At 40.7% G+C, this 144,179-nt stretch overlaps 7 protein-coding genes and 1 long non-coding RNA gene across 12 annotated transcripts; 3 read left to right on the forward strand and 5 right to left on the reverse strand.

Moving 5' to 3' along the window:
- Positions 1 to 2,251: 2,251 nt before the first annotated feature.
- On the reverse strand, positions 2,252 to 67,111 carry numbl (NUMB like endocytic adaptor protein). Of its 2 annotated transcripts, none has more exons than XM_058080817.2 (9): positions 66,737 to 67,111; positions 16,320 to 16,470; positions 14,359 to 14,433; positions 13,398 to 13,472; positions 8,507 to 8,647; positions 7,476 to 7,686; positions 5,250 to 5,525; positions 4,099 to 4,278; positions 2,252 to 4,031 (listed from the first exon to the last, which is right to left on the reverse strand). In XM_058080817.2, the coding sequence occupies exons 2-9, from the start codon at positions 16,443 to 16,445 to the stop codon at positions 2,944 to 2,946; spliced, it is 2,172 nt and encodes a 723-aa protein (XP_057936800.2). In that variant the 5' UTR covers positions 16,446 to 16,470; positions 66,737 to 67,111; the 3' UTR covers positions 2,252 to 2,943. The 2 variants fall into 2 exon arrangements, with proteins under 2 accessions (XP_057936800.2, XP_057936799.2); XM_058080816.2 differs by lacking the exon at positions 66,737 to 67,111 and adding an exon at positions 30,961 to 32,075.
- Positions 67,112 to 68,985: 1,874 nt separating this feature from the next.
- On the reverse strand, positions 68,986 to 77,957 carry coq8b (coenzyme Q8B). The gene is made up of 16 exons (XM_078793052.1): positions 77,845 to 77,957; positions 77,201 to 77,393; positions 76,868 to 77,000; positions 75,369 to 75,574; positions 75,053 to 75,119; positions 74,896 to 74,970; positions 73,383 to 73,502; positions 73,173 to 73,258; positions 72,920 to 73,060; positions 72,765 to 72,846; positions 71,780 to 71,873; positions 71,424 to 71,565; positions 71,210 to 71,317; positions 70,396 to 70,461; positions 70,233 to 70,319; positions 68,986 to 69,936 (listed from the first exon to the last, which is right to left on the reverse strand). The coding sequence occupies exons 2-16, from the start codon at positions 77,378 to 77,380 to the stop codon at positions 69,631 to 69,633; spliced, it is 1,893 nt and encodes a 630-aa protein (XP_078649178.1). The 5' UTR covers positions 77,381 to 77,393; positions 77,845 to 77,957; the 3' UTR covers positions 68,986 to 69,630.
- Positions 77,958 to 78,672: 715 nt separating this feature from the next.
- On the forward strand, positions 78,673 to 88,871 carry fbxo46 (F-box protein 46). Of its 2 annotated transcripts, none has more exons than XM_058079219.2 (3): positions 78,673 to 79,085; positions 84,448 to 85,075; positions 85,167 to 88,871. In XM_058079219.2, the coding sequence occupies exons 2-3, from the start codon at positions 84,596 to 84,598 to the stop codon at positions 87,006 to 87,008; spliced, it is 2,322 nt and encodes a 773-aa protein (XP_057935202.2). In that variant the 5' UTR covers positions 78,673 to 79,085; positions 84,448 to 84,595; the 3' UTR covers positions 87,009 to 88,871. The 2 variants fall into 2 exon arrangements, with proteins under 2 accessions (XP_057935202.2, XP_057935203.2); XM_058079220.2 differs by having other exon boundaries at positions 78,679 to 78,825.
- A 1,358-nt stretch (positions 88,872 to 90,229) lies between these two features.
- On the reverse strand, positions 90,230 to 96,680 carry LOC131134208 (kelch repeat and BTB domain-containing protein 8). Of its 3 annotated transcripts, XM_058079222.2 has the most exons (6): positions 96,341 to 96,680; positions 96,173 to 96,218; positions 95,816 to 95,969; positions 95,621 to 95,699; positions 94,326 to 94,553; positions 90,230 to 94,249 (listed from the first exon to the last, which is right to left on the reverse strand). In XM_058079222.2, the coding sequence occupies exons 3-6, from the start codon at positions 95,967 to 95,969 to the stop codon at positions 92,755 to 92,757; spliced, it is 1,956 nt and encodes a 651-aa protein (XP_057935205.1). In that variant the 5' UTR covers positions 96,173 to 96,218; positions 96,341 to 96,680; the 3' UTR covers positions 90,230 to 92,754. The 3 variants fall into 3 exon arrangements, with proteins under 3 accessions (XP_057935205.1, XP_057935206.1, XP_057935204.1); XM_058079223.2 differs by lacking the exon at positions 96,173 to 96,218; XM_058079221.2 differs by having other exon boundaries at positions 96,173 to 96,680.
- A 432-nt stretch (positions 96,681 to 97,112) lies between these two features.
- sars2 (seryl-tRNA synthetase 2, mitochondrial) lies at positions 97,113 to 105,319 on the forward strand. Its single transcript, XM_058079226.2, has 16 exons — positions 97,113 to 97,410; positions 97,485 to 97,580; positions 97,729 to 97,758; positions 97,829 to 97,969; positions 98,077 to 98,131; positions 98,229 to 98,292; positions 100,029 to 100,134; positions 100,346 to 100,393; positions 100,892 to 101,000; positions 101,078 to 101,123; positions 101,187 to 101,274; positions 101,369 to 101,481; positions 101,547 to 101,640; positions 101,724 to 101,816; positions 101,913 to 101,978; positions 104,352 to 105,319. The coding sequence occupies exons 1-16, from the start codon at positions 97,132 to 97,134 to the stop codon at positions 104,490 to 104,492; spliced, it is 1,569 nt and encodes a 522-aa protein (XP_057935209.2). The 5' UTR covers positions 97,113 to 97,131; the 3' UTR covers positions 104,493 to 105,319.
- Positions 105,320 to 106,855: 1,536 nt separating this feature from the next.
- On the forward strand, positions 106,856 to 113,820 carry LOC131134211 (uncharacterized). The gene is made up of 6 exons (XM_058079227.2): positions 106,856 to 107,002; positions 109,320 to 109,360; positions 109,463 to 109,532; positions 110,474 to 110,539; positions 110,626 to 111,497; positions 113,694 to 113,820. Exons 1-6 carry the CDS (start codon positions 106,948 to 106,950, stop codon positions 113,760 to 113,762), a joined length of 1,173 nt encoding a protein of 390 aa, XP_057935210.2. The 5' UTR covers positions 106,856 to 106,947; the 3' UTR covers positions 113,763 to 113,820.
- A 519-nt stretch (positions 113,821 to 114,339) lies between these two features.
- Positions 114,340 to 121,218, reverse strand: LOC131134212 (inositol-tetrakisphosphate 1-kinase-like). The gene is made up of 10 exons (XM_078793054.1): positions 121,017 to 121,218; positions 120,878 to 120,902; positions 120,364 to 120,486; positions 119,119 to 119,236; positions 118,922 to 119,023; positions 116,780 to 116,820; positions 116,519 to 116,684; positions 116,353 to 116,420; positions 115,103 to 115,265; positions 114,340 to 115,014 (listed from the first exon to the last, which is right to left on the reverse strand). The coding sequence occupies exons 1-10, from the start codon at positions 121,097 to 121,099 to the stop codon at positions 114,914 to 114,916; spliced, it is 990 nt and encodes a 329-aa protein (XP_078649180.1). The 5' UTR covers positions 121,100 to 121,218; the 3' UTR covers positions 114,340 to 114,913.
- Positions 121,219 to 132,161: 10,943 nt separating this feature from the next.
- Positions 132,162 to 143,250, reverse strand: LOC144899689 (uncharacterized). The gene is made up of 2 exons (XR_013628028.1): positions 142,739 to 143,250; positions 132,162 to 132,516 (listed from the first exon to the last, which is right to left on the reverse strand). It is a non-coding gene; the product is annotated as an uncharacterized LOC144899689 (long non-coding RNA).
- Positions 143,251 to 144,179: the final 929 nt, after the last annotated feature.

The following is a 144,179-nucleotide window of genomic DNA, read 5'->3' on the forward strand; positions in this document are numbered from 1 at the left end:
CAAAACAACCAAGCAAAAACGTTATTTTAATTAGTAAATCACATAATCTATGCCAAAAAAATACATTTAAAAGGCTGAAATCAGAAAAATTTTAATTTACATGTTAAAAACAATCAAATGGTTGCGGATAATCAATTAATCATCAATTGCTGTTAAGGGATATAAAAAGACAAGACCTGCGCAGTCGTATTATATTACTTTATTTATCTTTTGTACAATGTAATTACAAAACAAATATGTAGGTTTAAATACAAAAATTCTGTAAATAAAGATTAAAAATAAACTTCCACCGGTTTGCTTTGTTACTTTCACTAAACTAAGTTTTACAATCAAGTTCATGAGGTCATTTAGTTTGCTTCGAATTCGCAATTCATCGAAATATCATTGAGACAAAGAGTCCAGGGAAAGAACCTATTATCCGTGAATATCAAATCTCATCCTGTTTGGAGGGTTTTTTGGAACAAACATGATTTGTCAAGAAAGAAACAGATATTTGGGGAGTTCTAGGCATGGAGTTTTTTTTTTTTTTTTTGAGAAGGCAGCCTATCAGATAGGACCTCTGCCACATTTATTAGCGTAAGCAGTAAACAAGTAGCAAACACTGTCAGTGACTTTTCATACTTTTGACCACCCAGGGACTTAAAATCATACGTAGCACCTAGAAACATTTTCCTAGCATACCGCGGTTCCAGGTACGACGGTGGAGCCCGTTTAAGTCCACATCCTTGACTCAAGTTGACATAAGCGGCTGTCAACCTAACTTGGTGTGACATTTTTGACCTGGTTTTCCTCCCTTTGTGCAAAATTTAAATTCATTTTGTGAGCAGAAAGGAAGATGGACGCCTTTGGTCCTATACCATAACCGTAAATCTGCTTTGGCAAAAACATTTAGTAATACTACAACAAACGTCGACATAAACTGACCAATTTTGCACAGAATTGACTCCTTTAGGCCATAAAGGGGACCTATTAAGCTAATCTTCAGCACTTTGTATTGATTTGTGGACTCCTATAGAGCAAGCTACACACAGTTACATAACCATCACAGAAAGCTTTATAGTGCTTCCAGAATCTGCACCTATTCAGCTGTATTTCTTTGGATTTTGTGGTTCCTGCAATAATGGTCTGTTTTAACGTATTCCACCCACGGTCCGCCTACAGACACGCCTACTCCGCTGTGGTTGGTCATACTCACCAGTGCTTAAAAGGACTTCCGGTTTGTGTCGCAAGCTGTGAACGATATAGGAGTTGATAACAAACGGCGATGTATCTTTTTAAAATGGGATTTTATCTGACTTACAGCCATGCCCATATAAGGAAGTCCGCCCCTCTGTGACATCACATAGGGGCAGCTTCACCACGCCTTCTGAAACAGAGCATTTTCAGCCATCCCAAACTTCTTTTAGGGCTCACTTCAAATTGCGCAAACTTAATTATCTGAAACTTTAGCATCGAGAATAGAACATGCTAACGACATTAATGGGTCAGAAAAGTGGAAAAAGCATAATAGGTCCCCTTTGGGTTTAGCGGGCGCTTTTTTCGTAGTAATGAGAATACAGTGGACCGGACTTAAGTTGGTCAACGATGCGGTTAGTTGACATAAACGGGCTCCACTGTTGATTATCAGAATGTAAATGTCGAACAATAAGATGAAGTTATAAATAAGTTTTAAGAGCGGACTAACACGATTTCGTCGTTCACATTTTCACTCTTTTCTCCTCTCATCGCTCGGCTGTTATTCTTTCTAACGACGTACTTGTTCTCCTTCAACTCGTTCACATACACGATGCTTTTTGTCGCTCGTTCCCGTGTAGAACCGCTGCAACTCGACTCTTGATTAGCCTGGATACCCTGTTTTTGGAAGGTAGTGCGTCATATTTGTAGTCCTTGTGTTGGATACTCTGACAGAAATGGCCGCCGGAGCTAAAGCTAACTTGTACTGGTTTGTGCGGAGGAGCAAAAGTGGACGCTGTACATGTGAAAGCTGACAGTGGAAGCAGTACGCCGCTATGTACACAAAATACGTTGCAGCCCTGGGGATTCGGTCCATGACTCCACACCCACAAATCCTAGACTTTCTTATTTAAACCGGATCAACTACAGTGGAACCCGTCTAAGTCTTGACATAAGCGGTTGTTGACATAACCATCTGCTTACCAAAGACGAGGACTGAACGGCAGTTTTTGAAATGTTAGTTTCCACCCACATTTTCCATTTTGAGTTAACAATACTACACCATGTCGACACCTCATTGAGTACTTTATAGTAAGAATAATGACACGTTGGACCAGGACCCGATGGTCAACTAAGACGGGCGGTCAACATAAACAGGTTCCGCTGTATTTGATGTCTGCGGTACTGTTTGTTTTCCTGGTCTTTTTATCAAGAGTTCAACTTAAATAAATATATAGGATAAAAATATCTTGGATTTGAAGTAAATATAACTTGTCAACATGAAAATAAAGTACAATAAATAAAATACTTTTGGCAATAAGTCAGCGAGTCCTCGAGGGAACATATAATTAGGTGTTTCCGAGACGAGCAACAATCTGGAATCCGGTCAGTCCAAGAACGCTTCGGTTTCTTCACGTCATTCCTGAAGAAATCGGAATCGTGAGATCGGAATGCGTCCGAGTGGAACACTTTTCAAACGTGGAGGGACTTGCAGCTGCTGAAGCAAAGCCGGAGTGCAGATATGAATGCAAGAAAGAAGGTGAGGGGGCGGGGTTTCGATCATCACATGATCACTTAGAGATGCCCTCCAAAAGTCAGCCCAGCAGTCTGTAAAGCTCTTGGTGAAGTCTGAAGAAAGCAAGACCATTATGGTTGAGATGCTCCACCAAGAGGCTGCTGGGCGTCGCCGCTCCGACACGAGACCACATTCGAGAGCTAAAGGAGAGAAGCTGGAGCAAGTTCTCCTTTTGTGACTGCGGGGCCCTCATCTTAGAGCTCGATCTCAAACGTCTTTTGCAGGTTGTTGGAAAAAGGGTTGGGCGCCGCCGCTGGTGCTGTTGCAGAAGTCTTGCTTCCGGGCGCCTGGGCCGCTGGTTTGGTCTCAAGCGCGGCCCACTTGGCCTCGAAACGGTCGTCGTCTTTGGAAGTACCGGCCACGGGGGCGGTCAACTGGCTTCCCTCTGGCGGCCAGCTACCGACGCTGCCGCTTCTGCCGCTGTTGGAGGTCCCGTTGGGAAGGGCGGCCGGGGTGCCGCTGTGTGGTGGGAGGCCGTTGATGGCTGTTGAAAGCGGAGGAGTGGAGGAGAACGGCGTGCAAAAACCACCCGTGGGTCCAACCGCACCGGGTGCTCCTGAGTAAGAATGATGGGTTCCCACTTTAGGGCCCCCAACTCCGCAGCCAATGGCACCTCCAGCGCCGGATGAGCCTGTGGCCGTGCAGAAGACGTTGGCCACCATTTGAGATGGAGTGATGCCCACCACGGGTACGCTGACGGTCGGGTAGGTCATGCTGCTAGCCAAACCCGGCATGTATGTTTGCATGGGAACGAAAGCCGGTTGGACGGGCTGACTGGCGTACATCCCGACAGGAGCCGGGGTTGCATCGAAGGCCAAAGGAAAGGCCTGCATGGCGCTTGGGAGGGAGCCCCGGGGCCCAGGGAGAGAGGGCTGCATCATGGGGGCTCCGGACATACTTGGACCAGACATTGTGGGGATGGACATGGAAGGCAGGGACATCGGTGGGCTGGAAATGGGAGGGCCCGGTATCAGGGGGACAGATGATATGGAGATAGGTGGAAGCGGCATTGGAGAGGGGCCTGCGACGAGGGGTTTGGACACGGACATACTGGACGCCGGGGCCTGACTGGACATCTGCTGACTTGATACAGACGGCGGCCCCGGAATGGTGGGGATGGCAGGGCCCGGCGGGGGCGTCTGCTGAGCCTTGACCGCCTTGGAGACCTCTTCCAGCCATCTTTCTGCCTCGGATGGAGTACGTTTGTGCCCACTCTGCATCGCCACGGCGACGGGAGGAGGAGAATGAAGAGGAGCGTCTGGCTGAACCCAGGATGATGCAGCTGAAGAAACAAAGTGAGGCATTCAGAGCAGAAGTCTACTAAGCGGGATGTGATGATTCCTCGTTACCCTGCATCGATGCTGGCGGCGGGGGCAAGGCTGCGGGCGCAACGCAGGTCGGCAGGCCACCCGCAGAGGAACAGGGATTGGAGAATGGATCGTCGGAAGGCTTCGTGAAGGAGGTGTTGATCTGACAACACAGGGCATTGATGTCCCCCTCGCCTGCCAAAGCCATGTCCATCTCTAGCACTGGCAAGAAAGGGACACAAAAAGGGGGGCGGAGAGCAGAGATTGAATTCACGGAAGAGTGTTGGGTGAGGTTCGGTGTGAAATAGGGAGGGTTGGACACACGGAAGAATCATTTAATCATTCATTTTCTACCGCTTTTTCCTCACGAGGGTCGCGGGGTCCCAGCGGTTTTTTGGGTGAGAGGCGGGGTCCACCCTGGACTGGTGGCCAGCCAATCCCAGGGCACATTTAGACAAACAACCATTCACACTCACATTCATACCTATGGACAATTTGGAGTGGCCAATTAACCTAGCGTGGGAGGAAACCGGAGTACCCGGAGAAAGGGTGGAATTGAACCCTGGTCTCCTAGCTGTGAGGTCTGCATGCTAACCACTCGACCACCGTGCCGCCTAAGAATCATTTATTCATTCATTAATTTTCTGCCGCTCCAGCGGGGGTGCTGGAGCCTATCCCAGCTGTCTTCGGCCGAGAGGCGGGGTACACCCTGGACTGGTGGCCAGCCAATCACAGGGCACATATAGACAAACAACCATTCACACTCACAGTCATACCTATGGAAACTTCAAGTTGCCAAGTGACAGCCTCAAACCATCAATCATTCATTCATTTTCTAACGCTAATCTTCACAACGGTCGCGTGGGTGCTGGAGCCTATCCCAGCTGTCTTTGGCCGAGAGGCGGGGTACACCCTGGACTGGTTGTCAGCCAATCACAGGGCACATATAGACAAACAACCATTCACACTCACATTCATACCTATGGACAACAACCGGAGTATCCTAACCCTAACCCTAACCCTAACCCTAACCCTAACCCTAACCCTAACCCTAACCCTAACCCTAACCCTAACCCTAACCCTAACCCTTAAACCCAAGATTCCTAACCCTAAGCACATTTCTACTATGGCTGATATTAAAAACGGGAATTTAATGGCAAAAAAAAGAAGACAAACCAAACTTTCCAACTGACCAGAGTTCTTGGCCTCAAAGTCAAAGTCGGTCTTGCGTTGCAGGGTGGACGGCAGGTCATTGAGACGGAGTGACAGCTGCCTCTTGAAGGGGGAGTTTTTCTGACTGAGAGCTGGGAATCCCCGGAATGAGCCTTGACGCACAAGTTGTTCGATGGGCGCGTGGCGGCGAGGGATGGCGTGAGGCCCGCCAGGTTCTGGTCGTTCCATGGGTGACGCCGCACCCTCGGGCGGAGAAGCGGTACCGGGCGGCAGGGCGGCATGAACGGAAGACTGGTCTGGAGGAAGGAGGGCGGAGATTTAGCTTTAACAAAATATGGAGGGTGTAAATATGAGAAATTCCGAACGTGAGAGATCTGCATCCCGACAAACTACAACCACAACATTAGCCACGTTTACATGGACCCAAATATTCCAATTCCATTCGGGTTATTTGCTCAAACGGAAAGAATGTAACCTCATTCCGAAAGAAAAGTACCAATCCGAATGAATATATAATCGGATTCCCAGGGGTGGAATATTCCTTTCCCCAATCCGATTGAGATATCTTGGATCCGCTCAATCGGAAAGTTGTCAGACTTTTGTTGTTTTTCTTCTTCTGTTGTTTATTAGCGGTTGGCAAGCAGCTTTGGTGTGCATTAGCGCCATCTGTGGAACAGAATCTAAACCCTTCTATACGCCATTCACAAGTCAAGTTTTATTCAAAAAGAAAATATATATCTATATAAAAAATTATAAAATATTAGCAAGATTGAACTTTTCCTGTTCCCGGGTGCGTTCTTTCAGCGAATGCTGAGATATGACGTAACACGCAGCTCCGGATGTTCTTCCATTTAAAAAAATGGAGGCCGGCAATCGGCACTGGACTGCTAAGGAAAGTTTGTTTTTGATTCTGGACGAAGGAAAAACTGGCAATATGGAGTTATTCCAACAAGTGGAAGAAAAACTGGAGGAAGTCGTTATCACGTAATGTTGGTGTTTACGTTTTACTGGGCATGCCCCATTGACTATTCTGGTTGATTATAGCGCCACATGTAGACACGCCATTGGAATATTCCTTTCCATGGATACCATTGCTTTCGGAAAGGTCATTCGGACAGAGAAAAACTCGTAAAAACTTGTAAACGTGGCTAGTGACATGCGGTCAGCTGATGCAGAGCCGTGATGAATTTGCCCAATTCCTGATCAAATCGAGCAGAAAACTAAGATTTCACTAAGATTTGTTTTTCCCCTCCCGATTAAAAGTACAAGTTGGACCTACTTTCTGTGGTGAATGCCGCATGTCACCAGTATGATATTTGCAGAAACATTTATTCAATAACCATAACTTTATATATTCTCTTACATTATAAGAGTCTTGATTGAACCAGTCATGATGTGCTATATATATCACTATATTGACACTTACTATGGTACCCATTATGGCATTGGATGCTCATATCACCCAGTACTTTGGTACATTATTTAAAAAAACAAAAAAAACAAAAAAAAACCTTAAACTGTATTATGGAAAGCAGGAAGTGAACAAATGTAACAGTTACTGATTGTGAAAGTACCAGATGGAGGGGTAGGATTTAATAAGCTTTGCTTCTTCCTACTCCTTTTGGACATGTGGAACTGTGAAAATAAAAATAAAAATAAAAATAAAAATAAAAATAAAAATAAAAATGAAAATGAAAATGAAAATGAAAATGAAAATGAAAATGAAAATGAAAATAAAAATAAAAACTATATTAGGAAAGCAGGAAGTGAACAAATGTAACAGTTACTGATTGTAAAAGTACCAGATGGAGGAGGGGTAGGATTTAATAAGCTTTGCTTCTTCCTACTCCTTTTGGACATGTGGAACTGGGAACTGATTATGGGATGCACTCAATTGGAATCTGATGCATGTTCAAATGAAATAAAACCATTACCATTACCATTACCATTACCATTACCATTACCATTACCATTACCATTACCATTACCATTACCATTATACAGCCTGTGTAACATCTTTAATGTAAGCTGGACATCATTATCAGTGCTGGTTGGCCAATAAAATGCAGCGAAATGTCACATGGTGCTGCAGTCCGCACCGTAACCCTGAAGAAACAATGACGTGTTTGAGTTCTCTGTGCTTGTCTCTGCCATCCTTCCATAAAGTCTAATGAGTGTTTTTAAAAGTACATTATTTATACATTTCTATATATACATTTATACATACAATGGTTTATGAGTCTCACCTTTATTCTTATCCTGCAGTTTGTCGTCGCGTTCACCGGCGGTGCTACCCTGTTGGCTGCAGGAAGAGTTCGTACGGAAGGAACCCTCGCGTACAAAAGATGTCCGAGTGGCGTCGAAAGACGCCGTCACGCCGCACTCCTTCTCCCGACGCTGTTTCCTCTCCAAACAGGCGGCAAAGGCACAGCCGACCGCGTGGCTCAGTCGCTCTCCCTGGTAGGAAAGAAATACAAAGCAAAAAGGATTTAAACAATCCACGATGTGGCGACTGTGTCTTCAACTGGTCATCAGATTGATTGATTGATTGATTGATACTTCTACTTACAATACAACACAACAGGGATCCTATCCCAGTTGTCTTCAGGCGAGAGGCGGGGGTCCACCCTGGACTGGTGGCCAGCCAATCACAGGGCACATATAGACAAACAACCATTCACACTCACATTCATACCTATGGACAATTTGGAGTGGCCAATGAAGCTAACATGTTTTTGGAATGGGGGGGGGGGGAGCCACCCATATACGGGGAGAACATCCAAACTCCACACAGAGATGGCCGAGAGTGGAATTGAACTCTGGTCTCCTAGCTGTGAGGCCTGCGAGTTAACCACTTGCACGCCGTGCAGCCCTAACGCTGTTTTAGGCCAATCCAATTGTTTACATTAGCTATGTTAATAGTTAGCATAGTTAACAATATTAACAAAGACAAATTAGATCAAATCAGTATTGTTTTTCCTACTGATAATGATATCGGTGATATCGGTGATATCGGTGATATCGGTGATATCGGTGATATCGGTGATATCGGTGATATCGGTGATATCGGTGATATCGGTGATATCGGTGATATCGGTGATATCAGTGTACCGTCCTGTCCTTTCATGCTGCTTAACAATACTACCAATGTCGACATAAACAGACCCATATTTTATGTCGACGTTAGCCGCCAACCATGTATGTCGACAACGACAGGGCCCATACAATACGACAGAAGAGTGTAGAATATTGTAGTGTACATATCAGGTCCCCTCACCGAGTCTTTGAGAGCCATGAAGCAGTGGCACATCCATCGTCTGGTGGTCCCGTCTCGGCAGATGTAGGAGAAAGCCTTGTCGTAGTTTCGATCAGGAGCACAAAAGGACACCTTCTCTATGGTCTGGTCCACTATGAGGTCCTGGATGGAATAAATAAGACAGATTTCACACATAGTAAAGTAGAACCTATATGTTATCTGTTATCCTATTAGTGTAGGGCAGGGGTCTCAAACTCAATTTACTTGGGGGCCACTAGAGCTAGGGTCTGGGTGAAACTGGTTTTCCCAAAAAAAACAACAAAAATGTAAAAAACTTCACTTTGGTTCCAAGAAAAGCTCTGATAAAACATCATTACAAATATCTTACTTTTTTTCTACACAAAATAAGATGAAAAATAAACAAATCAAGAATAAAGAAAATCAATCAATCAGTAATAAATAAATATAATAATAATAATAAAAACTTAAGAAAGCACATATAGTTGGTGGGTAGACAAATGATTTTTTTCAGATTAAAATGAACAAAGCATTATTAGAGCCCTGTAGACATGACAAAACACGACTATAGTCACATTTATACTCTTTTTATTTACAACATATTGCGCAACTGCAGGGTCTTGAGACACATGCTAACTCGCAAACTAGAGAGCTAGCGACCTAAACGGTAGCCTTCAAGTTATTTCCTTTCAACTTAAATAGCCAAAAACTTACCACTTCCACACGGATAGGGAGGATAACTATTAACAGTTATTTAACCTTTAACATGAACATGAATCAAACGTAATAATTTTTTCTGGGTACATGATACCATACAGCATCCATATCAAACTTGCGTGGGCCGCACTAACATTAAACTTTCATATCAAGGCGGGAGCCTGAAACTAGTGTCCTGCGGGCCGCGTGTTTGAGACCCCTGGTGTAGATGAATTGAAACAAATATAGAAACAAATATAGACATGATTAGAGTCAAAGTTTATAGTATAGGACATTTCCACTATGTGACTTTTTTTTTTCAAGCAAATATATGAAACATTACAGTGCATTTCTTACATCAATCAAAATATAACTTTCCATTATTTACATTTGTATTCAAGTATCTGATGACAAGCCCAAAAGGAGTAGGCTGAAGCAAAAGCTTATAAATGCCGACCCCTTTTTGCAAGATATAATCATGTTCATGACACTGTCTTGTTTTCCCCTGTTATTATTGTCATTGTAATATTGTTATTGTTATTCTCATTATCATTATTGTTATAATCTTTAGCATTATTTTTTTATTTTTTAATATTATTATCACCATTATTATAATCATCATTAATATTAGCATTTTCATCATTATAGTTGTAACAATTTTGACATTTTTATTATTATTTAATTTTACAGACATCATTGCTTCTTGTAGAGTGCTGTGTCATTCTGCAGTATTTGTGCTTTTATTGTCAATTTATTAGCCCACTTTCCCCCCTTAAGTGTAACATTTACATATCATTTTATGGATTGCATGTGTCTAATCTTGTGCATTAAAAAAAACAATAACTTGAGACTGTCTGAACACGTGACCAACCCAAACATCAGTTTCTTCTTGTTAAGCCCTACCTTGAAGTTTTTAGACGTGTTTTTTTTGTTTGTGTTTGTTGACTTACATTGGTATCGGAACCCGATACTGATAAGGGATTTAAACGAACCCATCCCTAATTTCCACGCCACGAAACACTTTTCGGCGCATCCAACAGAAGAGAATGCTACCAAAAGTATCGACACGAGACCCTCTTAGATCTCTCGGGTGTTTGCACTACTTGCCTTGCCTTCTATGAAAGCTTCATTCAGCCCGTCTTAGCGTCTATAAAGGCAAATTGGAGGGGGGGCATCACCTCTTTCACTCTTCAAAAACTAAATGAGAAGCAAACCCGAGAGCTGAGAGGCATATAAAGACACAAAAGAACACACACACTCACACACACACAGACACACACACATCCTTTCTCTCTTGTGAAAACAAAGAGAGGGGTGGACGAGGACAGGAGAGACAAGAGGAGGCCATTCATTGCAGCAAATTGGTGAATGGAGGGAAGCGCTGGTACCAAGGTGAAAGGCAGAGCGGAGTGTCGTCCTTTCAGAGAGACCACTGGTCATGTGATCTTTGCTTGATTCAGCGTGTCACCTCGTATTATCAGGACACACCTCCCCATATTGTCATGATGAATGGTTACGATTTAAGAGGGGCCGATGAGGGCTGGGTCAAATGCAGGAAAAATGGATTCTTCTGTGTGTGTGTGTGTGTGTGTGCGTACATGTGTGTGTGTGTGTGTGTATAAAAATGAGCCATCAGAAAAAGAAGACTGATGTGACTCTTGGCATGTCATCTATGCACAGAAAAGGATTTGAACTTTCTTTTCCGAGCGTGCATCATGAAGGTCACGTCCGGCACAGATGCGCCGTGCCGTCCATTCAGAGTCGAGCGTGTCACCGCTTCGTCATTGGTGGAGACCAACAAAAGGAAAGGTCATGAAGACACTGCCATTTTTCATATAAAACCACTGCTGTTGAGGTTTTTTTTTAGATGAATTGCTTCGGGTGAAATGAGTACACTTGAGTACACATGAGTGTCACACTAGAATATCTTCTTCTTTCTTAATTTATTTCAGAAATGCATACTATGTTACATTAGTATTAATAAAAATAAAAATAAAAATAAAAATAAAAATAAAAATAAAAATAAAAATAAAAATAAAAATAAAAATAAAAATAAAAATAAAAATAAAAATAAAAATAAAAATTTTATTTTTTTTTATTTTAAAATAAAAATTTATTTTAAAAATAAAAATAAAAATAAAAATAAAAATAAAAATAAAAATAAAAATAAAAATAAAAATAAAAATAAAAATAAAAATAAAAATTTTTTGACCTTGACCTTCATGATGCACGCTCGGAAAAGAAAGTTCAAATCCTTTTCTGTGCATAGATGACATGCCAAGAGTCACATCAGTCTTCTTTTTCTGATGGCTCATTTTTAAAAATTTTTATTTTTATTTTTATTTTTATTTTTATTTTTATTTTTATTTTTATTTTTATTTTTATTTTTATTTTTATTTTTATTTTTATTTTTATTTTGTTATTTTATTTTTATTTTTATTTTTATTTATTAAAATTAAAATTAAAATTAAAATTAAAATTAAAATTAAAATTAAAATTAAAATTACAAAATAATATTAATATTATTTTTTATATTAATATTTTATTTATTTATTATTATTATTATTATGTTTCTCACATATACACTTACAAAACAATACACTTACAATATATAAAAATATATATATACACACACACATATATATACACACACACACACATATATATATACATACATACATATACACACACAACACCTCATTACTACACATGTCTGAAAAGGAGCAGGAAGAAGCAAAGCCTATTAAATCCTACCCCTTCTCAACGCCAGAGCAGTTACCAATTCAATAAGTCATTTTTTCCACCCATATAATCACAGAATCTTACATAAGACAAAACAATATCACCAACACAAACAAAGGTAGTATTGTGTACAGTGTATTTGTGTTTTGCTGGTTCATCAAGGAACTCTGTCAAGGTATAGAAATGAAATATTGGTTCATATCAGTGTCTTTTTTTTTTTTTTTTACAGTGCATAGGGAGGTCAAACCGTGGTGTGGATATTTTAAAGTGGTGCTGGGGGGGGGGGGGTGAGCTTGAGCTTGTGTGTGTGTGTGTGGCCTTCCGACAATATAAAAAGAATGAAGTTCTCCATTGAACCCAGCGGCTCCTTTATTCCCTGCTGCTCTTTAGTCTGATCCGCTTTCAAAAGAGCCCCCAGTGAGCCGCACTCACCCTGGGAGGGCCTCTTAGTCGCCAGACATTCCTCAAGTGCAAGTTTGTCTGTGCTCCTTTGCCTCGTCACGTGACTAAGACTTAGGGATACGGGCACGGAATGACAGGAAATGTCTCCGTTGAATTAATTACGCTCTACTTGCACTTCATTAGGTACACCTGCACAGCCTAATCATAGCAATAATATTTGTAGACACTTCCTGTATGGGTCATGGCTAGTTCAAAGAGAGAAAACAATATAAATAATATATAATAATATGTAATGGCAACCAGAACAGGAAGTTATGTCAAAGGGGGCAAAGGGCAAAGTAACAAGGGCCTGCCAATATACCCCCCCCTCCCCCATGGGCCACTCCATCAACAACACAGGTCCTAAGTTTTTGTGTAAGTGTTCTTACAAAGAACACTAAACTCATCACACACCAACTTAACACTCAAAAGGTATAATTATGAAACCAGCTCAACCGAATCATTCATTTTCTACCGCTTATCCTCACAAGGGTCGCGGTTGTGCTGGAGCCTATCCCAGATGTCTTCGGGCAAGAGGCGGGGTACACCCTGGACTGGTGGCCAGCAAATCACAGGGCACACATAGACAAACAACCATTCACACTCACATTCATACCTATGGACAATTTGGAGTCGCTAATTAACCTAGCATGTTTTTGGAATGTGTTAGTGTTCTTACAAAGAACACTAAACTCATCACACACCAACTTAACACTCAAAAGGTGTATTATGAATTATGAAACCAGCTCAACTGAATCATTCGTGGCTAATTAACCTAGCATGCAAGCCCACGCATGACAAGGGAGAACATGCAAACTCCACACAGAGGAATTGAACTCAAGTCTCCTAGCTGTGAGGCCTGCACGCTAACCACTTGAGCGCCGTGCAGCCCAGGTCGTAAGTTCTCCGTCATAAATAAATCATCATTTTCAGACCATTGAAGTGCATTTGGACCATTCCCCATGGCACACTGGTCGGGAAATAGCCATCTAAGCGTGGCAACGTGTTTTCTTACCTTGGTTTTATCATCAACCACTCTGAGTCCATCCGCTGAAACCCACAATACCGCCTTTACTGTCTTTTTCCCGCTCTGTGGGGACAAAAGAACATGGGGGGGGAATGAATCATCCGCAGCATCGCAGCATCGCAGCATCACAGTTACATGTCTCACTTCTCTTGACTAGTGAGCTCATCGTCATGGTGATGTAACCAACAAGCTATTATTAGAATATAAAGTCACCTGTCTCAAAGGGAACGTACCAAATAGAACTTTTAACACACGTGACCCGACTCAACCTGCTTGGACCGTAAAATACACCCCATAAAAATGAGTCATGGAAAAGAAAAATACAGCCTTTGTACCAGTATGCACCAGTACAGAGACCCAGTTATTGCATAATCCCATTGAGAGGAGCTAAATGAGGAGGTGGAACGGGGATTTAATGAGAGGACAGCTGGTTTTTTTTTTTGGAGTCAACTACTTCAAATGGTTGACGGAGATGTAGCGAATGTAGCGATTTGATATGATTATGTATCCTGGTTGCTTGTCAGCAGAAACATATATCATCATATCATATCTGTTGTTTTTGAACATCATCTGAATCTGATGTTGACTACACAACGTTCACCCATCTCATTTTGTGCTCTGTTGGAAGTTGCACTGTAAAAGTGTCAGAAAAAGGACAGGAAGCAAAGGTAATTCCAGAGTATTGAATGTCTGAGTGTGAGTTGATAAGGTGCAGTAGAGTACAGACTGGAGTACAACACTGCACTGCAGCAGAGAAGCTGTGTGTGCCACAACATTAGGTACCCCTGCAGATCTAACACAAAACCAGAAACAAAAACAAATTCCAGCCTGAGATTAAACATACAATATCAGAAAAATATGAAGTCAGCATCATCTTTGTCAAGTATTAGGTCCCTTTGTGCAGTACGAGTAAATACTGTGGCATGTACAGTATGTCTCAGATACTCACAACTTTAAGCTTCTTCACTGCCTCCTCACACACGTGCATCCCTCTGGACTCCTCCACCTCCACCAAGCCCAGGTACTGCGGAGATAAGGGATGTGTTTATTTAAAGACATGCAGTACATTTGACAGGCATCACTTCCTGTTTCAGATATGCTTGACATACGATCCCCAGAAATGTAAAAAAAATAACATTAAAGACATACAATACATTTGACTGACATCACTTCCTGTTTCAGATACGACCCCCAGAAATGTGAAAAATAACATTAAAGACATACAATACATTTGACTGACATCACTTCCTGTTTGAGATATGCTTGACATACGATCCCCAGAAATGTAAAAAAAACTGTAGATAGTGGGTATATACTGTAGATAGACTCCAGGGTATATACTGTAGATAGTGGGTATATACTGTAGATAGACTCCAGGGTATATACTGTACATAGTGGGTATATACTGTAGATAGACTCCAGGGTATATACTGTAGATAGTGGGTATATACTGTAGATAGACTCCAGGGTATATACTGTAGATAGTGGGTATATACTGTAGATAGACTCCAGGGTATATACTGTAGATAGTGGGTATATACTGTAGATAGACTCCAGGGTATATACTGTAGATAGTGGGTATATACTGTAGATAGGCTCCAGGGTATATACTGTAGATAGTGGGTATATACTGTAGATAGACTCCAGGGTATATACTGTACATAGTGGGTATATACTGTAGATAGACTCCAGGGTATATACTGTAGATAGACTCCAGGGTATATACTGTAGATAGTGGGTATATACTGTAGATAGACTCCAAACTGTACCAATTTAAGGCACTAAGTCTGATTGCAGTGTCAATGAAGCCAAGTCTTCCTTTTTGTTCCCATGGTATCATTCTATCTCATCTTCTTTCTCCTAGAGCCCTCCCATCCCATCCCTCCCATCCCATTTCCATGTTCCCACACAATCATTTCCATAACTTAATAATGTCATCATCTCGGCTCATTTTGGATCTCCGTGATAATATTTGCTATGGGAGGTAATGACAGGCCTGTTTCTCATTAGAAAAATATTTTTGGGTGTGTTTCTACTGGTCAGCTCTGCAATTAGAAATCATCAGAAGCTGGTGTGAGCACTTGATTTAAACGTATAATGTTCTTATATAATCACTACACCAATGGATGTTAGCCTTTTTTTGTACACCAATCTGGTAATGGTAATGGTAATGGTAATGGTAATGGTAATGGTAATGGTTTTATTTCATTTGAACATGCATCAGATTCCAATTGAGTGCATCCCATAATCAGTTCCTAGTTCCACATGTCCAAAAGGAGTAGGAAGAAGCAAAGCTGTTACATTTGTTCACTTCCTGCATTTTATTTTTGTTATTTTTTTTTATTTAAAAATTTTTATTTTATTTTATTTATTTATTTATTTATTTATTTATTTATTTATTTATAATTTTTATTTTTTAATTATTTTTTTTAAATTTTATTTTATTTTTGTTTGTTCACTTCCTGCTTTCCATAATACAGTTTTAAGTTTTTTTATTGTTTTTTTTTAATAATGTACCTCATACCGAAGTATGAGGTGATATGACCATACAATGGGTACCATAGTAACTGTCAAGAAAGTGATTGACAATCTGATTATGAAGGTAACGTTCCTGTGTGGATAGGACCTTAACTTAGCCATTCCTTGTTTCAGTGATGATACTTGGTTTTATTTGCCCCCCAGGAGAAAGCTTCATAAAAAATAAACAAACAATCTTGCGGGCGAGAGGTCCAAAGCTAAGAAAAATAAACAAAGAATCCAACCCCCCTGAGTGGTCTTGATTTGACAGAATAATACCAACTAATGGCATAATTATCTGCGATAATGTCACTGATTTGTGACGCTAGCTTTAATAAATGACTGCTAAATAAAATAATAAAAGTATGAAGCGATCTGAAAACGGAGGCTTACCCGTACAGAGAAGTTACATTTGCCTTTGCGTACAGCCTCCTCGTCCGCCTGCCACTGATGTGGTCTGCTGGCCTCCGGCACGTAGGTGGGCTTCTTCCTCCTCAGGCTCTGGCGAAGCTTGTTCATCTCCGGGGTCACGTGCTCCCTGGTACTGTGGGCATCCGTATGGAACACAGGGAGACATACTTTATTGACGGCTTATCGGTTTATGTCATATGTTGCCAAAAACTCCTGTTTTGTCAGGAGTTATTGCTTCAATTTAATCGTGTTGCTCGTCGTTTTTAGCAAAATGCCAGCAATTGCAACTTTGTTTGGCAACATTTGGGGTTACAATGTTGAGGAGGAACATGATTGACCCAACAAACAATTAATGTTAGACGAGGAAGGTGGTGTCCGTGTGGTGTCTCGCTGCCACATCGTGTCTTTGGGGACGGTCATGTCAACAATCGTGTCTTCAAAGAAGGTTAAAGTCATATTAAATATTCATTATCACTTTCATTCCTTATTTATGAGCATTGATATGCATTTTAAATTGTTTTATATCATGTAAAAAATGTAAAACTATAATTATAAAAAATATAAAAACCTAATTTTGAACATTCATTCATTAATTTTCGCCAGCCAATCCCAGGGCACATATAGACAAACAACCATTCACACTCACATTCATACCTATGGATAATTTGTAGTCGCTAATTAACATAGCATGTTTTTGGAATGTGGGAGGAAACCGGAGTACCCGGAAAAAACCCACACATGCACGGGAAGAACATGCAAACTCCACACAGAGATGCCTGAGGGTGGAATCGAACTGAGGTCTCCTAGCTGTGTGGCCTCGGCCCTGACCAGTCTCCAACGTGCAGCCCCTTTTGAACATGTCTAATGGAATTCCATTTACATTATTCCTTATGGGGGGGGGCTGCACGGTGAATGAGTGGTTAGCTCGCAGGCCACACACGTAAAATAGCTCCATTTAAGAGTCTTAGGGAACCTGAGGTCCACGAAAATAAACGGTTTTGAGTACTTGGTCCTGTTAGTTCACGACTAAGCTATTTGACCCTTTTGGGCTAATACTTCTTGATAGTAAGATAACCACCATGACGGGACATGGGCCTTAGAATTGATTAATTATGGCTTGAATAGGATTGGTTGTTAGAATTTGAACGACTCCACTTCCGACTCCTTGTTTTGATTCACATTTTTGATTCTGATACTTTTATAAGGCAGGGCACTAAATTAGGACACTAATTATAGAGATGAAATGTCTGATTTTCCCCATGATTTTTGAAAATAATATCAACATTATCAACGGCTGCAGGCCACACAGCTAGGAGACCCTAGTTCGATTCCCCGCTCAGGCCATTTCTGTGTGGGGTTTGCATGTTCTGTGGCTTTTCTCCGGGTACTCTGGTTTCCTCCCAAACATGCTAGGTTAATGGACTCCAAATTGTCCATCGGCATGAATGTGAGTGTGCCTGAAGACAGCTGGGGTAGGCTCCAGCACCGCCACGACACCTCGTGAGGATAAACGGTAGAAAATGAATGAATATTCCTTATGGGAAAATGGTTAAGTCGGACCTTCTGGAACAAATAAATAATGCTAACCCAGGGTACACACACACACACACACACACACACACACACACACACCTTGCTACATCATACCCAACACATAAAAAGCAACTGGTGTGTGTACCCGTACTTGGTCAATATTATCTGTGTAGCAGAAATTGATGTGTGTATTTTGCAAACAGCACATCAATAATGACTTCCAGTGTAAATATCAAAGTCACACAAAAAAAACACAATATTCCCGATAGGAGTTTGTGTCCTTTTTTCATTCCAATAGCCAGGATTAAATCACTATGCCTCAATAACGTAACAATTACATCCATTTACATTTCACATACAAGTAACAATTAAAATAAAATAAAATAAAATAAAATAAAATAAAATAAAATAAAATAAAATAAAATAAAATAAAATAAAATAAAATAAAATAAAATAAAATAAAATAAAATAAAATAAAATAAAATAAAATACACAGAATATAAGATCCTTATAAAGGATCCAGGAGAAGGTGTCATACATACCATATGGAAACACAAACACAAAAACATAACATCCTCCCCAAGTAGTATAAGAAATGAATAATAAGCAAAGAAGCACTTAAGTCGAGTTTATCTCCATTCATTCCGTTTTGATCTCTTCATATCCTGAGTTGATGAGAGTAAAGATTGTTTTCTTACCCTCTTCGTACCCCAGAAACCGGCATGCTGGCTACAACAGGGTGTGAAATTACACAACCCCTCCACTGCAGGCATGTAGTATCCATATGCAAAGCGTGAATCTGCACACTGGAGAGGAGAGGAACCTTGCTCTGCTTCACACATGGAGCATGGTGTGTATTCAAATACAGTATATATATATATATTTATACACACACACATACCCAGACACATCACTTCTGGTCATCAACACTGCTTAGCGGTAACGAGCGGCGTGCCGGAAGCATACGCGCATTTCCTGTCTCTCATGCCTGACAGACGTGTGTGTAACGTGGAGTACGGACATGCCAACGCAACACAAAACGGCTCGAGTGGCATTACTCATTCCCGGCATGTGGGACACGCTCAATGCCAACAACGGACACACACACACACATCCTCAATGTGCACACACGCCGCAGCTTGTGCCACTCATTTCTGGGAATCGGGCCAAGCACCCAAGTGTATTAGAACAGGGAGAAGCAAAAAGTAAGTGGTAGCTGGGAAATACACAATCCCCGTAGGACTGTCACCATATTGGGAAGATGGGGGTGGGGTGGACTGGACAACTGAGACTTTTTCACTGACATGAAAAAGATGCAAATATGTTAGTATTGATTTAATACCAAGTACATACAGGGTTGGTATTGCCAAAAAACAATACTGATACATATATTTGACAATACTTGGTTTTTCATGGTTCATAATTAGAATCACAATTCTTTATACAGGACTTTATGCCCCTGTACTGTATCGTTCCATGAAATTGAGAGCCAAAACAAAGCACTCTAAGTAAATGTGACTGCTAATAACACACCATGGGGCCAAAGGGAGTTGCAAGTGCCAGCAATTTGAATATTTGCATCATTTTCAACATACTTCAGTAAGAACGCTTTGCACCGCATCCTGTTCACTGCGATAACAAAATAAGGGTGTTGACCGAGGGTGGAATTGAACTTGGGTCTCCTAGCTGTGTGGCCTGCAGCCGTTGATAATGTTGATATTCATTCATTCATTTTCTACCGCTTATCCTCACGAGGGTCGCGGGGATGCTGGAGCCTATCCCAGCTGTCTTCGGGCGAGAGAGAGGCGGGGTACACCCTGGACTGGTGGCCAGCCAATCCCAGGGCACATATAGACAAACAACCATTCACACTCACATTCATACCTATGGACAATTTGGAGTGGCTAATTAACCTAGCATGTTTTTGGAATGTGGGAGGAAACCGGAGTACCCGGAGAAAACCCACGCATGCACGGGGAGAACATGCAAACTCCACACAGAAATGGCCACTTTAAAAGTGGAATTGAACCCTGTTCTCCTAGCTGTGAGGTCTGCACACTAACCACTTGACCACTGTGCAGCCCCTATGGACAATTTGGAGTGGCTAATTAACCTAGCATGTTTTTGGAATGTGGGAGGAAACCGGAGTATCCGGAGAAAACCCACGCTTGCACGGGGAGAACATTCAAACTCCACACAGAAATGGCCGAGGGTGGAATTGAACTCGGGTCTCCGAGCTGTGTGGCCTGCAGCTGTTGATAATGTTGATATTATTTTCAAAAATCATGAGGAAAATCAGACATTTCATCTCTATAATTAGTGTCCTAATTTAGTGCCCTGCCTTATAAAAGTATCAGAATCAAAAATGTGAATCAAAACAAGGAGTCGGAAGTGGAGTCGTTCAAATTCTAACAACAGCCAATCCTATTCAAGCCATAATTAATCAATTCTAAGGCCCATGTCCCGTCATGGTGGTTATCTTACTATCAAGAAGTAGTAGCCCAAAAGGGTCAAATAGACTAGTCGTGAACTAACAGGACCAAGTACTCAAAACTGTTTATTTTCGTGGACCTCAGGTTCCCTAAGACTCTTAAATGGAGCTATTTTCGGTGTAAAAATGCCAAATGAGACTAATAACACCAAGTTTGCATTCCTCTTTCTGAGCCTCAAGTTGCGAAACAAGGAGCAGCGGTGTAGTAAACAGCCTTTAACCGAGTCACTGGAGACCCATCAGGGCGGGGACATTAGCGAGCGACTTGTAAACGCCTTCCATCGCCGTGACCTCACCCTGTCAACAAGAACCATATGCACGGCTCACTTGAAGCTCAGTGAAAAGACGTGGGCTGCCAGCGAAGGATGGGAAGCATAAATAAATGAAAGGTCCAAACGAAGACCATCATCTCTGGCACTTTAGAGTAGACTACACATTCAGGTGGACTGGAGCCAGAAGAACAAAATGAGCCTTTTCCTTTCCAAACATCTGCAATACATTCCCTCACTAGACTCCCATCCTTACATATTTTGTAGTATTTGAAGTCTCTTCATCCTGGCTAAGCACTTGTCATCACTGGTTGCGTTTTCTTTGGTGGAATATGAGTGGAATATATGTAGGACGCAGAAGATGACAGCTCTGATGACATTAATGGAGACATGCTACCTGACAAACATCTGTAGACTGAGATCCCAGGTGAAGCTGAAGAACGGGACTGTAATGGTAATGGTAATGGTAATGGTAATGGTAATGGTTTTATTTCATTTGAACATGCATCAGATTCCAATTGAGTGCATCCCATAATCAGTTCCCAGTTCCACATGTCCAAAAGGAGTAGGAAGAAGCAAAACTTATTAAATCCTACCCCTCCATCTAGTACTTTTACATTTGTTCACTTCCTGCTTTCCTAATATAGTTAATTTTGTATAATTTTAAATCTTTTAAATTTTTTTAAATATTTTGTATTTTTAAAACAATATATATATTTTTTATATTTTTGAATTAATTAATTTTTTATTTTATTTTTGTCACATACCGAGTACGAGGTGATATTTTTTTAAACCTTCAATGTGGAATTCCAAAACATTCCAACATTCCAAAACAACAGCCACATAGTCCTGCCACAATGCATGCAGTCAGTAACTGTTACATTTGTTCACTTCCTGCTTTCTAAATTAAATTAAATTAAATTAAATTAAATTAAATTAAATTAAATTAAATTAAATTAAATTAAATTAAATTTTTGTCCTGTACCAAGTAGCCATAATGGGTACCATAGTAAGTGTCAATATAGTGATATATATAGCACATCATGACTGGTTCAAGACTCTTCATCCTTGTATTTAGCAAATTTATTTTATTTATTAATTTATTTTATTAATTTTTATTAATTTTTTGGGTGTTTTTAAACATTTTTTAAAAAATTTTTTTGTCCCGTACCAAAGTACTCGGTGATATGAGCATCCAATGCCATAATGGGTACCATAGTAAGTGTCAATATAGTGATATATATAGCACATCATGACTGGTTCAAGACTCTTCATTCTTGTATTTAGCAAATTTATTTTATTTATTAATTTATTTTATTAATTTTTAATAATTTTTTGGGTGTTTTTAAACATTTTTTAAATTTTTTTTATTTTTTGTCCCGTACCAAAGTACTCGGTGATATGAGCATCCAATGCCATAATGGGTACCATAGTAAGTGTCAATATAGTGATATATATAGCACATCATGACTGGTTCAAGACTCTTCATCCTTGTATTTAGCAAACATCAACTGCTTGTATTGTTTCTTGAATTGGCTCATCGTTGTGCATTGTTTGATTTCCTTACTCAATCCATTCCATAGTTTGATTCCACATACTGAAATGCTATGGCTAGCATAACGTAGTCCTAGCATAGAAGTGTTTCAAATGTACTTCTTCCCTGAGATCATATTTCTCCTCTCTTGTAGAGAAGTATTGGATGACATTTTTAGCTAATTGGTTGTTTTTAGCCTTATGCATTATTTTAGCTGTTTGAAGATGAACTATTTGACTGTGAAAACCAGTAAGCTACCAATGGTACAAGTACTTGTACCCGGGTATGTGTACAATATGTGTGCTTTTCTTCTGTCTAAAGACGGCATGACCTCATCAGTTCCCAGCTGTGTTTGGTGGTCGCCAGATGTGGTTCCAGAATTTTTGCCTGGAACTCTGTCTCACACACGCAGCATTTGTCCATCCCTCATCCAGATGTTTTCTGTTCAACAGCGGCTCCAAGCTTTTGGCTACATGGCACACACTCCTCCCACCAGCTTCTTGGAAACCAGATGGTGGTGAAACACGCCTCATGTGAGAATTGAGGAGGAGACAACGTTTGTATGTGCACGAGTGCACTAACTCCAAAGAACTTTTAGGATATCGGGATGCTCTCATATAATTTATGACACCTATATTCTCTACACGTAACATAAGTACCGTATTTTCCGGACTTTAAGTCACATTTTTTTCACGGTTTGGTTGTTCCTGCCAATTATACTCCAAATTGGTTTGCAAAAAATTACAATGTAAACAACTTCATCAACTTATAAAGAATGGAACATAAATATCCCCAAACAGACAATCACTGCATATTCTGTAGATTACAAACTGCAAGTAAACTAGCTATACTTAATCACTGCAACAACAGACTTTTATTGCAGGTTAGGATTATCTCACAACAGGCACAATAATCCCAATAAATAAATAAATCACAAAATAAAACACATGCTACTGTTGCCACAGTAATGCATACCAAGCTAAAACTCAACTCTGAACCCCCAACATCACTTCCTGTTTGCCTGCCACTCAGCTCCCCTAGGGAACACATTTATGGTAACACACGAGGACTCAGCAAGTCTTATTTATGTCTTAGGGAAGTCTTATTTATGTCTTAAATGGCTTATTATGTCTACTGTATGGAGTAATATGAGTGTAATGGTGACTGTAGTAGTGTACTTCATGTCTAGAGGACTCTAATAATGTTAAAAAAACATATTTAGATGGTTGAAATCAGTTTTTCTATGCTATGGCAGTCGGGACAGGAACACATTAACCATGATGAACTCGGGATTACTGCATGCTAGCTAATTTCACCGATTGGATTAGTGCATTTGTTGTAGTTATTATTTATTTAGGTTTTATTTGACTGTACTTAATGCTTATATGGATGTTTGTGCTACATACAAATGTGCAGCTTTCCAAATGGTTGATAGTATAAGCATAATGTGTTCATTCATCGAATGAGATGTGATCTGGCATCGGCGTGAGGGAAGGGGTGCTGCAATAATATCTGTATATTGGATATCAGAAAGAATTCCAATATCCAACATAAAAATTCTGATGGGAATCCCCGTTGGTGAAATGGTACATGCCTTTCTGGTTAGAGCGCATGGATTCATCCCTGGCCGGAATTGCATCAGGATGTAAGGATGCTATTGAGTTGCTTGTGGTAAAATCAATGGATAAATAAATATGATGATAAATATGATGACAATAATGCAACTAAATTCTGCAAGCATCACAATATTTGTAGTTCCACCAGAAGGCCTTTGTGTACGTTTTAGCCACGGGAAGCGTTCCGCTATGAATAACGATTATAAAGGGCTTAAACGATGGTATGAAGTGATTTAGAAGCTGACAACAGACTTAAAGCAAAGACATCATGCACTCATTCGCTGACGCAGACGCACACACAGAAACCTGACCCACTTTCTGAGGCCTGCAGACTTGAACTGACACCGAGTAACCCGGATAAGAATGCACTTCTTTCATGCAAAGTCCCTCTCATCCTCCCACGCTCTCGTACAGTCAAAGTGGACGTCCACTCGTCACGGGAATTAATGTCATATCAATTGTGCTCGTTAATGATTTATTCAAACTGAAAGACACTGAAGCCCATAATGATGAGTGTATGAGATCTGTATACACACACACACACACACACACACACACACATAAACAATCTCACTTTCAGACAGGGCAACAGATGGTGTGTGTACGTGTGCACTAGCGTGGCTCCAAAATAACGAAGTATGATGAAGTAGAGATAAACGAGGTCACTTGTGTTTAGGCTGAAGTCTGAAACAGGACGGGGCGGCCTTATTTATTGTACTGTTTGGAATGGCTTGGTGTGTGTGTGTGTGTGTGTGTATATATATATATATATATATATATATGTATATATATATATATATATATATATATATATATATATATATATATGGTATATGTGTGTTCAGGCTACATGCTGTTTAGAATCTGATCAACCTACTATGTAGTGGGGGGACATATTGGCTCACCTGCTGATTGTATATACCGTATCTTTTGGACTATAAGTTGCTCCGGAGTCGCACAAGGCCAAAAATGCATACTTTGGTAGAAAAAAACATACATAAGTCACATTGGAGTATAAGTCGCACAAAGCCTAAAATGCATAATTAGGTAGAAAAAAACATACATAAGTCGCACTGGAGTATAAGTCACACAAGGCCAAAAAATGCATACCTAGGTAGAAAAAAACATACATAAGTCGCACTGAAGTATAAGTCGCACAAGTCCAAAAATGCATAATTAGGTAGAAAAAAAAACATACATAAGTCACTGGAGTATAAGTCGCACAAGGCCAAAAAATGCATAATTAGGTAGAAAAAAACATACATAAGTCGCACTGGAGTATAAGTCGCACAAGTCCAAACATGCATACTTAGGTAGAAAAAAACATACATAAGTCACTGGAGTATAAGTCGACAAGGCCAAAAAAATGCATACTTAGGTAGAAAAAAAAAACATACATAAGTCACACTGAAGTATAAGTCGCACAAGGCCAAAAATGTATAATTAGGTAGAAAAAAACATACATAGGTCGCACTGGAGTATAAGTCGCACAAGGCCAAAAATGCATACTTAGGTAGAAAAAAAACATACATAAGTTGCACAAGGCCAAAAATGCATACTTAGGTAGAAAAAAAAACATACATAAGTCGCACGAGGCCAAAAATGCATACTTAGGTAGAAAAAAACATACATAAGTCGCACTGGAGTATAAGTCGCACAAGGCCAAAAATGCATACTTAGGTAGAAAAAAAAACATACATAAGTCACACTGGAGTATAAGTCGCACAAGGCCAAAAATGCACACTTAGGTAGAAAAAAAACATACATAAGTTGCACAAGGCCAAAAATGCATACTTAGGTAGAAAAAAAAACATACATAAGTCGCACGAGGCCAAAAATGCATACTTAGGTAGAAAAAAAACATACATAAGTCGCACTGGAGTATAAGTCGCACAAGGCCAAAAATGCATACTTAGGTAGAAAAAAAACATACATAAGTCGCACAAGGCCAAAAATGCATACTTAGGTAGAAAAAAAACATACATAAGGCCAAAAATGCATACTTAGCTTATGCTGAAAATCAAATAACATCTTATCATATCATTCACTTTTTTTTTTTTACTTTTTTTTCAGTTGTTTTTTAAACAAAACGTCCTCAGTCTATGTGTTAATAGTTCCATATCATGCATTACACAAAGCCAGTCCTCCTGTACCGGGGGTCTTGGATTAAGCCATTTTTTGGTCATATCATTCACTTTTAAGCGGGGCAGCGTCCCCAAAACAAAACCATAAAACAAAAAGTACTCTGTAATGGTCGGCCTCTCTGAGCGAAGCAGACGGCTGTGTCACACTAGACATTTCCAGGTCAATATTATTGCCGCCCAATCCCACAAATCACTCGCTCACAATCCCCAATTGGACTCTAGCGGCCACACAAAGGGATGAGGGGGAGTGGCGTACAGTAAAAATGTGCCTGCGTGTGGGCGGGGCCTGCTGATTGATGTCAATTGACAGCTGAAGCGGCGCCATGTGCCTCGCCATCAGCCTGGCACCCGGCGTGACCGTCGTCTCTGTCGTTCTCCTCCCCTAACTCGCCCCGACTCACTTCACACACACATAACCACAAACGCACACCAAACACACACACACACACGGACACACAAAGTCCGTGTCCTTCTCCAGTGACTCCACTCTAATGTTTCAGAGGAGTTGCTGGGTGCGGTGAAGCATTACAGAAAGCTCCTTTAATTCCATTAGGAAGTGGTCATCTTACATAATAAGCTTTACACCTCCTTCATATGCCTAAAGCTGCGATGCATTGAAGGAGTGTGGCAAAATATCGCTATGGAACGAGTGGGGATAATCTGGTTGCCATGACAACGATAACACCGATATAACACATCAGCCGAGTACGGTCAATGCACAACACAGATATGAGAGTAAGTCAGAGGTAACACACAAGAGCTTTTAACATGGAATTATGAAATATGTGATTATGGTTCAGCAAATGCTGTATTTCTTATCCAAATAATATTGCAGTATTCATTTGATTACTGCTAGGAAACATCAAAAATGTGTTTTGTTTTTGCTTGCGTGTGTTATAATACGTACGCAACTACCACTTCATGAAATGAAATCGACACCCTAAGTCCATAACTTCATGTTCTGTTAAAATTAAATAAAATTAATTAAATTAAAACCATGAGATAATGTTGAATATTTGATATGATATATAATTTGATATTATGATAAAAACACACAATCTCAAATCTGGATGGAGGTTTGCATCGTGGCCAATAATGCAGATTTTATGTCATCATCATCATCGTCATCATCATCATCATCATGCTCACCTGAACTTTCTATGTGGGAATCATATTTTCAGTATTTTAGTTTTATTTTATTATTTTCAGTATTTTAGTTTTATTTTATTATTTTGCCTATTTTTCTGATTAGTTGCCAAAACTCACACACTACTACTAATACTACTATATAGTGACTACAGGTTGAAATGCAACCAAACGGAGAGCAAATACTAAGTATACATATAGTTAGTATATGTACTTAGTATACTAAGTATATACTGAGTATACTGAGTAAATACTTTCACACATGAACGTTCCTTCTCCTCACGATGACGGCATTTCATTCATCTTATCTATCATCAACTCCGCTTGCTTACATATATCTTATTATCTTATCATCTTATATCTCGTCAAAGAGAACCACATACTTTTTCACGGTGCAACAAAACGAAAACAACACATCCACAGCATGTTCACGCATTAACTACTACTAACATTAACTACGTGGGTGATTAACAACAGGTAAGCGGTAAACATAACATTATTCATGAGTGCCCACAAGGCATGCTGGGTAGTCAACAACATGAGCTGTGAACAATAAAACATTACATATTAACTCCCCTGACGAACTCCTCAACTTATTTTGCAATCAAGCAAAACAACAACAAAATGCTACCCAGCATGTATTGTGGCTGGACTATGTGGCTGTCCTTTTGGAATGTTGGAATGTTTTGGAATTCCACGTTAAAGGTTTAAAAAATATCACCTCGTACTTCGGTACGTGACAAAAATAAAATAAAAAACAATTAATTAATTAATTTAAAAATATAAAAAATAACAAATATAAAAATAAAATGTAAAAATATTTTTAAAAAAATTAAAATAATTTTTTTTTTAAAAATAACTGTAATTTTTGTATTAATTATTTAATAAAAAAATATGAAAAAATTAAAATATAAAAATTTAAATTAAAGATATTAAAAAATATATAAAACATAAAAGAAAAAAAATTAACTATATTAGGAAAGCAGGAAGTGAACAAATACAAAGGTTTGCTTCTTCCTACTCCTTTTGGACATGTGGAACTGGGAACTGATTATGGGATGCACTCAATTGGAATCTGATGCATGTTCAAATGAAATAAAACCATTACCAAAAAAGCAATTTGGGAACATGCGGTGGCCAGATAGACAAGAGAGACAAGCCGCAGTTTGCGCACCTCTGACATAGTGAATGTTATGTCTCCTCTACACTATATGCACTGTGCCATTATTAACTTGTCACCAGGAATGACCCACACAGGCACACCCATGATTAAATATTATTATACATAATATTCTTCCTCTACTCCAGGCTTAATGCTGAATGTCACACCTTCTGCCACACTTTCATTTCCTACCAACCTGAGTTAAGCCTAGAGAGATTGTGTTTCTGCTGATGAATAACCACATTCTGGTCTATCATATAGAGTTAGAATTCGTATTGCTCAGCTCCAATGCATGTGTTCAAACTGTAAAAGCGTTACAGTACATGCTTGCATCCTGGGTAATGTCCGCCTGCTTGTCTGCATGCATCTGCTATAACAGTACTAGGAAGTAGGTCTGCCCGGGAAGTTAATCCAAACACATTGTTCAGCCAGGCATAAAGGGGGGCAGTGGGGTCGATACGCTCCACTATCATAATGTCGTGCTGTGCTCCCACTTTGTATGTCCTCTCCTATCAGGGCACGGCTGGTGCGAAAGACCGGCCTTTCGTCTCTACCTTGTCTGTGATACTGTAAATGACATGGTACACGGTACATGGTTCACCTTCACTTGCCCACGCCGGGAGGAAAGGCTCCAACATGATCCCACGCAAAACTATACAACTACACGGGGCATATGGTAATGGTAATGGTAATGGTTTTATTTCATTTGAACATGCATCAGATTCCAATTGAGTGCATCCCATAATCAGTTCCCAGTTCCACATGTCCAAAAGGAGTACGAAGAAGCAAAGCTTATTAAATCATACCCCTCCATCTGGTACTTTTACAATCACTAACTGTTACATTTGTTCACTTCCTGCTTTCTTAATATAGTTAATTTTTTACTTTTTTTATTTTTTTTATTTTTTGAAGTTAAAAAAGTTATGTTTTTTTTAGTTTTTTGTTTACTTATTTATGTATTTATTTATTTATTTTTTTCATTTTTTAAATATTTTTTAAAATAATATTTTTTATTTTATTTTAAAATATATATATATATATATATAACTTACGTTAAAAGTCAATTTGTGAACTGACACAAATAAACTCAACAGAAATATCTGCAGTCAACCTTTCATGAACTTAACTCAAAGACTGAAAATTGAAACGACTATTTCTCTCAATTGTTCAACAAATCTGTCCAAACGTGTGTTAGTCATCACTTTGCAGAAGTAATTCATCCGCCTCACCGGTGTGTCTTGGGCTGGCTACAATAAAAGGCCACTGCAAACCCTGGTTTATGTACTGTAAATGATCAGTCTGCAGACCCTCGTGAGGATAAGCGGCATAGAAGATGTCTGCAGACGGACTTGGTGGTGATATCATTTACCCCCCAACAGACGCCAGTTGTTACCTCGTGCTGTAGGGTCGCACGTTTTTTGGGTAAGGCTGAGGCAAGGCTCGCGATAATTTGATTATTAGAGCCCACAAGACATAAAACAACACCCCTATAGTCACCTTTGCTCTCGTATTACCCGATATAGTCGACATAATAAGAGTAAGTAAGGCATTTAAGACATAAATAAGACTTGTGTGTGTTGCTACAAATGTGCTCCCCAAGAGGAGCAGAGTGAGTGGTGGACAGGAAGTTGACAGTTTGAGTTCCAGCTTGCCACGGTTTACGGCCACAACAGTAGCTCATGTTTTTATTTTGGATTATTATTATTTATTTTTATTTTTATTATATGAATTATTGTTATTATTATAATTTGTATTATATGAATTATTATTATTATTATTATTATTATTATTATTATTATTATTATTATTATTATTATTATTATTATTATTATTATTATTATTATTATTATTGTGCCTGTTGTTTCGACCCTGCAATAAAAGCCTGTTGTTTTGGTGATCAAGTCTGGTGATTGTGTATTTGTTTCTATTTGTATTCAAGAAGAAAGACAACTTTGGAAAGTCTCAATATACCTTATTACTCTATTAGTGTCTGCCTCCAATGTCAAGCGAAGTTATCAAATTATTATTATAAGCTCATTTTCTGCCTCTTCTTCGCTTGCAGTCTCCTCTCTGCAATTTCACTTTCTTTTTCAAAGTCAACTTTCACACCCCTCCTCTCATCATCTCTACACCTCACATTGCTTCATTTGTCCTCATTTCATCTCCAGCATTCTCACTCTCCGCCTTGTTCCTTCTGTCCTTCACAAAACACATTTGAGTTGTCCCTTTGGTCGTGAGGACGGAGGAGTACATACGTGACCATAGCAAATACTACATACTCTGTACTGGAAAAGGTATCTACGCTCAACTCCAGAATTCCACATCTTTTCATGTGCTCCTGCAGATAAAAAAAAGCACGCAAGGAAAAATACATTGGGTGTTTGTATAAATCCACTATGTTTAATCTCTTCCATATGGGCTTGTGGTTTATGCATCTGCTAAGGCTATTACCCTCCATGAGCCTCGTGGACACAGGCGACACCAGACCTATTATCAGTTTGGCAGGGACTGAAAATAACACAGTAGCCAATAACACAACATCAGGAACAATATACCATCTGGTCTTGACCTCCAAGGGAAATAGACTGGAGTGATGATTGCTAGTGACAAAGATTAGACTACAATTTTAAATCAAATCAGTAGAAAAACATCTAAATAGAAAAAGAGTTGGACGTCACCTTCCGGTTCCTGCACAAACACAGTAACACACACCCTCTCCCGGACTCACCTGGGCTCGATGGCGTCCCCCATCTCACCGCAAGAAGCCATCGCGGACAGAGAAAGATCGAGACGTGACAAGCCGAGGCTTTGAGACTTTGGCGGCGGCGGCAGCAACAGCAGCGCAAGAAAAAGATGCGAGGAGGACAGAGCTTGTGATGATATCGCCACTCGGGCTGAGGGGCAGGGAGAGAGGGAGCGCCGAGCCACGGAGAACCACACCTCTTCCGAAGAGATTAACTTGGAAAAAGAATCCTTGGCACACCAGCCCGCGGATGCGAAGAGACACACAAACACAAACGGGATGACCGCATGAGCGCCCGGCGGACAGATGCACGGATGCTAATGCCGCACGCTCACAGCTGCGCTATGAATAAACGACAATCAATGTCTGCCCCAAATCCTGGGACCGGGGAAGGACTACAGAGACTGGATGAGAAAACAGAGTAAAAGGAGGAATAGGAAGGGTGGGGGGGGGGGGGTGATGGTTAAGTGAGTCATGGCGGGTCCTGACACACTTTTCTTTGCTCTCCATCTGCTCTTGGCGCACTGGTCAAGAGTGCACTGGGGGAAAGGGTGAAATGTAGGGCCGGGGCTCGGGGATAAGCGCTGGAGGTGGAGCTGCTCCGGGTCAAGAAGAAGAAGAAGAAGAGGAGGGGCTGAAGGGCGCCACACAATAATATTTAAAATCTGAACTTAGCAGCAACTACAACAGGGGTGGCAAAACGGTTTCTACAAATTGAAATACGAGTCAATGACAACACAACTGAACTAAGTGGTTGGGCCACCCTTAGCAGCAACAACTGCAATCAAGCATTTGCGATAACTTGCAATGAGTCTCTTACAGAAATATTGGGATTCATCCACATTGGAGAGTTTTCCAGCATCTCAATAGGATTCAGGTGAGGATTTTGACCAGGCCAATCCAAAGGTCCCCCGGACCATCACACTACCACCACCATATTTTACTGTTAGTATGATGTTTTTTTCTGAAATGTTACGTGTTAGGGTTAGTTACGTTTATCCAAAATGTATTTTCCCAAATTTATTGGGGATCATCAAAATGTTTTCGGGTCAAGAAGAAGAGGAGGGGCTGAAGGGCGCCACACAATAATATAATTCTTCTACGAACTTCTAGTTTTTAAAACTGAACTTGGCACCAACTACAACAGGGGTGTCAAAACGTTTTGTTTCTACAAATTGAAATATGAGTCAATGACAACACAACTGAACACAAATTTCAGTTTTTAAATAAAACTTTTCATTATTATGGAAGAAGAAAAATCCAAACCTGTTTGAAAAAGTCATTGCCCCCGAAATAAAGTGGTCGGACCACCCTTAGCAGCAACAACTGCAATCAAGCATTTGCGATAACTTGCAATGAGTCTCTTACAGAAATATTGGGATTCATCCACATTGGAGAGTTTTCCAGCATCTCAATAGGATTCAGGTGAGGATTTTGACCAGGCCAATCCAAAGTTCCCCCGGACCATCACGCTACCACCACCATATTTTACTGTTAGTATGATGTCTTTTTCTGAAATGTTACGTGTTAGGGTTAGTTACGTTTATCCAAAATGTATTTTCCCAAATTTATTGGGGATCATCAAAATGTTTTCGGGTCAAGAAGAAGAGGAGGGGCTGAAGGGCGCCACACAATAATATAATTCTTCTATGAACTTCTAGTTTTTAAAACTGAACTTGGCACCAACTACAACAGGGGTGTCAAAACGTTTTGTTTCTACAAATTGAAATACGAGTCAATGACAACACAACTGAACACAAATTTCAGTTTTTAAATAAAATTTTTCATTATTATGGATGAAAAAAATCCAAACCTGTGTGAAAAAGTCATTGCCCCCGAAATAAAGTGGTTGGACCACCCTTAGCAGCAACAACTGCAATCAAGCATTTGCGATAACTTGCAATGAGTATCTTAGAGCGCTGTACAGAAATATTGTGATTCAGCCACATTGGAGAGTTTTCCAGCCTTTTTAAGGTCGGACACAGCATCCCAATAGGATTCAGGTGAGGATTTTGACCAGGTGCCCCGGACCATCACACTACCACCACCATATTTTACTGTTAGTATGATGTTTATTCTAAAATATTACATGTTACGTTTATGTCAGCTGTAATGGGACACACACCTTCCAAAATGTATTTTCCCAAATTTATTGGGGATCATCAAAATGTTTTCTGGCAAAATTGAGACAAGCCTGATCGGCTGTTTGGAGAATCCCAAGTTACATATTTTACCACTTCCTCAATAGCAATGAGGAACCGGGATGTACAGTCAGGACCAATTCTATTCAACTCCCTGTTGTTCCGGATCGGCTGTTTGGAGAATTTATTTCATTTTTATGCCAATAACGGCCATCCCAAGTTACATATTTTACCACTTCCTCAATAGCAATGAGGAACCGGGATGTACAGTCAGGACCAATTCTATTCAACTCCCTGTTGTTCCGGATCGGCTGTTTGGAGAATTTATCTCATTTTTATGCCAATAACGGCCATCCCTAGTTATATATTTTACCACTTCCTCAATAGCAACGAGGAACCGGGATGTACAGTCAGGACCAATTCTATTCAACTCCCTGTTGTTCCGGATCGGCTGTTTGGAGAATTTATCTCATTTTTATGCCAATAACGGCCATCCCTAGTTATATATTTTACCACTTCCTCAATAGCAATGAGGAACCGGGATGTACAGTCAGGACCAATTCTATTCAACTCCCTGTTGTTCCGGATCGGCTGTTTGGAGAATTTATCTCATTTTTATGCCAATAACGGCCATCCCAAGTTACATATTTTACCACTTCCTCAATAGCAATGAGGAACCGGGATGTACAGTCAGGACCAATTTTATTCAACTCTCTGTTGTTCCGGATCGGCTGTTTGGAGAATTTATCTCATTTTTATGCCAATAACGGCCATCCCTAGTTATATATTTTACCACTTCCTCAATAGCAACGAGGAACCGGGATGTACAGTCAGGACCAATTCTATTCAACTCCCTGTTGTTCCGGATCGGCTGTTTGGAGAATTTATCTCATTTTTATGCCAATAACGGCCATCCCAAGTTATATATTTTACCACTTCCTCAATAGCAATGAGGAACCGGGATGTACAGTCAGGACCAATTCTATTCAACTCCCTGTTGTTCCGGATCGGCTGTTTGGAGAATTTATCTCATTTTTTATGCCAATAACGGCCATCCCAAGTTACATATTTTACCACTTCCTCAATAGCAATGAGGAACCGGGATGTAAAGTCAGGACCAATTCTATTCAACTCCCTGTTGTTCCGGATCGGCTGTTTGGAGAATTTATCTCATTTTTTATGCCAATAACGGTCATCCCAAGTTACATATTTTACCACTTCCTCAATAGCAATGAGGAACCGGGATGTACAGTCAGGACCAATTCTATTCAACTCCCTGTTGTTCCGGATCGGCTGTTTGGAGAATTTATCTCATTTTTATGCCAATAACGGCCATCCCAAGTTACATATTTTACCATTTCCTCAATAGCAATGAGGAACCGGGATGTACAGTCAGGACCAATTCTATTCAACTCCCTGTTGTTCCGGATCGGCTGTTTGGAGAATTTATCTCATTTTTTATGCCAATAACGGCCATCCCAAGTTACATATTTTACCACTTTCTCAATAGCAATGAGGAACCGGGATGTACAGTCAGGACCAATTCTATTCAACTCCCTGTTGTTCCGGATCGGCTGTTTGGAGAATTTCTCTCATTTTTTATGCCAATAACGGCCATCCCAAGTTACATATTTTACCACTTCCTCAATAGCAATGAGGAACCGGGATGTACAGGACCAGGACCAATCCTATTCAACTCCCTGTTGTTCTGGACCACACACATTCATTCATTCATTCATTCATTTTCTACCGCTTTTTCCTCATGAGGGTCGCGGGGGTGCTGGAGCCTATCCCAGCTGTCTTCAGGCGAGAGGCGGGGTACACCCTGGACTGGTCGCCGGATCACACACACACACACAAAATATATATCCCCCAAAATGTCAGCATTTTTACATCAATGCTTAAGTCAGCAGGAAAAAACAATGCGCTTGTTAAATTAGCATATTTGACTTCGGCCTTGTACCGGAGCAGAGCTCTTCTGTTCAATAGACAATCTATGTTAGTGGGAAGGACATTCGCATCTCCGCCTGCATTTTTAATGACAAAAATGTGTCTTTGTGCATTCCTGCTGGTGTACTGTTGGAACGACTCACCACTGAAATGTTGTGTTCATAACAAAATACATATTTACTCTGCACGACACACAACATATTTGATAAAACGTATCTAAAGAGGAAATGTATGAATGTATATGAATGTATCCTCTGATAAATAAAATGTTTGTGGTGTTTGTGTATTGTCCTCACATCAAACAATTGCCAATCACTAGGTCGCATTTAATAATTCAAATTCCCCCTTTGTATAATATACTACTTAATTACTACTACCTTTTGCATTGTATTTCTAACCATAATTACCTGCTCCTATTCCTTTCTTCTGCAGGCCTCCAGGAATGAGCGGTACAGACACCAGGGACAGGAAGGTGATAAATAGTCAGGTCTAAAAATAAGCTAAGTAGTGAAGACAAAGCTGCAGCAAACCCAGCTTTACAAAGTTTTAGACAAATTAGTGGATACTTTAAATCTATTTTTTATTGTACTGTAACCTGGACAAATACTGCGCCACATATACTTCCCAATCCCAGTGTATGTGTGTGCCGTAATTAATGACTCGGAATGTTCAATACTTGACTTGACTTGAGTAAATGAGCTGCAGGCCACTGAGCGCAAACTGGCGTACAATAATCAGCTCCAACCTTTGATAACCTATTGATTACAGATTGCACTAACTTTTTCCAATGTAGCAATTTAAAAAAACAACAACAATATTTTGCATTTTCAAATCATCAAATTGAAATATGAGTCAATGACAACACAACTGAACACAAATTTCACTTTTTAAATAAAACTTTTCATTATTAAGGGAGAAGACAAATCCAAGCCTACATGGCCCTGTGTGGAAGAAGTCATTGCCCCTGAAACCTAATAAGTGGTTGGGCCACCCTTAGCAGCAACAACCGCAATCAAGCATTTGCGATAACTTGCAATGAGTCTCTTCAGCCATATTGGAGAGTTTTCCAGATGTTTTAAGGTCATGACACAGCATCTCAATAGGATTCAGGTCAGGACTTTGACCAGGCCAATCCAAAGTGCCCCGGACCATGACACTACCACCACCATATTTTACTGTTGGTATGTTTTTTTCTGAAATGCGGTGTTGTTTATGCCAGATGTAATGGGACACACTCCTTCCAAAATGTATTTTCCCAAATTTTTCAAATGTTTTCTGGCAAAATTGAGACAAGCCTGAATGTTTTTTTTTTGTTCAGCAGTGGTTTTGGTCTTGGAACTCTGCCATGCGGGCCGTTTTGACCAGTGTCGTTCTTTTCGTGGAGTCATGAACACAGACCTTAACCTGGGAAATGGAGGCCTGCATTTCAACATGTTGTTGTGGGGTCTTTTGTGACCTCTTTGATGGGGTCATTTGTGGATAAAATGGTTTTATAACAGACGAGTGGTTTGCCTCACAGCTAAGAGACCCGAGTTCAATTCCACCCTCGGCCATCTCTGTGTGGAGTTTGCATGTTCTCCCCGTGCATGCGTGGGTTTTCTCCGGGTACTCCGGTTTCCTCCCACATTCCAAAAACATGCTAGGTTAATTAGCCACTCCAAATTGTCCATAGGTATGAATGTGAGTGTGAATGGTTGTTTGTCTATATGTGCCCTGTGATTGGCTGGCCACCAGTCCAGAGTGTACCACGCCTCTCACCCAAAAACAGCTGGGATAGGCTCCAGCAATTTCAGTTAGGTTTTTTTTTTGTTCATAAAATCTGAACTATGCCTTTAATTGCAACCGTCCACGCCAATGGGAAGTGACTCGAGTGCCTCAATAGTTGGAGCCCCAAAATATTTCAGTCTCCATTTTCCACTCCTACCTGCAATGACCCAGTTTACAGGTAAGCCTAATTCCATTGTTGTTGTCTCCAAAATACTAGGAGGCAATGTTGGTCATTTTACTGCAAATATTGTTTGTCATCTGAATGCACTAATTGTCTAATTTTTATATCCCCTTTCTATTTGACATAAACAAGATGAGTCATATTGGAAAAATTATGATCACAAACCCTAAGTGAAGCATAGTTTAGTTAATGTAAGGACTAAGCCAAAACTATTTTCATGTCAAAACGGAATGGTGTCTTGGTGTCATGATTGTGCTTCAAAGACAGAAATGAACATGAAGACATTATTATTATTATTATGTTTGAAAATATGACTAGACTTTACCATTACCAACTTCCAGTACACATGTCGTCGTATTAAACTGTCAATCTCATACCGACAAAGAGTTAGCAGGAACTTTACTCGGGATGGGGATTAGATTCAGTATCATATTCAGTAATGGTAATGGTAATGGTAATGGTAATGGTTTTATTTCATTTGAACATGCATCAGATTCCAATTGAGTGCATCCCATAATCAGTTCCCAGTTCCACATGTCCAAAAGGAGTAGGAAGAAGCAAAGCTTATTAAATCCTACCCCTCCATCTGGTACTTTTACAATCACTAACTGTTACATTTGTTCACTTCCTGCTTTCCATAATACAGTTTAAGTTGTTTTTTGTTTTTTTTTTAATAATGTACCTCGTATCGAAGTACAAGGTGATATGAGCATCCAATGCCATAATGGGTACCATAGTAAGTGTCAATATAGTGATATACAGTGAAGAAAATAAGTATTTGAACACCCTGCTATTTTGCTATTTCTCCCACTTAGAAATCATGGAGGGGTCTGAAATTTTCATCGTAGGTGCATGTCCACTGTGAGAGAGATAAACTAAAAAGAAAAATCCAGAAATCACAATGCATGATTTTTTAACAATTTATTTGTGTGATACAGCTGCAAATAAGTATTTGAACACCTGAGAAAATGAATGTTAATATTTGGTACAGTAGCCTTTGTTTGCTATTACAGAGGTCAAACGTTTCCTGTAGTTTTTCACCAGGTTTGCACACACTGCAGGAGGGATCTTGGCCCACTCCTCCACACAGATCTTCTCTAGATCAGTCAGGTTTCTGGGCTGTCGCTGAGAAACACGGAGTTTGAGCTCCCTCCAAAGATTTTCGATTGGGTTCAGGTCTGGAGACTGGCTGGGCCATGCTAGAACCTTGATATGCTTCTTACGGAGCCACTCCTTGGTTTTCCTGGCTGTGTGCTTCGGGTCGTTGTCGTGTTGGAAGACCCAGCCACGACCCATCTTCAATGCTCTGACAGAGGGAAGGAGGTTGTTCCCCAAAATCTCACAATACACGGCCCCAGTCATCCTCTCTTTAATGCAGTGCACTCGTCCTGTCCCATGTGCAGAAAAACACCCCCAAAGCATGATGCTACCACCCCCATGCTTCACAGTAGGGATGGTGTTCTTCGGATTGTACTCTTCATTCTTCTTCCTCCAAACACGCTTATTGGAATTATGACCAAAAAGTTCTATTTTGGTCTCATCTGACCATAAAACTTTCTCCCATGACTCCTCTGTATCATCCAAATGGTCATATGCAAACTTAAGACGGGCCTTGACATGTGCTGGTTTAAGCAGGGGAACCTTTCGTGCCATGCATGATTTCACATCATGACGTCTTAGTGTATTACCTACAGTAACCTTGGAAACGGTGGTCCCAGCTCTTTTCAGGTCATTGACCAAGTCCTGTCGTGTAGTTCTGGGCTGATTCCTCACCTTTCTTAGAATCATTGAGACCCCACGAGGTGATATCTTGCATGGGGCTCCACTCCGATTGAGATTGACCGTCATGTTTAGCTTCTTCCATTTTCTAATGATAGCTCCAACAGTGGACCTTTTTTCACCAAGCTGCTTGGTAATTGCTCCGTAGCCCTTTCCAGCCTTGTGGAGGTGTACAATTTTGTCTCTGGTGTCTTTGGACAGCTCTTTGGTCTTCGCCATGTTACAAGTTAAAGTCTTACTGATTGTATGGGGTGGACAGGTGTCTTTATGCAGCTAACGACCTCAAACAGGTGCATCTGATTCAGGATGATACATGGAGTGCAGGTGGACTTCTAATGGGCAGACTAACAGGTCTTTCAGGGTCAGAATTCTAGATGATACACAGGTGTTCAAATACTTATTTGCAGCTGTATCACACAAATAAATTGTTAAAAAATCATGCATTGTGATTTCTGGATTTTTCTTTTTAGTTTATCTCTCTCACAGTGGACATGCACCTACGATGAAAATTTCAGACCCCTCCATGATTTCTAAGTGGGAGAAATAGCAAAATAGCAGGGTGTTCAAATACTTATTTTCTTCACTGTATATAGCACATCATGACTGGTTCAAGACTCTTCATCCTTGTCAATGTCGGGTTAAATATCGGGTAAAAGTGTAATTCACGATGCGTTCATTATAGAGAAAGACGGGAAAGAAAGTTTTAAAAATAACAAATGTGACATCCTTCCTCAGTGTTTTTTTTTTTGGTCCAGTATAAATAATTTATGGGCGTGTTTTGCAACCATGTAACGTTGTAACATGAGGAGCGCCTGTCTGTGGGGCTTTAGTGCAAAGGCATCGTTTGCAGGTGAAAAGTGCAAATAGGTAAGAGCTCATTTCAAATATTGGCAAAGAACATTTTTTATTTAGCTGTACAACCGAATCCAAACAGATGCAAACACCGCATCCCGTGCTTGAACCTGACTGGCCGTTTCATTCTTTTCAATCTGTGTTCGATATCACCGCCTTATTTTGTTCAGCTTTTGCTCTTGATGTCTCTTCATACTCCTGAAGAACTCTCTGTCAGACGGTCTCTGGTGTTCTGTGAGTAGGTTCTTGTAAGAGTATTTACAAAAGAGAGTTCTACCGGGCCGACCAGGCTGCCGGATGATGGAGGAGTGTGTGAGTGTGCCCTCAAGTGGCTTCTGGACACAAGCGCACACAAATGTGTTTGTCAACCCGGATTAGATGGTCGATAGCTCTCCAGTCACATGACTGTGTTGTGTTGTGTTGTGTTGTGTTGTGTTGTGTTGTGTGAGGTATAAAGGCCTAAAAATCCCAAACTTAACTTCTTTAGAAGATAACTGACATGACATCCTCGCTACGTGACGTCACATGACACATGAGAAGCCAGACCCGGGACAAAAAAAGCTGACGGCCGCATCACAACCGCACGGGCCTCCTCTTCTCCTCAAAGTAGGGAGATGATGGGAGTAAGGAGGTGGATGATAATACTGTAGTACTGCTGCTGATGGAGGAGGAGGGTCTTATTTCTGTTGCCTGTTCAAGAGCACCCCTAGTGGAGGGAAGGAAAACAGCAGACTGCCATAGTAACAGGATCAGTCTTTCTTTATGGGAGTGAGGATGCATGCAAATTCAACTAATATCTTTTTTCATTAATGCAAATTAGTTGCTAGTTTGACCTCCGTTAAAGAAAAATTATTCTGAAATATTTACCATTAAGAGAAAAATGACAAGATCTGTATAGTGTATTACAGTAACAGTATATTCAATCCAATAAGAAACTTTGAAAAAAAATTGTATATTTAAAAGAAATAGAATATATTAAATAATTATTTAAATTAAATTAATTACTAAATAATTTTTAAAATTAAATAATTGTTTATTTAATTATTTAAATAATTAAATAATTTTTTAACTATTTATTTACTATTAACTATAGTTATTATTATTAACTAACTATTTAATAGAATTAAATAGTTAAATTAATTATTAATAATAAATAAATAATTACTAATATTAAAATAAAATATTAAAAATAGTATAAAATAGTATAATATAAAATAGTATATATAAAATGGTATATATAATAGTGTAAAATATCATAAAAAAGAGCCTTCTCTTGTGGTCGTGTTATTTTGACCCAACTGATCACTTTTTGCCGTCGACATTTTGAGAGAGCATCTCTCCACTGTCAGCAACACATTCATGAATTATGTACATTTATCCATGTAAAGCAAGTATATAGCAGGCAATAAGACAAAAAAAATCAATATGCTTTTAGAGCTTTTAACATCGGCCTCATCACTCTGTCTGCAATCCTCTCTCTGTCCTTGGCTTGGAAGTGCCTTTCTACAGAAAAAGTACCTGGACACAAATTGGGTGGATACTTTTTTCTGCATTATTATAAGAAACGCTGGGTGAAGAGTATATGGATATTAGGGTTTTGTTTCTGTATACAGGGATTTGTGTAACACGGCCACCCCTACAGATTGCAGATGGTGAAACGGTGACGATGCATATGCATCTGCTAACGAGATATCTCCATACCCATCTGTCTGTCAGTCTATCTGTTTGTTTCAATGACAGCTACCATCTGCCTGCTGGCCCCCAAATCTGTTCAGCCCACGGGGAAGCCATCTTGGCCTTTTCTATTTGCAGACACTAAAAATCCAAAGCAACATGTGGTTGAAAGCAACTTGTGAGAACATAAACTGGATCTGGATTGGGGGGCTGGGGGTTACATTATGACACAGATTTATCTTTTACTGTTTTTGATGATGCAGGGGGTTAGAATTTTGGGTTGTTGTGCACGGACAGACTGAATGACCTTCACAGGAAGAAGGAAGTGGAATTCTGAAGACTAACATGTGACCATACATGTCATTATATGACATAATCTTCATCTTAAATAGTCACTGATACATGTATCATGTAATATTTCATACTTTTGGATTGACTCCTGATTTCCATTTCCTACCCGAGAGCCAATACTAGTAATTATAATGAACATGAATTATAATGAAACTCCCCTTGTGTGCTATTTTCTGACGGGAGTCGGGGTTACATTGGTTGCATTAATATGTAAAAGATGTGTTGTACAGGATGACATTACAATGTTGAAGGTGATGCTGTGCAGCTAATGTGTATGGAAAAAAATAATGGGGCATGGTAGTTAGAATGCTAAACGGGAAAAACCGAAGACATTAGTAGCAGAAGAACAAAAACGGAAACAAAGAAGATGATACTGAAGCTGAAGAACTTAAAAATATCAGTATTTCATTTTAGTATTGTGCAAAGACGAGAGTAAAACCCGCTTAGAATAAGCCATCCATGTCAAGATTTACACGTGTCCGAGAGCTTTTATCGTCATTGTAGTCAAGACATCCAACAAACTCATCACTTTTTAATGTAGAGCCCCGATCACAGCAGCTCAGTTTTTGTACTAAATAATTGTAAAAAGTGAAAGAATCTAAATAAACAATATGCACTAACGAAGGCTGGCTTCATCTTAAATTCGACGACCGCTTGTATGGACGTTTGTCAGCCAGTCCGTGGGATATTGAAGTAAACATATTCTACTCTTATCTTGAATGAAAACAAGCCGTACTACTAATTCATGTTGGGAGCGTCCCGTTCCGAGAACTGAATGGGAAATTGGTGATTTACTGAGAAGTAGCGGGTCTGTGGAGATGGAAGGCCAAGGAGGAAAACAGAGGAGAGACAAGGGGATCAGATCAGTGTATTGGCCCGTCGTTAGAAAGTACTGACGCATAACTCGGGCATAGTAACTTATCACAAACACCAACGGGGGAATGAACAGCTTGGCTTCAGGTCACTTTCTCTAACGGAATACGTCGAGACTTATTTCAGGGCTCTAACCTGCGCCGAGCAACCAGAAACCAAACCCCTTATTGATATTGTTTCCTTGGAAAAGTGTGGCGAGACACACACACAAAATGAGTGTGTGTGTGCATGTGTGTGCGTGTGTGTACGTGTGTGCAGTCACTCGAGATTACAGACACGCACCACAGATGGCCAGCGCGTCTCGTCTTTTCACCGCCACCACCGACGAGAAGAATGGCGAGCGGAGGCCCCGCCTCCTCCTCCTGCGCCGCGCCACCCCCTTTCTCTTTTATCAGCACGTGTGTCCGTCAAACGGGAGCGTGTGTCTGGGACAATGGCTGCCAGACAAAGAGCCCGCCTACCCCCCACCAGGAAGCTGAATAGGGGGGCACGTGGGCCTTGTCATGGATGGGACAATGGCACTGGGGGGGTTGGGGGGGGGGGGGGGCAGCATCCACTTCAGCTATGCGTGATGATGTGAGGCGTGGTTGGTCGCCCCATGCTCGGGGTTTATCTTTACAAACGGACATCTCCACGGTGCTATTATATAAATATAAGTATTAGTAATCGTAGTAACAGTGACTTTATATTTACTGCAGACCAAACAAAACAAATATGGCACCACAGAGCAACATTTCAGCTTTTATATCCTGTGCCTGAATGCACCACACAGGTAGCTTTCAGGTATCAAGGATAAATGACGGAGCTCAGCTCAACCAACTCAATGCAAAAGCTTGTAGACCTAATTGGCTGAACAAAGCCCGACCCGAGATGAGTAGACGTAGATTCATGGAGACAGGTGAAACCAGATCATTGCGCGTACGCGGCTTCCTTAAATAGACCCGTGGAAATGAGAAGGGCGGAATTGTGTAACTATAACACCAGACTATATAACAATATATATCGACTCATTCATTCATTTTCTACCGCTTTTTCCTCACGAGGGTTGCGGGGGGTGCTGGAGCCTATCCCAGCTGACTTCAGGTGAGAGGCGGGGTACACCCTGGACTGGTCGCCAGCCGATCCCAGGGCACATATAGACAAACAACCATTCACACTCACATTCATACCTATGGACAATTTGGAGTCGCTAATCTAGCATGGGTTTTTTTTGGAATGTGGGAGGAAACCGGAGTACCCGGAGAACATGCAAACTCCACACAGAGATGGCCGCGGGTGGAATTGAACCCTGGTCTCCTAGCTGTGAGGTCTGCGCGCTAACCACTTGTCCGCCGTGCTGCCCTCATCTTGTACATGTGTATTTGTATTTATATGGGATGTGTATTTTATATATAATATGTGGGAGGCTGGAAATTACATTAGACTACGAGCTTCCGAAATAAAGAAAAAGTAAGCCAGAAGTGCAGATTGGTTAGATTGGTCCAAGATACAGTAGAATCAAAATAGTAAATGTATGCAATAAATGGTTTATCAGAAGGTACATTGTATATATATATATATAAGAGTTGCATCAGAGTTTTGTGGAAGCTACAAAGCAGATAATTATAAGCAGCTGGTTGCAACGCATCACTGAAGATACACTTTTTGCATCTAGATTTCTTTCCCTTGAACTGTGGAATAGTAAGTGATTAGCACAGGGAAGGATTCCGCCAGGAGGAGGAAAGATATCCGGGAAAGTGGAATCCATCTACGCTTGCTAACTACGTACTTTTAGCATGTCATCAGGGACGACCTTGACAAGCCAAAAAGTGTAATTCAGGTACTGAATAAAGGGAACTAAGTTGTTTTAAGTGATACTTTAGCTTGATATTCAATCACCTGATGTATTAATATTTAAGAAGTCTGCAAAACCTCATAAGTTGCCTGTAAGTCCTAGAATTTATAAACAAAAAAATCTCCTTTCTTGTAGATGTCAAGGTGAAAAGTGTCAGAGATCTTGCAACAGCTGGGCTGAGTCTGCAGGGGGACGTAACGGGGGTGGGGGGGGGGACGCAGCATAGAAGGCATGTAAAGCTAAGGCGGGCTGCTGACGGGCTCTTTTGAGGCAGCAGCTGGTTAGAGAGGGGATCTCACCAGCTGTGCCTCCGCTGACCTCTACCAAAACCTCTCCACCCCCCCCTAAACTACCATCCCCCGATTATCTATTGCCAAATGTAGGCAAACACGCTCCACGCTCAACCATCTGTCCGTCGGGAGAGAGTTGCGGCTCGTGATTGGGCCATAAAGTGTCAAAAACATCTAATGGTAATGGTTTTATTTCATTTGAACATGCATCAGATTCCAATTGAGTGCATCCCATAATCAGTTCCCAGTTCCACATGTCCAAAAGGAGTAGGAAGAAGCAAAGCTTATTCTAATTCTAATCCTACCCCTCCATCTGGTACTTTTACAATCAGTAACATTTACATTACATTTGTTACATTTGGTCACTTCCTGCTTTCCATAATACAGTTTTTTTTAATTTTTAAATTTTAAATTTTTAAAATGTTTAAAATTTTTAAAATTTTTACAATTTTTACAATTTGTAAAATTTTAAATCTTTAAATCTTTAAATTTTTACTACTATTTTTATTTTTCTTTGTACTCTGGTTTCATCCCACATTCAAAAAACATGCTATGTTAATTGGTAATGATAATGGTAATGGTTTTATTTCATTTGAACATGCATCAGATTCCAATTGAGTGCATCCCATAATCAGTTCCCAGTTCCACATGTCCAAAAGGAGTAGGAAGAAGCAAAGCTTATTAAATCCTACTCCTCCATCTGGTACTTTTACAATCAGTAACATTTACATTACATTTGTTACATTTGGTCACTTCCTGCTTTCCATAATACAGTTTTTTTTAATTTTTAAATTTTTAAATTTTTACATTTTTAAAATTTTTTAAATTTTTAAAATTTTTAAAAATTTTAAATTTTTAAATTTTAAATTTTTAAATTTTTAAATTTTTAAATTTTTAAATTTTTAAATTTTTAAATTTTTAAATTTTTACATTTTTAAATTTTTAAATTTTTAAATTTTTAAATTTTTACATTTTTAAATTTTTAAATTTTTAAATTTTTAAATTTTTACTAGTATTTTTATTTTTCTTTGTACTCTGGTTTCATCCCACATTCTAAAAACATGCTATGTTAATTGGTAATGATAATGGTAATGGTTTTATTTCATTTGAACATGCATCAGATTCCAATTGAGTGCATCCCATAATCAGTTCCCAGTTCCACATGTCCAAAAGGAGTAGGAAGAAGCAAAGCTTATTAAATCCTACCCCTCCGTCTGATACTTTTACAATCAGTAACTGTTACATTTGTTCACTTCCTGCTTTCCATAATACAGTTTAAGTTTTTTTTTGGTTTGTTTTTGTTTTTTTCTTTTTAATAATGTACCTCGTACTGAAGAAATTGTACCTAAATTATAGGTAGATTAACACCTAAACACCGTACAGTCAGTATCTATGATATCAAATACCGTACACGGCGATCCAAAGCAGCCCAAACGTGCTCAATGGATGACATTTCCGGTGCGTATGCTGGCCATTCAAGAACTGGGATGTTTCCAGGTATTGGGTAAAGAGCCATTATCATTCTGCGACATGAGGTGATTCTCACGGATGAATGGCATAACGGTGGGTCTCGGGATCTGGCATTCAAAATGCCATTCATAAAATGCACCTGTGATGCGGCTCGAGTGTCAAATAAAATGTATTATTATTTTATTACTATACGCAGTAAAGGCACGTTTCTCAAGTACATCTTTTAATGATTCCCTTTTAAAAGAGGTAAACTTGATAACAAATATGCTCCTCTGCCCTCTTTTCAATCCTAAAACTAGTTTACTCTAAAGCCTCCTCTCCTCCCCGTCTTCCCCCTTAAGGGTTAGCAGCGTGAATATTAGATAGGGACAGATTGGATGATGCAACACAGACCTATATACACCAACATGCATTCACACAAGAAGATGAATAAGGGCTGGAAGCAGAATATCATCTTATTTGGCACAAATCAAATATGACATTTATTTAAATAGTTGTTTTAAGTCTCATTAGGTGTGCAGGTTAGTGTAATGGTGTGAAGTCACTACCATTTTTGGGAACGTACTGCAACAGTACAAACCCACACAGATCAGCGTATGTGGGATGGCGCAGCCCACACCGAGTGCCAAATCTAATTTCTCTACCTTGAAATTCCCCACATATGCACTGGAAGATTATGACTCATTTACTATTTTGTGCGGAATGCTGACAACTGTCCATAGAATGCCATTTTTCCTTGGCATGCTCCGATGTGTAACAATCCAAAGTCTAATACGCGGAGCACAGTATTGGTGTCATACAACATCATGGGTGACCACCTTTAGCGTCTAATTGGGTGTCATGCATAACCAGTTTCAACTACACTGATAGTCCTCATTACAGTCCAGGGTAGGCAGACTTTGGGGTGGGAGGCAAGGTATACCCTGGACTGGTCCCAAGCCACTCACAAGTTTCACCATTACCCCGGCTCAGGAAATGGAGCAGGTCATCCAGAAACTGGAAGATTGGCGGTTTAATCCTCGCTCCCTCCACCCAGTCGATATCGTTGTGTCCCTGGGAAAGACTACCTCGCCTCCAGTGCTGCCCACAGTAATGAACGAATGCCTAGTGGTCGTGGTCGAAAGAAAAATGGCTTCACCGTAGTACCTTGAAAAGCGCTTTTTAAAATCAAATCCATAATTATTATTTCCCTTTTTCTCATTTAAAACAAAACAGCTGAGCAAAGCCTTTCCGTAAAGGAGTGTACAGTCAGTGTGTATCCTCGAGAGCAGGGGTCTCAAACACGCGGCCCGCGGGCCAGATGTGGCCCGCAGGACACTAGTTTGAGGCCCCCGCCTTGATATGAATATTTAATGTTAGTTTGATATGGATGCTGTATGGTATCATGTACCCAGAAAAAATTATTACGTTTGATTAATGTTCATGTTAAAGGTTAAATAACTGTTAATAGTTATCCTCCCTATCCGTGTGGAAGTGGTAAGTTTTTGGCTATTTAAGTTGAAAGGAAATAACTTGAAGGTTACCGTTTAGGTCGCTAGCTCTCTAGTTTGCGAGTTAGCATGTGTCTCAAGACCCTGCAGTTGCGCAATATGTTGTAAATAAAAAGAGTATAAATGTGACTATAGTCGTGTTTTGTCATGTCTACAGGGCTCTAATAATGTTTTGTTCATTTTAATCTGAAAAAAATCATTTGTCTACCCACCAACTATATGTGCTTTCTTAAGTTTTTATCATTATTATTATATTTATTTATTACTGATTGATTGATTTTCTTTATTCTTGATTTGTTTATTTATTTTATTTCTTATTTTGTGTAGAAAAATAAAAAGTAAGATATTTGAGAACAGTGGAATGTTTTATCAGAGCTTTTCTTGTAGAAAATTGGAACCAAAGCGACGTTTTTACAATTTTTTTGTTTTTAATAAATGTGTTTTTTTTTGTAAAACCTGATGCAGCCCAGTCTCACCCAGACCCGAGCTCCAGTGGCCCCCAAGTAAATTGAGTTTGAGACCCCTGCTCTCGAGGCATCATAAGCCTGTGTCGGGATTCTGTATTATGGGAGTTGGCTTCCAGGATGTAGACATGGAAATGTATGTGAAAGGGAAACAATCTTCAAAGTGTGCAGCTGAAAAAGGCGGTCAAAGAGGTTGAGATTTTCCTTTGGTTCTTAGGAATGAAAAGCAATAACGTTTTTCCCTATGACACGCCTCGGAGGTAAAGCATGTACTGTACCCACTACACACATCCAAGCACGGAGAGACTTGACCGTGGTCCTCTGTGCCCCACATGCACCTCAGACCAGAGGCCATCTGGTCATCACAGCATCAACCATCACGTCTCTCGGGCCTCCTCCGCTCCTTGAAGTCCAACACCCCCACTCGACCTCCCGCTGAACGGGGGAGATAGGGGGCTGACAAGTGACAAGGAGGAGCATGCGATCCTTTCCCTCCAAGAATGGTACAGGCTGCACTAATCACACCTTGGTGTTCTAATTACATCACATCACCGCCTTGCTGTGTCACACCGTATATTGCTGTTTGATTCCAGACATGAGCACATAGCCTGGGGACGTCACATATACTTTGTATTGATCTCCCTGTTATGGTTTACTAGAACACACAACCATTGATGTCTATGATCATCTGTGTGTGTTCACTGATGAGTTTTAAGAAGGTTTCCTGTACTTTTTTTTAACACCAAACTTCCACATCTGCCAACTTTCTGAAACCCTCGGTTACACCGGCATGAGGCAGATGTCAAAATAAAAATATTTCAACCATCCTAAGAGAATCAGAGTCACAGTCAGTTCCCATCAATGTTCGCCACTCGAGGTCCAACCTTATAAATCATAATGATGCAAAGTTGTCCAGAGTTGGGGGACGCCCACCACCTCAAGTTGGCTTTATTTATTTTTGGCACCCTGTGCGATTGAGATTAAGTTTGACACCCCTGCCCGAGACCGAACTACTCAACATGAACTAAACACAAAGTTAGTGGTTTGTTCCGCAACATATCAGAAAAGAGCAAAAATGTTGATCACTGTTCTCCAAAATCAAAACAGATGTGTGTCAATATATTGTTTTGCCTAAAACACAAGGATAATAGCTCTATTTTCATTAGGGACTAAAAAAATATAAAAATATTCTCATTGGAGAGACGGAAATCAGAGAATATTTACATTTTTAAATAAAAAAAAATATACCAAAATAGTTGTCACTTATGAATTGTTGCAGCTCTACTGTACAACAATCCTTCTGGCCTCTAGATCCACCATGCTAACTAATTCAGGTCATTTCAGTACAGTCAAAGCACGGAAAATGATATAATGTATCATAATAATAATAATAATGTAAAGTACTTTCAGCCAGGAAACATTATAGGAAAATCAATGTTATCTGAGGTTCTAATCCAGAAATTGTCCGGCTGTGAGAAGTGAGTGTAAATAAAGTATTACATAATTCCAGTGATGGGATTGACAAGAAGCTAATAATTAGTCTTTTATAAATCACCACTAGAGGAATTTAGTCACCTAATGTATGTTACATTACATCTCAGTCTGTACGGTCATGATGATGCATATTTCTGTGGTTGCTAAGAGATACCAGCTTGTTTCCTGAACATTGCCAAGGTGCCCTTGAGCAAAACAAATAGTGTTTTGGGCGCTGATATATGACCATAGGTTGTGATTGTCATGCATAAGTCGTTCTTTCAGTGAGCCAACCTTCTAATATATTGGGTATACAGTATAAATCAACACATGCACAAGAACTTATTTTCTGGCTGAATGAACAACGCACACCTATTCTTGGTTAATATGAGTCCGCCTTATCTTATCAAAATGATTCTGGTCGTTTTTAATTGATTTTGTTCATAGATTGACAGCGCACATCAAAACAATGCAGTATTTTGTATGTACCAAAGTATTCATTCATTCATTTTCTACCACTTATCCTCACAAATGCCGTCAGGGTGCTGGAGCCTATCCCAGCCGTCTTCCCAGTCCGGTACACCCTGGACTGCCAGCCAATCACAAAGCACATATAGACAAACAACCATTCACACTCACATTCATACCTATGGACAACCTTATTAACCTAGCATGTTTTATATATGACCATAAGTCCATGGAAGGAAATCAGAGTCTCCGGGAAAAACCCACGCATGCACAAGGATTCCACTGTTCTCAAATATCTTAATTTTTATTTTTCTGAACAAAATAAGATGAAAAATAAATAAACAAATCAAGAATAAAGAAAATCAACCAATCAGTAATAAATAAATATAATAATAATAATAAAAACTTAAGAAACCACATATAGGTGGTGGGTAGACAAATGATTTTTTTCAGATTAAAATGAACAAAGCATTATTAGAGCCCTGTAGACATGACAAAACACGACTATAGTCACATTTATACTTTTTATTTACAACATATTGCGCAACTGCAGGGTCTTGAGACACATGCTAACTCGCAAACTAGAGAGCTAGCGACCTAAACGGTAGCCTTCAAGTCATTTCCTTTCAACTTAAATAGCCAAAAACTTACCACTTCCACACGGATAGGGAGGATAACTATTAACAGTTATTTAACCTTTAACATGAACATGAATCAAACGTAATCATTTTTTCTGGGTACATGATACCATACAGCATCCATATCAAACTTGCGCGGGCCGCGCTAACATTAAACTTTCATATCAAGGCGGGGGCCTCAAACTAGTGTCCTGCGGGCCACATTTGGCCCGCAGGCCGCGTGTTTGAGACCCCTGTTTTAGAATGTTTGTTAATTTTTTTGCACATCATCGAAACCCCAACAGCTCCTGGGATAAGTGCCAAAGAGTCGGAACATTATGAATGGGCCATCCAACAGGAAGGAAACAACAGCACGTGTCAGCATCCTTGACGGACCACATTTGGCCCGCGGGACACGTTTTTGAGACCCCTGCTTTAGTACTACAGAGTATTCATTTCAATTCCCAATTCCGATCCGTCTCCGCCTATGGACCAGATGGCTAATTTCCAACTTTGTGAGTGTCTCAGCACTGACTTCTGAATCCCTTTCTGGACAGACAACTCATCTTCCAGTGGAGACAAACAAAGAGAGGTTTGTTCCACTGGGAGCCTGAAGGCAGTAAATGCTACTTCCCTTTGCTGAGAAAAAAAAAAAAAGAACACGAGGAAAAAAAAAAGCGAGCTCTCGGGGCTAAAAGACAGAGAGCTGAAGAAAGGATTTGAGGCAACAAAAAGTGACAGATGAGTCAAGAGTCGTACGTAGAAACATGAATTATCATGATTTGCTGTATGCAACAGAAGGGATGGTGTAGTGGTGCATTCAGCTGACTCCCATGACGCCGACATGGGCTCAATTCACACTTTGGGACGGTGTGAATTAGTGTGAATGCTTTGTCTGGATTTGTTGCTTGTGTTTGACTGATGACCAGTCCAGGGTTTGCCTTGCCTGTCGCCTAAAGTTATAAAGTATAGGCTCCATTTAACTCATAAGCCTGTAGAACAGGGGTCTTAAACATGCGGCCCGCGGGCCAAATGTGGCCCGCAGGACACTAGTTTGAGGCCCCCGCCTTGATATGAAAGTTTCATGTTAGTGCGGCCCGCGCAAGTTTGATATGGATGCTGTATGGTATCATGTACCCAGAAAAAATTATTACGTTTGATTCATGTTCATGTTAAAGGTTAAATAACTGTTAATAGTTATCCTCCCTATCTGTGTGGAAGTGGTAAGTTTTTGGCTATTTAAGTTTAAAGGAAATAACTTGAAGGCTACCGTTTAGGTCGCTAGCTCTCTAGTTTGCGAGTTAGCATGTGTCTCAAGACCCTGCAGTTGCGCAATATGTTGTAAATAAAAAGAGTATAAATGTGACTATAGTCGTGTTTTGTCATGTCTACAGGGCTCTAATAATGCTTTGTTCATTTTAATCTGAAAAAAATCATTTGTCTACCCACCAACTATATGTGCTTTCTTAAGTTTTTATTATTATTATTATATTTATTTATTACTGATTGATTGATTTTCTTTATTCTTGATTTGTTTATTTATTTTTACTCTGTCCCATTCGATGAGGCATCACTTGGAACTCAGGATTAAATGTCATTAGCATTTATGAGTATTAAAGGTCAGTAAGTGCTGCAACAAAAAAAGATGGCTACAGAGACAGGAAGCAGTCAGAAAGAAACGCAAGAACAGCAGCACAGAGAGAATAAAAGGAAGAGGATCACGAAAAAGATGCCGATCGACTGATGGAGAGAGAGAGAGAGCGAGAGAAAGAAAGAGAGAGGGAGGAGGGAGAACAGTCACGGAGAGTCAAATGCTCCTCATCAGCAGCCTTGCTGTCAGCGCTCCTCACCATAGCAACCATGAGTCATCGCACCGGTAAACACAGGCAATGTTTTCTAAGCCAAACTGGATGGACGGAAGATTAGCTGTGACATCACTTGACGTGTTCAGAAGCTCGGCACGCCGCAATCTGGTCGTCAAGGATGCTGACACGTGCTGTTGTTTCCTTCCTGTTGGATGGCCCATTCATAACGTTCCGACTCTTTGGCACTTATCCCAGGAGCTGTTGGGGTTTCGGTGACGTGCAAAAACATTAACAAACATTCTAAAACAGGGGTCTCAAACACGCGGCCCGTGGGCCAAATGTGGCCCACAGGACACTAGTTTGAGGCCCCCGCCTTGATATGAAAGTTTCATGTTAGTGCGGCCCGCGCAAGTTTGATATGGATGCTGTATGGTATCATGTACCCAGAAAAAATTATTACGTTTGATTCATGTTCATGTTAAAGGTTAAATAACTGTTAATAGTTATCCTCCCTATCCGTGTGGAAGTGGTAAGTTTTTGGCTATTTAAGTTGAAAGGAAATAACTTGAAGGCTACCGTTTAGGTCGCTAGCTCTCTAGTTTGCGAGTTAGCATGTGTCTCAAGACCCTGCAGTTGCGCAATATGTTGTAAATAAAAAGAGTATAAATGTGACTATAGTCGTGTTTTGTCATGTCTACAGGGCTCTAATAATGCTTTGTTCATTTTAATCTGAAAGTCGCCCCCAAGTAAATTGATTTTGAGACCTCAGTGTCAGCGTCTCAGTATAATGCAGTGCAGACATATACAGGTATACTACAAATATATAAAGTGATAAATGTATCTGTAAATGCAGACATTCTTCACTGAATTGCGTTGGTGTACCTAATGTTGTGGCTGCTGGTTGTACCGTTTTAACATCTTCTAAAAAAAAGCGGCATTGCCTCTAATTGATCCTTTTATGACGCCATTATGTTTTCCAGAAATGTCAATTAAATAAGAGCGAAAACGAGCCATTAAGCTGCCAAAAACCAATATTGAGCAAAAGTCCCCTAATGTGCTGGTCTGCGTTCCGCTCCTCAATCACATGTAGCACGTCAGCACAAATATTGCCCTTCTATTTGCTAGACGCTGCAATACTACAGTATATGTACTCCAGTATATGTACTCCACAGAGCTGTGGGTTTCCCGGTTCTCCGCAGTACTATTTTGAAGTAGAAAAACAAACCACCCAGACCTAGGCAGATAGGGGGACGGTTCCTAGCAGACTGCATATTGGCTGACATAAACCACGGCTGGTCACTCCTTAGTTTAGCTAAATCATCATCACCGCGTGACATGTGAAAATATATGGCAACACAATTATACAGAATGGAATTGGCAAAAATAAACACACGCTACTGTTGCTACTGTTGGTCCATCCTGTCATGCCAATGGCATCAGAGCAGTTTCCACATCATTTATTGCGTGGTGGAAAACCTAGGTGAGATTTGCAGTGCAGTGGAAAAAGGAGCACTATATATATATATATATATATAATCTATATGAGTGGACCACAGCAGACATGTTTTCTGCAGTGACTCATTCTTTCTTTAGCCGGATGTAAAGATCTGCCACAACTTAAGCTGCCGTCCCTTCCTTCAGCGTGGAGCGAGAGACCGAGGGTTCTTCAACTTTATGATGTTACTCAATCGATCAAATATGTGCATTGGTGATAAATAATAATTGTATTCAATAATACAACAGAGACAGATGACAGCAGGGAAGCAAAGCAACCACTCCGTTCATTTTCCTGAAGCTGCTGTCTGTGGTTCCACCGATTACCGCAATTACCCACTTATCTGTGGAAAGAATAGTCCCTAGTTTTAGAAACCGTTTTCAACTATGGTAGATTAAAAACAACATTGAAAACTCTGTCGCAGGACCTTCAACCTGGGTTCTGTCTGTTAACAATGGTAGCATCAACCTGGGTTCTTTCTGTTAACAATGGTAGCATCAACCTGGGTTCTTTCTGTTAACAATGGTAGCATCAACCTGGGTTCTTTCTGTTAACAATGGTAGCATCAACCTGGGTTCTTTCTGTTAACAATGGTAGCTTCAACCTGGGTTCTGAAGGTAAACAATCGTAGCTTCAACCTGGGTTCTGTCTGTTAACAATGGTAGCTTCAACCTGGTTTCTAACTGTTAACAATCGTAGCTTCAACCTGGGTTCTGTAGGTTAACAATCGTAGCTTCAACCTAGTTTCTAACTGTTAACAATCGTAGCTTCAACCTGGGTTCTGAAGGTAAACAATCGTAGTTTCAACCTGGGTTCTGTAGGTTATCAATCATAGCTTCAACCTGGGTTCTGTAGGTTAACAATCGTAGTTTCAACCTGGGTTCTGTAGGTTAACAATCGTAGCTTCAACCTGGTTTCTAACTGTTAACAATCGTAGCTTCAACCTGGGTTCTGAAGGTAAACAATCGTAACTTCAACCTGGGTTCTGTAGGTTAACAATCGTAGCTTCAACCTGGGTTCTGTCTGTTAACAATGGTAGCTTCAACCTGGGTTCTGTCTGTTAACAATGGTAGCTTCAACCTGGGTTCTGTCTGTTAACAATGGTAGCTTCAACCTGGGTTCTGAAAGTAAACAATCGTAATTTCAACCTGGGTTCTGTAGGTTAACAATGGTAGCTTCAACCTGGGTTCTGTAGGTTAACAATGGTAGCTTCAACCTGGGTTCTGTCTGTTAACAATCGTAGCTTCAACCTGGGTTCTGTAGGTTAACAATGGTAGCTTCAACCTGGGTTCTGTAGGTTAACAATGGTAGCTTCAACCTGGGTTCTGTCTGTTAACAATGGTAGCTTCAACCTGGGTTCTGTAGGTTAACAATGGTAGCTTCAACCTGGGTTCTGTCTGTTAACAATGGTAGCTTCAACCTGGGTTCTGTCTGTTAACAATGGTAGCTTCAACCTGGGTTCTGTCTGTTAACAATGGTAGCTTCAACCTGGGTTCTGTCTGTTAACAATGGTAGCTTCAACCTGGGTTCTGTAGGTTAACAATGGTAGCTTCAACCTGGGTTCTGTCTGTTAACAATGGTAGCTTCAACCTGGGTTCTGTCTGTTAACAATGGTAGCTTCAACCTGGGTTCTGTCTGTTAACAATGGTAGCTTCAACCTGGGTTCTGTCTGTTAACAATGGTAGCTTCAACCTGGGTTCTGTCTGTTAACAATGGTAGCTTCAACCTGGGTTCTGTAGGTTAACAATGGTAGCTTCAACCTGGGTTCTGTAGGTTAACAATGGTAGCTTCAACCTGGGTTCTGTCTGTTAACAATGGTAGCTTCAACCTGGGTTCTGTAGGTTAACAATGGTAGCTTCAACCTGGGTTCTGTAGGTAAACAATCGTAGCTTCAACCTGGGTTCTGTCTGTTAACAATGGTAGCTTCAACCTGGGTTCTGTCTGTTAACAATGGTAGCTTCAACCTGGGTTCTGTAGGTTAACAATGGTAGCTTCAACCTGGGTTCTGTAGGTTAACAATGGTAGCTTCAACCTGGGTTCTGTAGGTTAACAATGGTAGCTTCAACCTGGGTTCTGTCTGTTAACAATGGTAGCTTCAACCTGGGTTCTGTCTGTTAACAATGGTAGCTTCAACCTGGGTTCTGTAGGTTAACAATGGTAGCTTCAACCTGGGTTCTGTCTGTTAACAATGGTAGCTTCAACCTGGGTTCTGTCTGTTAACAATGGTAGCTTCAACCTGGGTTCTGTCTGTTAACAATGGTAGCTTCAACCTGGGTTCTGTCTGTTAACAATGGTAGCTTCAACCTGGGTTCTGTCTGTTAACAATGGTAGCTTCAACCTGGGTTCTGTAGGTTAACAATGGTAGCTTCAACCTGGGTTCTGTCTGTTAACAATGGTAGCTTCAACCTGGGTTCTGTCTGTTAACAATGGTAGCTTCAACCTGGGTTCTGTCTGTTAACAATGGTAGCTTCAACCTGGGTTCTGTAGGTTAACAATGGTAGCTTCAACCTGGGTTCTGTCTGTTAACAATGGTAGCTTCAACCTGGGTTCTGTCTGTTAACAATGGTAGCTTCAACCTGGGTTCTGTCTGTTAACAATGGTAGCTTCAACCTGGGTTCTGTCTGTTAACAATGGTAGCTTCAACCTGGGTTCTGTCTGTTAACAATGGTAGCTTCAACCTGGGTTCTGTCTGTTAACAATGGTAGCTTCAACCTGGGTTCTGTCTGTTAACAATGGTAGCTTCAACCTGGGTTCTGTAGGTTAACAATGGTAGCTTCAACCTGGGTTCTGTAGGTTAACAATGGTAGCTTCAACCTGGGTTCTGTCTGTTAACAATGGTAGCTTCAGCCGGGGTTCTGTCTGTTAACAATGGTAGCTTCAACCTGGGTTCTGTCTGTTAACAATGGTAGCTTCAACCTGGGTTCTGTCTGTTAACAATCGTAGCTTCAACCTGGGTTCTGTCTGTTAACAATGGTAGCTTCAACCTGGGTTCTGTAGGTTAACAATGGTAGCTTCAACCTGGGTTCTGTAGGTTAACAATCGTAGCTTCAACCTGGGTTCTGTAGGTTAACAATCGTAGCTTCAACCTGGGTTCTGTCTGTTAACAATGGTAGCTTCAACCTGGGTTCTGTCTGTTAACAATGGTAGCTTCAACCTGGGTTCTGTAGGTTAACAATGGTAGCTTCAACCTGGGTTCTGTCTGTTAACAATGGTAGCTTCAACCTGGGTTCTGTCTGTTAACAATGGTAGCTTCAACCTGGGTTCTGTAGGTTAACAATGGTAGCTTCAACCTGGGTTCTGTAGGTTAACAATGGTAGCTTCAACCTGGGTTCTGTAGGTTAACAATGGTAGCTTCAACCTGGGTTCTGTAGGTTAACAATGGTAGCTTCAACCTGGGTTCTGTCTGTTAACAATGGTAGCTTCAACCTGGGTTCTGTCTGTTAACAATGGTAGCTTCAACCTGGGTTCTGTAGGTTAACAATGGTAGCTTCAACCTGGGTTCTGTCTGTTAACAATGGTAGCTTCAACCTGGGTTCTGTAGGTTAACAATGGTAGCTTCAACCTGGGTTCTGTCTGTTAACAATGGTAGCTTCAACCTGGGTTCTGTCTGTTAACAATGGTAGCTTCAACCTGGGTTCTGTAGGTTAACAATCGTAGCTTCAACCTGGGTTCTGTCTGTTAACAATGGTAGCTTCAACCTGGGTTCTGTCTGTTAACAATGGTAGCTTCAACCTGGGTTCTGTAGGTTAACAATGGTAGCTTCAACCTGGGTTCTGTCTGTTAACAATGGTAGCTTCAACCTGGGTTCTGTCTGTTAACAATGGTAGCTTCAACCTGGGTTCTGTCTGTTAACAATGGTAGCTTCAACCTGGGTTCTGTCTGTTAACAATGGTAGCTTCAACCTGGGTTCTGTCTGTTAACAATGGTAGCTTCAACCTGGGTTCTGTAGGTTAACAATGGTAGCTTCAACCTGGGTTCTGTCTGTTAACAATGGTAGCTTCAACCTGGGTTCTGTCTGTTAACAATGGTAGCTTCAACCTGGGTTCTGTCTGTTAACAATGGTAGCTTCAACCTGGGTTCTGTCTGTTAACAATGGTAGCTTCAACCTGGGTTCTGTCTGTTAACAATGGTAGCTTCAACCTGGGTTCTGTCTGTTAACAATGGTAGCTTCAACCTGGGTTCTGTCTGTTAACAATGGTAGCTTCAACCTGGGTTCTGTAGGTTAACAATGGTAGCTTCAACCTGGGTTCTGTAGGTTAACAATGGTAGCTTCAACCTGGGTTCTGTCTGTTAACAATGGTAGCTTCAGCCGGGGTTCTGTCTGTTAACAATGGTAGCTTCAACCTGGGTTCTGTCTGTTAACAATGGTAGCTTCAACCTGGGTTCTGTCTGTTAACAATGGTAGCTTCAACCTGGGTTCTGTCTGTTAACAATGGTAGCTTCAACCTGGGTTCTGTAGGTTAACAATGGTAGCTTCAACCTGGGTTCTGTAGGTTAACAATCGTAGCTTCAACCTGGGTTCTGTAGGTTAACAATCGTAGCTTCAACCTGGGTTCTGTCTGTTAACAATGGTAGCTTCAACCTGGGTTCTGTCTGTTAACAATGGTAGCTTCAACCTGGGTTCTGTAGGTTAACAATGGTAGCTTCAACCTGGGTTCTGTCTGTTAACAATGGTAGCTTCAACCTGGGTTCTGTCTGTTAACAATGGTAGCTTCAACCTGGGTTCTGTAGGTTAACAATGGTAGCTTCAACCTGGGTTCTGTAGGTTAACAATGGTAGCTTCAACCTGGGTTCTGTAGGTTAACAATGGTAGCTTCAACCTGGGTTCTGTAGGTTAACAATGGTAGCTTCAACCTGGGTTCTGTCTGTTAACAATGGTAGCTTCAACCTGGGTTCTGTCTGTTAACAATGGTAGCTTCAACCTGGGTTCTGTAGGTTAACAATGGTAGCTTCAACCTGGGTTCTGTCTGTTAACAATGGTAGCTTCAACCTGGGTTCTGTAGGTTAACAATGGTAGCTTCAACCTGGGTTCTGTCTGTTAACAATGGTAGCTTCAACCTGGGTTCTGTCTGTTAACAATGGTAGCTTCAACCTGGGTTCTGTAGGTTAACAATCGTAGCTTCAACCTGGGTTCTGTCTGTTAACAATGGTAGCTTCAACCTGGGTTCTGTCTGTTAACAATGGTAGCTTCAACCTGGGTTCTGTAGGTTAACAATGGTAGCTTCAACCTGGGTTCTGTCTGTTAACAATGGTAGCTTCAACCTGGGTTCTGTCTGTTAACAATGGTAGCTTCAACCTGGGTTCTGTCTGTTAACAATGGTAGCTTCAACCTGGGTTCTGTTAACAATCTGAAATAGTGCAGCCGACATGTCAGTGTCATATCCTGTGGTGTGTTTTTTTTCCCCCACTCTTGGAAAGCTCAGCTCCACTCTACAGACAAGAGTGGGAGAAAGCCTTTAGTATTTTAAATAACAAAAGATTATAAAACACCATTACCACAGCTATCATGCATTAAAGCCGATCCCGGCTAATTGACCTCCCACTATACAGTAGCTTAAGAGGAGAATCCTCATTATGTAATGTTTATTTTTATCTGGAGAAATTATCCTTCATGGGTGCAATTCTGTTCTATGTTTCCATGTGTTTTCTTTCCCTATAAAATAATACAGAGGTCTGACAAAAATATACATACAACAACCAAATAAGGAGGAAGAAGGAGAGGGAATGGAAGAGCCAGGCAGACGCTGTTTCATTAAAGAGTGGCCGGATAGAGCTGGATACTCGCTCACTTCAATTTTATTGTAATCTTCAGCCGCAGGTACAATCTAATGCAGGGGTCTCAAACTCAATTTACCTGGGGGCCACTGGAGCTCGGGTATGGGCGAGGCTGGGCCGCATCAGGTTTTCCAAAAAAAAAAAAAACGCATTTATTAAAAACAGAAAAATTAATAAACTTTGCTTTGGTTCCGATTTTCTACAAGAAAAGCTCTGATAAAACATTCCACTGTTCTCAAATATCTTAATTTTTATTTTTCTACACAAAATAAGAAATAAGAAATAAAATAAATAAACAAATCAAGAATAAAGAAAATCAATCAATCAATCAGTAATAAATAAATATAATAAAAACTTAAGAAAGCACATATAGTTGGTGGGTAGACAAATTATTTTTTTCAGATTAAAATAAACAAAGCATTATTAGAGCCCTGTAGACATGACAAAACACGACTATAGTCACATTTATACTCTTTTTATTTACAACATATTGCGCAACTGCAGGGTCTTGAGACACATGCTAACTCGCAAACTAGAGAGCTAGCGACCTAAACGGTAGCCTTCAAGTTATTTCCTTTCAACTTAAATAGCCAAAAACTTACCACTTCCACACGGATAGGGAGGATAACTATTAACAGTTATTTAACCTTTAACATGAACATTAATCAAACGTAATAATTTTTTCTGGGTACATGATACCATACAGCATCCATATCAAACTTGCGCGGGCCGCACTAACATTAAACTTTCATATCAAGGCGGGGGCCTCAAACTAGTGTCCTGCGGGCCACATTTGGCCCGCGGGCCGCATGTTTGAGACCCCTGATCTAATGGGTCTCCCTTAAGCCGTTCCCTGTGTTAACTCGGAACCCTTACATTACAATCCTATTCTAACCTTCCGGCTTTGCCACAAGTTCTTTCTTGAATGTCTTGAATTTCTCATCCTTTTATCAATGTTCTGCCCCCTTTTGTGCAGCCTTTCGAAATGAAACAGATTCCTCACACGCTCAGGAATACAGCACGTTTGAGCGCCACTTCAGCGGAGACCACTTGAAAGGAGGAAGGAAGGAGACGGATATACGGTTGTTCATCATTCTGTGTGCGTTCTGAACAAATAAAGCACACACAAGCTAAATATGATTAAAGTACACCGTGGCCCGGAATCTGTCCATAGTGTCTCAACTCAAAGAACCACAATCAGAGACTGAGTCAACAATATGTGGGTGCTTTGTTTGGGCACTCAAGTAGTTTGGTTGGCTGTACGCTAACTCAGACAATGTACAAAAGCAGACAATCATTTTGGTAGAAAATTGAATCCGAAGAAAAGTGGGGCCAACATTCGCCTGAAACTGCATTTTTAGTTCATATGGTATTTTGACTATCTCACAAGAAACGTATTGAAAATATGACTGGACCAATCTTCACTGTGAGTCTTATTTCAGTGTTCAAGTATGTTAAAAGCTAAGTTTTTTAATCAGTTGTGAAGATTCATTTCGGAACAAAGAGCATCAACAGTAGACCTGCAGCGAGCACAGCATCAGCTAAAATTGTTTCAGATGCTTGTTGAACTGTTGGAACTATTATACGGGGAAAAGTGGGTCACGACAAAAATACATAAATCACAGAGCAGTAAAAGTAAGTAAGTATCGTAAAGTGATGGTTATTAGTTGCAATGAGTTCTGTTCTGTTTGTGGTATGGAGAGAAAGACCTATTTCCACTTTCCTTTTATCTTCTGAGAAAAAAATGGCCGCAGACGCTCGTGAAGTGCGATACTTAAATATTGATACTTCCGATACCGGTTCTCAAATCAAAATATTCACACTTTTGATGCCGTAGTCATTTGAGGTAATGTTTGTCTGAAACATTTTTGTGAAGTTTTCATTCTTATAGTAGTTTTCCGTGCTTGCCCTGACCTTCCCAGTTTCAAAAAACAACTAAAAACACACCTTTTTAAATCGGTTTTTAATATCTAACTTTTTATACCTGACTGCTGTGCCCCGCCCCGCTTATAGTCATGTTTTAACTGTGTATAAACGAATGAATGCTGTATTTTAACGTATATTTTACTCTGTTTACTTGATTTTATTCAACTCCACTTTTCTGTAAAGTGTCTTTGAGTATTTTGAAAAGTGCTATACAAATAAAATGTATTATTATTATTAAGAATTAATTAAATTATTAATTTAATTAAGAATTAAATCATTAATATATTACATTCATTCATTTTCTACCGCTTTTCCTCACAAGGGTCGCGGGGGTGCTGGAGCCTATACCAGCAGTCTACACCCTGGACTGGTGGCCAGCCAATCACAGGGCACATATAGACAAACAACCATTCACACTCACATTCATACCTATGGACAATTTGGAGTGGCTAATTAACCTAGCATGTTTTTGGAATGTGGGAGGAAACCGGAGTACCCGGAGAAAACCCACGCATGCACGGGGAGAACATGCAAACTCCACACAGAGATGGCTGAGGGTGGAATTGAACCCTGGTCTCCTAGCTGTGAGGTGTGTGCGCTAACCACTCGACCGCCGTGCCGCCATATTAATATATTACATTTGCTAATTTATTTAATGAATAAAATAAATAAATAAAAATAAAATAATTTATATGGTATGAAATTATTATTATTATTATTTATAATAAATAATAATACATTTATTATAAATAAATTTATTATTATGAAATACAGTACTTTTTAACATTTACCAGACACAGGTGACTTTGCACAAAGTATCAGCATCAGATCAGTATTGCCAATATTGGATTTCCTCCAGATGGGATTTAAATCAATGGTATCGCACATCACAAGCAAGGCAATGAACCGGAAAACAGGCAACATGCAAGTCACGACACATGCACATATGAATGTTCCGAGACATGAATTCATATTTGTTGATCCAATCATTTGGGAATACAAAGCATGAGTCCATTAGTACCATTAGTGTGTGTCGGAATTACACTATGAGGGAAGTCAATCCACAGCATCGGACACTGCAGAACAAAGACACTGGACACCAGAGGTGGAAGCATGTCTGTGTGAGAAGGTTGGATGATTCAAATGAAGAGACCAGATGATGATGTATGCATCGCTGTTGTTGATATCATCTATTCTGCCACAAAATGATATACACGGTTCCTAAAATATATTTTTACTCTTTCATTTAAACAAAATGTGACTGTTCTTATATCTCGTTGGTGCCTGAACGTGTCATAAAACAACCTCCTCCCACCGCCTCTTCAACATACTTGAAGTACCTCTCATCCCATTATCTCATTGTGTTGCTTTAATTCAACCACCCACCAGAAAATCCGAGCAGGTGTTAATTGTGCGTTTCATTCATCAAATCACATTACAGATGCAGGCAATGCAGCCGCAAGCACATTTAAGATGAACTTCCATGTTGGTTTACTTTACACTAAACGTTGAACAATTCAAATCAGCTGCTCATTGTCAAGACGACTAAAGCATCCGGAGGTTCGTGTGACCGCCGGTAGTCGCAGGACCGGGGCTGGAAGTGGAGCTGCTTGTTTAGCGGACCCACCCTAGCCAGCACAAAGGGGGGGAGGCACACCCTCTTCCACGTCCAGCCAAGACAGATGGAGCTCCGATTGGCCAGCAGGATGACCTTTGATCCCAGATGTATTGTGGTCTCAGCTGGGCTAGCGCCTGCCCCCTTATGTGCGGGTGCAAGTGGTTGAATAACAAGACAGCCAAGACCGAGAAGTCGCAATCTGATCTGCACGAGGGGAAATGGTCTGAGAGGATGTGGAAAAGTGCGTGTGCAGAGAATAGTGCGGTGGATTGGGGGGGTTGAAATTGAGGCGTGTATTCATGACTGTTCATAACTGGTCTCGCAGTGATGCGTTGGTACTAAACTTGTCAAACCAAGCTTTAATGTTTTCAAAGGTTCACATCTAAACCTATGTGCTATTCCAGACTAAACCTTGTCTTATGGAATCTCACCTCAAGTCCGGACTAAGCTTTAATGAAGTCCACAAATGGTGCGAATTTGGCCCTATTTCTGGACTAAACCTACATTGAAAAAAAATATGACCCAATTCCAGACCAAACACTTTCTAGGTTTAGTTCGGTAAAAACCTTCATCCAGACTCTGATGGATTGAAGCGGTCTTGGTGCAAAAATACAAAAACATTCTATTGTAGTTCGATGTTTGAGACGTGGAGTAAAAGTATCCAAATACTCAAAAGAAGTATGGAAACAAAGCCGGGGACTAACATGGAGCCTTGTCACGCCTAGTTAAACCAGCACAAAACCAATGATAGTTCTAAAATTTGGACACTTACTATGGTACCCATTATGTCATTGTATGGTTATATCACTTCCTACTTTGGTACGGGACAAAAAATTAAAAAAAATTAAAAATTCAAAACTTAAACTATATTAGGAAAGCAGGAAGTGAACAAATGTAAGAGTTACTGATTGTAAAAGTACCAGATGGAGGGGTAGGATTTAATAAGCTTTGCTTCTTCCTACTCCTTTTGGACATGTGGAACTGGGAACTGATTATGGGATGCATTCAATTGGAATCTGATGCATGTTCAAATGAAATAAAACCATTACCATTACCATTACCATTACCATTACCAAAATCAGCAGGCAGCATTATTGCTTGGGAAGGTGGTACATTGTATCTACACACAGTTTGGTACAATGTAAAACAGATGCCAGTGTGACTTCAAAGCAAACCAGAATGCACCTACGTATGTACCATTTTCATCTTGCTGAAATCCCTGACTCAGTAAATCTAGCCCCACTTTGAGACAAAACCTCCCCAATCGCAGATTTCCACTGCAATGTATAAAGAAATCCATGCATGAGCCACAGCATCTGGCACATTGTTGCGCCAAACAGCGACCCAACCTTTCCACCAAATCTCTGTAACGTGTCACACACCCGGTAAGGTCCAGAAGCTGCCTACACAGGTGGTCTACGGCTTGTTGGCTCAGGCGCCCTGATTCCTGCACCCACTCTCTTAATGCACAACATGTGATTCTTCCTCTCTCACTCGCTCGCTCTCTCTGAGGCAATGGGTCAGGTTGGACCACCCCCCCCCCCTTACAGCAATACTCTCTGCGGAATGCCATGTCACGCAACAGATGGAGCTTCACGCACAATAGAACTCCAAGAGTTCCTTGGCCCCTTTACAAAGGCATGCGTCTTAAGTGTGAAGGCGACCAAACACTTATCTCAATACCGTGTTTGCCTCGTTCCTTAACTCCTGTTAGACATCACCATAAAATGCAGCAAAGCAGACTCAATGAGATGATAGTATCAGTGTCAGGAACACTCCTACCCCTCACCTGTTCTTCATTCACTTATTACGTATTCCTAAAGGATCCGCCCTGATGGGGCATCATAAATGATCTGCTGTGATGCGAAAACATAAACAGCCTCCTCAGATGTGGAACTCATCACCTAATTGTTGCCAACTCACTCGTGGTAACACCAGCTCTGCTCCAAGCTGTCAAAATTCAAGTAAGGTTATTTCATCATTTCTTATGTCACTCTTTTTCCGGCTTTTTCTGCACTTTTCAAAGAGATTCACCTGTTTTCCTCGCTTTCATTTTGCCAAAGACAACTATTCAAAAACTAAGTCAATTCTGAAAGAGGACCTATTATGCTCATTTTTGGCCCCTTTGTGTTGAGTTGTGAACTCCAACAGAGCAGCTACACACAATAACCAGCACACTAAGTTTTATAGTTCTTCCAGTATCTGCACCTATTCAGTTGTATTTCTTTTGATTTCGTGGTTCCCGCAAAAAACGTCTGTTTTAATTTATTCCATCCACACCCCGCCTGTAGGCACGCCCCTCCTGCTGTGGTTGGTCAACTAGCCACTAGCTGCGAACAGTATATGAGTTGATAATAAACGGCAATGTATCTTTTTAAAATGGATGTGTTGGATTCCGAATCCGATCCGGAATTAGAGACTGGACAGTCTGACGTTTCTCAAGGAAAGAGGTTACTCAAGACATCGCTCAATGGTAAGTAGCTTTAGCATTTTAGTGTTTTTCGCTGGCTTACAGACACGCCCATATAAGGAAATCCGCCCCTCTGTGACATCACAAAGGGCAGTTTTACCACGCCTTTTGAAAAACTGAGCGTTTTGAGCCATACCGAACTTCTTTCAGGGCTCACTTCCAAATACTCAAACCTCATTATCTGAAACTTTGGTATCGTTTAACACAAGAATACAACATTATAACTTCAATTGTATGTCAGAAAAGTGGAAAAAGCAATATATCATCCCGGCACCAACCCCTTGACAAGTAAGATTAAAACATATTGCAAGACATTAAGACATATTGCAGTCCTTCATATTAAGCGTGGTGCGGTTACCCTAGTGGTCCGGTACTACCAAACAATTTCTGTGCGGTTCAGTTTGTGTTCACACATCTGTCAGCGGACCAAAATTATGATTACAGTGATTTGGTCCGAAACCCGTCACTCCTGTTTATCCCTGGACTGCATACATGTTTGACCAAACGGGACCAAACATAACAAAAGTGTGAACGCACCATCGGGAAAACAGATGTCGGAACTTATTCTGATAATAACTGTTTCCAGAAATGTTTTTATTATTTGTGAGAAATGTTCCAACACAAACTGTACAATGTGTACAGTACAAAGTACACAAACAAAGCAACCACATTAAAATGATCATAGTGAAGTTTTCAACTTTACTTAGTGACCCCACATCATTGTTTTACTTCAAACACCAAAGTTCCACTATGACATACTGTACTGTCTTTAAAGATATATTATGGGGAATGAGCAGTTACTAAAGACAGGGCTACTTCTGAATCACACACTTAATGGGCACATTTGGATGGATGCTAATGATTTCATAATAATTACTGCTTGTCCCTACTTGTGTATTGTGCTAGCCTTACCTGTAATATACATCTATTTCCATTCATTAGTAGGCATTACGGTAAAAGAAAGTAAAGGCAGATAGGAATGTATTCACTCAACTCACCCACAAGAATGACGGATGCTCGCCTCCTCTCTGTAAATCCAGCGCGATAATGTTTCTTTAAAATGTAGATTTATTTGTATTTTCTCCACAGAGCTTCTTCAAGCGCTATATGACGGCGATGCATGGAGTCGAGGCGTTACTCAGGCAGGTTGGCGTTCATACACACACACACACATGCACGCACGGCGTTACAGTAACGACACCAGCTCACGCATGCATTGAAGGGGGAAAAAAAACAAAGAAGACATGAATTAAGCTTTCAAGTTGGTGTAAAAATGCTTGCTCGGCTGCTTTGCTTGCTCACTGTGCACTGGCCGGGCTGCTCCACCCCAAAGACAGCAGCCCTCGCACTCATTGGCACACACACTCCGACATGCAAATACACACTTCCCATTGATGTTTTCCACAAAGAAGAGCAAAGAGGAGGGGAGGAGCGTTTCCATCGCTCCACTGCGACACCGTGTGGCAAGCGGTCGTATTGACGTCACTTCGTGGCCTGTGTATTAAAGAGACTATGCAACTCGCGCCAAAATACTTTTCTTTCAGCCACCGCCACGGCAAGCATAGTTAACAACAATGGCGTAAAAAAACACATTGTATACAAAAAGAGCGATGGTACACACTGAAAAGCAATCTTAAAGTAAAAATTCATGTTTTTTTAATTTTTCCCACCATCTAAATTTCTTTCTCTTTTCTCTTAGAAGTGTGTGGTGAAGCTAGTTGCTAGCCGGCGAATAGCTAGCTGGCAAGTAGCTACCCGGCGAATAGCTAGTCGGCTAGTAGCTAGCTGGCGAAAAGCTAGCTGGCTAGTAGTTAGCTGGCTAATAGTTAGCTGACTAGTAACTAGCCGGCTAATAGCATATGTTACATACAATTATTTGAGCAAAATTAAAGTCAATGTTTTTGGAATTTTTTCCACCATCCACATTTCTTTCTCTTTTCTCTTAGATATGAATGTGTGGTGAAGCTAGTCGCTAGCCGGCGAATAGCTAGCTGGCTAGTAGCTAGCCGGCCAATAGCTAGCTGGCTAATAGCTAGCCGGCTAGTAGCTAGTCGGCAAATAGCATATGTTACATACAATTATTTGAGCAAAATTAAAGTAAATGTTTTTGGAATTTTTTCCACCATCCACATTTCTTTCTCTTTTCTCTTAGATATAAATGTGTGGTGAAGCTAGTCGCTAGCCGGCGAATAGCTAGCTGGCTAGTAGCTAGTAGCTAGCCGGCCAGTAGCTAGCCGGCGAATAGCATATGTTACATACAAGTATTTGAGCAAAATTAAAGTCAACGGTCAAAAATAAGTACAAAATAATAATAATACAGTTGACTTGTCCAGGCAGGTGAGCAACACTCCAACTTTCCAATGAATGTAACAAGAAAGAACCTTTTCTTCTCCACCATGTGCTGCAGTCATTAAGTGCTCATGGCTCCCCAGTTGCAGAAAGGATAAAGTGTGATTTTAATGTAGTGTATCAGAGCCAAGTGCATCTCAGAAGCTTAAGTGTACACGCTAATGCAGGGGTGTCCAAACTTTTTCCACTGAGGGCCACATGCTGAAAAATGAAAGAATGCGAGGACCACTTTGATATTTTGTGTGTGATGTAACATATATTTCAAGAAAAATAACTGCATATCTGCTATGTGAATTCATATTTCCACTTAGTGCTACAGTATTTTCCCCTTTTAACTTTTTCAGCAGCTTAATTTTCCAAAAATTACAACCTTATTAGCTGTTTTGTTTGTTTTTCATAATATTAGGCCTTTTTTCTTTCATAAATCGAGTTTATAACAAGTTCATTCTCATAAAATTACAAGTTGCTTGATCGATTAACCCTTCTCTTAATATATTTATATTTCTATTTAAAAATTACAGCCGTTTTTTTCCATTTTTATTAGGCCTTTCTTATCAATATGATATTGATAATTATATTTTCACAGGCTGCAAACGGTTCCCAGGTTGTTTAAAAATAAAGTCAATAATAGATAATATAATAGATACTGCCATAATTGCTAACACCCTAGCTAAAATGATTGTCTTTTTAATGCACCAAAATCTATACCGGACTCCACTTAATGATTATTTCTCAAATATGTCTAAAACTGTACCAGACAGATCAATGCAGAAAACAATCTTGGCTTCCCAGCGATATATGCAACTCAAGGCAGCATTGATTTTGTTTTGAAGCAAAATTAGTTCCATAATAGATACTACCATAATTGCTAACACCTTGGCTAAAATGATGGCCACTTGAGGCAAGGTCTTTTAATGCACCAAAATCTTTAATGGACTCCACTTAATGATTATTTCTCAAATATGTCTAAAACTGTACCAGACAGATCAATGCACAAAAGAATCTTGGCTTCCCAGTAAAGCTCATTTATAGACATAAATCTTTATTTTACATTAAAAATGAAAACACAAGGCCTTATAGGTTACAGTAAATGCAGTATTGCATTGAAATATATATCGTAGTGTAAGGCATGTGTTGTCAACATAGTAGAAAGCAACCATAGATGTTCTGTCAGTTGCAGCTTACTGTACATTTCCGAGAATTTAAACACAAAGTAGCATCTTCCAAGTCATGAGAACGATGCAATTGCACATGCTAGTTAAAAGGCATAAATAAAGCCATCATTCCAAAAATTATTTTGAATTATTACACAGATTTTGTTGCTAATATGACCATCCCATCTCAGCTTCAGCCTGCCTTACCAACATAGATCTCATTTTCAAATCATTATTTACAATATGTTGGAGTACAGTCATGAAACCACAGTGCCGATGCCAGCCAACAATCTGACTGGATTAATTGAAAACAGTCCCTAATAAGCACATCAGCGCACAACTCCATCATGTATCCAAGTCCTTTATCTGCAGACCTCCCAGGAAGGTGTCTAAGCATTGGACTGTGCTGCCTGTTTGGCGTGTCTCCTCCGGTTGTAGGCGTTGTACACGTCCAAGAACATGTCTCTGCATGCTATGCTGGCCCTCAGCTTGGAGCAGATGAGGAAGGACCCCGCCATCTTACGGTGCAGTGAGTAGGTCTCCTCCGGCGGCGGGGTGAGGCGGTGTCGCAGCATGACGGGGACGAGGCTCTGGATGCGCTGCGTCGTGCTCTGGGTGCCGAAGTCGAACGGCTCGGAAGACGCGAACGCTTCACCGAGAATCATCACAGCCTCCACGTGAGCGTCCTCGAAGGCCTGATGGCACACAAGGAGACAATGGAGCCTGGTCCACATGGAACTTCATGGAAGAAATGCAGTACCTGAAATGTCTTTTTGATTGATAAATGAATTGCAATGACTTAGAGGTGTCTCAACACTAATTATTGTGCATGCTACAAATGATATTTAGCAGAAATGTGCAAAACAAATGTGTAACTGTGAATGGCGGATGAAGAAGAAGAAAGGGGAGCCAGTAAAAATAGACACCGGTGGAGCCGAAACCTTATGAAAATTAAATGAGAGCATCAACAGAAAATAAAATGTCTTCTTACCTTGGACTCGAATCCTGTCAGGAACTTCAGGTCTTTGGATTTGGCAAGAACTGTGGCTCGGTCACCCACGGAAGCTGCGTGCACCACCTTTGTCACACAAAGTCAAACATTTTGATCTGAATAAAGTTGAACTAAACTGGACATTTCAGGCGCCTCTTCTTACCTCTATGTAGTCGTTTGTGAACGATTCTGGGTAGCTTCTGCATGCTCCAAAATCTAAAAGAATCACCTGTAAGGAAAATGGCATGCACAGTAAATACACTTAAGGTGTTTCCCACAGGACTGTAATCTATGTGTGGTGGTGCCACTGGCGCCATATTTTGGCAATGTGTACTTTCCATAGTTAGCCATGGCTTGTGTATGTAATTGTGTAATGCGTTACAGAGTACAATCTTTAATATATCAACCTTATTCTCCTACAATTGTTATTTTCCCTCAAAATATTACTATGTTCATTCATGCTGGAGCCTATCCCAGCCTATCCCAGCTCTCTGGGCGTGAGGTTGGGTACACCCTGGACTGGTGTCCAGCCAATCACAGGGCACATATAGACAAACAACCATTCACACTCACATTCATACCTATGGACAATTTGGGGTGGCTAATTAACCTAGCATGTTTTTGGAATGTGTGAGGAAACCGGAGTACCGACGCACGGGGAGAACATGCAAACGCCACACAGATGGCCCGAGGGTGGAATCAAACTCTGCGCGCTAACCACTCGTTCACCGTGCAGCTTTATTATAATGTTATTCTCATAAATGTATGACTCAATATTTTAGCATTTTTGCCGTTGTGGCCTCTTAGTTTTCTTGTTAAATTATATTTTCAGAATGTGCCGCAGGCTTGCTGCAAATGGCACCCGGACCTCACTCCATTCAGTCCCGTTAGGACGTGTTTTACGAGCGAGAGCCTCCCACAAATAAAGGAAAGTATGGGAAACACTGACGTAAAAAACAAAGACCAGACCCTCTCACCTTTTTTGTTTCAGAGTTGTAAAAGAAGTTGGCCCAGTTAGGATCCGTCTGCATGAACCTGAAGTCAAAAAGCTCCCTGAGACACAACTGGAGGATGTTGAAGCAGATCTGAAGAGCAAGGAGGAGAGGTTTGTAGTTTTGAGTACATGTGACAGATTTGCGTCACATTTGCTTGAACGTCTTTTATACGTCTTTTTAAAGTTTTTATTGAAACCTTGTTCCTGGTCTCCTGGTCCAAGTCCACACAGCAGTCTAATGGAACCCCCTGTACAAGCTCCATTGCCAACACTCTGCGTCCTGACAACTCGTCAACCACCTCAGGAACCTGGAAAAACTCATCTCCCTCCAGCAGTGATCTGGAGGTCAGAGACACGAATATCATCAATGCAAAAATAACTCCAATGTTACTAAAAAAAAAACACAAATCTCGTTGTAGCCAAAATGTGGAGCTGCATGTCCAATGAGCCAACAATATTGGTGCAATCTGAATACATCAACTGCTCATTGCAATCAATGGTACCTTTGACTCCACATCAGCAAATTTATAATCAATACATTCCGTAAGAGTACCTGAATTTCTTGGCACACTCGGCCTCTCTCTCGTAGTTGCACTCCCATGCTAATTCTCTCTGGAGAACCTCTAAGCTGCTGTCTGCAAAGAGGCCTGGTGAAAAGAAGAAACAAAAAGTTGTCAGTTATGTCTGCAAATGGAACGGTGTGGTTTCTGGAAGTAAACAAACCATGAAAGTATTATCAATTATATTAAAGTAGAGTCATAATAAATTATATTAAAGCATCACCATTTGTAAAATGTATATCTCAACATTCTGTCACAATAATGTCCGTGTTCAGGTTTTGACACTAGAGCACCCCCTGGTGGTCTGAACTAAAAATAATCTCTTAGGAATCCCCGTTCTGGTTGTTTGAGGCATCAAAAAAAAAAAACCTTGGCGAGTGTCTGAATCAGTTAGTCCTGTGTCATGCCAACAGTAAATCAATTGTGCCAAAAAAACACAGAATAAAGCAAGTAAAACTAAAAATAAAAATAAAGCGGATAAAGCAGGATCAAAACAACCTCAGAGAGAAACTTTTCCCAACTCTCCAGGAACGGTTTAGTGGCAAACAAAGCAAAAAGTGCTGCCAATAATGGTGGGGGTTTATGTGAACGGTGGGTTTACTTCCATTCCTCTTCTTTGATTGACAGCCACCAAAAGAGGAAGAAGCCATCTATGGTTTCATCATGGAAATGATGGTGCTGGATGACCGGCCCTTTACCAACAACAGTTAAATCTTAATAAAAAAAAATAACACGTGAAAATAACTAATTATTGCATAGGTGTGCTTAGGCTGGCCACAATGAAAGACCACGACTGTGAAACTGCACATTACAAAGTGACCTTTTATTGTGGCCAACCTCAGGCAGAACAAATAGGTTCTTGAGCAATTATTGTTTTTATAAACCAAAATTAGGCTCCGTAACCACAAAATGTAACACGGAACATCATAAAGTCAGGACAATCTGCGAGTGAGACAACTATCGAGATCTTGTCGTTACCTTCGGGTAGGACGACACTCATCTTCAGGACTGACATTAGGTTGTTAATGTCACTGTGGATGCTTTCCGCCACTCCAGGGTACTGGGATGAATAGCAAAAGAACACGTAAGGTGAGAAAGCCCGGAGACGACAGGGTTTCAAACTTCAGTTGTACCTGGATCTTCATGGCAATTTCTCTGCCATCTTTTAAAACACCATGATGCACCTGGCCGATGGAGGCGGCGGCAAACGGTTTGTCCTCAAAAGACGACAACTTCTCCCTCCAGTTCGGTCCCAGGTCTTGCTCTAATACTTTCTACATGATGGAGAATATATACGGTAATTAGGCAGAGGATAAAACTTAATTGTGTTAATGTAATGATACATGAACATAGACAAAGACAAAGTTTTGTAGCATCACTGCTTACAGTCATTTGCCAGGTGGGCATAAAGTCTGCGCTCTGTCGGACCCTTTCAAAGATCTTCTGCAGTTGAGGGTTGATGAAAGAGTTGTCTGTGGGGAAAAAAATACACGTGGTTGCAAAATATCCCAGAGAATGGCTATTCAATTCTAAGCAAGAACATTGTGATTGACATTTTTGCAGAACGATACAGCTGTCATATAAATACATAAATACCTTGTATGCTCAGCATCTGTCCTATCTTGAGTGCAGCCCCACGGACTTTGCACAACGTGCTGACAATTCTCTCCGCATTGGCTTCCGACAAGAGAGGAGAGTCGAGCAAGGCATTCTTGTCTACAAATAAGAGAGAGAGAATGTGTGGAAACGTTACCGCTTTGCTATAAGCAGTATTAGTCGGGGAAAAAGGCACATTTTTCAAAAGAACCACTTATGCCGTTTTAGATGATTTGAACTGACTTTTCAAATATTGTGTTCTATGACAATATGAACATGGAACCTATCAAAAGAAAGACCACACCAAAACAGAAAGTTTGTCTCTACTTTTTCAATTTTTTAGTTATCAGCAGTAGAACACGGGTAAGTTTCAGGAAAATACCAGTTCCCAACTAAAAACAGCTTTTTGTGAAAATATGTATTTCAAGCACAACTTTTGCTGTGACAAAATTTTTTGCTTTTTTGTGACACCCCATATATCCAAACAACTATACACATTTTTTTTTAGCTTAATGGGGAACTGCACTTTTGCACTGAATTTTTCCCATCATTCACAATCACTATGTGAAACATGAGCACATATTTCTTTCTTTTTTCTGTGCGTTATAACACAAGAAAACAAGTTAATATGAGGTAGCTCACAATGCTGTCATTAGGATACACCTATTTCAACTATGAAGCTCTGTAAAAAAAATGATATCCTTGATATATGCTGTGATGATGCATTAACACGCACACTGATGATAACATGTCTGGAACTTCTTTTTGAGGTACAATGATACACAAACTTATGCTAGTTGCTTCAGTAACAACAGCAGCGACAGCACTTACAATGTCCGCTCTCCTTGGGATGGCTGTGTCTTCCAGCACAAGACGTGTGTTCCGGTCCTCGGGTAAAAAATGCAGACGGCAAACTAGCATCTTGTTGACTCTTTGTAGTTAAATTCTCTGAGACTAGCCATTAGCGAGGCGTTGTGTTAGTCCACGAGATAAAAATATTTTTTCATTCTAGCTGCTACAATAATAATATCACTGTAGCATGGTTAATATAAAAGTCAGGATTTAAATGGAACAAGTGCTGGCATTTCATTGAGTTTTTTTTGTGACGGCTTTAGCGTCAATATTGGTATTTCCCATAACGCCTGTTGCTAGCTAGCTCATATAAACTCGTTTTCTTGCACTAGAATGCATAGAAAAAAGAAATAAATACATGTTCATATTTCACATAAGGATTGTGAATGATGGGTAAATTCCAAAAAAGTGCAGTTCCCCATTAAAGCTACTGTAAAAGTAACATTTATTAGTATGCACTTGCATCACCAAACTCTTTTGGCTTCCCGTGCAAAAACCTGTAAAAACCATTTAGATACATTTTTGGGTTTATAAAAACATAGAAATACATCTTTGGCATTGAATGAGTTAAATGTCAGGTAAAGGCTTTATCCAATGCCAGTACGTCTAACCTTCATGATGTATTAGCTTCCTATCAAATGTTGTTTTCTGAAATGCTTACCTCCTTTTTGTTTGCCTCCCAGTGACTGTTTAGCTACTTCAGCAATGGCGCCAATGCCCAGCCCCACTGCTAGTCCTGCGTTACACAAATGTGTTTCATAATGTGTTTCGTGACAATTTTACAAGAGAAAATGTACAACCTAATGTACTGTTTTTACCTCCAAAATTAGCCAACCTGCTGATTCTTGTTGCAGGAACCGTCCTCTCTCTGGCACGGTCACTCAGCTGAGGAAGGACAAAGCACAGTATAACCATGACACAAGGACAATATGTCTTCATTAGGCTGCTTCCTACTCTTACTTTTACTATGACCCTTTGGGTGATGTTAAGCAAATGCTCCATTCAATGAAGACATTAACATGACATAACCTGAGGATAAGAGTGTACCTAATCTGTTTGGTAAAGGGTAATTTGACTCTACAATAACTCGTGTTGAATATTTGTCGTTCTTACCAGCTGAGTAGTATAGCTTACCCTCTGTCGAATAGGTTTAACCAAAGCCTGCTTCGCCTCTCTGGCCTTCTTGATATCTTCCGGTGTTAGCCTCGTCACCACCGTATCATGGACACATCGGGTTTGACGGAAGAATGGCTGGAGGGAGAGAGTCGTGTGTAGGAATCGTGCGTTCTGGCCTGGCCAACCCGGGCCTGCTGAAGATGCCCCCGAGCCAGAAGGCCCCCCTATGAACGGGAGAAGACATAAAGAAGACATGCAAGGATGGATGTCATTGTTCAGTTTTAAAGCCGTTTCTAAAAATGAATTATAGCTCAGCGTAACCAAACTTAAAGGAACATTTGTTGGATTTTGGTTATCATCCACAATCCTAATCCATGAAGACACGTCTTTTGCTTTGCTGTGGGTTCTAAATAAGGAAAAACTGTGAGTTTGGGGCTGCCAACAATGCAGGATACATAGTCCGCCTCTATTAAAACACCTCCAACAATGTTTTACTCTTTTTATAAACATGATTATGCTGTCATAATGACATATAAACATGTCTGAGGGGTATCAACATCATTTCGTAATCGTCCCCTCCCACCAAGATAAAGTATAAGGCAGGGGTGGGCAAACTACGGCCCGGGGGCCACATCCGACCACCCAAGTGTTTGAATACGGCCCACCCAATCTTTCCAAAGTATTTCATTCAACATACAACCTAACATCATGGCCTGAGCCAACCTTTTGATGGTTTTATCAATTTCGTTTTTTGACATGGTCTGTTGTTTACAAAAAAAGGGACACAAGCACATAATAATAATAATAATAATAATAATAATAATAATAATTATTATTATTATTATTATTATTATTATTATTATTATTATTATTATTATTATTATTATTAGATTATTATAATAATTATTAGAACTATTATGATTATTATAATTATTATATTAATTCTATATAATATTATTGTTATATTTGCATATTTTACATAATAATAATATAATAATTATTATTTTAATTTTATTGTAATTATTATAATATTTTATTATTTTTTAAATATTTAAATATAAATATAAAATAATAAATAATAATAGCAGATTGCATGACAATTTTACAGATACAATAATACCAGGTGGACTGTTACGTGTAAAATATATAGTCTGCCCCCCCCAATCAATGTGGCCCGCGAGTCAAAAAGTTTGCCCACCCCTGGTATAAGGCAATAAAATCAACAAAATAGGTGAAAGACCTGTGGATACGATGCAGTGCAGTTCTACAATCGATGTAACTGAAAAGTGTTTCTTACCTCTCTAAAATGTCAAAAAATTAAGCGTTATCAAGTAGATTTCTGCATTTGTCTTGTATTTATCTCATTTAATCAAGTGCGCATAATGTGTGATGATTTCCTATACAGTGAATCGATGTCAATTTAGCGATTCAGCGTTTGTGGCATTTTCGTCACATGCATTTCTAACCAAAGTCTATTTTAATCCAAGCACGACATATCCAGAAAGTACCTGCAGCACCGGCTTCTGTTTGTGTGTGGTCTCCAGCAACAGGCGAGAACTCTGAACCCACAGCCCATTTGGCAGCTTCATCAACATCCATGTTCTCCCAGCCCTCCACATCAGGAAACACGTCCTCCTTGACTGACTGTTGCTGAGGACAGGGTTGGACGTGTCAGTTACAAACATGTGCAAAATACTGTACTGTATATAGCTTTTGTAGTTGTTTTCATATTTGTTTGTTAGAAGAGTTGAAATACACCATTACATCAATAGTGACGCTGGTGACTGCTAAACCCATGTCAGTATATCAATCGGAAAAAAAATCCCATTTGCAGGAAGTGTTTTTCTCACCACATTGCTGCCACCCATGAAGGCACCCACCAGCCCTTCTACAGCTTCCTGGGCAACCTTGACTCCTGCTGCCAGCGAGGAATTACAGGCAATGAATCGGAGCTGTTCCCCTTGGGTGGCGATCAGTGCAGATCCCACTTTACTTGCCCCGCGTAGTACCTGCAGGACCTCTGACGTCATCACTGTATACGGGCTGGTCGACATGTAACATGGCAAGAAGGTCATTACCATACCATAAGGACAAATACACCTTCCCAACACCTTTACAGAAATACAGTGTAGATATTTTGCGAGAAATAACACATAAAATCGTTAATGTGTGTATAAATGAGCAAAATATGGTTAACGTTTGTGTCCTATTGGATGCATTGTTTGACCTTATTGGCTGGTATGCTAAAGTCATTGACCCGTGTTTGTATAGCTGACAGAACGTAGAAAGTGATAAAAATTAAACAGATATCTGACATAATAATTTTAGTCACGCTAGCTACCTCAAAAATGACTTTACTGCCTTTACGATCCGTGTTGTTAACCATGTTGTGTAATGCTAAGGCACGAGCATGGGACTAAAAAGGAGCGAAAACAGACAGAAGTGAAACTACGGTTGAGTGCAAACAACGTTATCAAACAATAAAACAACTCACTTTTCCAAATGATATGCAGCTCAAATTTTGCAGTGGGATTGTATTCCACGTCCAGTGTCTGTGTGGTGGGTTGTCTGTTTTGCAACGTTTCAGGACCCGGAAGTTGAGTTTTGACTGACGGAATTCTCATCCAATCAAAGTGCCCTGATTTAATACTTACACCCCGGAAAAGAAGGGGAATATGTTTTGAACCAATAAAAAAAGAATTATGGGCGAGAGGCCGCCCAACACCGGATTTCTTGTCCAATTAAATGCACTGCAAGGCAGGCCTTACAGAAGAAAATGACAAATAGGAATCAAGGGGGTGGTACCCTTTTTTTCTGAAGACATCGTCGATGCACGTGCTGGGATGCACGGCGTGTCCCTACATATCTTTCCATACATACAATTGATATACTTTATATAGTAGTGGAGTTGTTGTTATTGTTAAGAGATGCTCGTGCATTTATAATAATACTAACGTGTATATATGTATATTTCTGCTCACATACACGCTCACGTTACACTGACCTGTTAAACTATGCTATATTATGATTAGCTAGGGACCTTGCATATTGAGACTCGATAACAAGGCCAGTATAGTATCGGTATAGGATCATTGATATTGTATTTACATATTGTTGAATTATTTAGAAATATTTTTATGAAGTATCGTTACCAGCATCGATGATAGTGTGACTGTATTTACTTGGTATGAAATTGATACCAAAATGTTCAGTATCGCCCACTTTACCGGACAGCGCTGTCCAGTGAGTGCAGCAGCAGAGGTGGGGGGTGGCGCGCATCCGCCATATATGGGCACACCACCGACTCTGGTTCGCTATTGGCTGGCCGCCTTATGCAGCTGCTTGTCAACAAGATGGCCTTCCTCGCTCTGTCGTGTTGACACTGATTATTTTGGTATCCCACTGCACATACCGTAAAAGCTTGTGTCACTTCTAAATAGATAGCGTGAGAGGGGCCGCCGAGACTCCTAACAAGGTATACAACCAGCCAGGCTGCGTTCAAGGAACTGACAAGCCTCGATAGTAGCCGCCGCTCAAGAAGGCTGATAATAGAAAGTAGCTGCTGTCGACGTTAGCTTAAGCGTGAGCTAGCTTAGCGTACGTGGACACGGACAGTTAAGTCGTGTCACCTGCATTTCACAAACAGGTTTGGGCAGGAGAAATACTACGAGGAAAGTCTAACCGTCGACAGTTTAAGAGCCGAGTTGCTTGTGTGTGAACAGCGGAGTGGTTAAGGTAAGAGGGCAGACGAATTCCAATGTTTTTTTTTCCACCTTGTTAGCTTGCTAGCTACTTTGCAGGTAAATTACAATATGAACTTAGCAAGCCTGTTAGCCGACGGTGTATAGTTGTTTATTTACGTAACTTTTCTATTGTAACTGGGCGAAATACAAATTGCCTTCAGAGTGTTGTTAGTTTGAACCGATTCGGATTAAACATTACACTTGCTTGTCCCGCACAATCATCAAGAAATGGCGTTTCTGTGACGCTACGTAAGCTTGACTCTCCTAATTGGGTATACATGCTATTGGTTTGTAGGCAAACTGTGTACTGATGATAATAACCGTCAAACAAACTTTATTGATGTTATTTACAGCGGTTAGCGCCATCACATTTGCAATAATGTATATTATGCAATTACAGTAAAACCAACAATTCACTGTTTTGAGCTTGACCATGTATTCACTGGTACTGATGTTGACTTATATGATATTTCTCATGGCGGCAGTACCCCTCTTCCTTACTATTTTTATTCAAAGTAGTGTGGACATTTAGATTAATGGACATTTGGTTGAAAGATTCACATGTTTTAAAAGAATCCATGAACCTGGTTTTGAAGTAGCCACTATTGGACAGGTCTTGTTGTGCTGATTGTATCTAGACAGATAAGGATGCATGATGTGTCGACTGCCTTCCAACTTATCAATTACGCTTAGTGCCCCATTGATTGACGAATCAAAGTCTAACTAGTAATGATGTCGCTGTGGAGGATAGCCTCACACATACACTTTCTACATGCATGTTGTTTGTGGACTTTTTTTGGAATACTGTTTCACAGCTGAGTAGCTGTATGCTATATCAGTCAAGGAATTATTCCGAATGTAAATTTTGGCTGGGGGTGGGGGGTTGCCCTGTTATCCTTGACCAGTGATTTGTCCATCCGGTTGCCATGCTTTATCATCTTCCGAACCACTTGCAGCTTTATTAATCAGCTATTTTTCCTGGCGAAAATGCAGCTTAGTTGCTATCGGGAATTTCTCAAAATTGCAAAATTGGAGTCTCCCTACCAAATATGAGCGAATCAGGATTTCCACACATTTCTTTATCTTGTCTTAAATCATTTATAAAGTGTGCACATTGTTTTAAATTGATACCAAATGTACATGAGGTTACATCACCAGTGTCTGATTAAACAGCAGCTCAAAGCTGCTTCCTGAAGCCCAATACGAGAATTTTTTTAGACTACTATGGCATCCTTTGTGTGAACCTATCCGGTTATGTTGGTACAGGTAGAAGTCATGATGCTCCTGTTTGTGTGTTTTGTCAGCGATCACAGCTACAACTTTATGTACCAAGTCCCCAGCTCTGAAGTGTTACTGGCTGCTTCTCTGCTTGGTCAGGATTTGGAGGATTAGTTTGATGCAGAAAGCTTAAACCCAAACCTTTTTCAGGAGCTGTTTCAGTTGAAACGATTTAATGTAGCTCGGTTCTCAGGCAGCTGTGGTTTACCAGTTTTATGGTGAATTGCTAAGACATTTATGTCCGTACTTGTTGCTGCCAAAGAAAATATTGACTCCATATAAGACGATTATGTCTATTTAATATATTGATACTAAATGTTTTGTCTTTCAAGTAGTCCTAAAGCTGTGAAGCTAAACATCAAATAAGAACATGTTTTATAAACCTGTTTTTAAATCGAATATTTCTGATTCGGCCCATAACTGTTCCTCAAAACACATATTTTCTTTTCTGACCACACATCCCAAAATTGGACACCTATTTACTGGCAAGCTTGATAACCTTGTATTATCTCCAACATTCTATATAACATTTGAGTACGTGCATTAACAGTAAATATATATATTGACATTTTGACTCAAGTCTATTGTATGCAGGCCAATATTTGGTGACTACATTCATAAAGTGGCGGTTTACAGTACAGTTCTAAGGGGTGTACAGGCCCATCCGACCTGTACCGTGGCCCACATAAAACCTAAAATACAGCACGTTTGGCAAATCTGAGCAGCCTGATCTGCACTCGAGTTGAGCGATATAGACCACAGCATATATCGCAATATTTTTAGGATGTATCACGATATGATGAAGTATGGTCACAGACACGTGTTCCTTCTGTGTGTAGAATGTGTATTCTACACAGTACACAGCTAAGAAAAGCTCATCCCAAGTCAAGATTCTCCTGATGGTGCCTTGCAGAAGTAATTCCACTTCTTCAGTCTCGCTAAACGTTGTTTTCAGTCAGTGATCTTCGCGTCTAAATCCCATTCATGTGTGGACAGGGCCTTAGTGGTCTTTGTCACATTTTCTTTATTTCAAAGCTCACAACCCACGCCCGTATTGATGGCTTTGATGGCGGTATAAATCCTCAGGAAAAAATGTCATGAGGCCATGACTTTAGAGTTTAGATTTGACATAATAGTCCAAGGTGTACTTAAACCAGTCATTCTAGTCTCGACTAACCAATGACAAACATTTACTGTGCAGGCCTAAAATTTTCACATGTTCAAGACAAAACTGTGTTGCATGTCTGGTTCGTTCCTGCACAAACTAGCCTGGCCGGGTTGTCACCGTCAATGTTTAAGAGGTCAGAATTCAGTTGCAACCAAATGTCAGCTCACTCAATTACAGTAACAGTTGGGTCATTAAGCTTTATGTTGTTTGGTTGCTGATTACATTTTTTTATTAGACTTTAACCTCTGGCTGTTCCAACTCAAATGAAAGTTACTTTTATCATTAAATGACAAGTGCAGTCTTGTGCATTTACAAAACTATTTGTGTAGTTGAGAGTCTGGATGTAAATAAACGTGATTGTGTGGTACCGAACAGATTAACATGATCGTTTTTTGGGGGGGGCGGATTACTGATAAGTGATTTTAAATAAACTGGTAACTGCTCCGATCTGTGTTTTTGGAATACATTACGACCAATATTAACCTGTTATTTTATCAGTAAACCTTCTAAAAAGCAGCAGCTTCTCAGTGTCTCCGAGACCCTGCAGTATCAGCACATAACATGCACTTTAATGCAACTTTCTCTTTGTCATTTTTATGTAACTCCAGTATAGCATTTTGACAGGGTCATTGATGAATTGATAAGTTGGATATTATTTCAGATTCCACTGATTACATATAGTTTTGGTCAGATTGATGTTCAGTGTAGTTGCTTTCTGTCTTGCAATGACTGGCCACTGGCAGACAGGGCAGTAAAAGTACATTGGGCCTCTGAAAAGTGCAACCTGCTGCTCTTTGAGTTTGTGTTGTGTGTGTTTATTACAAAAGCATTACCTTTTGTGTAACACAATGTATCACAGCCTTGTCATTTTTTGACAAATATGCAGACAGACACCACTTTGCTTTCGTTATCTTCCTAAAAAATCTTTCACAGAGGTTAAAGTCATGGATTTTTCTGAAGCCAATCCTAGGAATTTGTATCTAGACCGTATTCGTAATTTGGTTGTAATGACCGGTTCTGGTATAACTGACTTTAGAGATTTACAGTACAAGAAAAGTGCATAGCGCAGTGACATTTGAAACACAAAAATCTGGAAATCCCTTTTTGGTTAGAAAAGCAAGAGCCATGTTATTTCTGAAAATGTTTAATAGCTTCTGTCTTATCAGCATTGGACAGGTAGTGCTACAATGTTCTCTGGCAGGTCTGTACTGTATTGTTACTGTCTGGATTTATTTTGGAGAAGATTCTACTGGTGCTGTCCAAAAAGACACCATTCATCAGGCACATGTAAGCAGAGCAATAGAGAACTTCAACAAGAGGGAAATGGATGAGGAATCAAGGAGAGAATCAAATAAGTCTATACATGGTATATTTGGTCAGGATATTGTACATATGTTTTCCATGGCTGAGGAAAAAGTAAGCTGTACAACAAGCGATGAAAAAGCATACAAATAAGTCAACTTTATATTTTCAATGTGTGTATTTCAGGATGAGCATTTTCACTGTAATTTTCAAACTGAATTGTCCCAACTGAGGACAAGCTAATGAAAGACATACAGTTGCTCTTCGATGACATTACTGAAATAGTTGCATGTTAGGACCTGCACAGACTTGGATAGTGAGACTGGGTGTACGTTTTCTCTCACCCATTTCTTAACATCTTCCTTCTGAGCCATGTTTGAGTCAGTCAGTCGAAGTTTGAGTCACTATTGCAATCCATTTTATTTTGTCTTGACGATGCAGCATGAATGACAGAATATCTGAGGTTGCTGGATGAGCTGTATATGTGGGTTTCATCCGTTTTTAGCAACAGAGAAAGGCCTTCTACAGTGAGTCAAACTTGTTGCTGTAATGCTCCTACGTTCTCACAGATATGCCTGCGCTCTCCTGACGGCACTTACAGCTGGTATCAATGTGGAAGCAAAGCATTTTGGGAGCAGCCAAGGACCCCCTGTGGCCTGCAGAATATTCCGAATGAAGGGGTTAGTGTAAGGAGACTAGAAGGAGACTATTTGGCCTGAAATCAGCCTACCATGAAAAGGATATACTGTATGTCACAATATATTGTTTGGCATATAAATGATCATAGAACCATTTAGAACCAACAGGTCACAGGTTACAAAGTCTCCCCCTTCAGCTGCTGACGTAGCTGGTAGTTTTGTGTCATTTTCTGTTTTTTGGTCGTGTGCGTTCACAATGCAGTTCTGTGTAACTTTTGTAGTATTTGCTCAATAGGTTTTTGTTACTTGCTAATTACCTCTTCATAGCTGGGTTACATTCTGCTGTAATGAGGTTAAAAGTGTACTAAACACTTATCCTTTTGTTTATGCTACTTTATATTCAAGCTAGCTTAGCAGTTAGTACGGCTACTTATTACATTTAGTTATTCCTCGGCTATGTTCCACCATCAACATGCATTATAGAGAGCGAGCAATAGAATTCTATTCTCTACGGCAGGGCAAATTTATATTGTTTCTTTTGCCCAATCCTAGTACAGTTTCACTACTACCCCCACTCCCTTTGACAGGTTTCTAAAAATAGGTCCAGCATATGCCTGCATGCTCCTCCCCGTGTTGCCTTCCATTTAGCAAGTCCTTTATGTACCAGAGATGCAGGAGAGGAGTCCATTTGACACCTTTTGTTCCATCTCATCCGTTGGCTGCAGACACCCAACCTGAAATCCCTTTTTAATTTGATTTAGAGGCTTAGATACCACTGAGTTCCAGTCACTGACGCCGAAGAAAAATGCACCGTGTGAAGTGCTTCTGACAGACATGACCTTTATTATGACCTGTTGAGATACGTACTTCCTGAACATTTGACGTGCTCTTATTTTCTTTCATCTCAATATTTTTTTCTGCTTGTCCTCTTCCCTTTCTTTCGACCTCCAACTGTCTTCTTAATGCAGGTTCCATACACGGCGGGTAAAGGAGAGCTTTGTGGCAGATAGGGCTGCACGGGTTGGCGCTGACATAGGAATCTGACCATGAGAGCACTGGTCCTGGGTGCCTGCAGGCCAGCGTAGGTGCTGGTATGTTACAGAGGTCCGCATCCTGATGGACCGAGACACCTTCTCCCACATCCGCCTTTGGTGCCCGCGCCCCTTTGGCACCTACTCTCAGAACAAAGCAAGGAGTCCTGGCACGGGGAGCAATGCTATAGCTGTAAATGGGGCAGGGTCTTCCTCCCTCTGCAAAGGCGATCCCCCTCCTGGTGCCAGGAGGGCGGGCGATGGAGCAGAAGATGGGGGCATTCTGGGGAGCGGGCAGGAGGACAATGTAGGAGTGGAGGATGTGGGCTCAGAGAACACGCCACCTGAATCTGAGCTTAACTCAAGTCCCCTGACCCAGAGTCAGACCCCTATGCCCACTTCAACCCCTTCATCACTCCCCTCTTCTGGGTCCCAAATGGAAGACGGCCGAGTGCTGTTAGATACCTGGTATGTCATCAAACCGGGAAACACTAAGGAGAAGATTGCCTTCTTTGTGGCACACCAGTTTAGTGGGGCAGGCCACCCCAGACCCAGCGCAATGAAGGTAAGCTGCTAAACCAAATAACAAAGATTTTTCTTCAAAGATTTTATGTGTAAAAACGTTAATGCTGGTCCTTTTGTCGTTTTCATCACAGGTTAAAGGTAACTGGGCGACTGACTGCAGCAAAGCAAAACGACGAAGGAGATGCTCGTCCTATGACCCACCAAACCGTGCCCATGCCTCGGAAATACATCTCAGCCATGGCTCAACCGAAGCACCCACTATACCTCCTAGCCCTGATCAGCCCGCACTCGATGGGGCCAACGAGACAGACCTGTTGTCAGTGGCTCAGATGGTTGCTTTGGTTGAGCAGAGGACAGCCATGGCCCTCCGAGATATTGTGGCTGTTCATGGGACCCACCAGCAAGCGCCCTCTCTAACCAGCCACGACCAGGGCCTTACCACACACCAGCACACGCTACTCGAGGGAACAGAATCGGACCCCACCTCTTTGAGGTTCGTGTCTGACAGTTCAAAAGGTCAAGCTTCCAAAGAGACCAAGGAATCATCATCTCCCATTCAGACAGACCAGGAGCTCGAGGAACAGCAAGAGTCATGCCGGGTTGCACAGGCCATTGCACATTTTGAGTCCCAGAACCTGGAGAATCGCCTCCATATTGGCGCTGGTTCAGGAATAGGCTTTTCTAATCGAGAAAGGGAACTGAGGGGAGGAACCGAGCCCAGTATTGTCACACCTCCTCCACCTGCCAACCACAGCCACGGTGAGGTGAGGATAGCTTTTCGAGTGTCTAATCTGGACCCGCGTTCTCAGCTGGAGCCGGCGAGTCGGTCCCGCTGCATGTTTATGAGCTGTGGAGGCGGGAGTAACCAGGCAGCAGCAAGGTCAAAAGAGAAAATCACCTGTGACCTCTACCAGCTTGTCAGTCCCTCGTCAAGAGACCCCAGCAGTCTGCTCCTTGCTGCCACAACCGCTGCCCCCAAACCAGACGGGGACCTCCATCCCCCTGACAGACAGGCCTGCGGCAGTCCAGAAACGACCCAGGAGCCTTCTTCGGGAGAGAAAAAAACCGTGGGCGTGGGTAGGGAGCGGGTGACTGGTTTTCACGTGGAAGTAGTGGTCACAGGTGCTGTGGATCAATGTGTGTTTTATGGCAAGGACAGCACAGAGAATGTGCAGGAGGAGACTGTGTGCTTTGCTATGCCTGGCGGGGGAGGAGGTGTCACAAGTGTAGCCAGCTCTACTGACCACTCATCAGATGATCCTCCTCCGGGACAGCTCTTTTTTTTCCCACCCCCACGAGGGGCAGAGGAGGAATCTAAAGCAACAGGTTCTGGCAGGGCGTCGGGATTATGCTCTCTGGACTGTGCACACAGCGGCAACAGCAGCCAGGGAGCGGGGGTGGTTGTGGGCCCGGGAGAGCGGGCCCCTCGACCGGACTCTCCCCTGGCCAGTGTTGGGGAAGAGTGTTCAGATCCATCACTGTGTCGCCTCTATCGCCACGTCTCCCATGATTTTTTGGAAATCCGCTTTCAGATCCAGCGCTTGCTTGAACCTCGCCAGTACATGCTGCTGCTCCCCGACCACATCATGGTCAATATCTTTAGTTACTTGCCAACACGCTCCTTGGCGGCCCTCAAGTGTACCTGCCACTACTTCAAAGTGCTGATCGAGACCTATGGAGTGCGGGCGGTGGACTCTCGCTGGAATCAAGACCCTCTATATCGGGATGACCCCTGTAAGCAGTGTAAGCGCCATTACGAGCGCGGGGATGTTTCATTGTGCCGTTGGCACCCTAAACCCTACCACCATGACCTGCCTTATGGACGTTCCTACTGGATGTGCTGCCGGCGCACAGACAAGGACACTCCAGGCTGCCGTGTCGGGCTACATGACAATAACTGGGTCCAGCAGCCTGCTGATGGCTCTCAGCCCGTTCGATCCAAGAGGGAGGACCGGCAGGAGGAGGCCAGGTAGAAGAGGACATGTGTTGCCTCCCAGATACAACACTCATCTCCTCTCTTTCTTAGTCCATGCTATGTCTGCTCTGATGATGAGCATGGAATCGGAGTACAAAGAGGACTCATCACTCCAGGACATTCTTGATTCCACCTCCACTCTCGTTGTCAACACAGGGAGGTTGAGCGGAGAAAAAAGGGAGGTGCGCCACACTCCATGCCTTTTGGATCAAGTCCTACAGATTTTCTGTCCTCCCGCTGTACTCCAGAGTGGCACCTTTTTCAAAAGAGTGCCTACCAGGGTTGGGGTGCCCTCTCACTGCTGTCAGTTTGCCCCGTTTTATTGTTTTCAGGATTACCGCTCAACTCCATACATGGTTGTCAACTTGTCACACGGTCACTGTGACAACTTTGCAGTGTATTTGATTGAGATTAGCATTAAGTGACAAATAGAAATGTAATGCCCTAGAGCCTGCTTACTGTTCTCAGACTTGGTCTACATTCTGTGTCGCATCACATTTTTCCATAATAGTGACACTATGGAATCCCGCTGGGCTCAGTGCAGCTGATGTAAGAAATTACCTGTACCGAATCCGACATGTAAAACCATTCAGTGTGGAATGTTCAGCGTTTCTATAGAAATGTGATTGTATGTGGCAAACTTGATACTCCAACATTCAAGCTTGCTGTTTATCTGTCCCGCACCATGCATTTCTATTACTCTGAATGTGCTGTATTTATTGTATGTTGATCAGACCCCTGATAATGCTGCTGAAATCATTGCCTGTGTCACTGATATTTCTGAATTAGCCATATGATTGATGGGAGACTGTCTTGCATCCATCATGTTTTGTGTTTTTTTTTTTCCCAGCTTGGACCCTACCTTAGTTGACCGGCCGTGAACAAAGTACTTTCTGGTTTACAGTATATCCTGGGAGAAATAATTTATAGATTAAGATCAGTGGGATCATGTTGCTTTGTATGGCTTGACTGACTTGCTTGTTTGCCTTTTGGGGGGGGTGGATGTTTTATTGGGGTGCGTCAGAATGTTTGCTGTTCCACGACTTTCTCAATTTTAATTGGACTCTGTTACCCCTTTATCATTCAGTTCCTCTACCCAAGACAGATTTTTTTTTTTTTTGGTGTTTTTACTTCATCGTTGTTTAACTTCCACATCTCGCTTCTTTTCCTCCTCCGTCCTCCCAAGTCGGCACATGGCAGTGCCGGCCAAAGCCGCCAATGCTCTTAGGCATTAAACCAACTAACACACAGAAACTACACCAGCCTCCAGCCTTAAATTCCCCTTACCTCTTAATCACCTTGCAGGATTGGGGCATTAGATGCCTCACAGACGATCACAAGTATTGGAAGTTTCGTGGACTCGATCCAGCCTGCCGGGATCCGCCTCTAACTCTTAGTATTGGTGTGAAAGGTGATCAGTGCCTGGTGACGGCTCTGACTCTTCATTCATGCAAAAAAACAAACCAAAACCCTCCTCCTTAACCCTCTGCCCTGTTTTTTGGAACCCCCCGCCCCGCCCGCCCCCTATCCCAACAAGGACATTATAGTGATGCTGAAGCTCTGCATGAAGGTGGGAAACAGGTGGGGTAGTCATGGGAGATATCTTTAGGTGTCAGATACAGTATATACAACTCTTGGGGAATATCTGCTTAAATATAAAAGAGTGATGATTAAAACTGGAAATCCAAACATTTACATGGTTTCTGTGTTGTTCAATGACCTAGAAGACCTGCAAGTAGTACTAGTACATAAATGCTGAGCCATTTGTCACAATGTCAGAACTGAAATCTATTGTCCACTGAATTAACCCAGTGGAAGAAGTTGGGTTCATTTCATAATAATTGTCTGGAACATAACTTTGAACATGATGTGTAATAATACGCTAATGCCAGCAGATGGCAATACACCTTAGACATTTTATTTTTATTCCATCAAATCTAAGTAACATTTTAGTAACACATTTACTTGGGTTTAACCTGTCATCCTGCTGAGCTGTAGCGGCATCGAGACTGCAACATGGTGGGATAATTAGTATCCAGCTCTGATTCCTCACATGCTTCCTGTCTGGTTTGGGAATTGTGTTGTTGTAAGGGGACCTGATATGCCTTTTCCACTTTTGACCTATACATGCACTGTAGTTAGAATGATGTATTCTCATGTTAAATGATGCCAAAGTTTCAAATAATGAGGTTTGCATTTTCCTTGTGCTTTTTCTTAGTAGATAAAAGTAGAGCTGATGGAAAACGACTTGGCCTTGAGACGAAAGCAGAGCATCCAGGGCCTCCAAGTCATGAAGAGGTAGAGGCGCCAGCACCCACTTGCATCCTGATAGAACATCCGGTTAGTTAGAAGTTTTCAAAAAATACTTATTGTACTCCCAGAATCAATCCCCTACGACAAGTTGTGCATTCATTTCATTTGAACCGAGTGCAGTTCACAAACTTTATTGATGGTACAAAAGAGCTTTCTTTGTGGATGTATCTGGTGCAAAGAGCTTGTGTTAAGCAGATGTACCCATCAGCATAGAAGACTTGCACGTTTCATAAACACACATCAACCAGTATACACACAGAAAAACAAATGCATATACACGTTTCAATTCAAAATGGCATGACATCAATTAAGTCCATAGTTGAACCACACACATCACACTGCAAGTGTAAAGGTGAACAATTCCGGCCTAAATCTCCTATTAATAAAAATAGTAAAAGGGCATGGCTCTACCAGTCTGCTTAAAAAAAAAAAAAGTCTTTAAAACCTTTGCCTTACCAAAAGTAATGCTCAGTTTTGATTGACAGGTAACTAACCTAATGTTGTTGCAAGTAAATGTAAATATTGTAATTTAATTTGAGTTACTGTAACTGCTTTTTTAATGACTATCTACTCTATCATTTGGCTGGAAAGGACCAGAGAAAGTGGCATTTTAACATTTTTAAAAGGTTGTGTTAAATATATAAACAATCTTTTGCACCATTCTAACGAATCATAGTGAATCACATGATGGTGATTATTCTATGTTTCCATCTTCTACCACTTTTCCTATTCAGGTTCACAGTTGAGAGGGTGAAAAGCTGGGTACACCCTGGACTGGTGAGCAGTCAGTCACTTATGCTTTTTAAGCGTTGGGAGGAAACCAGAGGAACCCCATGCAAGCATGCGAGAACATGCAGACTCCATTCCTAGATGTTCTAGTAGAGGATTTCACTTTTAGTATATAGAGTGGTGAGAAAACGTGTTTACCCCCTTCCAGGTTTTTTTTTTTTTTTTTTTGCATGTCTGTCAATTTTAATATTAGTCAATGACAACACAACTACACACAAAATGCATGTTCCACCTTTTCTATGAAGAAAAAAAATTCAGACCTACAAGGCCCTGTGTGAAAAAATTATTAACATAACAGACTAATTGAGATCTGTCAGCATGGAAAAAGTTATCAAGCCATTTCTAAAGCTTTTGGACTGCAGCAAACCACATTGAGAGCCATTATCCACAAATGGCAAAAACATGGAACAGTGGTGAACCTTCTCAGGGGTGGATGGCCAACCAAAATTACTCCCAAGAGTGCAGAGACGACTCATCCAAGACATCACAAAAGACCCCACAACGCCCAAAGAACTGCAGGCCTCACTTGACTCAGTTAAGGTCAGTGTGCATGACTTCACAATAAGAAAGACGCTGGGTAAAAATGGCCTGTATTAGAGAGCTCCAAGACAAAAAAACACTGCTGGACAAAAAACATTAAGGATCATCTTAATTTTGCCAAACATCCAAGGATCCACAAAACCTTTGGAAAAATACTGAAAGGTTGAGCTTTTTGGAAGGTTTGTGTCCCACTGGCATGAAAGTAACACTGCACTTCAGAAAAAGAACATCATACCAACAGTAAAATACAGTGGTGGTAGTGTGATGGCCTGGGGCTGTGTTGCTGCTTCAGGACCTGGAAGACTTGCTGTCTAGATCTTCCAGAATTGGCACCTATTCCAGCTGGATTTCTTTGAATTTCATGCTTCCCGCAAAAACGGTCGGTTTTAATTTATTCCACTCACGGTCCGCCTCCAAGCACGCCCACTCCAGTGGTTGGTCACACTCCCAAATGCTCAGGGGAACTTCCAGTGTTCTGATAGCTGCAGAACCCAACTTCTGAAACTTTAACATTGTTTAACACAATGCAACATTCTAATTATAGGTCAAAAAAGTGGAAAAGTACAAAAAGTTTCATTTAAAAAACGCATTCTGTGTCTAGTTGTGTTGTCATTCATAAATGATTGATGTGAAACATTTGAGTGACAATCATGCAAAAAAGGGGCAAAGACTTTTTCCACACCACAGTATATGCCTGCATTGAAATTAATAGTTTTGTCAAAACGGTCTTACCACTTATGTTGACGTCTTTTGCTATTTTCACGTGCAATTACCATCTGAAGACTGTGGTCACAGTATGACTACTTTGAGGCTTAACAATATTTCACATTTCACCAATTGTGTTTCCAATCCTACTGCACCTATGTCCTGTAGCCAAAAACAACAAAAGCCTGGTGAAAAATAATGATGTGATTAGAAGTAACCAGTTTACATTCAAATGTCCTAAGCTTGAAAAATTCATAAACACACATTATGTCTCATTGTGTCTGGTATCTTCTTGAAGATTTCCAACAGATCAAACCTTTACGACCATATGAAGATTTTACACACATACTGAATTTTACTATGAAGGTTCCATTTAAGCAATGCAAGGCTTAACTGGTAGTAATCAAGCCAGCTAATGCGATTGATTAGTCTATTTGAACCAAATAACTACACTTGTTGGATAACGGCCGTGACATTGCCACACGGGGCCAGTTGCAGTTATTTATACTGTATTCAAATCCTATGCTTACCCTCTGTAATAAAACTAAATTTCAACACTCAAACCTGAAAAAATAAATTGCAAAAGAAATACTTCACATCATTCACCATCACGGGTCCTGTAATCCTGAATGAACCAGTTGGGACCATAAAATGTGGGCACAGTTTATATCATGGAGGACTGGAATAAATTAAGAACCATTAAAGCTGCCGTATGTCACCCGCTGAGGATTAGCCTATATATTTTTTTTTCCACCATCACTGGCTAAAATGTTATAGTGGTTTAAAAGACACACTGAACAAAAAAAGGCTAAATTTTTCACAATTAAACTCAATAAAAATGAGAGTAAACTGCTGTTTAGCCTAAATAAGATAAGCTATTCTTAAATGTATAACCCAACATTAGCTGCTTTGTTTGTCAAATCGCTATCATGAGTTGACGTGTTACATATAGCATAATTTACATAGTCAAAGCGGCGAGAGGGCAGGATTTGCAGTATATTTTAAAGTTATCACCCTACTATCTGTGACATACAGCAGCTTTAATACTTTGAAGTGTTGTTTGTTTGTACTGTATATAAAAACTTCAAACTCGTATTGCATGAATGAGTGTATCAACAGTACAGTCGAAAGTTTGCAACAAGCTATTCAAGTTTCTCAATGGCTCGCAACGAAATAGTAGAAGGTTCAAGTTTCTGTATGTCAACTAAACTAACAAAAGAAAAGCTTCTATCCAATGACTTCAGTGCTGAGAGCTACACGAGGTGATGGTACATTCAGGCGCATCGGAATAAATTCAGACCTCCATCTTGATCCATTGGAATAAACCTAACATGTTTCTGCATCTAAGGTGGAGTGGCGTTCCCAAAGTGAAGCTCATCTCGGTGGTTCCGTTCCCGCTACTCGTCCAGAACGCAGCTTTCTTTGGCTCTCCTCAGTCTGGACAGGATGTGTTTCTTGGGGAACTTGAGAGTGGTGCACCCAAACTGGCTGACCCCGCCCGTGTCTCCGGGGAGTTTCTCGCGTCTTTGCACCCAGCTGCGCCAGCCAGGTTTCCAGCAGTAGACGCTGTCATAAAATCGGGCGCCATTTTCCCCGCCTAAAACATAAATCCTCCGTTTCCACCGAGCCACGCCCCCGGCTGCGATCCGCCGCGGCAGGCCTGGGAAAACCACAGGGCTCGGAGCTCTGTCGCTGCCCCCGCCTGAACCCCCGCGCTGTTCTGCGGAGACAGTCACCCCTCCCCCGGTCACCTCCCGCTCCACGCCAAATGCCCTGCCTTCCCGGAAAAACAGCACCCGGCCAGTAGCATCTAGAGTCTCCAGATTAGTGTAGTTTCCGTCTAGGAACTTCGTGGTGTCCCTGATGTAACCCCCAATGGCACAGACCCCTCCTCGCACTGCTACACCTCCAGCAAGGCAGGTGGCGCCGGAGTCCAGAGCCACGCGAGTCCAGCAGTCTGTAAGGGTGTGATAGATAAGGACCCCGGAGTGGACCACGGCACGGTTTTGTTCCAGCGTGGTTCCGCCTAAAAGGTAGAGTCGCCCCCGTAGAGCTGCACAGGCAAACGCTCGCAAGGGGACTGGTAACCGAGGACCCGGCGCCCACTTGAGCGTCGCCAGCTCCAGCATCTCACTCGAGTCCAAAAGCGCCGATCGATTGCTGCCCCCTAAAGCGTAGAGCAAGTCGCCACAGCCCAGCAGGCCCAGCATGCACCGGGGCAGGCCCATGGACGGACGCTCCAGCCAGCGATTCAGAACGGTGTCGTATTCGTGCACAGCAGCAGACACCGAACCTGTCCCCAGAATCCCTCCAGCCACAAACAGTCTGTCGCCTACAGCCGTGCAGCCAGGACTCACCAGTGAGTCCAACGCCGCCAGCTTCTCCCACTTCCCGGTCCGCGGATCAAAGCAGTCCACGGTGTAGTCTCGGGCGACTAAATTCTCATCTTCTCTCGGCGACAGGTCCACGCACACGATTTTCTTCTCAAACATACCCTCCCTCGGACGCAGAGGCCCGCCGAGACCCTCACCAGCTGCAGCGGGACCCAGCTCCTGGTTCAGTCTCCGACTCTCCTCCTGGGACAGGAGCCCTGGACGCAGGTGGTGAAGCAGAGTTGGCATGTGGGCGTAACGGTCCAACGGCTTGTGCTCAGCCCATCGCCGAGCGGCATCGTAGACCTCCGCCTCAGAGTCCACCCCCAAGCGGTCAGAGCTCAGGAGGCTGCCTAGGGTGCCGTGATCCAGCAGGAGGAAGTCCTTATGACGGGACACCTGCGGAAAGTGTTGGGCCACCAGCCTGAGGGAGGCGCGCAGGAGCAGCTGGTCGTGGTGGGATCGAGCTAGCGAGTACATCCCCAGGCAGTTGTCCACCGAGAGGTGCTCAAACAGAAACCTGCGGAGGATTGGTCGAAGCAGGAAGAGAATATGAATATGCAAATGAATAAAAGTGGAACCACACGTGAGGTCACCTGGAGCACAGGTCCTGTAGAGGCATGACCTGAAGGCGATTGGCGGCCACAAATAGATCCTCAGCAGTTTCCAGAGAGAGCCCAGCCTCGCCGGTGTACACAAACTGGATGATGGTCTCCATGACAGATGGTGTCACTTCTTCCAGTCGGATCTCAGTGAGGCGAGACTCCACTAGAGGACTCGTGAACATGGCCCGGAAGTACGGGCTCACGGCTGCCAGCAGCACCCTAAACAGACGAGAAGGATGTCGGCTTGAGAAGTTGTCAAGTTATTCGTTGAATAAGGAGAACTCTCCTGTTGAAGCAGGGCCCGGAGTGCCTGCACCAGCGAGGGTGCGAATCCCAGACAGGCAAAATACCAAAATACACCTTGGACTGGTCAGCGGCCAATCACAGGGCGATCACACGTCACAAAGTCAGCTGGTGGTCTTCGGTTTACTGGGTTCCAGGTTACATTTCATCGCGGCCATAAATTATATGTAACAAACTAATCACTTGGTGGCACGGCAGTCGAGTGGTTAGCGTGCAGACCTCACAGCTAGGAAGCCCAGGGTTCAATTCCACCCTCGGCCATCTCTGTTTGGAGTTTGCATGTTCTCCCCGTGCATGTGTGTTTTTTTTTTCCAGGTACTCCGGTTTCCTCCCACATTCCAAAAACATGCTAGGTTAATTAGCCACTCCAAATTGTCCATAGGTATGAATGTGAGTGTGAATGGTTGTTTGTAATTATTTTAGAATTAATCTAATTTATTTTGGAATTAATCGAGTTACTTACAACAAAATAAATAATAACAAATAAAATGGAACATGAGGTACTGGGGGCTGCACGGCGGTCGAGTGGTTAGCGTGCAGACCTCTCACCTGGGGAGACCAGGGTTCAATTCCACCCTCGCCCCATCTCTGTTTGGAGTTTGCATGTTCTCCCCGTGCATGCGTGTTTTTTTTTCCAGGTACTCCGGTTTCCTCCCACATTCCAAAAACATGCTAGGTTAATTGTCCACTCCAAATTGTCCATAGGTATGAATGTGAGTGTGAATGGTTGTTTGTCTATATGTGCCCTGTGATTGGCTGGCCACCAGTCCAGGGTGTACCCCGCCTCCCGCCCAAAGACAGCTGGGACCAATAGCATGGCGCTATCATATTAAGCATGTTCAAGGATTTGCTCCTATGAAAGTGAAAGTAATAACTAAGCAGTGTAGTGTTTTTTTTTTTAATTATTGTTTCACAATTAAAATTTGTTAAAATATTAACATAAGTAAGAGAGCACAGGATAAGGCGATTAAAAAGAAGCATACCTGTGACACATGAACTTCTTCCCCTCAACAAGTAGCGTTACGTCACAAAGCTGCTGAGCATCCAGAAGCTGCTTCAAACCTGAGCACGGGACACAAAAGGGGGGTCAGATACAGATTTGGTCTCAATTCACACAAAATATACTTGACACAAGTATTGGACCTAAAAACAGGACTACTTTGCAACCACGGTCTCACCATGAGTGATGTAGTCCCCCAGCGGAGTGGTGCTGTCATCTGGGAAGTCCTCCTCTTCTGAGTCGCTGTCGGACAGAGGTTCTCCTCCTCCTCCGTCCCCGTCCTGCCATGGCTGGGGGCGCCATGTCACTGTGCCCCCACGCACGGCATTCATCTAAGGGCAATGGAACACACACAGGCTAGACTACATCACCATGGATCTTTCATCCAATTGTTTTGCTAGTCAAAGTTCATGGTAGCTTAGGAATACTGCACAGTGATGGTCTGTCAGATGTAAAACAATAAATCCTATTAACACTTTAAATGCACTAAAAGCTGTTGATGTCAAGTTAGTAGTTGGTTTGTCGCTAACACTACCTTTGCTCTTCTTCTTGTTTCCACTTTGAAGGCCGGTTGTGTCTCACTTCAACATAAATATTCAATGTGAAGCAGGTCGCAGAGAGAGGGGCTTGTTTGTACCCGAAAACTCGCTTATTTTGGGTTTTTTTTTTCTCACAATACTGCGTTGTCTTTCTTGGTGCCCACCTGCCGTGTTGTGGTGCTCCGGGCTCGGCCGACAGACTCGTTCGGGCCCGCGGTGAAGACGCGTTAGACTACACGCTGCTCATCCGGCCCCGTTCGCAACATCAGCAACGGACATAGCAAACATTAGCATTTCCGCTCCTGTTCATAACGCAAACTGCTTGATGTCACTCCGCCCGGACACGTGTTCCCGTGGACGAGGCTCAATGGCGGAACACTTTGGCTTTCATTGCACTGTGTGCCTAAAACACCATCTTGCGCCGAGTTGAGGTCCAGCCGGCCGCACTTGTCATGTCTCAACCAGATCACCGCAGTGCTTAGTTTCCCTTCACCTGATTGGCTGACCTTTAGCTCGTGACTACAGCTCCGTTTTTTCTCCGCTACCGTTAAATTATTAATATTCCTACTTTTGCCCTAAAATGTTTTAAAATATTATGTATATAACGTTGCAGTGCACGTCATAATTATTTTAAATATGTACAAAATACCAAAAGAATGTACATAGGAAACGTGCATGTATTAGATTATTTCTGCTTCCGGAGTCGTGCTGCCTTTCCGTACAACGTCCGTGTAGTTTCAAACAGAACGATTTTCACAAGAGCGGAAAATTACCTACGAAACGTCTTTTATTTCCGTAAATAGCTAATTATGTCATACTCTTTTAAGCACGTCATAGTTTACATAGTATATTTCAAAAAATGATAAATCTGCGTTGGTAAATGTGTAGTCGTAAGCACCCAATCTCTGTAAAGTCTCTGTAATTACAGCGCCCCGTGAACGCATCACGACACCATATGTCAAACATGGCGACGTGCTTATTTACAAGCGCTACAACGAAAAGGTTTTTTGTGTTGGCGCCAGTGATGCGCCATTACTCTACAAAGAAGACGATTTTAGTCGTTCCTCGTCGCTTTTGTCATAAATATCGGAGCAGTTTATATGAGCATGTCCGTGAAGGATATAGCGACAAGCCGGAACTGGACATGACAGGAGTGGTTGAAGACGCAGACAAAGTCATAGCTAATGTAGAAAATAGGAAGGGCGAGCTATGCGGCGAAGACGTCAGGCGAATTGTAAGTGTGGTTGTTGTTAAAAATGGACATTGATAGAATAATAATGACGTAAATGTGTGTCTCCCGTATTGCAGGCGTGTGTGTGGCAGCAACTCCAGGCAATAAGAGCAGAAATCTCAGAGCTGGAAGAGCAGAAGCAGCAAATCAGTGGAATAGTCAAAGCTTTAGTGGTCAGTAAAATTTGGGGTTGTTGCATTCTTATGAGATACGTTTATTTGAATTCATAAACTTAGGTTTCACAACCTCGCTTGCAACTTTGATTTTGATGTCAGTGATGTCAAACTGAATCATCCATTTGACAAAATCATCTCTTCTTAGGCAAAGCACACAAAGAAAGCCTTAACCAATGTAAGTCCAACTTTTGTATACTTGACTACATCATAGTATCAATTTGGAGCTCCTTCTCTTCATTCCACAGCTTCCAGAGTACAACCAGTCTCTGCTGAAAGGTCGAGACATCCGCAGTCGACTGAACCAACTGTATCCCCGAGAGACAGAGCTGGATGAGGAACACTATAGCCGAGCCCTCCGTCTGCCCAACACGTCGCACCCTGATGTTGTGAGAATTCACCCACTTGACAGATAACAGTACATGTGCATATATCATATGATGCAGTTTCAAATCGTCACTGCAATATTTACCGAAATTTCCAACTTCCTTCTCAGCCCATTGGAGATGAGAGCCAGGCGAGGGTGGTGGAGCTGGTTGGACAGAAACCAGGTTAGTATTGTAGACAGCTCTCAGGAACAAATGAAAAAAAAATATTTACTGTTTCCACATGAAGTATATGTGTTTAAAAGTCATCTCTTTGTTGAAGAATTTGACTTCCAGCCCAGAGGCCATGTTGAACTGGGGGAGGAGTTGGGTCTCATCAGACAGAGGTAACAATCACTCTTTAAAGGGGAACTGCACTTCAAAAAAAATTCATCAATCATTCACAATCCTTATGTGAAACATGAACACATAGTACTTTCTTTTTTTCTGTGCATTATAACACTAGAAATAGTTTATTTGAGCTAGCTTACAATGCTGTCATTGAGATACAACAATTTCGACTCTCTAAAACAGGGGTCTCAAACTCAATTTACCTGGAGGCCACTGGAGCTAGGGTCTGGGCAAGGCTGGGCCGCATCAGGTTTTACAAAAAACAAAAAAAACGCATTTATTAAAAACAGAAAAATATACAAACTTTTTCAGTGCTTTGGTTCTGATTTTCTACAAGAAAAGCTCTGATAAAACATTCCACTGTTCTCAAATATCTTAATTTTTATTTTTCTGCACAAAATAAGATGAAAAATAAACAAATCAAGAATAAAGAAAAACAATCAATCAGTAATAAATAAATAAATATAATAATAATAAAACGGCAAATACTAAAAACTTAAGAAAGCACATATAGTTGGTGGGTAGACAAATGATTTTTTTCAGATTAAAATGAACAAAGCATTATTAGAGCCCTGTAGACATGACAAAACACGACTATAGTCACATTTATACTCTTTTTATTTACAACATATTGCGCAACTGCAGGGTCTTGAGACACATGCTAACTCGCAAACTAGAGAGCTAGCGACCTAAACGGTAGCCTTCAAGTTATTTCCTTTCAACTTAAATAGCCAAAAACTTACCACTTCCACACGGATAGGGAGGATAACTATTAACAGTTATTTAACCTTTAACATGAACATGAATCAAACGTAATAATTTTTTCTGGGTACATGATACCATACAGCATCCATATCAAACTTGCGCGGGCCGCACTAACATTAAACTTTCATATCAAGGCGGGGGCCTTAAACTAGTGTTGGGCCGCGTGTTTGAGACCCCTGGTCTACTTGTCTACCCCTGCTCTAAAAGAACCTCATGGTCATGCATTAACATTAACACTGATGATAATATTCAATAGTTGCGGTATTTTGATGATTTAAAACATTACAGAAACATATTTTCACAGCAAATTGATACACGTACTTATACTTGTAGTTTTGTCAACAACAACAGAAGCGACAACACTTAGATGTCCGCTCTCATTGGAATGGCTGTATCTTCCAGCACAAGACGTGTACTCTGGTCCTCAGGTAAAAAAAAAAATGGTGACGGCAAATGAGGATCTTGTTGTAGCGATATTGAGAGCGAGCTATCCACTCTTCCATCTGTGAATGACGCTGAGGCTATATGTGGCTTGAATCATCAAAATACGACAAGATATTGCAACTATTAAATGTTATCAATGTATGTGTTAAAGCATGATCACAGCATGTCTATCAAACCATGCAACATTTTTTCTTATTCAAAATATGTGTATCCCAATGACAGCATGGTAAGCTAGCTCATATTTACCAGTTTTTGTGTAATAAAGCACAGAAAAGGGAAATAAATGTGGTCGTGTTTCACATAAGGATTTTGAATGATGGGCAAAATTCCCAAAGTAGTTGCTCCCACTTGAAAATCCACTACATTCAGAAAATCATTTTTAAGCTTTATTATAATTAACAGCAGGGCCTGTTGTTTTTGTAGATTAAAGATGTTTTCAACATAGAAATCCTTCCATTTTGAAAGAAAATTCCTTCAAATTCCACCCATCCATGTTTTAATGAAAACCTTTGCTCTCATGCAGAAACCTAGCTCACGTCTCAGGCCATAGGTCCTACTATCTGAGGGGAGTGGGGGCCAGACTTCAGACTGCGCTCCAGAACTTTGCACTTGATACACTGCAACGTCGTGTAAGCTGCATGAATCTTTTTTTTTATGGGGTGAAATAAATTTTTAGAATAATTCACATAAATGAAACCAAATAGTAGTGAGGTGTTTGATTGGCGTGTGTGTTGGTTTTCTCGAAAATGTCCGTCGGTGTGATTGGCTGCTGACCACTCCAGGGTGTCCCCAAATTTTGGGGATTTATAATATTTCATTTTTTTCTTTTTGCTACAATAGGGCTTTGTTCCCATGGTAGTACCTGACATGCTGAAGGGAGCAGTATTTGTGAGTACTATATTTTTTAACCTGTGTGCTAACCTATCTTTTGTCTTATTTTCAGCAAGTGGAAAAAAAACAATAACCGTCATGCCAGCCTCAGCCTTGCTGCACCGCTACAATCTAGTGAGATTTAATACAAGAGTTACACTAGATCTAAAATTCCTCCCTCAAGGCCACACTATAATGTGAGTCAGTGTATTATTGTGTAAAATGGATACTTTACTGCATCTGCTATCCAAATTACACACAAATTTAAAGTGATTTTTTTAATCGGCTAGATCAGATTTATGTGTTTTTAATAGTGGAAACTGAAGTTGTTTGTGTTTGAGTACACAACATGTACATGTATTTCACTCATGATGCTGTAAAATACTGCAAACTACTTAATGGGATGACTTTTCTGGCAGTATTATTATATTTTTTTCTGCTCATGCTAAAATGCTTCACCTGCCAATGCCCCACGCCCCGCCTCCTAATGTTTTGTTATGTTTCATGCTCCTCCAGGAGGGATGTGGCATGCAGCCCAATGCCCATCGCTCTCAGGTCTACTCACTGGACCCAGCTCGGTTCCCCAACTTAAGCCTGGCTGGCACTGGAGAGGTTGGAGTGGCAGGTCTGATGATCGTATGATAACTTGGAATAAAAAATGATTCTTCACGTTCTCATTGTGTGATACTTCTTTTCAACCAGGCTACTTCATGGATCACGCAGTTAACTTCAAGGAGCTACCTGTCAGGTAACTAGCATCTTACAGTTAGCAAAATGACTAGCTGATCTGCGGCGTCGCTTTCTGCGGCAGGACAGTGTGCAGTAGTACGTGCTACAGAGCAGAGACCGATACGGGACGAGAGACCTGGGGCCTCTATAGAGTCCATCACTTCAATAAGGTCAGTGTGGACCCCAGCACAGTACCAGATAGTACAGTAGGAATCCTTTTGTTACATCAATACTCCATTAAATGTGAATGAATTGTGCATCCAGGTGGAGATGTTTGGAGTGACAGCAGACGAAACAGGAGAGGAGAGCACTAAGCTCCTGGAGGAGTTTGTGTCTTTACAAAAAGAGATGTTCTCTGCATTGGAGCTGCACTACAGGTCTGAAACAATCATTTATCACATTTTTGTTTCATTTTTTTGTAATTTGGAAGTATTATTTCTAGAGTGCTGGACATGCCAACGCAGGAGTTGGGTCTTCCAGCTTACCGAAAATATGACATCGAAGCCTGGATGCCTGGAAGGGACAGTTATGGAGAGGTCAGTGTTGTTATATTGTTGCCTTCCATTCAGATGACGTGCAATGTGTGTTCTTGCAGTCATTCTTCTGTCTTGCACGCCAGATTTCCAGCGGCTCCAACTGTACCGACTACCAGAGCAGACGACTCAACATCCTGTACGAGAGAGAGGATGGCAGCCTGCAGTACGCCCACACGGTAAGACCAAAGAAGAGGCACACTGGTGTTTATTCCTGCTGTTGCTGTTTACAACGCATACATCAAACCCTCCAGGTGTGTTTATTATTTTTATAGGTGAATGCTACAGCATGTGCCATCCCCAGAACAATCATTGCCATCTTAGAGACTCACCAGACCAAGGTAAGCCAAGCTTTACTTTAGATTGCTTTCTGAAATTATGCTCATATAAGATATTTGTTATGAATCTGTAATTAGCAGTAAAAAGTTAGCAAAACAGATAATACTGACAATCCAATCAGAAAGTGGATGTGATTTTTTTTTTTAAAGTAAAAAAATATATACAAATTTTACTATATTAGGAAAGCAGGAAGTGAACAATTTTTTTTAAGTTAAAAAAATTATTAAACTATATTAGGAAAGCAGGAACTGAACGATTTTTTTTCAGTAAAAGAGTAAACATTTTTTTACTATGTTAGGAAAGCAGGAAGTGAGCAAAAAAAATAAATAAATAAAAAAAATAATTTAACTATATTAGGCCCGAAGACAGCTGGGATAGGCTCCAGCACCCCCCGCGACCCTTGTGAGGAAAAAGCGGTAGAAAATGAATGAATGAATGAGGAAAGTAGGAAGTGAACAATTTTTTTAAGTTAAAAAAATTATTAAACTATATTAGGAAAGCAGGAACTGAACGATTTTTTTTTTAGTAAAAAAGTAAATTTTTTTTACTATGTTAGGAAAGCAGGAAGTGAGCAAAAAATATTTTTTTTTTTTTTAATAATTAAACTATATTAGGCCCGAAGACAGCTGGGATAGGCTCCAGCACCCCCGCGACCCTCGTGAGGAAAAAGCGGTAGAAAATGAATGAATGAATGAGGAAAGTAGGAAGTGAACAATTTTTTTAAGTTAAAAAAATTATTAAACTATATTAGGAAAGCAGGAACTGAACGATTTTTTTTTCAGTAAAAAAGTAAATTTTTTTTTACTATGTTAGGAAAGCAGGAAGTGAGCAAAAAATAAAAAAAATTTTTTTAATAATTAAACTATATTAGGCCCGAAGACAGCTGGGATAGGCTCCAGCACCCCCGCGACCCTTGTGAGGAAAAAGCAGTAGAAAATGAATGAATGAATGAGGAAAGTAGGAAGTGAACAATTTTTTTAAGTTAAAAAAATTATTAAACTATATTAGGAAAGCAGGAACTGAACGATTTTTTTTTTCAGTAAAAAAGTAAATTTTTTTTTACTATGTTAGGAAAGCAGGAAGTGAGCAAAAAATAAAAAATTTTTTTTTTTAATAATTAAACTATATTAGGCCCGAAGACAGCTGGGATAGGCTCCAGCACCCCCCGCGACCCTTGTGAGGAAAAAGCGGTAGAAAATGAATGAATGAGGAAAGTAGGAACTGAACGATTTTTTTTTCAGTAAAAAAGTAAAAAATTTTTTACTATGTTAGGAAAGCAGGAAGTGAGCAAAAAATAAAAAAAATGTTTTTTTTAATAATTAAACTATATTAGGCCCGAAGACAGCTGGGATAGGCTCCAGCACCCCCGCGACCCTCGTGAGGAGAAAGCGGTAGAAAATGAATGAATGAATGAGGAAAGCAGAAAGTGAACAATTTTTTTAAGTTAAAAAAATTATTAAACTATATTAGGAAAGCAGGAACTGAACAATTTTTTTTCAGTAAAAAAGTAAAAATTTTTTTACTATGTTAGGAAAGCAGGAAGTGAGCAAAAAAAAAAAAATTTTTAAATAATTAAACTATATTAGGCCCGAAGACAGCTGGGATAGGCTCCAGCACCCCTCGCGACCCTTGTGAGGAAAAAGCGGTAGAAAATGAATGAATGAATGAGGAAAGTAGGAAGTGAACAATTTTTTTAAGTTAAAAAAATTATTAAACTATATTAGGAAAGCAGGAACTGAACGATTTTTTTTTCAGTAAAAAAGTAAATTTTTTTTACTATGTTAGGAAAGCAGGAAGTGAGCAAAAAATAAAAAAATGTTTTTTTTAATAATTAAACTATATTAGGCCCGAAGACAGCTGGGATAGGCTCCAGCACCCCCGCGACCCTCGTGAGGAAAAAGCGGTAGAAAATGAATGAATGAATGAGGAAAGCAGAAAGTGAACAATTTTTTTTAGTTAAAAAAATTATTAAACTATATTAGGAAAGCAGGAACTGAACTATTTTTTTTTTAGTAAAAAATAAATATAAATTAAACTATATTAGGAAAGCAGGAAGTGAACAAATGTTACAGTTACTGATGGAGGGGTAGGATTTAATAAGCTTTGCTTCTTCCTACTCCTTTTGGACATGTGGAACTGGGAACTGATTATGGGATGCACTCAATTGGAATCTGATGCATGTTCAAATGAAATTAAACCATTACCATTACCATTACATAGCGAACCTACTCTAACATAACGCCGTATGAATGTATCATAACCCATGTATAATCATTCTCTACAGTACTGCATGAGTATTGTTTAGGGAAATCACAGATATATCCTTCCATTGTTTCAGATAATACCTAATACATTTGTGTCTTTCTGTACCGCAGGAAGGATTTGTGCGAGTCCCTGCAGCCTTGCAACCATATTTGGGCCTTCAAGTCATTGACAGGCCATCGTACGCGCCACTGAAGTACATCGGTCCAAACCAACCCTATCGCCCACCCAGGCCCGCTCCCAAAATGAGGTGACGTCGATGTTGGGAACAACACATAAAATTATAGTGATTCCATTAACTCACACTTTTCCAAGACCAGGGTTTCTTGAGTCCTGCTTTGTCGGCAACTCTTAAAGCATCATGAATTTGTCGTTTGTCATCTATCCTTCTATCAGCAACTGTGATTGATCGTTACTGCATCATCATCATCAATCATTGATTACCCTTTAAGATGCATGGTAGGGTCTTTTTGGAGTTTTTGGGGCCTGACTAAAAGGAATCGTTTAATCAAAACGAGTCTTCTCCAACAGGGGTGTCATAGTCTTGCATTGGGGGCCAGGGGGCTGCTAGTGAAAGAAACCACTGCTATAACTTGTTGCCTCATGCAAAAAATCAAGGAAACATATTGGCAAAATCACTAATGTACAATTTTTATTTTTTGTAAAATATATGTTACATCTAATGATAAATTGGGGGGGGGTGCAGCTGCAGTTCAGGAACAGTGCATTTAGGGAGAATGATGAATGAGTGAGTTATGTCCATCAGATGTTAACAGATATGCATCCATATCTGCATTTTTACAGACACCCGTGCAAACGTTTAATGGCAAATTCTTGCTATACTGTACTGCAATTATTATGATGAATGTCAGACAGGAGTTACTGTTCTTAAACCCGAGAGCTGATCCACATTCAACATGATGAACATCTTGGATTAAACCCAATTATAAGTCAACCCTAAAAGGGGACCCCCATGGTGAGCCATAGAAACTATGTACTGTTATCATGCACTCAAAACATGAATAAATAAAGTTTGTGCGACTGCCACGATGTGCTCTTTCGCTCCTCCATTAGCATCATTGCACCGTTGCAGAAAACATGTCCACACTGTAAATCCCAATATACTACAACTAGTAATACTGTATGTATTTAATACTACTTGTATTTGACTTTTTGTTTATGATAGTTGGCTGCTGTGTACACCACAACCAGACCGGATGTCGACTGAGGGGGAAACTGAGCTGAGACTGGGGTGGTTTGGTGCCTTGCTCAAGGGAATAGCAACAATTATTGGTCAAATATTATATATTATTATCCATCCATTCGCTATACTATTTAGGCTCATTAGGGTCATGGAGCCTATCCCAGCTGACCTCACTGAGGGGCGAGGTGAGGAATGAATGAATGTTTTTATATATGATAAAAGATCCTGAGGGTTATGGAATATAATAACCAGAAAATATCATAGCAGACATAGCAGTTCATTCCATGGCAGCGTACCGTAGCAGAAATAAAAACTTTTGGTCCACTGCTTGTTATTCAGTTTTTGTATTTTTCAACATTTTTGTCATCACACAATAACTTTACTCCTATAATATAACTTTTGTCTGGGCTGCACGTTGTACAAGTGGTTAGCACGCAGGCCACACAGCTAGGAGACCGGAGTTCGATTCCAGTTAGCATGTTCTCCCCGTGCATGCGTGGGTTTTCTCCGGGTACTCCGGTTTCCTCCCACATTCCAAAAACATGCTAGGTTAATTAGCCACTCCAAATTGTCCATAGGTATGAATGTGAGTGTGAATGGTTGTTTGTCTATATGTGCCCTGGGATTGGCTGGCCACCGGTCCAGGGTGTACCCCGTCTTATCACCCAAAGACAGCTGGGATAGGCTCCAGCACCCCTGCGACCCTCATGAGGATAAGCGGTAGAAAATGAATGAACTTTGACCAACATTGGTTAGCGCCTCACAGCTAGGAGACCCGTGTTCGATTCCATCTGTGTGGAGTTTGTATGTTCTCCCTGTGAATGCGTGTTTTTTTTCCAGGTTTCCTCCCACATTCCAAAAACATGCTAGTTTAATTAGCTACTCCAAATTATCAATAGGTATGAATGTGAGTGTGAATGGTTGTTTGTCTATATGTGCCCTGTGATTGGCTGGCCACCAGTCCAGGGTGGACCCCGCCTCTCGCCCGAAGACAGCTGGGATAGGCTCCAGCATACCCTACGACTAGAAAATGAATTATTTTTTTTCCTCATAGTACTATTTGATGCTATATTAAACTAATATTTAACTTTATTCTTATAAAATGACTGCTTTGTTGTGGTTGGCGTTGTTTACTTGTGTTTTAAAAAATACATAAAGGGCCACTATGGCCCCCTGGCCGTGCTTTGGACACCCCTGCACTACTCACAAATGAGTACAATATATAACAATATAGCTTTAATGAAGAATGTTTTTAAATATGATTTATTTACTGAGTGCATGTGACACAGTTGAGGATTTGAGCTGGGCTACGTCATTTGACCTAGCACACACACACACACACACAGTAACACACACACACTAACACACACTAACACACACACGTCTCTGGCTTGGGTTCTGCGCAACCACTGTGCGCGTGTGTGTGTGTGTGTGTGTGTGTGCGCGTGCGTGTGAATAGAGCATCCACCCGCGGTGTGAAGGATATCTCCTAAGGAACCTCTTTTATGGATCATATGGGGGTTCTCATAACCGCAGTTTTTCTCCTAGCAGCCGTGGGAGGTAAGTGTCGGTCATATTTCCATACATTCATATCCAATACACCGACATATCTCCATACGGTATATGATAATAATAACGCTAACTCGGCACGTGAGGGCAACTATTAGATTCCATACACAAAAGCATCGTTATTCAGTTAGCTAGCTGCTAACCTTGGAGCTAATGTCGTGTATTGTAGTGGGCGGGTAATCCAATATTGATACCAATTTTAGAATCGGTATGGAATCGATACAGGCACGATGAGATCGATATTTTTCATTACTCGTTTGTGTATTTTCCATTAATATACACGCTTTTTTTTTAAATATTCATATTGTTTACAAGTCGATGCCAAATACTGCAGTATAATCCAAATATGAACTTTTTATATCAGATATTGCAGCTTAAATGGGAACAAATAAAAGCATAAAGCTTAAAGAGGGGCGTGCACGCTGCTACTTCCGGTCTCTTGGTCCAAGTGATCCAATATGTGCAAGCATACTGTGTGTGTGTGTGTGTGGGGGGGGATAATCCCACTGTGAGAACAAGCTGACATGCCTGCTCCACACAGGGGAACCTTGTTAGCAGCCAGGTAGATGTTCCTCACTTCCACCACATCCTGGCATCAACTGCTGGAGGTGTTTAATACTATTGTGTGTATGTGAGGAATTATTGCATCAAAATGTGCTTGAGACCCCTTTTATTTGTACTTTGGACTGTGTAAGACCGGTCCAAAACATTCACCCGGATCTTGGCAACACCACAACCTGCATGGTCTGCAACACACTTGCTCTGCGCCCACAGAAGAACCGAAATTCTTACCTTCTTTCTTCTTCATGTGCTGCACATGAACATTGAATCGTTTGTTCTTCAATGAATATTAAACATATTATCTCCCGTTGAATAAAATCCTTGATATTGCCACAAGAGCCACACCCGGCTGTAATCTTTACTTCTGTAAACACACGGAAATACGTGTGATGTTGCACTTTTGCACATATATACTATACATATCCTGATATCTTTTCCACAAATACATAAGCAAAGTTTTATTAAAATGTAAACAATCTTACAGGGCAATAGCCATTGAAATAAAATAGTATATTATCTTTAAATAAATATAGAATAAGTTCAATATCCCACCAAGCAGCCTCTCCTCCTCCATATCTCCACAGGGATCTCCAGTTGCTCAAGTAACGAAGGGGTGCTCAAAGCTAACAGTTGCTCCCGAGTGTAAACAATGGATAAACGTTCCAGCTATAAACATAAGAAGATCAACATCCAAAGCTACACACTCGCTTGAGGGGTCGGTATAGCACAAAAAAACAATAATAAAGTCATAACTAAAACACTAATAAACACTAAAATGCTGCAGAAGATAAGGAGCTGCCGTAACTAGCTCGCACTTGGGCGACACCATCTTGAATCATCAGACCTTCGCATCAAATCCAGTGTATATCGATATGAACGATATGCTTGTTGTTGATATTGTGTTTAAAAGAAATATTGATATATCGCCCAACCCTAATGGTAATGGTAATGGTAATGGTAATGGTAACATGCATCAGATTCCAATTGAGTGCATCCCATAATCAGTTCCCAGTTCCACATGTCCAAAAGGAGTAGGAAGAAGCAAAGCTTATTAAATCCTACCCCTCCATCTGGTACTTTTACAATCACTAACTGTTACATTTGTTCACTTCCTGCTTTCCTAATAGTATTTAGGGTTTTTTTTTGGTCAATATAACAAAAACAGAAATATTGTGATTTTTATTGAAGAGTAATTTTTGTTTGAAGAGACTGAGGTCCAGATTCACACCTTTTTGAGCATCTGTGAGTTTCTTACTGTCCCGGGTGGACCGATTCACTCCAGTGAACGGCTCATCAGAACTGGGACCAGTAAAAGGTCTGGAGTTTCCCATCACTGATAGCGTGTGGATCTTTATCTTTTATTTTATTCACCTGCAAATGAGAAAGCCACATCCAACATGGATAAACACACATTGCGTTTGCAGTAAAGTGCTGCACCTCTTAGGGTGCCTTTAATGATATAATAGCGGTAAAGGATTTGAGACCGATTTAGCCCCAGGTGGAACCTACCCGTGAGCTTACGCCCCTGGGAAAAGTGTGTGTGTGGGTGTGTGTGTGTGGGAGAGAAAGATACAGCCCATAAGCCTCTTTGCTGTGTCACTTCACCAAGGTAACAAAACGCTTACCTAAAAACAAGTCCTGCCTCTCGCACGAGGAACGTTCTCTTCGTTCCATGCCGGAGGTTCCTTCCGTGCCGTAGCAGAAATGAAAACTGTGGTGCTTCTAATTCTCTTCTTGTGCGTTCCAGTGGGATCTCGGCCTGCAAAGTCGCCTCTTAATGATGCAAAGGTCAGAAATCATCTCCCTTATTATGATGTATATTACAGCACATATTTCCAGCAATAACGTTCCTGTTCCTGTTCCTGTTCCTGTTCCTGTTCCTGTGTCCAGGTGGAATGTATTGTTCAGGAGACGCTGAATGGAGAAGGGTCGCAACATGGGTGTGGCCCTCAGCTAGCAGGTGATGTCTCCATTAACTATTCACCCATAGAGTTAGCTCCTGTAGATTAGATTAGGAGGATCAATTTATGCACAAATTTACTTCAGTTTTGAGATTCACATTCAGTGAATCTACCTGAAAGGTAGCTTATTATTAGGACACTAGTTTGAGGCCCCCGCCTTGATATGAAAGTTTAATGTTAGTGCGGCCCACGCAAGTTTGATATGGATGCTGTATGGTATCATGTACCCAGAAAAAATTATTACATTTGATTAATGTTCATGTTAAAGGTTAAATAACTGTTAATAGTTATCCTCCCTATCCGTGTGGAAGTGGTAAGTTTTTGGCTATTTAAGTTTAAAGGAAATAACTTGAAGGCTACCGTTTAGGTCGCTAGCTCTCTAGTTTGCGAGTTAGCATGTGTCTCAAGACCCTGCAGTTGCGCAATATGTTGTAAATAAAAAGAGTATAAATGTGACTATAGTCGTGTTTTGTCATGTCTACAGGGCTCTAATAATGCTTTGTTCATTTTAATCTGAAAAAATCATTTGTCTACCCACCAACTATATGTGCTTTCTTAAGTTTTTATTATTATTATTATATTTATTTATTACTGATTGATTGATTTTCTTTATTCTTGATTTGTTTATTTATTTTTCATCTTATTTTGTGTAGAAAAATAAAAAGTAAGATATTTGAGAAGAGTGGAATGTTTTATCAGAGCTTTTCTTGGAGAAAATTGGAACCAAAGCGAAGTTTTTTTAAATTTTTTTGTTTTTAATAAATGAATTAATAAAATTAATAAATAAATAAATTTAATAAAAACATTTTAAAAATGTTTTTTTTTGGAAAACCTGATGCGGCCCAGTCTCACCCAGACCCGAGCTCCAGTGGCCCCCAGGTAAATAGAGTTTGAGACCCCTGGTGTATATCATGAGATGTCCTCCTGTTTTGTCCTGCAGCTGAACTTGATGAAGTACAAAGACACCAGGGTCTCCTGAGGGAGCTGCAAAGGCTCGCTGATGAAGGTATGAAGTCATCACTTTTTTAATTATTATTATTAATAATGTCATGTGATTCTGCTGCACGTTGGCGCTGACCTTTTGTCTTCCAGAGAGAGATGAAGCGAGGGAGAGGTACGAGTCCGCTCTGCTTGATGAAGATAGAGACGTGGAACAGACGGACGAGGAAAACGATGGAGCCAAAACAACCGAGGAAGACGAGGCCAAGAATCGGGAAATGGAGGAGCCAAGGATCGACGATACGGGGATTCACGATGAAGAAGAAAGAGCGAAGGAGCTTGAGGAGCTTCTGGATGAAGAAATCAGCAAGAAGGACAAGGAGGAGAGAAATGACGAGGAGCTGAAAGAGCTGCTGAGGGAGTTGAAGAAGAAGCGTTATGAGATGAAGGAACTGGGGAGCCACAAAGGCTCTGAAGGTGGTCCAAAGCAGGAGGAACGAAAGCAAGAGATGGCAGGAGACAAAGAGCAAGTTCAGGAGCAGATGGACCAGAGGAGGAACGAGGTGGAGCTGAGTGTTGAGAAAGAGAAGGTGGAGAAAGAGCTGAAGGAGTTGAAGTCTAAGAACAAGCCGGAAGAGGAGAAGGAACGGAAGGAGAAGCAGGAAGAGCTGGACGAACTGGTCAAGAAGATGGAGCGAGTGCAAGAGGAGGCGCAAGCGGAGAAGAGAGATGATGCTGAGCAGGACGTGAAGGATGGAGGAGCTAAGGAGCTTCCAGAGAACGAAGTGAAAAGCAAACAGCAAGTCGTGGAAGTGAAGGATCCGCAGCAGAAGAGGGTGATGGAGAAAGCCAGCGATGAGGCCACTCGCCAGTTTGAGCGGGAAAGATTAAAGGATGAAGAGGAGGAGAATCGGAACCAGGAGGAAGAGGATGATGAGGATGAGTACATCAGAGAAGATGAAGACCACCGGGAGGAGGATGACGATGATGATGATGATGAAGACTTGGACGATGATCAAGGGGAGGTAGGTCCATGTTGTCATATCACCTTCAGGATGCAGTCTTAGGATCATATAAATACACGGTAACACTGCGTTACGGTACACACAATTGTAGTATTGTTAATGAGGAAGGGAGTACCGAACCACCCTATACTACTGTATGCCTAAAAAACTATCAAAAAACTTCATTAGTTCATCAGTTACTACTCTAAATGTACTATGTGCCTTAGTCATTAGTTCCTCAATAACCACTCTAAACGTATGTTCCTCAGTCACTACTCTACTCATTAGTACCTCATTAGTTCTTCATTAGTTCCTCAGTTACTACTCTAAATGTACTATGTGCCTTAGTCATTAGTTCCTCAATAACCACTCTAAACGTATGTTCCTCAGTCACTACTCTACTCATTAGTACCTCATTAGTTCTTCATTAGTTCCTCAGTTACTACGCTAAATGCACTATAGGTATGCCTTAGTCATTAGTTCCTCAATAACTACTCTAAATGTATGTGCCCAGGTTCCCCAGTAACTACTCTACTCATTAGTACCTCATTAGTTCTTCAATAACCACTCTAAATGTATGTTCCTCAGTAACTACTCTACTCACTCGTTCCTCATTAGTTCTTCATTAGTTCCTCAGTTACTACTCTAAATGCACTATGGGCCTTAGTCCTTAGTTCCTCAATAACCACTCTAAATGTATGTTCTTTACTTCTTCAGTAACTACTCTACTCATTAGTTCCTCGTTACGTTTTCATTAGTTCCTCAGTTACTACTCTAAATGTACTATGTGTCTTAGTCATTAGTTCCTCAATAACCACTCTAAACATATGTTGCTTAGTTCCTCAGTAACTACTCTACTCATTAGTACCTCATTAGTTCTTCATTAGTTCCTCGGTTACTACTCTAAATGCACTATGGGCCTTAGTCATTAGTTGCTCAATAACCACTCTAAATGTATATTCCTTAGTTTTTCAGTAACTACTTTACTCATTAGTACCTCATTAGTTCTTCATTAGTTCCCCAGTTACTGCTCTAAATGCAATATATGTATGCCTTAGTCATTAGTTCCTCAATAACTACTCTAAATGTATGTGCCCAGGTTCCCCAGTAACTACTCTACTCATTAGTTCCTCAGTAACTTTTCTAAATGTATGTGCCTTAGTCATTAGTTCTTCATTCCTTCTTCAATAACTACTGTAGATGTAGTATGTGCTTTAATTCCTCAGTAACTACTCTACTCATTGGTTCCTCAATAACTATACTCTAAATGTATGTACCTTAGTTCCTCAGTAGCTATTCTACTCATTAGGTCAACATTAGTTCCCAAGTAACTACTCTAAATGTATGTTCATTAGTTCCTCATTAGTTCTTTATATGTTATTCGGTAACTACTCCAAATATATGTGCCTTAGTCATTAGTTCTTCATTAGGTCCTCCATAACTACTCTAAATGTATGTTCATTAGTTCCTCATTAGTTCTTTATATGTTATTCGGTAACTACTCCAAATATATGTGCCTTAGTCATTAGTTCTTCATTAGGTCCTCCATAACTACTCTAAATGTCTATGCCGAAGTTCCCCAGTAACTAGTCAAGTTGAAAGGGTATTGGTGTAATGAAAATGTGGAATTTCAGCAATGCTTCGTAAATATCGGGGCGGGCGGGCAGACCTGCCAACATGTACACAATTATAGTACTTTTATAGTACAATTATAGTACACAACTATAGTGCAGTGTGACTCTGAACCATTGAATTCCAGGAAAAATTTGGAATGTGGAAATTGTCAGCCTGAATGTCTTATCGGAATGTTTAGATGTCGGAATGCATTCGTACTGCATTTAATACTCAAAATACCAAGTACTATAAGAGCTGTACTGTTTATGACAGATGTGTCAATGCTCCACCCTGTTGGGGTAGGCTCCTGCTCACAGGACACTAATGAAGACGAGAAATAGCCAAAGTTAACAGGTATAGTCTCCTAGTCCATCACAAATTGAGAGTACTTCAAGATGAAACCAAAACTACTAATCATATGTTTGGTATGTGAAGGCTTTAAAAGAAGGCGTTCTTATTGACGCGTATGAGTGCATTATGTTGGATTTATCTATTTATAAGTATTTTTTTTCAACTATTTGTATTTTATTTATAAGTGCACTGTACTTGGAGACGCTGCAATCTCAACGGGTCTTGAACTGCTTGTCCTGTTTACATCTGCAGGAGCTGCTGGAAATCGAAGCACAGTTACGTGAAGTTGCTGCAGAGCTGAGGGAGCTACGCAGAGGATGAAACGCACACACACACACACACACACACACACACACACAGGGTCGTAGACTGACAAAACCCATGATTGCATTCTGGTTTTAACACATCGACATCATTCTGTTTTCTACCTGATGTCAAATTGGATTGGAAAGTGTTTTCTAGATTCTGATTCTTTAGTTCATTCTCGGGGGTTGTATGATTGACAGGTGAATTAAGTGCTAACTGCCACAGATGCAAAGCATTCAGCACTTTTCTTTCAATTTGTACGTCATGTCTCGGATTCCCCGTGTCAATATCTACGATGTGCAATAACCAATAGCTACACGTGAACTATAATGACTGTTATGTATCACTGATATTTCTATCATGTCATCATTAGAGACGAGGAATGTGCTTCATTCGGCTCCTGCACTGTTAAAATCCGACTGTTGACGACATTCGAGGGTGACACAAAGAACACAAATGGCGTGTAGAGCCGATGGACTGATGGAGCTTACGAGGTTTCAAAGTGTCACTTCAGGTTGAGGCAGCTTTGCACTCTTATAACAAGCCAAGGATGAGGCCCATGGGGGGCGGGGGGGGGGGGGGGGGACGCAGTAAAGCCATTTTCCTGTCTTGTACGGTAACACAAACGCTGACAACAATGCGTCACATCCCAGTGCAGTGCTTGCTGTCTTGACATTGTGCAATGTGAATATCTTTGCGCCAAGGTCATACGAAATACAACACAACAGCGCCCCCAAGAGGACTTTGCTTACATTGCACACACAACGAACAGGGTCACCAACAGAGAAACTGCAATAGCACAACGTAGAATGCAATAATATATCATAATCATAACGCAAGCATATATATATATATATAGCAGGTATTTTAATAAGTCATTAAAGTGATAATCGTAGTATCATCCATTCCAAAGATGACATATTTCATCATATCACAATATTACAACAATCTACATGTTTTGTATTAAAGTGCAAAGTGTATCCTAAAAACCAGCAAGATAGAAGAAAAACATTTCAAATCTGTACTAAAATATAATAAATGATAACAAATATTTGTAATATTACTGGTCACTGAATGTGCTGTGTTTTGTGTCTTCTATGCTACCTGTCAATCAATAAAAGTGTATGAAACACATTGACTGACAGTTGTGTTCTGCAGGGACCCCCTTAATGCTGACTGGATTCTGCAGAACCAGAATCTTTCTTCTCCAACAGAGACTCGATGTAGCTCAGCAGAGAGGAGAAGAACTGGGGCACGCCCTCATAGCCTAAAAATACACAAGTCAGTGTCATATTAATATTGACATACAAATACCGTAATGTAATCAAACCAGTACCAGTGAGGCGGTGCAATACCTGGGAAGATGTTGATGTCGATGACGGTGAGCGTGTGCGTGTGGATGTTGATGATGACGTCCACGCCAAACAAGGCCATACCAAGCTGGATGCGGAGCTCCTTGACCAGGGCGGCGACGGCCTCCGAGCTGGGAGGAGGAAGGCACGGCATTTGCTCATCCAGCTTGGAGGACACACGGGGGACATGTTTTCAGGTTACCATTCAGATGTGGAACGTGTCAGTCCTGTCTCTCGTTCAGCTTTTGAAAGTATTGAGTGTCATTTTATTTTAATTATGCCTGTATTAGATGCACGTATTATATTATACTTGTACTTATTATACCCATTATATATTTATTATACCTACGTTCGCAATTTCATTGCCATATTTATGCAGGTGGTCAAAATCACTAATGCTATTCACTAGCACGTATATTAGCTTTATCATATAAATTAGCATCCACTTAGCGGAGTGGTTAGCGTGCTGGAGACCCAAGTTCAATTCCACCCTCGGCCATCTCTGTGTACATTATTCCGGTTTCCTCCCACATTCCAAAAACATGCTAGGTTAATTAGCCACTCCAAATTGTCCATAGGTATGAATGTGAGTGTGAATGGTTGTTTGTCTATATGTGCCCTGTGATTGGCTGGCCACCAGTCCAGGGTGTACACCACTGGGATAGGCTCCAGCACCCCCTTGTGAGGATAAGTGGTAGAAAATGAGTGAATGATTGAATGTCAGACAGAAATTTTTTTTGTATCTTGTGTAAGTTATGATTTAGGTGCCCCCCCCCTGCTGGACCAGCATAGACCAGCATACGTTGTGTTTTCATGCTGGACGAAAACACAACGTATGCTGGTCATGATGGTAGTTAGTCTATGTTGTTTTTTTCAGGACCCTAGGAGACATGGGGAAAATTAATTTTGATGGATAAAAAAATAATAAAATTTTGCATTATTGCTATCATATATTGCTACATTGGGCTATCATTCTGTGTATTAGCTAGCAGTTAGCATGGCTAGCATGCTGACATGAACATAACAAAAAAATGTCAAATGCTGCCATTGAGGTATTAATATACACAGACACTGCAACCATGATCGGTGTTGCGTGCTAATGCTAGCATTGTTAGCATGCTAACATTAGCATAGTAGTGTTTTAGCTGTTTTTATAAGTAGAAATGTATAGATACACTTATTGCTTTTGTGTTAAGTGTTAGCATGCTAACATTAACATAGTAGCATCATTAGCATTAAGGAGAAATACTGACTGATGTGAGGTCAGAGCTTGACTCTGGTTTGGACACTTGATGACTGTTGAAGAAGATGGTCTTTCTGTCTGCGGGCGGAGAACACATAAGGAACCCATCAAAACAGACAAACATTGGAAGGAACTTCCAACAAGAATCAAAAAGAGAAAGACATTTCCAGTCTGACCACATGGGCCGGGGGGGAAGTTCTTGAGTGAAGGTCTTTCCACGCAGAAGTGCTTGTCTCCGACCACAAACACCTTGTGCAGGACGGCACCGTGGCTTACAAAAGTCTGGAGCACACACGGAGGATGGATCTCCACCAAACTCGCTGCGCTGAAGATCAGCGACATCTGTGCACGACACCGCGCATGCAGAGGAAACAAACACTGCAGCAAAGGTGCGGAATCGACCAAAAAACCATAACAAATAAGATGGATGCATTCACCTCATGGGACAGAGAGCCGTGTGCCACTCTTGTTTTGCAAACTGCTCAGCAGAAAAGTTCATCGTGTCGTTACATGTCATAAAAAAACACAAAGTAGCATCACGAGCATCAGCAGTGATACCAGCATAAACAGTTTCATTTCATTGGACACAAAAATTATCATTTATTTGCCTCAAATGATGGAGGCCTATATTGTATCAGCAATGTCATGATGTCAGGCTCCCTCTGGTGGACGGAGGCAGCACTGCAATGAAATGCTTTGCAATGATAAAATGCATCATGGGAAGAAGTAAAAAATATATATATTTTTTTTAAACTTGTATCGGTACTATTGTATATTTCTTATCTAGGTTTTGACTGTTAAGTAGCTGTGCGATGATTTTTTTTTGCAAGACACCGTCAGTCAGATTGTTATATTGAGTTATGACCTCCTGCAATTTCCAACGCTTTGACATTTTTTTTTTCATAATTCATGATTGGCTCCTGTCAAATAAAGAGCTATCAAAATACAAAAGTACGCAAAAAAGCAGACAAAAGTAGACAAAAATAGCAGATCACGATTAATCACATTTTTGTTCATAGTTAACTCACAATTAATCACTGAAATAAAAACTTAATACGTCTCTTTGTGGTTAATGATTCGATGTACAATTACAACAATAATGACATAAAATTTTATGTAAAGGAATTTATGTAAATGAATTTTGGAACTGTGGGTCATTATTTAACAATTCAACTATATTTTTGTATTACTATTTGTCTTTATTATTAGCATATTAGGTCTTAAATTCGGCTGCAAATGTTTAGCAAATACAAAATGTGAGCGAGTGAGACCTCTGGAATTTTAGCCTAGCGGTTAGCGCTCTCCATTTTCAATTGGCAATGTCATGATGTCAGGCTCCCTCTGGTGGACGGAGGCAGCACTGCAATGAAATGCTTTGCTGTGATGAAATGCATCATGGGAAGAAGTTAAAATAGGTATATTTTTACTTGTACTATTGCATATTTCTTATCTAGGTTTTGACTGTTAAGTAGCTGTGTGATGAGTTTAGTGTTTTGTTTCTTTTTTGCAAGACACCGTCAGTCAGATTGTTATATTGAGTTATGACCTCCTGCAATTTCCAACGCTTTGAATTTTTTTTTTTCATAATTCATGATTGGCTCCTGTCAAATAAAGAGCTATCAAAATACAAAAGTACACAAAAAAGCAGACAAAAGTAGACAAAAATAGCTGATCGTGATTAATCTAATTTTTTCGTCCTCACAATTAATAACAGAAATAAAAACTTAATAAGTCTCTTTGTGGTTAATGATTTGATGTACAATTACAAAAATAATTACATCAAATTTTATGTAAAGGAATATAAATTCTGGAGCTATGGGCCATTATTTAACAATACAAGCATATTTTTGTATTACTATTTGTCTTTATTATTAGCATATTAGGTCTTAAATTCGGCTACAAATGTTTAGCAAATACAAAATGTGAGCGAGTGAGGCCTCTCACACTAACACAAACATGTTTTTGTTTATTTATGTCAGCTCAAAATACGATTTATTTATGATACTGGTTTTTAAATTCTAGATGTTTGTGAGTAAAAAGTCCATTTTGGAACATTCAGAAATGATTATTATTAAGGATTTGCCACAATGCACCTTTCCTTCATGACATGTAGCTAAAACATAGGGAAATAGTCATGAAACATTAAATAAAAATTGCAAACTCATTTCATGTCTCTTTCAAAACACTTTAAAATACAACGAAATTAATCATGATATTACAGTAAATTATTAACTATTAATCAGAAATCCTACAGTTTTTGAATGTTTAATGTGAGCTGCGATTTGTCCTTCTTTTTTGACGGTCATTGAACGCACCAACGCACTTCTGGGCTATAGGGATGTATTTGGGTGTATTTTCCCCCTTTTTCTTCCGCCTTATACTTACTCCCAAATGCTGATCCTATGTGGGAATGCATAAAAGTAAGATTTGATGACTTTGAGTGCTAACGTGCACCATTGTGGTAGTTTGATGCTAAATGGCTAATGCTAGCACTAGCACTAATGCTAACACTGGACTTGAGCCACGGTCATCACATTGGAAAAGACAATAATTGTAACAATAAAAACTTGCAAACTGACTGAGAGGGAAGCTCAGGTTGTGCGTCATCACTTCCTGTTGAATGGAAGGCATGTCACGGGCGCTGTGGACCTCCAGGTACGGAGGACTGCAAATGCGCCAGTCTGTCAGGTAGAACACATCCATCATTAGAGGTCCTTTTGTCATTCTACTGTACAGTACAACATAGCAGTATTACTACTCGAGTAATACATGACACCTCGGAGGGAATTGTGCAGCTTGCTCATGATCCGGTAAGAAGCAAAGCGGTCTAGAAGGAGCGTCATGGCAGGAAGGGGGTCCAGGAGAACCGTACTGCTATGACTGGACACGTAGGTCTGGAGCATAACACAAGGGGACATCTCACTTTCACTTTCTTTCTCTATTTGGGGGTGTTTAAACTTTCATTTTGCACCATAAAGATGCTGAGTCAGGGGTGTACAAACTTTTTCCCCTGAGGGCCACATACTGAAAAATGGAAAACATGTGCAGATATATTAAGAAAAAAGTATATTATTTGTAGTAATTTTTATGATTTCTCTCTCCCCCCTCACTTTTTTGCTGTAGTTTTTTTTGTAATTTTTCAAAAAATGTGAACTTTCCTCTGAAATAATCATCAATTTTTATCTCATAATATTATAACTTTACCCTCATAATCTTTTGACTATATTTCTATAATATCATAACCTTTATCCCAACCTAATTTTCCCCAAATTACAAATTTATTTGGTTTTGTTTTGTCATTTCATTATATTTCAACTTCAAAAATATATAATTTAATATTTTCACTGCTCTATTAAAATGACATTATATTTCCTCATAATAAAATTACAAGTTGCATTTTTTTCTTAATTTTTTTGGCTCATTTTCACTTTATTCTGCTAAGATTTGAACTTTTTCTTTGATTCACTTCATTTTTTTTTAATTCCAATAATTTTTTTCTTCTTGTAATTTTTTAAAATAAGATTATTTTCGTATTTCTTACATTTTCTTTGTCATATTATACTTATATTTCAAAATGTTATGTTCCAAATGACCCCCAGGCCACACTTTGGAGACCCCTGTGCTAAATCAATCCAGTGTATCCAGTATAATCCAGTGTCAATATAGGCTAACAGAGGTCAGCTGTATTGCTGACAAACTAACAAAATTAGTGTAATATATAATAATATTTCCCATTAATGTATATATAAATATATATATATTTACAATATTACAAAATTTACAATTAAAAACAAAACATGAGCCAAAAATGGCCGACAGGCTGCACTTTGGACACCCCTGTTGGAAGTCATGCAAATTGACTGTATCACTGAATAATCCATCATACTAAAATTTACAATCTTTACAATTTATTTTACCTGAAAGTGTTTGAACCCCAAAACAAGCTTGTAACCACATGAAACACATTATTGTCAGGTATTAATACAAAATGACATTTATGAATGCGAATGTGGTCAGGAACCTGAAAGTTGGCCAGGAGCTGCCGTGATTGGCTGTCATGCTCCGCCTCCACGATGACATCAGACAGCTTGTGAACGATGACGTCAAAGGGCCCCTGAGGGCCCAGCGGCTGGGTAAGATCAATCTGCAACATGAAATATGAATAAGCAACAACACATTTGTACATGATTGCTTCTTTGTGTAATGAACATGCATTCTTTATGGGTGCATTATTTCATTTTTTAAAAATCCACATTTAAAAGACCTTTTCTTATGACAAGTACTGCACAGAAAGCGTGTCGTCGAAGGGCTGCAGGTGGCCGTGACATGGATTACGAAAGTTGTGCACATATGTATATGACACCTGTGGCAGTGGGAGCACAGTGGGCTAAACTAGTGGCAACTATTTCTATTAAAACAATGGAGTGCAAGTCCAAATCCATGTATTGTATAAGAAAAACATGCACACACGTACTAGATATGTAACAAAAATATTCAGACACAAAATTAATCCAAATAACAAAAACATATTTTACCTCCACCACCTCCACGTCATGGCCCCTGGATGGAAAAGAAGACATTGGTTCATATTAGAATAATTGTCACCCTGCCGTGAGTGGACCCGTGAGTGGACCCGTGAGTGGACTTGGGTATTTCCCACAAAAATAAACTTACGCACAGAGCTTCGCAAAAGCATCCAGATTCATTCTTCTGCGTTTCTTATTGCTGAGACAGAAGCCCACTCTGTGGCGCGACATTTGCCTTTCCTCCTTTGGGACCCACTGACAGCAGAGATGGACAGCGAGGGTGGGATGCCCGCACTCTTATGCCTCACCTCTGCCACCCACACCCCCAGCACACAATACACACACATACACACACATATACACACACACGGAAGTAAACCAACACAAGTGCCGTGTTGCCGTATGGCATTACGCTGAATGAACACCAGGAAGAGATAGTGAAACATGTCCACTAAGCAAAAAAAACACTTGAAAGCAGCCACAAAGTGAAAGTGGTTTTTGGACTGAAGTGATGGGTGAAATTGTTCCCCATGGTTTCACCCATCGATACCAGCACCCTCTTGCAGAAGGAAATGAACGCCATACCTACTGTAAAACATGATGGAGGCTCGGTTATGTTTACTCACTTATTTATGTTTAGGTGTCTTCCAGGGTGGGGTACAATGAAAAAATAAAATGGGTAAATGACCTAAAATACAAATACAGTATAAGGCAGGGGTCGCAAACACGCGGCCCGCGGGCCAAATGTGGCCCACAGGACACTAGTTTGAGGCCCCCGCCTTGATATGAAAGTTTAATGTTAGTTTGATATGGATGCTGTATGGTATCATGTACCCAGAAAAAATTATTACGTTTGATTCATGTTCATGTTAAAGGTTAAATAACTGTTAATAGTTATCCTCCCTATCCGTGTGGAAGTGGTAAGTTTTTGGCTATTTAAGTTGAAAGGAAATAACTCGAAGGCTACCGTTTAGGTGGCTAGGTCTCTAGTTTGCGAGTTAGCATGTGTCTCAAGACCCTGCAGTTGCGCAATATGTTGTAAATAAAAAGAGTATAAATGTGACTATAGTCGTGTTTTGTCATGTCTACAGGGCTCTAATAATGCTTTGTTCATTTTAATCTGAAAAAAATCATTTGTCTACCCACCAACTATATGTGCTTTCTTAAGTTTTTATTATTATTATTATATTTATTTATTACTGATTGATTGATTTTCTTTATTCTTGATTTGTTTATTTTTCATCTTATTTTGTGTAGAAAAATAAAAAGTAAGATATTTGAGAACAGTGGAATGTTTTATCAGAGCTTTTCTTGTAGAAAATCAAAACCAAAGCAAAGTTTATTCATTTTTCTGTTTTTAATAAATGCGTTTTTTGGGGTTTTTTTTGGAAGTCTCACCCAGTCTCGCCCAGACCCGAGCTCCAGTGGCCCCCAAGTAAATTGAGTTTGAGACCCCTGGTATAAGGCATTCAGAAGATGCATTCAAAGATTTTTTTGATTTATTTATTGCACACCGGACACTAGGTGTCAGTAATGTTACAGTAATGTTTCAGTAATGTTACATTAATGTTACTACCATGTTCAGTGAGACAAACAAGCACCAGACTTTATTGTAGAAACAACAGGCTTTTATTGCAGGTTTGAATTATCTCACAACTGGCACAATAATATCCCACTAAATATGTCTAATAATTATCGGTACCGATATATCAGCATAAAAACATGATATCGGCTGATATCGGTATCTCGTCATTTTCCCCCATCATGAAAACTGATTCATTCCGCCACAGGAGATATGTCATGTTACACATAACGATATCCATATCCGCTGATATCGGTATCGGAAATTGACAGTTGGACAATATGGGCGCTCAACTCTGACCCTGTGACATCACTTCCTGTTTGCCTCCCCACTCAGCTCCCTGAGCACCAAAAGACATTTACACAACTAGGAGTCTTATTTATAGCATACGTATGTTTACTCCTTATTATGCTTACTATATCATGTAATACAACTAAATGTGATTGTAGGGGTGTTGGTTCATGTCTGGAGGTCTCTAATAATGTAAAAAAAAACGTTTCAAAGATTAGATGATTATTAATGATGCGTTATGATCTGGACAATCTGGTATTGGATGGTTTTCATTGCATCAAGTTCATCACTAATAATAATAATGAATACAACCAACTTAATGCACTCATAAAAAAAAATGTGTTGCATTCATGATCCAAAAACTGACTTCTGGTCAGCTGGTCAGAACCAAACAGTGAGGAGATGGTGGGACTGGAATTGTGTAGAGCAGGGGTGCTCACACTTTTTCAGCATGCGAGCTACTTTTAAAATGACCGAGTCAAAATGATCTACCCACTACAAAAATTATTTTCAAATGTATTGAGGATTATTTGTACGTACAATGTATGTTGATGTACCTTACATAACCAACTGAGCCAATATTGCAAAACACACATAATTAACTATTAACATTTTTTGTAATTACCTGAGTTTACTTCGATGACTTGTACTGAATTGAATCAGCCAGGGATGCATAGTCCGGACAGTAGCTGCTGTTAGCCAGGTTAGCCAGGTTAGCCAGGTTAGCCAGGTTAGCCAGGTTAGCCAGGCAAACGCACTTCGAAAAAGACATTGTGAAAAAAAAAGTCCACCTCCCATTCCGTATGGAAGTGATATGTTTTTGCCTTTTTACTTGGTCCAGCTACTTCACTCATTTTAGTGATCATAAACTTTAGCGAGGGCTTAAAATCTGACGCAATTCGCCGACTAGCTTAGCACTTTGCATCGTTGTTTACGCATGAGCGGTGACCTAAAGGTCAAAATTCAGTTGTCATCTGATTGGTTGTCCTGTATGTCAATCAAGTAACGGGGATGGATGATAGGCTGACATCGTAAGTTCCGCTGCACTTAGAGACGTTGTTTGATTTGATTGGTCACCCGAAGGGCAACATTCAGTTGTCATCTGAATGGCTGCCCTGTATATCAATCAAGTGACGGCATTGATGCTAGGATGATATTTTTTTAATGTCACGCCGCGATCGACCAGTACCACCTCCGCGATCGACCGGTAGATCGCGATCGACTTAATGAGCACCCCTGGTGTAGAGCTTGTGACATGATAACTTGCTGGTGTCCACACATTATTATCCACAGCCGCACATTTCCTCCAGATGCTCTGGTCGATAGATGGCGTTGTTGTGTACTGATTGTGAACATCACAATATGTGATACACTGTTAGTGTCGTTGGACACAAACTCTACATCTATTGTGTGTGTTAGCTCTAACATGACCTATTATGTGAGTCTGTCAGACTTGGATTTCAAAAGTGACCCGTCGCCAGCCAATCACAGGGCACATATAGACAAACAACCATTCACACTCACATTCATACCTATGGACAATTTGGAGTGGCTAATTAACCTAGCATGTTTTTGGAATGTGGGAGGAAACCGGAGTACCCGGAGAACATGCAAACTCCATATAGAGATGCCCACGGGTGGAATCGAACTCCGGTCTTCTAGCTGTGAGGCCTGCACGTCAACCACTCATGCACCGTGCAGCCCCCTTTACAATTTACAAGAAAAATAATGAAACAAGAAAATAAATTTTAATTCCAGTTATTTCACTTGAAGAAATGAACGGATGGAGAAGACGGATGCCGCATCTTCTCGTCAGGCCCAAAGTGGAATTAAGCTGAGAGGTGAGCAGCAAAAATCCTTGCTAGTCTCCTTAAAGCTACAACTACAGCTCGATGCTCTAAGTTACATGAATAGGCGGCTGCCTTAATGCTCGACTGAATCCACTTTATGCTCACAGGGTGATGAGGTCACAGGGTGCAGAGGTGGAATATAAACATAAATGGAATAAAATTGTACACGCATATATGATATTTCTGTTGCATCCTTCATCTTCGTTTACAGCGTATTTGTTTGTTGTCATCTCAATCTTCTGTCTTGTGCTGCATCCTAAAGAATAACTTGGCAAAACACAAAAAATATAGTTTTTCAATATTTTGCTTCACTGACCACGTCGTCAAAACATGGAAGCTAAACTGCAATAATTATTTTTTTAAAAACTGCAGCGGTAAGTACAACTTCTCAGCATGAATATGAAGCAGTACAAATTTACTAAACCCTGGAAACTAATATACTATTAAATAATATATTTATATTACATTATATACTATATATAAATATATATATATTATACTATATATCTACTATACTATGCATATATATTATATGATAACTATTTTATTATATTATATACTATATTATATATTTTATATAACATTATATATTTATAGTATTGTAGTATTATATTTATAGCATATTTTTCTAGGGACAATCCGATAGAACTGGACTTGAATCTACTTTAAAATAGTCATTGTACAGCTTGTACTGCAGTATGGATTTTCTATGCATGGAAAAAAAATTACTAAAATAAGATTTAGTAATAAAAAATAATAAACACATTTTTTGATATGGATACTATGTACTTATTGTTGTAAAAGCTGAATATTTGCCTCTTGCATTGGAAATGATTAGATTGTACATCGTGAATTCAATAAAATGACAGAAACAGGTCAGATGATTGACAGTTAAGAGTATAAAGTACCAGTCGGGATGCCGTGGACAATATTGGTGTCGGGTAGAGTAGTACAGTAGAGTAGTACAGCAAAGTAGTACAGCAGGAAGCCAGGAAAGAATCCACATCATTTTCATACTTTTCAGGTCCGCGGTTATTGCAAGTTCTTCTTTTTTCAGGTGCCGAAATGACAAAACCCACTACACATTCATCAGGGGTCCCCTGAGCTGGAGCCTATCCCGGCTGACCTCAGGTGGGGTACACCCTGGAATGACAGTGGGTACATACTCGCCCGTGTATATACTAGCAAGTATCTATACACTCACAGTCACACCTACGGAGAATTTAATACAACATATGCATATTTTTGGTTACTCCATGCCCCCCATGCCCTCAGTTCACATCTCCAGTCTACCCCCTCAGCTCAAACTCCTCCAAGTCCCAGCCCTCCATCCTCCATCCTCCCACCCCCAGTATGAAAACTTGACCCTGTGGCTGGTGTGGCCTGGTACTGAGTCTGAGCATCCAGCAGCCAGGGTGTGTGTGTGTGTGTGTGTGTGTGTGTGTCTTGGGTCACGGCGTGGGGATTAGGTGTGTGTGAGTGATTGAGGGTGACAGCGGTCCCAGCATTAGGGGCCCTGTGGCAGATTTGGAAGGCCTGTTTTAGACACACTAAGCTGGATTTAGCAGCAGCAGTGTGTCAGCAGTGATGCAGCCTGGCCGGACCTCCTACAGAACACACACATGTATATATAAGTACATATATATATATATATCCAGAAGATCACCTGGGACTACACCTATCGCTGTCTTACGTCTTTAAAAAACGCAGTACTCAAAGTACTAAGTATAGTTAAGTACTGAAGTGATGTTTTTAGCTTTTTTTTTTTTACATCCTGACAAAAAGTCCTGTGTTAAAAGTTCAACGTTAAGTTAATTGGAATGCTCTAGATCAGGATTTCACAAAGTGTGAGTCAACATTTTAGTGTGCTCCTCATCATTTCAAAGTCATTGTTGAAATTCACAGCACATGCCAGGTCATTTTCTCAAAAAAAATAATACAAATCCAAAAACCTCAGATTTTTCCATCACCTCAAAATTAGTTATCCAGTCTCGTCACACAACAAGTCAGTTTGGATGCTGCTGCTTTTTTCTTGACTCTCCTTCTTTTTGTTGGAAGAAAGTCATTCTATCTTCATTTTGGTGTTTTTCTACAAACTGCACTTACTTAAAGTACAAGTCACAGTACCATTCAAATTCTCTAAAAAGGAGCAAAAGAAAAAGCAGCTCTTATTTGCTCCTACCTCGTCTTATTGGTTATTCTTAACCCTAACCCTAACCCTAACCCTAACCCCTAACCCCTAACCCCTAACCCCTAACCCAAACCCCCTAACCCTAGCCCTAACCCTAACCCCCTAACTCTAACCCTAACCCTAAAAAACTGAAAAAACCCTAACCCTAACATTTTGTCAAAAATTGACGCCCTAAAATTTTAGCATTTTATGCCATTTTTGGGTGCTACTGGGGCCCCTGTTGAGTGTGTGTGAGGTTTCCCCTGTTTTTTTTTTTTACCCGAAAAGTGCATTTGAAGCAAGTTGAAAAAAACTGAAAAAACTCTAACCCTAAAAAAAACTGAAAAAAACCCTAACCCTAACCCTTACGTTTTTTTTTTGTCAAAAATTGACGCCCTAAAATTTTGGCATTTTATGCCATTTTTGATGCTCCTGGGGCCCCTGTTGAGTGTGTGTGAGGTTTCCCCTGTTTTTTGACCAGAAGAGTGCATTAGAAGCAAGTTGGAAAAAAAAGAAAAAAACCCAAACCCTAACCCCCTAACTCTAACCCTAAACCTAAAAAAACGTAAAAAAACCCTAACTCTAACGTTTTTTGTCAAAAATTTACGCCCTAAAATTTTGGCATTTAATGCCATTTTTGGGTGCTCCTGGGGCCCCTGTTGAGTATGTGCATTTGAAGGAAGTTGAAAAAAACTGAAAAAAACCCTAACCCTAAAAAAGCTGAAAAAAAACCTAACCCTAACCCTTAGGTTTTTTTGTCAAAAATTGACGCCCTAAAATTTTGGCATTTTATACCATTTTTTATGCTCCTGGGGCCCCTGTTGAGTGTGTGTGAGGTTTCCCCTGTTTTTTTGACCAGAAGAGTGCAATAGGAGCAAGTTGAAAACAAAGAAAAAAAACCCTAACCCTAAAAAAACTGAAAAAAACCCCTAACTCTAACGTTTTTTGTCAAAAATTGACACCCTAAAATTTTGACATTTTATGCCATTTTTGGGTGCTCCTGGGGCCCCTGTTGAGTGTGTGTGAGGTTTCCCCTGTTTTTTTACCCTAAGAGTGCATTTTAAGCAAGTTGAAAAAAAGGAAAAAAAACCCTAACCCTAACCCTTACGTTTTTTTGTCAAAAATTGACGCCCTAAAATTTTGGCATTTTATGCCATTTTTTATGCTCCTGGGGCCCCTGTTGAGTGTGTGTGAGGTTTCCCCTGTTTTTTTTGACCAGAAGAGTGCAATAGAAGCAAGTTGAAAACAAAGAAAAACACCCTAACCCTAACCCTAAAAAAAATGAAAAAAAACCCTAACTCTAACGTTTTTTGTCAAAAATTGACGCCCTAAAATGTTGGCATTTTATGCCATTTTTGGGTGCTCCTGGGGCCCCTGTTGAGTGTGTGCATTTGAAGCAAGTTGAAAAAAAACTGAAAAAACCCCTAACCCTAACCATAAAAAAAAACTAAAAAAATTAAAAAAAACCCCTAACCCTAATGTTTTTCGTCAAAAATTGACGCCCTAAAATTTTGGCATTTTATGCCATTTTTGGGTGCTCCTGGGGCCCCTGTTGAGTGTGTGTGAGGTTTCCCCTGTTTTTTTTTTGACCCGAAAAGTACATTAGAAGCAAGTTGAAAAAAACTGAAAAAAACACTAACCCTAAAAAAAACTGAAAAAAACCCTAACTCTAACATTTTTTGTCAAAAATTGACGCCCTAAAATTTTGGCATTTTATGCCATTTTTGGGTGCTCCCGGGGCTCCTGTTGCGTGTGTGAGGTTTCCCCTGTTTTTTGGAACCAAAGAGTGCATTAGAAGCACGTTGAAAAAAAAAGAAAAAACCCTAACCCCCTAACCCCCTAACCCTAAACCCCTAACCCTAACCCCCCAACCCCAACCCTAACCCTAATAACCATTCACCAAAGTAAAAATGCTTTAACTCATGATTTGGTCAAGATTTTCTCGGGCCAGAGCTGCCCTGCCTTTCACGAAGCATCCATCCTGTGCATTGGCCCCCATGATTCATGTGGGGCCACAATTTTGCACAAAGGGGACACATTCTCGGCAGATGTGCAAAGGATGTTCATCACTTCCGTGAGTCTTAGAGCACCAGGTCCGCCCAAGGCAGGAGGAAAAAAAACAAATAATGTGACATTACACAGTGTAACAGTACAGCTGCTGCCTTTTAAGGCAGAGTGCATGGGTTCAATCCCATCCCAATTTTTATTCTGATAATTTCTTTCACATTTTCCCAAACTATTTTGTAACGTGTGTGCGCCAAGGACTCTGCAGTCGCTTGTGTGCGCCTACCCCCAGATCTCTCTTACAGCCCGGCCTTTGTCAAGTGATTTTGAGCATTGAGCAAGACCCCGACCCACCGGCGGGTACTAATCAGACGCATTCCTTAGGATTAAACGGCCAATTAACAATAAGAGAACCATTGTTGCCTTGTCTCCTTTTGCGTCACAGTTAAAGGGTTTGTGTGTATGACCAACGTGTTGTGTGTTTGACTCTTTGTGCGTGTGCGACATGGAATGCTTTTGGTGTGAAAGGTGATTTTTGGCATTAAAAATGTACCCTCCATGATGATTGTTGCTGATGTGAACCAAACACACAAACAATGGCGGCAAGTCGTGTGTGTGTTAACAAAGCATATTAATTAATCAGTGGCCCTTTGGCGACATGCACATCTCTAATATGTTTGTGTTTGTATTTGTGAGCTACTTTGTTTATTTTGTGTCTTTGCATTGTGTGTGTGTGTGTGTGTGCGTGCGCGTTGGCGCTATGCATGAGTGTGGCACGTGTCGGAGTGAGGTTAGGGATTAGTGAAGCTCAGGGCCTGGTGCTCCACTTCCATGATTACTACTGCTGTCTACTGGCATATGGGCTGGTGGAGGTGCAGGTGGAGGAGTGTGTGTGTGTGTGTGTGAGATAAATTAAAGTAATCAAATGGTGTAATACAGGGGTCTCAAACACGCGGCCCGCGGGCCAAATGTGGCCCGCAGGACACTAGTTTGAGGCCCCCCTGCCTTGATATGAAAGTTTAAAGTTAGTGCGGCCCGCGCAAGTTTGATATGGATGCTGTATGGTATCATGTACCCAGAAAAAATTATTACGTTTGATTCATGTTCATGTTAAAGGTTAAATAACTGTTAATAGTTATCCTCCCTATCCGTGTGGAAGTGGTACGTTTTTGGTTATTTAAGTTGAAAGGAAATAACTTGAAGGCTACCGTTTAGGTCGCTAGCTCTCTAGTTTGCGAGTTAGCATGTGTCTCAAGACCCTGCAGTTGCGCAATATGTTGTAAATAAAAAGAGTATAAATGTGACTATAGTCGTGTTTTGTCATGTCTACAGGGCTCTAATAATGCTCTGTTCATTTTAATCTGAAAAAAATCATTTGTCTACCCACCAACTATATGTGCTTTCTTAAGTTTTTATTATTATTATTATATTTATTTATTACTGATTGATTTTCTTTATTCTTGATTTGTTTATTTATTTTTCATCTTATTTTGTGTGGAAAAATAAAAAGTAAGATATTTGAGAACAGTGGAATGTTTTATCAGAGCTTTTATTGTAGAAAATTAGAACCAAAGCGAAGTTTTGAACAAAATTTTTTTTTAAGAAATGCATTTTTTTTTTTTTTGGAAAACCTGATGCGGCCCAGTCTCACCCAGACCCAAGCTCCACACAAACAATAATAATAATTAGACTGTTACATGAATTTAGAATTTCAGTCAAAAGTGCAAAATATTAAATACAGCTACAAAGGTTGTGCGGGTGTACCTAATGTTGTGGCCAGTGAGCATAAATCTTAAGAAATGAAAGAAAACGTCAATTATTCCTTCTATCGGGAGTGTATGAGTATGAAGATGTGAACAGGTGGTGCTTACCAAAGCCACAGACAATGGTCAGGGGGGGGGTAAATGATGTTCCCACACACACACACACACACACACACACACACATACACCCCCCCCCCCCACCTGCTGCTGTCTGCTATGGATTAGCGATCTGTCTACCCTCAGCAGGACACACACACACACACACAGACACACAACAGGGGGGATGCACTCTGTGAAATTGATCAAAATGCTACGCTAACCAATTTACGGGGCCCACTGATGCCGACAACATGACTTAGTAGTTTTTTCTCAGGTAAACGCAGATCTGAATCTGTTGTGCACGTAGTATGCAAAAAAGTGGTGGAGTTGGGTGTAAATAATACAAATAAACAATAACTAAATATACCGTAATAAAATAATAATACAAATATTAAATGTAACCAAATACTAATGCAGCAATACATTCAATACATTAGACCTTATATACAGTAGGTACTGCAGTAGTACACGTATATAGATCATCCTTATGTAAGTGATCTCAGCCCATCTTTAGTCCAGACCAATGACCGTGGTTCCCATCTCTAAATCCTTCTAAATGGACTCACACACGTACTCGTGGACATACCGTATATTCACTTACACAACATGCCAGGACCGCCTATATGATGCAGGACACACACACACACACACACACACATTTGTTTGTCTCATTGGAAGTTAGCAACTATTAATGGGTACAGATAGTATGTAGAAGACATATTATTAGTGGGAAGTTGGGTTATATTACAAAGTTTTGGTATAGTATTCTAATACACGGCCAGTATCGCCCATATTGATACTGATGCTTTTTACTTGAAAATTGTATAAAATGATGTCAGCTTTAATAATAAAAGAGAGCAATGTTGTCGACATGAAGGGCATGAGCAGACTCTACATCCCGAGGAAGCTGGACATGGACATTGGACCGTCGTCATAGACAATCCCACCCACCCACTGCATCGGACAATAGAGTGGCAGTGGAGCTCATTCTTTAATAGACTCCTGCAGTTCCGTTCACACAGTACTAGTATTTGCCATATTTCACCATCTCCGTGTGGTTAGAATGGAGGCCACACAGTCAGGAGATCAGAAAAACCTGGGTTCCATTATTCGCTCTGTATGTTCTCCCCGTGCATGTGTGGACAGGCGAGGACCAAAAACATGCTAGGTTAATTAGCCACTCCAAATTGTCCATAGGTATGAATGTGAGTGTGAATGGTTGTTTGTCTATATGTGCCCTGTGATTGGCTGGCCACCAGTCCAGGGTGGACCCCGCCTTTCGCCCAAAGTCAGCGACTAGTGAGAATGAGCAGCATAGAAAATGAATGGATAGATACCATATTTCATATTTCCGAGTAAAATTATGATTATTCTGTATGGTATGTATTTTCATATTTCATGCAAGTCATGCAAATCATTGGGCTTTTTGCCCCCAAAGTGTCCCCCTGTGTCCTATAAGTATTTAGTAAATAATTAAATGCGGGGTGTGTGTTTGGGTTTGAACCCCCGGATGCAGAAGCATGGATATTCCAGGTAAGAAACAATATTTAATAGAACATAATGCACAGCACAAAAATGTAAAAACTAAAACTATGCAACAGAAGAGTCCAAAAGCACCGCGACAAATGAGGCAAAAGTGAAAAAAAGGAGAACTAGAAACTACCTGAGAGTCAGGCTGAGCTAAAAAAGGAGGCTAACGTGCGAACAGGAAGAACACAGTCCAGACCGAAGGAAAGAACGTCCAGTGAGACGAGAGCTGGAGTCTTCCTTGTCCATCCAGAAGAATAATCCCAGGCCTTCCTGAAGCAGCTGAGGTGATTAGGAAAAGGTGGAGATGGGATGCAGCTGTGCTCATCCAAGAACTCCGCCCACTTCAGGAAAATCACATTCTGGGGAACACAATCAGAAACAGCAGTAAGGGACCCAAAACAACACAACATGGATACCAAAAAATGCAGAAACATACAGGAAGGCATATATGTCATAGAAAGGTGTGACAAAAAAAACAATAATATATATTCATAATATATATCCATAGTGAGAACTAATTAATATCAATGGAATCCCTGTAATTTAGACCCTGGTATAAATAATATTAACATTTGGATTGATTGGCCTGCCTCCAAGCTGCACGGTGGTCGAGTGGTTAGCACGCAGGCCACACAGCTTGGAGACCTGGACTCCACCCCCCCCTCGGGCGTCTCTGTGTGGCGTTTGTGGGTTTTCTCCGGGTACTCCGGTTTCCTCCCCCATTCCAAAAACATGCTAGGTTAATTAGCCACTCCAAATTGTCCATAGGTATGAATGTGAGTGTGAATGGTTGTTTGTCTATATGTGCCCTGGGATTGGCTGGCCACTGTTGGCAAATAATGCAACACGAACCATCTCTGCAGTTGTAGGAAAAGGGGTCCCTTTGTTTATTTAACACAGCACTTATATAGACCTCATGAACACTAGTGATGACGTGGATTTACAGAATTCAGTCCTTATCTGGTCATGTTTCTTGACTGGACCTAAGTGTTTTGGCAAAACATCTTGGACTCCCCTCCCACCCGAAAACATCTTGTATAACAATCAGGTCACGTTGGCCTCCCCAAGTCACGTAGCCCTCTTAAGTTCAACTAGAGTTTACCAAAAAGAAAAGTCATATGCAATGCGCAAGAAAGTAATCATTTTACAATATATTCCTCCCTTTTGGGGGTACTAAACCCCCAAAACAGCAAACAGTGTCACTTGGTCCAGTATTGGCCCCTTGGCACATTACCATTTTCCGAAACGAATTCACATATGCCGTTCAAGGGGATCTCGCTGCCTTCTTGTCCTGGAACATGGGGAAGGGGAAATGTTGTGGGAGGGGATTCGGGGCCCAGGGCGAGGGCAGAATTGGTTAAGAGCAATATTTCTGCTCCCGTTATCGTCGCCCAGAGGATTATTGTGCCTCGGTGTTGGCCATCTTCAGTCCCTTTCTTCGACCACCCGCCGATGGTCAGCACGGTGTCATCTGGAGGGACCCTTTGGCTTCTTTTGTTGAGATGAGGTGGTGACTTGGCACGTCACATGTAGGAGGAGGGCGCTCATCTCACCCCTTCCTCAATGCCAGCCTCCTGGATGGATGTCCTTCTGCTCGGTCTGGCTCTTTCCTCGACTGTGGCCCTCAGGAATGGCTTGTCCCGGTTGATGCGGTCCTCCGGAACGGCTCGTCTCAGTTGGCGGGTTCCCTTGGTTGGCGCCCCCTCCACTGGAACATTCCCTTCCTAACTCTAACCCTATGCTTATTATTTGAGTGTCTGATGACTATTGCAATTTATGAGTTACCTAACTAACATAGACACTACACCCTTCAATATATAAATGTAATCTAACCGCTGTAATGTAGTGAGTATTGACATCGTTGACTACCTGTAGTCTATGGTAACTGTGTAAAATCCTTAATGCTCTAAAGTACTGTGTAGATACCTCGTTGAGCAACTGCATACGTGTACATTCACTCAAACTATAACGCTATAAGGCAACTAGAATAGTGAGCGACTGATAAACTCCTAATATAGTAAGTGTACCTAGTACATGTGCTACTACTGACTGACTGGTATTATCAACACTGATTTAACTGTAAGTGAGTGCACTGTTGTTCAGTTCCGTCAAGTCCCTTGCCCTTCTATATCAGTCTTGTCCATGGGATGGCGGTTTCCCAAGCAATATTTGCACAGTTCGTGGAGAGGACTTGGTGCATAGTGACATACAGATGGTGGTGTTCAGCTCACGATCCGGCTCCCTTCCCAATTGTGGCAACAATCATACCTCATGGCTCATTGAGTCCTCTGAGCCAGTGCCATCATCCTCACGATCGTCCGGATTGGGAAACAGGTGAGGCTGCTCAACCACCGTATAGGATCCCTCTCGTCTTGACTCGTGCCACTTTCGCCTGTACACTTTGATGTACACCTGGTCGCCTGGCACACCAAAGCGTCTGTCACCTTTGTCGACTCAGGAATCCTGTTTTTCTCCTGCACATAGATAGCTCCATGTATGGCAGTTAACATATTTTATATACTCTTTCAATTCACTTTGCAACTGCTCAAGTGGGGGCCCTTTATAAGGCCCTCTCAAATGCGGTGCTGGCATGGGTCGACCCGTAAGCATCTCATGCGGTATTAGATGTGTAATTCTGTTAGTTTGCATGCAATAGCTCATTAAAGCAAGTGGTAGTGCATCCACCCAATTTAACTTTGTACTAGCACAGATTTTATTGAGCTTGGCTTTATGTGTCCCATTTACTCGTTCTCCCATTCCCTGGGACTGGGGATGATAGACACACCCTAACCTTTGTTTTATTTGCAGTTGTTGTAGAATTCCTTTGGCTACCCTTTTCACGAACGCCAGACCATTGTCTGACCTTATTTCTGATGGTATTCCAAACCTTGGATTACTTCACTTAACAAGAATTTAACAACAGTTTCCGAACTTTGATATTTTGACGGCGTCGCTTCACCCCAACGACTAACTTGGTCAATCACTACTAACATGTACCGCTTTCCATGCACCGATCTAATCATATCTACATAATCTAGCACAGGATGTTTGAATGGTCCTTCTGGAACTGGTATGTGTCCAATGGGTGTGGTTATACCTTTTCTGACATTGTTCTGTTTCACATTGTCCCAAGACTTCATCAACCATTGACTGTAAATATGGTGACCAATATCCTTGTTGTTTTATCCCCCTTACAACTTCCCCCTTTGCACAGTAATCTGGACTGTGCACATCTGATATAAGCAATGTAAGTAACAAGACTGGTGGAACAAGCAAACCTTTTTCATCTTTCTCACAAGCCCTTCAATTGTTTGATTTATACCTTTCTCTGCCTCTAATTTCAGAGGGTTCTGAGCTCGTCTCTGAAGTTTCAGGTTGGGTTTGAGCTCTACTCTAACCGGGTTGGCAGATTTCACTAACCCTATGTCTGTTTCGTGTTTTGACCACAAATTTTCTGGGACATGTTTCAGCATGTCTTGTTAAGTCACTCTCACCTTCACTGATTTGTGACGTCTGTGGAACATCAAATGGAGTAATGATCACTTCTTTTGGTGCTGCTACATGATGGATCATAGTAGACTGTGCAGTGGTACTCAGACTGTGGTTTTATTGCTTTTGGAATTTGAGCAAGGATGTACTTTTCCCACTTTTGGAAAGCCAGGAGCACTGGTTTTGATATATCTCCTAACCAATACACTTTTGCTCGTGCTGTCTGAACAGTCATTTGGAAATTTTCCTCAGCTTTATCTAATTTCACTTCCTCAGACATACATGAAATATTTACATTCAGTTTACATAAGGCATCTCTTCCTAGCAAATATAGGTTAGCCGAACTGGAGCTGTCATTGGTATTGTTTGACGCTTTCTGAAAATCCTACTGTTTTGACAAATTTGTACTACTGGTTCTTTTTAATTATTAGTGTTACTATTGGCTGCTGACCTTTCCTTGCAAGATTCTCTGGGCCCCCTAATAACCATAATTTGGACCTCGCCATAGGTCAACTGGACCTGAAAATTGCCGTTGTGAATTTGGTCCTTGGCCTTGAGGTTGTCGATCTCCATAGCCTCCTTCGATCCAATTGGGTGCCGGCCATGGGTTGGTCTTTTGTGGCGTTCGATTTGCTCTTGGTTAAGCATATACATTGATGCCAGGTGACGCTTGGACTGATGGTACTGGAGGTGGGGCTGTAGCTGGTAGTACGGGTGCCTCCACACTTGGCCTTGCATCCCCAGCTGAGGCTTGAGCTTTCTTTTTGTTTGACAGTTCCCCAAGTTGCAATTGGGCAACCTTTCTTTGAACTTGTCTGTCTTGCTCTTGCACCCTTTGTTCATCTCGTCGGTGCTTCTCAATAGCATGTACCACATGCTCACAGAATTCTCTGTGTGATTTTGAAGTCAGTCCCACAACATCTTCCAGTCTACTTCTTACTGGAGTTGGCATGGCTTCAACTACTGCCGTTCTGAATAGCGTGGTCATCAGAGGACTGTTGTCAACTTCCTCCTCAGTCTCTTGCTTCCACCTCTTGAGCTGGCGGCTGATATATTCAGCAGGGTTCTCTGTTTCAGTGAGTGGCTGTCCCTTCAGGGCCTTGGGATCAATCTTGATTGGATACTCCCTTCGCAGTGTCCCCCATAAGTCTCTGCGATAGGGATTGAACTCAATTCCATCCGCTTCTGGAGTTCGCATCCACTGATGGCCACTTAGATATAGCACATTTTCCATTGTTGGTATCCCCAACACTCGTGCCCACACAGCCTTGATATCTCCAAGTGCCAGTATTTTGCCCACCGTTTCTTCTTCAAACGCCCTTATCCACTTGCTGGCCCCCTCATGGATACCAGGCAGCCTAGCGATCAACCCCTCAAGATCAAGTGTCTGCCAAGGAATGTACTGTCCCTGTGTTCCTTTTATTAATATTGGTAATTGATTAGCTGGGTCAGTATACCTCTCTGGAGGGTGTATGCCAGGCCTGTATCTGAGATCATACTTTCCATTGTCTTTACCAGTTGCAGCAAAGGTAAGACTTCCCCCTAACACTTCTCCTTCTTCTGCCGCGCGTATTTTCACTGGATAACTTACCCTTCTTTTTCCTGCTAGAGCACTAAGTACTCCTCCTCTTGCTCCTCTATTCCTCTCTTCTTGTTTTTCTTCTGCAGCTTTATTTTGAACATATTTTTCATTAACCTCATCTATCTCTTCCTCAAGTTCTTGAATCATAGTTCTTTCCTTTTCTCTATCCGAGTCCAAGTGCTCCAGGTTTAACCAATATGAGTGTCCATCCTTCCTTGTCATCTCTTTAAGAGCATGATCTTTGTCGGCATAACAATCCAAAACTTTTGAATTCTTTGGTTTTGCACCCTTTCTTTCCGTGCTGCAGTATTGGGGTGGATTTTTCAACCTTTCAACTGGTGAGATAACTTCTTGCTTGTTGTCATCAATGTCAATCTCTCCTGCAAGTTGGACATTTCCTGAGATAAAAGGATAAATGCCAGATGAAGCCACTGCAGAGAACTGAGTATTAGCCTCCATGTTTTTGTTTTTCGTTTTAAATCCATCATCGCCTTTAGCTTTCAGCATTTCGCGATTCTTTTTAATTGTTTTCCTGAACAATTCACCTTCCTTTTTAAACAACTTTATGATTTCCAACTCCTTTTCCCTTTTCTGCTGTCTCTTTCTACTTTTGTCTCTAGGTTTATAGTCTTTAATTCTGACTTCCATGTCATTACACAAACTCACATCGAATGTTCCACCTTTGGGCCAACTTGGATTTAAGCTTTTAGTACGTTTTGTCCACTTTTTGGAGATCTTCTCTATGTCATCCTTCCTTTTGGGGTATTTTAGCCCTAAAATCATTGTTGACAGAATAGCCATTTTTAGTGTTTTTCGTTCAGAAAAAATAAAACTGCTACTATTTGTTTATAACAAAATGAAATATTTTAACAAAAATACCTTGAACTTGGACTGTAACTATACTTTAATTTAATGACAATTGTGTTTATCCAGGTCCAAAATTAAGTATTTTCCAAATGATGTACACTAACGTGACGCATTAGAATATTCTAGACACACTAACTCTGAACACAAAAACCACTGTAAAATAAAAACTCTTGCACTGGCGCACTTCCACTTCAACACTCTGAGGGAGGGTTGTAGCCACTCCCCTTGTATCACCTCGCTCAACACCTCCTCCAATGAATCAGTTCACATCCGGTCAATGGCCCAACCACACAGCTTAACTAAATTTAAAACACTTTTAAAAAAATGTGCAACAGAGTTTAATCACTATGCGGAAGAGACACGTTCTATTGTCCATTCAACTGTAACAATCATGTCCTTTCAACAAGCCTACCACCTTTACCACAGAGCAAGCAAAGTTATGACGCACTTCAAATTTCTCCTTCACAACACACAACACATGAGGCTGACTAACACAGTTAAACACAGTGTCCTCACTTAGCAACTCCTGCGACAAACACAGAGATGACACACAAACTGCTTGCACTTAAGCTATGTTTCGAGTTGACCTTTTTGTTGTTCCAGAAGAGATCATTCAAACACAGTTTAATATAGGAACTATGGTGACAATACACTTTTAACCACACTTCTCACTTGGTTGTTTGGCACTATTTAGCTATTTATACTGGCTTATGTTGCTGTACTGTGATTAGCGTGAATACGTTTACAGCTATTCTCTTGGCCGGTCACAATGCCAAGACACACTTTTACCCTCAGCTGACCCTCATTCATATAAACACACGCACACACACACACTCAAGACACTGAATAGAAAAACAGCTGGAAGATTTACAGATAAGACGAGACAGTCAGCCAAACACACACTAGAAGTCTTGAATAAGCCAATCGAACTCCGGAGTTTTATTTACATGCACAAAAACAATCACACAATTTGAGCAATTCGATTGATTGCTTCACGCCTTACTTTCCTCCAGTTTTCTAGATTAGGTATACATTAATATACTCATAAATTATTCGGTCCACCTCATAGGACTGCAAAACTGTATTCGAGTTACATCACAAAGTACACAAGAAGACTTGCTTTATTGCAAATCTACCATGTGTAGTTTGAGTATGCTTCTCTTCTCACTAGACGTGAAATGATTCACGTGTATTTTATTAGGCGCAACCTTTTTGCTCTATAGTTCGTCACCCCCTTTGCGCGTTTGGAGGTCGTAACTACCCAGACTTGGCGCGCAACTCACGAACTCTGCGTTAATGAAGGTATCCCTCTGTACCATTTGCAGTCGGCTTCATCTTTAGCCTGACAGTTCCTCTTGAACACACTCCGGGACTCAGAGCTGCTGCAGCATAAGTCTTAAAACACACACACACACACAGCCGGCAAGAGCCTCTTGCTCTTTTTCTTACACTTTTGCACTTTTTCTACACTTTTCTTATACTTAACACTACAACAAGCCAATCATGCTGTAATACAGCCGGACTCGAGTCATTTTTAGTTAAAACACACAAAGGTTTTTCCCACTCTCAAGTGAGGGCTGCACTTTGTGTGAGTGTACCCCACCAACAATCTGCATTTGTATTCCTCATGCAATAATAACAGGTTCTTTTATTTGGAGAAATTTAAACATTAATGCTCATTAAGTACCTCCACAACTGCACCACACTGTCAAGCCAAATGGTAAGAAATCTTACCTATTTTTACGGCCGTTGGCTTGCAGTGCTGTGCAGTTCTGGAGCCACAGGCATCAACGTCTTTCGTTCCAATCCTGTTCGTGACGCCAAATGTTGGCAAATAATGCAACACGAACCATCTCTGCAGTTGTAGGAAAAGGGGTCCCTTTGTTTATTTAACACAGCACTTATATAGACCTCATGAACACTAGTGATGACGTGGATTTACAGAATTCAGTCCTTATCTGGTCATGTTTCTTGACTGGACCTAAGTGTTTTGGCAAAACATCTTGGACTCCCCTCCCACCCGAAAACATCTTGTATAACAATCAGGTCACGTTGGCCTCCCCAAGTCACGTAGCCCTCTTAAGTTCAACTAGAGTTTACCAAAAAGAAAAGTCATATGCAATGCGCAAGAAAGTAATCATTTTACAATACCACCAGTCCAGGGTGGACCCCGCCTTTTGTCCGAAGATCGCTGGGATAGGCTCCAGCATGCTCGTGAGGATAAGCGGTAGAAAATGAATGAGTGGAGTGTTTTATGAATGCTATAAGTGATTCAAATGATATATTGTAAAATCGTGTATTGACACTCACCAAACACATGTAAAAATGATAAATATAGTATATATACATAGTATATATTACTTTATATTACTTTATTACTTTATATTATAGTATATTTATAGTTATTTTTGTAAATACATTGTTATTTTTGGTGTAAAACAACCCCTTTTTATGTTTTTTGTGTTGTTTTCAGATATTTGTGCTGTCAAAAAAGTAAAAAAATATTTGTGTATAAGTGAAAGTTGCCAAAAAATGTTATCCTCTCTTTTTTAGTTAGGAACTGATATTTTCCTAAAAACGTACCTACTATGTTCTACTGCTGATTACTGACAAACTGAAAAGGAAATAAACATTTTTTTTTGGATGAAAGACCTCTACTCTTTCTTTTGGTAAGTTCCATGTCTACATCGCCATAGAACAGGGGTGGGCAAACTTTTTGACTCGCGGGCCACATTGATATGACAAAATTTACAGGGGGGGGGGGGGCAGACTATATATTTTACACGTAACAGTCCACCTGGTATTATTGTATCTGTAAAATTGTCATGCAATCTGCTATTATTATTCATTATTTTATATTTATATTTAAATATTTGAAAAATAATAAAATATTATAATAATTACAATAAAATTAAAATAATAATTATTATATTATTATTATGTAAAATATGCAAATATAACAATAATATGATATATAATTAATATAATAATTGGCATTAATATAATAATTATAATAATCATAATAGTTCTAATAATAATATAATAATAATAATAATAATAATAATAATAATAATAATAATAATAATAATAATAATAATAATAATAATAATAATAATAATAATAATTATTATTATTATTATTATTATTATTATTATTATTATTATTATTATTATTATTATTATGTGCTTGTGTCCCTTTTTTCAGGAGCACTTTGTAAACAACAGACCATGTCAAAAAACGAAAAAACGATATTGATCAAAAGGTTGGCTCAGGCCATGATGCCAGGTTGTATGTTGAGTTTAAATGAAATACTTTGGAAAGATTGGGCGGGCCGTATTCAAACGCTTGGCGGGCCGGATGTGGCCCCCGGGCCGTAGTTTGCCCACCCCTGCCATAGAACATAATATTCCGTGTGCCTCGAAATATTAGTCAACATCGTCTAATATGGGTGACATTGAACGGTTGAATGAGTTCAAATTAAATATAAGTTGTATTGCATATTGCAGTATTTCTCACATTTTTGTGTGAATTAATTACATACGTTCGTTCATTACAGGAAATCTGACATGACATTGGTGATGAATATTAATATATCCATTCATTTTCTATAGCGCTTATCTTCACTAGGGTCGCGGCACGGGTATGCTGGAGCCTATCCCAACGAGAGGCGGGGTACACCGTGGAATGGTGGCCAGCCAATCCCAGGGCACATATAGACAAACAACCATTCACACTCACATTCATAGTCGCTGATTAACCTAGCATGTTTTCATAATGTGGGAGGAAACCGGAGTACCCGGAGAAAACCCACGCATGCACGGGGAGAACATGCAAACTTTACACAGAGATACCTAAGCGGGGGATCGAACTCAGGTCTTCCAGTATCTGCCACAGCGGGACTCGAACCGAGGCAACTGAGCTGCCGCCGCCAAATTTACTGCTTGACTGTGTCAGCATGGCTGGCTGGAAGTCAAAAATCAAAGCTTGGGAGACTTTTACACAGTAATCCAGGGGGTGTCCAAGATGCGTCTCGAGGGCCAAATTTGGCTTCTGGCGTATTTCTAATGATATGTGTTATCATAAATATTACAGTAATTTGCTCTGTCATCAAGTTGTGGATGTTTTGTTGGTCGGCTAGCACCCCCACATCCTTCAATTTGTCTCAAAATGTGGAAGATGGAGGCACCGGTTTGGGCACCCCTGTCCACGTATATACCAATGTAGCCCATATGGACTCATACCTATATACAATACGTATATTCACACGTGTAAGGTGTTGTAGTATACACTACACGCACCATGCTGGGGTTCGAACTCCTATCACAATTTTGAAGCAAATACACTCAAAGGCTGAGAAAGGACACATAAACAAAAACCAAAGTGTACCAAGAAAGGTATATGACAGCACAGACGGTCTACACCGATGCCCCTCCCATACCCCCCCTTCCTCATCCCTCTCTTATTTCATTCACCATGCACATACCTCCCCCCATACGTCCCTTCTTACACTTCTTTCTTACATCTTAAACCACCACCTTTCACCTTTCCTTCACCGTCTTGCTAACCAATGGCCTCTCGGTCTCACACTCACACACCGAGCCAAATTGCTCCGTACCATCCCACCCAGTTTCACACACAGTTACCTTATGAAAAGTGATGTATCCCGCCAGAAAAGTCCCCGTATCTGTCCTCCACGCATGTAGAGCCAGCGCTCCATTCTCTCCATCCACCCTTCCTCTGTCAATCTGGCCACAAACCCCTCTTTCCTCCCTTTATCCCGAGGTAAGATACTTACTTTTCAGATAAAGCATATTATGATAAATCGGCTGAACTCTGTGCATGTGTGTGTGTGTGTTTATGTGTGAGTGTGTGACTGTCTCACACACACACACACACACACACACTAATCACCACACACACATACAAATATGCTGTGTACACTGTGTGTATCGAACAACATGATGTCAGAGGTATGCTTAACAGCTGGGGAAGTGTGGGACAGTGTTTAGTGCATCACTACAACCTAAATACAAACTCATTTCTTAAAAACACGTACAAATGCATGCTGGGGAAATAATACAAAAACTAAAATGAGTGTTGAAAAAAAAAATGTAATAGTGTAAAAGTCAAATGCCTCAAAAGTTGTACAATTTGGAATTCAACAAACCTTGAATCATAATGACATTAACATGACCTATTCCCAATTTTTTTTTTAACTACAACAATTTAGTTTAATTTAGTTTAGCTGTGCTCAACTTCAACTGGACTATTCCATCACTTGTACTTCCCAACCGGATGGGAAAAATAACAACAGTCATTTTCTTTGCACCGCATCGGACGTGGAATTTGCTTTTAGTTCACTGAAGGACACGCTACTGATGAAATTGCATGAGAGGAAATAGTGGAGCATATGGCCAAATGTTCTCCAACAAAGTGGAAGGGACGATAAGGTCAACACGGGGAAGCAAAGAGTTTGGAGAAAATGAAAACTAAATGAAAATACAATGGCTGTGTTCGCCTCCGGGACGTGTATGCGTGTTGGGAAAGATGTTTATGAAATACTTTGTGTGTGTGTGTGTGTGTGTGTGAGTATAGATTAGGTAGTAAGCCTCTTATGTGCTGGCTGTCCTTAATTTGCTTGAGCACCGGGTCCTAGTGCTGGTATACCGGGTGCTCACACAGTCAGCCATTGTGCAAACAACAAATTGCTATATAAACAACCCGCAAACAATAACAACAAAGCACACACCTTTAAATCTCATGATAAGCATTTTTTCATGCAATTTTTTAGCTGTCAGTGAGTTATTACTATTATTATTATAATAAAATGCATTATATAAAACACTACTAAACATTCATGAACAATATCATATTTGCAGTTATGTAAAAAACACTGTACTAACATAGTTTGATATGTATTTTTTTTTTACCACCAATACAAAAACAATTACTCACTATACAAATCTCTTATTAATGTTCTATGGTGTTGATACTGCAAATTGAATTAAATAGTTCAGTCATATTTATTTATTTCTCACCACTTACACTGATACATTGAAATTGTGAAAAAAAAATGAATAAGAA

This window comes from Doryrhamphus excisus, linkage group LG8 (genome assembly GCF_037039965.1).
Source record: "Doryrhamphus excisus strain RoL-2023G ecotype Guam linkage group LG8, RoL_Dexc_Guam_v1.1, whole genome shotgun sequence".
NCBI classification, from domain to species: domain Eukaryota; kingdom Metazoa; phylum Chordata; class Actinopteri; order Syngnathiformes; family Syngnathidae; genus Doryrhamphus; species Doryrhamphus excisus.

Bases quoted from the DNA above. Each gene is read 5' to 3' on its own strand.
- numbl (XM_058080816.2), bottom strand. From the start codon at position 31,001: ATGGCTTCTTGCGGTGAGATGGGGGACGCCATCGAGCCCAG. The intron at 7,687-8,506 runs GTGAGGGGACCT...CTTTCCTACCAG, and splicing joins TCATGGCTCTCAAAGACTCG to GGAGAGCGACTGAGCCACGC. The intron at 5,526-7,475 runs GTGAGACTCATA...TCCTTCCTCCAG, and splicing joins ACTGCAGGATAAGAATAAAG to ACCAGTCTTCCGTTCATGCC.
- coq8b (XM_078793052.1), bottom strand. From the start codon at position 77,380: ATGACGTCAGAGGTCCTGCAGGTACTACGCGGGGCAAGTAAAGTGGGA. The intron at 73,259-73,382 runs GTATTTATGTAT...TTTTCCCCACAG, and splicing joins ACAGATGCTGAGCATACAAG to ACAACTCTTTCATCAACCCT. The intron at 71,566-71,779 runs GTACTCTTACGG...TCTGACCTCCAG, and splicing joins GAGTGTGCCAAGAAATTCAG to ATCACTGCTGGAGGGAGATG.
- fbxo46 (XM_058079219.2), top strand. From the start codon at position 84,596: ATGGACCGAGACACCTTCTCCCACATCCGCCTTTGGTGCCCGCGCCCC. The intron at 85,076-85,166 runs GTAAGCTGCTAA...TTTTCATCACAG, and splicing joins CCAGACCCAGCGCAATGAAG to GTTAAAGGTAACTGGGCGAC.
- LOC131134208 (XM_058079223.2), bottom strand. From the start codon at position 95,969: ATGAATGCCGTGCGTGGGGGCACAGTGACATGGCGCCCCCAGCCATGG. The intron at 95,700-95,815 runs GTGAGACCGTGG...TCCCGTGCTCAG, and splicing joins GGGGGACTACATCACTCATG to GTTTGAAGCAGCTTCTGGAT. The intron at 94,554-95,620 runs GTATGCTTCTTT...TCGTCTGTTTAG, and splicing joins AAGAAGTTCATGTGTCACAG to GGTGCTGCTGGCAGCCGTGA.
- sars2 (XM_058079226.2), top strand. From the start codon at position 97,132: ATGTCAAACATGGCGACGTGCTTATTTACAAGCGCTACAACGAAAAGG. The intron at 97,970-98,076 runs GTGAGAATTCAC...CTTCCTTCTCAG, and splicing joins ACACGTCGCACCCTGATGTT to CCCATTGGAGATGAGAGCCA. The intron at 101,817-101,912 runs GTAAGACCAAAG...TTATTTTTATAG, and splicing joins GCCTGCAGTACGCCCACACG to GTGAATGCTACAGCATGTGC.
- LOC131134211 (XM_058079227.2), top strand. From the start codon at position 106,948: ATGGATCATATGGGGGTTCTCATAACCGCAGTTTTTCTCCTAGCAGCC. The intron at 107,003-109,319 runs GTAAGTGTCGGT...TGTGCGTTCCAG, and splicing joins TCTCCTAGCAGCCGTGGGAG to TGGGATCTCGGCCTGCAAAG. The intron at 109,361-109,462 runs GTCAGAAATCAT...TCCTGTGTCCAG, and splicing joins CGCCTCTTAATGATGCAAAG to GTGGAATGTATTGTTCAGGA.
- LOC131134212 (XM_078793054.1), bottom strand. From the start codon at position 121,099: ATGTCGCGCCACAGAGTGGGCTTCTGTCTCAGCAATAAGAAACGCAGA. The intron at 119,237-120,363 runs GTTCCTGACCAC...GTTATGCTCCAG, and splicing joins AGCTCCTGGCCAACTTTCAG to ACCTACGTGTCCAGTCATAG. The intron at 115,015-115,102 runs GTATTGCACCGC...GTGTATTTTTAG, and splicing joins CGACATCAACATCTTCCCAG to GCTATGAGGGCGTGCCCCAG.